This window comes from Mixophyes fleayi, chromosome 2 (genome assembly GCF_038048845.1).
Source record: "Mixophyes fleayi isolate aMixFle1 chromosome 2, aMixFle1.hap1, whole genome shotgun sequence".
NCBI classification, from domain to species: Eukaryota; Metazoa; Chordata; class Amphibia; order Anura; family Limnodynastidae; genus Mixophyes; species Mixophyes fleayi.
The window spans coordinates 348537911-348682089 of NC_134403.1; the positions used below are offsets into that span (position 1 = coordinate 348537911).

At 40.2% G+C, this 144179-nt stretch overlaps 1 protein-coding gene across 2 annotated transcripts; it reads left to right on the plus strand.

Annotated features, from left to right (window-relative positions):
* The first annotated feature begins 46674 nt into the window (after positions 1 to 46674).
* On the plus strand, positions 46675 to 117024 carry CHODL (chondrolectin). 2 transcript variants are annotated; one of them, XM_075198216.1, is made up of 7 exons: positions 46675 to 47051; positions 93381 to 93693; positions 96886 to 97043; positions 107288 to 107335; positions 109045 to 109128; positions 109480 to 109582; positions 116556 to 117024. In XM_075198216.1, the coding sequence occupies exons 1-7, from the start codon at positions 46961 to 46963 to the stop codon at positions 116638 to 116640; spliced, it is 882 nt and encodes a 293-aa protein (XP_075054317.1). In that variant the 5' UTR covers positions 46675 to 46960; the 3' UTR covers positions 116641 to 117024. The 2 variants fall into 2 exon arrangements, with proteins under 2 accessions (XP_075054317.1, XP_075054319.1); XM_075198218.1 differs by lacking the exon at positions 107288 to 107335.
* The last annotated feature ends 27155 nt before the right edge of the window (positions 117025 to 144179 follow it).

A 144179-nucleotide genomic window follows, 5' to 3' on the forward strand; every position in this document is an offset into this window, starting at 1 on the left:
TGAGAATTAAGGGTATATTTATCAAAGTTTCTAAAAAGTAAAAGTGCAGATGTGGTCCATAGTAACCAATCAGATTCTGGCTATTATTTATCTAGTACATTCTAGAAAATAATAGCTAGAATCTGATTGGTTGCTATAGGCAACACCTCCACTTTTTTGATAAATGACCCTATGAGCCACTACACTATATGTACAAATGTTTTTGAGTGTAGCAAAAGATTCCATTATTTATAAACTTCTATCTGTATATACAACACTTCTCTTTTTGAGATAGGTAATCTTGGTTGTTCCTAATCAGCAAACATTTACATTTTACAAACTTCTAGGAATCATAGGAACACATAATTTAGCTTTTTCAAAGGCACAAATTAAAGGACTCCTCAGCAAAATGAAAAATGTAGCTAATTAACTGGCTTAATTGATTTTCCCTACCGACCGTGGCAGCTAGCGCTCAGTATATAATATCTTTGCTAGTTACCAGGTTTGATTAGGTAAAACAATAGAGTAGATGATCTAGAATGTATCTGTAATAGAAATGAGTAGTATAATATCTACTATTTTAAAAAAAACATAAATTAGTTATGAAATAATTCTTTTTTTTTTTGATACTGAAAACCTTTTATATATGGCAGAAAAATATACCAACCAATGTATGCAAATAAGTAGCTGGAAGAGTACCACATTCAGCAGATCTCTATAGAGATTATTGAACTGTTAAGTACACACTTTGGATGGTACAAGCTTATATGTCAATATGTTAAGTACCTGTTAGAATCAAGAAGCTACTTGCTTTTTTGGCTCTGTCACAACATTGGGTGAGTAGCACTGCAGTCTGATTTTATAGTGGTACAGTACTATGCTGCAGTTTGCAGTAACATTTGTTAAGCTCTGCATTAATACTATATGGATCCTGCGCCGCTGATGTTTCAGAATTTGCTGCCAAGTAACCTGCATCAGATTTCATATATAGCATTTTTTTTTTTAGCAAGATCTCAAGTAAAAGGAATTTAGGTGATTCTTATTCAGAGACTGCATAAAAGATGAAAATAATAGACAAACACAAGTTACTCTGATAGCAAATAACATTCTGCAGAATACATAGGTAAAATAAAATTGTGATTTGAACAATTAATTTAGGACATTAGCAATAAACAGTTATGTGTTTCAATGGATGCGCTTTTATAGAACACATATTATAGCTAAGTATGATAACTACATGCTGTACATACCGTATATACAGTTTATTTGTATTTTTAAGTTCATCGGTATGAGCTCAATGCAGGATGTACACAGCATCAGAAAAAGTACTGCACAGATGTGATGTGATTATGAAACAATTATATTACCAATATTACTTAGACATACATATATTGCAGACTCTTTAGTGCAATAAAATGCAGATGTCACAGTACGTCACTGCTGATCCCTATTTTTTCAAAGGAATTTTTTTTTTATATAGATATATGTAATTGTAGAATTATATTAGTGAGCTAAGTGAACTTAATGTGGCAATAAAGACTGCTTCAACTGTACAAAGAATTTTGAAAGGACTTGGAGAGCTGACTAATAGCACTATTAACTCCCTGCTATATTGAGTTTGTCACAGCAATCTAGAAATACCAGGAAATTGCACTTTTCCCTTCATCTTCTATATCCAATTTAAGGGCTGGTTTTAGGGACAGTATTTATTAGTAATATGTAAAGTAAAAGTGGATATCAGTGGTTTGTTTTACTTGTATGGGAGATCATTTTGTACGGTGGTAGTCATGTTCGTGATTACTATAATGCGACAGTGAGTATACCTACATAAAAATGTTGATGCTTACATGTCCGATAAGAAATAAAAGTAGACTGACCTTAAGACAGACACACAACATAGACGACAGTCTTCACCTAAATTCCGAAAACTGCAAATCTTGATAGCGCATTTTGATGTTACTTAAAATGGCGAATGTGATATTGGCGCTTTTAAAGCGGCAATGCCGAACCCGCTCGCCACTGGTATACTCTAATGTAAGTATTAAGGTTAGGTTTAGGGTTAGGGTTAAGGTAAGGTTTAGGGCTAGAATTAGGGTTAGGGGAGGAGACTAGGCAATGCCGCATTAAAAGCGCCAATATCACGATCGCCATTTTAAGTGACGTGAAGATGTACTATCAGGATTTCCACTCTTCGGAATTTAGGTCAACACTGTCAGCGATGTGGTTTGACTGTTTTAAGGTCAGTCTATATTTATTTCTTATCGGACATATAAGCACTGTCGGCATTATGGTAATCTGGCAAACATACCCAACCCGTTTTGTATCCAGTTCACAATGACTTTACTCTACTAACTTCTGGTTTGTCTCCCAGATACAGCAAATAAAAATGTCACACCTACCTACCACACAACATTCCTGGTTGAAAAATCAGAACATATTAAGTCACACCCTTAACTTTATCTAAACTATGGACCAGATCTTTTAAAACCACACCCTGATCTAACTATTCCACAGCCATGTAATGAGGCCACACCTCTTCTGGCACTTGAAAGGTTAAGTGGAATGCACTCAATAAATGGGAAATCCTGTAAAATCCTCATCATTTGTAACCCTAGTTCTGCCATGTGTAGTGTTGTATAAAAATGTATTCCCCCCTTGATTTTGGAATGAAATATTGTCTATATGTGTTTACTCTATTCACATACATGCTGATAATGTATAATGTAGTATGCAGTATGTCATACTTGCCTACTCTCCCGGAATTTCCGTGAGGTTTCCGAATTTCAGGGAATCATTGGTGGAGATGGGGCTTAATGACGTGCTTGCATTATTAAGCCCTGTCCCTGGCTATGCAATACCGTGAAATTTGACATTTCATAGCAGGGGGCATGGCCATGGTGACATAATGGCGTCACCACACCCCCTCCTGCACTGCTCACATTACCTCCCTTCCAGGATCTCCAGGTGGGGAGGTATTAAAGGTAGGCAAGTATGCAGTATGTATGTGTGCTAAAGCTGTATGGTGTCATTTGTGAAGCAACAAACACATAGGATGAGAAAATATACATTACAAAAAATTTTGGATACTGAAAACATTTTAAATGTAGTTAACAAGTGGGTTGCGTGGGCACCTATCGTCTACACACAATGGAGGCAGCCATTTTGTTGGTAGTGCCAGTATTTATGAAAATGCAGTTTACTAAGAACAACTATCCGCAATGAAGCACTGCGTGCCACCTCGTACCAAGATTCAGGAAAATGCAGACATTTGTTTTGCTGATTAATTTCAGTGGTTTCACTGTTTCCAAGTGAACTCATAGGCTGTATTTTCATCAATCTAGGTTGGTCGACAAAATGGCTGCCTCCGCTTTGTGCAGACATTAGGTTCACCTTATGTCAGTCACTTGTTGCAAGAGAATGATTATAGAAACTTGGTTCCTAACAGTTTTTCTTCATTCTTAGTATGTAATGGCAATGAGTTAAGTTTTATATCTTTGCCTGTTTTACCACTATATTACTCTGAAGTACTAAAAAAAGCCTTCAGCTTTCACTAAAAGCTGCTGGGCATCATATCCTTTGATGTGTTTCTCTAGTTTGCTATGACTAATTCTTAATTATAGCATTTCCCCCTTTCATTTCTGATAAGCCTTCAATAGTAACCTCCAACAATGTACTTGCTGTAAGTCTGTACAAATAACCCTCATGTTTATTTAACAATTTGCTTCCATTAAACAAAAATCCATTGTTCGCATTTTACCAGATACTTTTCCTTTTTGTGTTTTAATGAAGTGACTACTTTTTAAAAAACATCTTATTAGATTAACACCTGCAAAGAAAAACATAAAGGTTTATTACCATTAGTAAATTAAATATTAGCCAAAAAGAATTTCAATTAATGGCTTACACAATAGAGGAGAACGAAAAACAAAGGTTCATTTATAGTTCATTTATATACAAAGTATCTATTAAAACACGAGCACAACGGCTTGTACACAAGGGTGCATTCGTAAAGCCTATTCAACATGTGAAAAAACAAGTAGATAAACCTGTACACCCATGTACTGACAATCTGCTGGTTTGAGTCAATTTTGAGATTGCCTGCAGTGTTCAGAAGGGTTAACAGTACAATATAATGGCTTTATGGATTTCTAAGGCAGCACTCATTAAGTACACTATGCTGTAAGACTGCTTTCATAACATGCTTGTAACTCTCTGCTAAAAGCAAGGATGAAGTACAAAGTTTTGATGCATTCTACAGGTGATTCTTAATGCCCACGTGTACCTGGCCTAAAGGTAAAAAGTTGGTTAAACAATTATTATTATTTGTACTGATTATCATGTGCATCAATGGTTCTCTATCAGCTATACAACCTAAATGTGTAAAGGGATCCATCATCAATATTCAAGACAAATCTTATATTGTTGGTGGCTACCAGGGGAGGGCTGGCAAATTTTAGCCCGGGGGGAAAGACACGACTCAGGAGCCTATTAGGAACATTTTAAAGGAATAAAAATGCAGGTGACCCAGTGACCCAGCCCAAAGTAGCCCACTATGGGACCGCCCCCCCTGTCCCCTAGCCCAGTCACCCTCTGGTGGCTACTAAAAATCAAGACGGTGTCATTTGAAATCAGTTGGGCTGCGGAGAGGGATCAGTTGCCGATGGCTGTTAATGTCAGATAGCAATCATTTCCCTTTATAACCAATAATATTCCAATTAATGTTGATTAGATTTAGAGGCCAAACACAGTGCAATAACAGACCAGTTGCCTGATGCCATTGGTGATATCAGAGTGTGTGACCATCCTTAGAGGTTGTGTCTGCCAATTTCATGGTCATTTTTTAGATGCCAAACCCCATAAGATGGGTAATGTACCCACTGTATCAGGGCTGCATAACTAATATATGTTTAGCACTTTTATTCCTCTTTCTTGGAAAATCACTTTATGGGTATTAATATTATGATGATGATAATTACAACTAAACAAATATATTAATTCTTTATTTATACAGAATAAATATAATATTCATTTTTAACCTTCATACTTTTATTAGTTTTTGAAAGGCAAGAAAGACAAAACTAATAACAGAAGTATAGAAAACGACACAACAATAAACCGTACATAAACGTTGTGTATATTACATATAACCATACTTGTAACTACCGGTATAGCAACTGCTAATAATTGTGAAGGAATACCTTGAGACAGCTGTGTAGATCATTTATTTTATTTAAACATGTATAGTATAGATAGATAGATAGATAGATAGATAGGTTAGTTATTAGCATAGGACATTAGTGATTAGTTAGGTCTGGTATAGGATAGCAAAGTTAGATTAGAGTATAGTTTTTAATAAGGGTTAGGGGCATGAGCTAAAATGGCAATCAGCTGGTTAATGTTCCTCAAGGCCAAACTGTTGGGGAGTTCTAATCCTAATGATGTGATAGCTAAGCGATTTTACCAAGGACAGATAAAAAAAAAGTCCTGATCAGCATGCCGATTCATATGTACACGCAGTACATGATTACCTTCTGATCTGTGGTCTTCATCTGTCTTAACCATTGGTTGCAACTCATGGTCTCCTCTCAGTGACAGGTGATATAGCTAAATTGTCGTTCCAATTCTGCAGAGTGCATACACACTGCAGAATTAGAACGAGATCATTCCGTCGTTATTACTTCAGTTTACAAATCTCATTCAACAATATGATGTGCTTTAGAACGATAATCGTTCCTCGTTGCAGGGTACACACTAGTGTCATATCGGGCCAATCATTTGCTTATCATCTGATTGACCCGATTATCTACTGAAAACACTGTGCTGTGTACCCAGCATTATAGATAATGTATGTTTGTCAGTTATTTTAGTCTGTTAATATCTGGGGTCTCTAGCTCTGATCTGTTGACCTCAAAATAAAATCGTGTTGTACCATAACCCTTGTGTCAGTCTAGATATCGAAGTGTTCATATATGCACAATAATAATAAAAAAGATAAATAATATTGCATATTATTAGGTTCTCATAACACCACTGAACTGTAAAACATAAAATAACCTAAAAGTGGTTTATTTGAGAAAAACAGGTCAGGCACATCCCATTTACATGCATGTTGTATTGAGTAGGTAGAGCCATTAGAAAACAACATGCTTCATGTTCTCCACTGCAACATTCCGCAATGCATCGTTTGTCTCAAATAAATGTGCTTCCTCTGTTAGTCCCCACCACAGCATTGAAATAAATCACCAACCTGTTTCTAAGACACATTCCACTTAAATGTTACACATAATTGTTGATTTTCCCCTTTTGCAGAAACGTGCTCCCTCCTTACTTGCAAACAAACCTCAGTTTTGTAATTAAATGACAACATGAATTGACCTGTCAAGTAAAATTTGTCAGTGGCATTTAAACCAAAGTAGTTGTTTTGCTTTACTAATTGTTTCCCTTCTGTTGTGCTGTCTCTAAAAATTACCTCTTCTTTTTATGTTACATTTGGGTTAAATTTAGAATGCAAGAAACAGGTGCATTTTCATTTCCCGATTGCAGAAACACTGTCTTCTATGCGTTTTATTCATGTTCATTATAAAACTTATAATTGATGGTATTTCTATGTATGTGGTATGATTATTGTCAACTGTAAATTGGAAAATTAATCTATGGAACACGCCAATTTTTTTGCACATGAAATTAGCTTCAATTGAAGAATTAATTTTTACATGGAGGAAATGATTAAGTAGATAGTATAATAAAATTACTTCTTTATATACCTAAAAGAATGAATCTTAGAAATGCTAATTTTTTCCTCACAGTTTTTAGTGGTAAATCAGTAACAGGATAAATAAAAGTATTAAATATTTAGCAAGATCCTCTTTGTTCTTTTCACTATTATGATATTTTCTAGTTTAATATTTTTATTTAATACAACCTGCACTCTAATAATTCAGCAACGGTTTGCATTTTCTAGATTCTAAGCAATATATATTTATGAGCTATGCATCCTGGAACTATATAGATTGCGCTATTTGCTATTTTTGTTTTCAATCTATTATGCCTCTAATTTGCTTCTAATACATTAGTTTATTTTTTGTCATTTAGTGTTGTTTATGGGGCTAATCTTGCTCTTTTTGCTATTAAGTCTCTGAACTTTTTACCTCTAATTTGCTTTTCTTTTTTTCTACATAACTGTATATTTTTTTTTTTAAGAAGCATATCATCACCATTTATTTATATAGCACCACTGATTCCGCAGCGCTGTACAGAGAACTCACTCACATCAGTCCCTACCCCATTGGAACTTACAGTCTAAATTCCCTAACATACACACACAAGCAGACAGAGAGAGAGGGAGGTAGACTAGGGACAATTTGCTAGCAGCCAATTAACCTACCAGTATGTTTTTGGAGTGTGGGAGGAAACCGGAGCACATGGAGGAAACCCATGCAAACACGGAGAGAACATACAAACTCCTCCCAGATAAGGCCATTTTTGGCAATTGAACTCATGACCCCAGTGCTGTGTGGCCAGGGCCTGATCAACCACTAGGCTGACCAGGCTGCAGCCTGGGGCGCTGGGTCCCGGGGGGCGCTGCCCTGTGGATATTTTTTTTTTTAAAAAAAAAATTTTTTTTTTTTTTTTTTTTTACATTTTTTTTTTCTTCATTCATTTTTTTTTCGGGGTGGGGGAGGGGGGGGTCGCCGCGGGGGGGGGGGTGGAGGGCTCGACAATCAAAAGCAATGGTGGTCAGTGGTTAGCAACACACAGCCAATCGCCAGGCTGCCTGTTGCTGTGTAGCAGAAAGGAAGCAGGACATCTTCACTTCCTATCTGCTGATCTGAGGAGAGGAGCGACGCTGGCACAACTACAGGTAATTGAAGGGGGGAACTGCCCTGCATATCTATAGGGAGGGGGGAACTGCCCTGCATATCTATAGGGAGGGGGGGGGAACTGCCCTGCATATCTATAGGGAGGGGGGGGAACTGCCCTGCATATCTATAGGGAGGGGGGGGAACTGCCCTGCATATCTATAGGGAGGGGGGGAACTGCCCTGCATATCTATAGGGAGGGGGGGACTACCCTGCATATCTATAGGGAGGGAGAGGGGGGACTGTCATGCATATGTATAGGGAGGGAGAGGGGGACTGTCATACAAATCTATAGGGTGGGAGGGGTGGGGGCTGCCATGAAAATCTATAGGGAGGGAGAGAGGTTGATATGTATGAAGGAGGGCAGAGGAGGGGGGCTGATATATGTGACTGGGGGAGTTTTGATGTGACGGGGGGGATAGCTAGCTAGCAGAGTGGAGGTAAGGAAAATAGCTGCAAGGGGGACGGATGCAGGATGGGAGGTAAAGAAAATGGCTGCAGCAGGGGTTAAGGAAAATGGCTGTGGGGGGGTTGTGGTTAAGGAAAATGGCTGCAGGGGGTATTTAAAAAATACAGCAGCTTTGGGGGGCAGAATCTCATGATTGTGTGGTGGTCACATGGGTGGTCTCAGCAATCACTAGAATACTAAATATTAGTGAGATGGGGCTGGTAGAGGTTTGTATTTGATTGACAACAAATATTCAGATATTGCTTATATATGCCTGTCCAATGGGGTACTTTTAGCTGGCCATAATGGAGTGTTTTGTTTTAACTAAAGGGCCTAATCAGTCAGGGTTTGCATTATAATACATTTTTGCATTTTCAAAACAGGATGCCAACTTTCCAGAAGCCAGCGAGAGGATAACAAAGTTGCAAGAGAGAAGAGCAAGAACAGGTAAGAGACAATGGCACAATCTGTCTAAATTTGAATGCTGGAGAATACACCTGAACATTCATATTCAGGAGTGTTCCTATACACCTATATATTCGGGGGGGGGGCGCTGCGGCCGTATTAGCCTAGGGCGGCCAGAACCCTTAATCAGGCCCTGTGTGTGGCAGAAGTGCTAGCCACTTAACCACTGTGCTGCCCTATGCTTAAAACAAAGAAAAATAATTTGGAATGAGGAGTACAGATGTATGCAAAATGCCTAGAGGCTATTTAATAGTGGAAGAACAGGTAGGAGGGAACAGTACAGTTTGACAACTGTCCGGATTCCCGTGGGGCAGTCCTGATTTTTGGTGACTGCTCCAATCAGTCATGACTTCAAGGATAGTTGGGATGTATGACCTGCTTCACACGGCTCTGCTCGTGAACGGGAAGCTGCGCCCACCTAACAATAGTGCAGAATTGCCTGTGTATTAGAAAAGGATGGGAAGGGGTTAGTCATGTAGTGTGGCACGGAGACCCCCTCAATAAATCTGCATTTTTGCCTTCACCATTCCCGTGTCCACTCCATGTCCTACTAGGTTCTTTCCCTCTAGACCAGTATTTCTTAACTCCAGTCCTCACCCAGCCCTAATAGTTCATGTTTTGAGGATTTCTGTCTGCGGAACAGGTAGAATAATTACTGACCCAGACAAGTAGACTAGGTCACCTGTGCATGATTAAAGAGATCCTGAAGACATGAGCTGTTGTGGTGCGTGAGGACTGGAGTTAAAAAACTCTGCTGTAGACTATAAGCTCCCATGCGAAGGGCCCTCCCTACTCTATGTCTCACCTCTGCATCTCCTTGGTCAGCCTTATCAAACAAACATTTATGATGCCTTATAAATAAACAATGATGATGATAATAATAATAATAATAATAATAATAATAAGCATAATACACAGAATAACATACTCTGAGATAATTACCCTAAGCTTTATTCTCACTTAGTGGCTTTACAAGTCAGATTTTCTTCTAAGGTTTTCAGAAGGGTTTTATTTTATAATATACTGTAGGATAGCGCACAAAAAAGAAACTAAAGCAATATACAGTGGCTTAAAGAAAACTATTTGTTATTTTAATTATGACAAGAAACAGTTATCCCAGGCTACTCAGGATAATTGAATGGGGATAAAATGGGATGAGTCTAATGCGGATGTCTTTTTTTTTTTTTATTGAACAAAAGCATTTATCAAAAATCTGCAGATTCTGATTTATTGGTCTTGTCTCATTATGGGCACTGCTGTGAGTTTTGGTAGCAGTGAAAATAGGTGACAATTTGTCAGAAGAATGACTAGCTGAAAAATATTTTCTGAATTTATAAAAAACTTAATATATTAATCTTGTTCATACTGCATATCTGCATTGTGTTCAATAAAAAAATATCTAAAACAACACAAAATAGGAACATTTACAGTATGATGAAACATGATTAAAAAGGTTTAAATGACAGAAACGTAATTAGAAAAAGACCATCTTGTATAGTCAATGTGACTTTTAGTACTCTTAAGACCACAATATATAGCATACCTGCCTACTTTTAGTAGGCGACATCCGGGAGAGGGGTGTGACAAGAGGGTGGGAATGGGCAGGGCTCCTTGAGTCGCTTCATTTTGGCCCCCACGAGTAAAATGCCGTTTTGTCGCAGGGGGGCAGGGCAAAAATGACGCGATTCTCAGTAAATCGCGGCATTTTAGCAACGGAATTGCGGGATGCGGGAGAAATGCCAGCTCTCCTGGGAGTCCGGGAGACTGACCCGAATTTCGGCAGTCTCACGGACTTTCCGGGAGAGTTGGCAAGTATGATATATAGTATTCTGTAATATAAAACCTATTCAATCTCCATGCTGTTTTATGCCTCTTTTCTAACCTATGGGACTGACCTGCTTTTGCACCTTCCTGCTGGTCACTGCAGAACAACACTTATTGCTGGGGTAGTTTACTATCCTCCCTGTTTTTGCATTTCCTCCAGGTGCTCTGGTTTCCTCCCACACTCACAAAACACTGGTTTGTTAAATTTAGACTGTAAGCTCTACTGGGTCAGGGATTCAAGTGGATGATTAAAACATTATCGGCAAATGCAGAACATATTATGTTGGCTATACTAGTAAAGGTTAATAAATAAACAATTGACAACCCTGTTATAATCAGTGACCACGATGAGTGGTAATCAACATTAATTTAAATCCTGTCAAAACTCAGTGATGAGCAGAGGAAACAGAGTTAAATAGACAATCAAAGTCTATATACCTGCAATGTACTTACGCTATCTAGATGTGGAGACTGGGCAGGAAATGTAATTTACAAACTGCAATTCTGTGAAGTGCTTTTATGTGACATCACATGTGACATCATATGTCATTGCGCAACTAAGGTTCTGACATTTTTACGGTTTACACACAGTATCCAGAGTTTTCACCATCCCACAAAACTAAGTGCAGGATTACTTTTATTGGGGTGTTTCCAAAGGCCATAAAGTGGGTGAGCACAACAGATCAGATACACATGAATAACACATGCTGGAAAATTGTCTTTAATTTAATTTAGTTTACATGTGTGTAGTTTTCGCTATTTATAGCATGCATGGCTCCATCAATTTTAAAACAATATTACAAGCAGACTATAGACAGCCAATAACTGATTTCACACAGGTTCAGTGGATTTTAAACCTGGACACGATTGAAAGTCATACATAAATGGATTGATCTCTGCGTTAAAGTAACACAGGAAGTGGGGTTAGTCTATTTCAGTTTTTTTATGTTAAAGATTAAACAGTCTTTAACTCACCAATAAACTGCATACTCTCGAGGCCTCTTTTCATTGCACACTAACCTCTTACACAAGTTGAGAATTATTACTGTAGGTGATAAATAGAAACATGGACAAAATGTAAATTTGGCAAATAAGGTCACAGTTGAATTAAAACAAGAATGGTGGTGGAGAAAGCAGATTGCGAGTCAGCTAAATGACTAATATCAAAAACCAAACATTGAATGGCCGCATGCCCTGAAACCACTGTACCCAGGATATAATCCCTTACGATTGGCCGGTGCTAAATCTGCTGTCAGAGTGACTACGCTCCCTTATGACTCACAATGACGTCCCCACACAAAGCAGGTTAAGGCCCCCCCCCCCACAAAAAAGTACCAAGAGCCTCGTTACTTGGAAGGGGGCAGTGATCTGTGGCCAATCAGTGGAAGCACCATATGTATTAGACGCTGACTGCAATGCTTTTCTGGCTTTTCTGTGCCCCGTCTGTAAGTGACGAAAATCGGTAAATGGAAAATCAGTCAGGCACACTAAAAGGAAGGGGGGGATTTGAGCAAAAAGAGGCCTAGGCACCACCGGGGAGAGAATATATAGAGGAACCCATGACCCTCCCTGCAGATACCATTGGCTGAAAGCAACATACAAAACTTTAACCCATATTAGGTAAGTGCCATTACAAAAATGCACAAAAATATGAGTTTAAGAGCATTCGGCTTTACGGCCTCTCTTGTCATAAGCACCAATTAGAGAATCATCCCACTTTTTTTTCTTGTATTAGCTGGGACACTCTGAGGCTGATGCAGAACATACATCCCAACTATTGTGGCAGTTGGAACAAAGTCCTTACTGAGTCGGATAGTCACACAATATCTGGACTTTTAAAGGCAAATTTGCCTTTAAAAGCCATTGCCGCTTTAAATTTTCTCTGCAAAGTCGCTGATTTACGCATTTGGGTCCCCTTTTATAGCCCTTATTGGCCTGCATAGACCAATGGCTGATGTGTTTGCTAATCATACCTGTAAAATGCAGTGTGTTGTAGTGCCACAAGTATGTAATTGAAATTGTTTCCCCATGTGGAATTATTAAGTGTTGCCATGTCATGAGAAAAAAATTATTGCACCACAGGTAATTCGATAGTAAGGCAACATAATAATAAAAAAATAAATTAGACAAATGTGCAAAAATAATTTATTCATAAAATAATTTGTCCCCAGTAATATAATTTTTAAACATTTTTGCCCCTCTTAAGCAAAAAATCATGCTTTATTTAAACTTGTATTGTGCCTCCTGCAATATTAACCTTGACCAGCAGTGTAACAGTGATGGGTTTGCCAATCTCACCAATAGAAAGCAGTGTGTTAATTCTGGTGATTTTTAATTCAATATCGCATCTTCGTACATTTGACGATTTATATAGCTGGAGTGACAAAACGTCTGGACTGCGATTTGTAGCGATTTTGAGAAAGGCGATTTTGAAAGAAACACTTTACTGGTGATTTTATATTGTATTAAACTCACAGTTTAATAGTTTAAACTCACAGTTCAATACACCAGCGAATTTAAACTCGCCTGAGAAAATCGCTGACAAAGCAAAATCGCACCTTGATACATTTACCCCCCAAGCCTCCACCCTTATTACAATAAGCACTAATTTACCTTCTTCCATTTGGATATGTACACTCCAGACTCCTTTGTCTTCTACTTCCTGTACTATGACATGCTGCGCCCCCCGTGAATGACGGGCAAGGCGCATACTACAGCCGGGGCTGGAACAGATTGGAATGGATCTGTAGATCCATGGCCTGTCCCAAGGATGGGGACCAGCCTTACAAAACTCTGGCTGGAGGGGGGCTTCCGAACAACTGGTAACCCCCCCTAAATGCGTACCTGTGTCCCTCTGTGACATGTGGACAATCGTGCAGTGCAGAATGTGCATGCAGTATATCTATACTAAACTGGATTTCCCAAACTTGTTTCACTCCACCAGGTGAACTTCTTTACAGAAAACATCACAGATAAATGGAATAGTCTCCTAACAGTTGTACTAGAGACTAAAACAATAAAATAATTCTAGAATGCGTGGGACAAACATATTGCTACTGTTACTACTTAAATAAAAAAAATTCGGAAAAAAAAGAAAATCACTAAACACAAAAATCCCACATAAAACTGTAGACTAGATGGACCTGTAGGCTCTTTCCTGCCATCAATTTCTATGGGGAAGCTTTACTAAACCTACTAAAAATGAAGAGTGGAGATGTTGCCTAAAGCAGCCAATCAGATTCTAACTATCATTCTGTAGAATGTACTAGATAAATGGTAGCTAGATTCTGGTTGCTTGCAATGGGCAAATTGTATCCAGCCCAGCATGTGAAGCCTTGTAAATGGGCTGGTCATAAAGTCTTACACATCTTTTAATTCAATTTGGTACCTTTAATTCAATTTTCAAGCTCATTTTATTCCGGTTGCCAATGATTAGTAAATATAGCAGTGAAAGAGCAATTTGAATGAGCATTTTGGGGGAAATGACCTACTGTATTGTACTGTACACCATTTACCAATTTTACTCTTCTTAAAATGAAAGTGTGGCAGTGATGCCAGATGTCCATGCCAGGAAACACACTCTTTAGGTAAATAATGACAGAATAGAACACAATTCTCTTAATAGGTTTTATTTTATAGCAGGAGTGCAAATCATATGGTTTTGCCATGACCTGTACATGCAACTTTGGATGACTGGACTAAAATCACTCCAAAAACTTTGTATTATAACTAGAGATGTTCACTGACCCCCGTGTTTTGGTTTCGGTTTTGGATCTGGATAAAGTTCGTGTTTTGGTTTTGGCAAAACCACCCTGGCATGTTTTGGTTTTGGATCTGTAAGTTTTAGAAAAATGCTAAAATATACTAAAATCACATAATGTTGCTGTTTTATTGTTTCTACATTATTATTAACCTCAATAACATTATTTTCCAGTAATTTTCAGTCAATTTTGACCACCTCACAGGTCACAATATTAATTCCATCCACTTTCAGACAAAGACCTGGCTGGATGCTAAGCAACAGAGCAACGACACAAAGACACGGCAGTTCATAGCACATCTAGGAAACATTGCCATACAGCAGTTGCAGAAAAGAAAAGTGGTGCAAGATGGAATTGTCCTTGGGTCCTCCTACCCACCGTTATGTAAGATATTGAAAAGGACATGTACAGTTTAACAAAGGAAGCGCTTCAGCAAAAAGGAGTGCCACTTTTGTGGCTGAAGTGCTTGGTTTGTTTGGGCCCCACAAAACAAGCTACCAAACGCTTAGCTGCCTTAAGCTCAACAGTGCTGTCAATGAACTCTACATTATTAAACCTTGTCTGCTCGTGCTGCATCTTCAATCTCCTTCTCCTCTCTGGATACCTCCCTCTCATCCTTGAAGAACTGCCAAACTTATGTAGACACAGGACTGGATATTACAACTGGAGTGGCATTACATCTGCTTCAGACAGACTGTGACATGGAACATGTGGGCAGCATGGAATTCGTCATGTTGGAATACGCTGCATTGAACAGAGATTTAAACCAATATATAGACGCAGTTGAGGAGACTGTACTTAAATTAAAACGTGACCCACCGGATGAGAATCCGGATTTAAGCGAGCTAGTGCACGAGAGATACACTGTGCTTCAGAAGAATAATACAGAGGTGGCCCTGAGGCAGGACGATAAATATGTTCAGTTTAAAAAACAGCCAAGAGACCTGAGAAAACAAATGGATGTGTCACCGGCCCCTGCAGAAAAGGATTTGGAACATTTTTTGTCCCTCCCACCCACCCTTATGTTGGATCTAAAAAAAGGACATGCACACTTTAACAAACCAAGCACTTCAGCGACAAGGAGTGTCACGTTTGTGACTGAAGTGCTTGGTTTGTTTGGGCTCCCACAAAACAAGCTAACAATGGCCTTAAGGCACCTAAGGTAACAGTGCTGTTAATGAACTCTACTGTGGCAAGATGCTGTTGTCTTCATCCTCATCCCCATCCTCAACCTCATCCTCACCCTCATCAGTGTGTACTTCATCCTCAAACATTATTAATTCATCCCCGCTTGAATCCACGGTTACAGAAGTCTCTGTACTTTGATGTTGGTGGGAAAAGCCTTCCTCGTAGAAATTGTAGTTAATTTTTATGTGCATCATCTTTTCCACATTTTGAAGATGTAGCCTCCTACACCGATCGCTGACAAGGTTCCCGGCTGTGCTGAAAACTTCTTCAAGTATACACTAGAGGGTGGGCAGCTTAGGTAGTGCAAAGCGAGTTCACTTTTTTTCCTCCCAATATGTAAAGGGACTTTCTGATGTGTCTATTTCTATGCTGTCGTTAAAATAATCCTCCACCATCCTTTGGATGTTGATAGTAGGATCAGGTGGAGTTACCGGTGTCATGTTTTTTGGGCAATTCTTTCAGACCAGACCAGATGTCAAAATCTTATGCTGAGTCATTTGCATCATCCCTACGTCTCTTGTGAAAGTTAAGTTTTTTTCCAGCAGCAGTTGAGTGAGAAACTGAAGGAGGAGACTCCGTCCTGTCATGTAACACTTGAACTGTCATCTTGCTCACCAGGAGCTCCTTGTATCTCTTGAGGTCTGGGTCAGTTGAAAACAAAGAGAAGACATTGCTCTTTTAAACCTTGGATCAAGCACAGTCGCCAAAATGTAGTGATCTGATTTCAAGATTTTGATAACTCTTGGATCCTGGCAAAGTGAATAAAGTACTTGATCTACAAGTCCGACATACTTAGCGGAATTGCTTTGTTTCATCTCCTCCTTCAGTTTTTCAAGCTGCTATTCCAAAAGTCTAATTAAGGGAATCACTTGACTCAAGCTCGTAGTGTCTGAACTCGCTTCACAGGTGACTACTTCAAATGGTTTCAGCACCTTGCACAACACGGAAAATATTCTCCACTGCGCTGGACTAAAATACATTCCCCCTCCTTTCCCAATGTCATGGCTTGTGGAGTAAGCGTGGATCGCTTTTCGCTGCTCCTCCATCCACAGAAGCATTTAAAAGGTAGAATTCCACCTTGTCACCACCTCTTGATTCAGTTGGTGGCAGGGCAAATTAGATTGCTCTTGCAGTTGCTGCAATCTCCTACACGCTGTTGCTGAATGCCGGAAATGTCCAGTTATTTTATGGGCCACAGACAGCATCTCCTGCACAACCCTATCATAATTTAAAAAGCTCTGCACAACCAAGTTTATTGTGTGAGCAAAACAGGGAATGTAATGGAATTGACCTAGCTGTAATGTTCTGACAATATTGGTGGCGTTATCAGAAATGACATATCCTGAGGAGAGTCCAAGCGGGATAAGCCATGTTGCAATGACATCCCTTAGTTTTCATAACAGATTGTCAGCTATATGCCTCTTAGTGAAGTTGGTAGCCTGCCTCTGACAAATGTGACGTACTTGGGTACATGCTGCTGCTGTTCCTGCTGGTGAAGGCAAATCACCAACCCAGTGGGCTGTCACAGTCATATAATCTTTAGTTTGCCCAGTTTCGCTTGTCCAAATATATGTGGTTAAGTGTACAGGGGGTAGAATGGCATTTTGCGGCCCAATAATAACATTTTTACAAACCTTCTGGTGGAGGTGAGGAATAGCTTTTCTACTGAAATGGTGTCGCGATGGAATTTGGTAACGGCGACACAAGACCTCAAGTAGCTGTCTAAAACCAGCTGCATTAATAGTGGATGTTGGACGCAGATCTAATACTAGCATAGTCGCCATGAAGTCTGTGATCCGCTTTGCGACTGGGTGACAGCTTTCATACTTGCTTCCTTTAGCAAACGATTGTTTAACAGTCAATTGTTGTAAACTACTAGTAGTCTTCTGCTTGGTCTGCTTCTGGGATGAAGATTCACCCCCAGCAACAGCAGCAGCAGTGGGACTAACGCTCAAGAATTCTTATGAGGAATCCAGGATAGTGGAGGAGTCATCTAGCCTTAGCAACTTGGATGCAGGACTAACTCCAATCGCTACTGAGGATATTGACAAGGACGGTGTTGTGGGTGTAGATTGCAGGTGTCGGGATTTAGGTGAGAGAAGGGTCCTAGCTGATGATGGACTGCTTGTTGTTATTTTTTTAGCATAACTTTCTGATTTTCCCAACACCTTGCCATGAGTTCGCTTCAAATGACGTAACATGGATGAGGTTCCTAGATGGTTAAGGTCCCTACCTCTTCTGACTGTGGCTTTACAAACGCTACAAATAGCTAGGCAACTGCTGTCAGGATTTGCGTAAAAATAATTCCATACATAAGAGGTGGATTTTTTGGTCTTATGCCCAGGCATGACAATGGCCTTCATTCTATCATGTGCAAGAACTGCTTCCACTGGTGCAGGACTTACACAAACAGCATCATCCTTATCAACATCCTCATTAGCTCCATCGTTCTCTTACCTCTCTGTCTGTCTGTATAACCCAGTATTGTTTTATTAATGCTTGTTCCCAATTGTAAAGCGCTACGGAATTTGCTGGCGCTGTATAAATAAATGTTGATGATGATAATGATGACTAGTAGCGGCAACCACACAAAAATTGCTGAACTCAGCTCCACTTTTTTCTTCTACAAATAGCTCTTCTGTATAAAGAAGTGATTTGTTTGGTTTTGGCTACTGCAAGTTCCCCAAACCAATTGAAAAATTTCTAACCCATCCAGCAACATTGCACCTATAAGGAATGCAGGGAAACATCACATGGTTATATATGTCAATAAACTTCATTTCTTTATTCAGCGACAATTGCCATATGTTCATGATACTACTGAAATTGATAACTATTTAAATCTGCAAGAAAGGTGAGGTTCACCTCAATGACAATAAATCCAATTATTTTGTCACTGTATTAACATCATTATACTCCAACACTTCAGAGAAAAGCTGAATAGTTTTGAGAATCGAAATGATGGAACTTCTCTCACATTTCTGTTGTGTTCCTATTTCACGCACATTCTAGTGGTAATTAATATTGTCTTTGTATGCGGTCTCTATGACAAACCACGTTTTTCACTGTTCCAGTGTTTACTGGGATGGCACTTTAAGGCAAACAACAATGTGCAAATAAACCTTTATTGTTTTTATCGAACTTGCTGTAAGAGAGGACATCACCGGGTTAATCTGTTTCTGGCTGCTATGAAAACCTGTTTTTCATGATAGAGATGAAGATGAGTTTATGTGCTTGGCTTGTACGTAGCATGTGAATAGCAGTTAGGTGACTGCTCTTTAGATCAGCTATGTGCCCTATCTCTCACCCAGTCATCTGCTCACAGCTATAAAACAGTCACACATTTCTGAAGGCAGTGTGAAATTAGCTGGTACCCAGTAGAGTCATCACACCAAAGACAAAGATGATCTACTGGAATACCATCTATGTTCAACTGCAGGACCCAAAAAGTTCAACTTTCACTGCCATTAACTTTTCTGTTCCTCCTTTTTTTATGTGTAATTTGTTTTTATAGAAAGAATAGAGACATGTATACAGCAGATGGACCAAATACAAAAGTAATATTAACTAAAAGGATCATAGTTTGTCAACCTATAATAAATGACGCTTAGTATAAATATAAACAAGACACAACGGACAAGAGAGAAGAGTGGAAGAGGAGATAAAGAGGGAAGGGGAGGAGGAAAAGAGAAAAATAGTGTATGGGAGGAGGAGTGAGGGGAAAGAGGGACTCCTCGTTTCATGGGGGGAAATTTAGCTAGGATAAGGATGCCAGACAAAAGTGTTCAGCTTCTGCCCGCCCACTAGTATGTCTGCCCAGGCAATCCTCTAGCCACAGGAGGCCATCCACAGTCCATAAGAGTGGGGGAGGACGGTGACTCCTTAAGTTCAAGCCAGCGGGGCCACATTGTCGTATACTCAGTTACTTTCTTTTGACCAGATAGGCAATGTCAACCATGAGCCTGTAAAGATCAATCCGTTTGAACCATTCTTGCAAGATATGAGCGTCAGAAGACCGCCATGTACCTCCTTTTATGGTCTCCTCACCCTCCTTGGTTACAATAGCAGCTGCCATAACTTCTGGGAATGTGGGGAACAGGCGTCCTGGCCCTGAGTCCAGCAGCAAGCATGATGCCAAAGAGAAATGTCCAAAACACAGCTACTTCGAGCTGGCAGGAGAGCGCTAATGCAGCACATGAGCAAAAGCCTTTTCCAGAGCCAGATGATGAGGTTCCATTGAGATAAATGGTGAGGGACATTCATAGTTGCCAGCAGTTGGCTCTCTTGAAACTTCTATAATGACTGGTTCATCTTTCATGTCTCCACCTATCCACTGTTTTTCCTCATTCCAACTGTACTACTGGTAGCTGCACAGAAATGCCAGTCACCAGTGGCTGTTATAATATTGTTTGCTAATAATGCTTATGCATTACAGTAGCCACACACACTCTCCCCACCACCATCTACAATTGTTAATCCACTACCGTATGTATCAGTTATTATTGTAAGCTCATTTGGGCAGGGCTACCCAGACGCGGGCTGGCAGGTTTCAGCCCGGGGGGCACACCGGCGGCCACATCACGTGTCACGCGATGCGGCCGCTTCATTATGACGCGTGACAAGTGATGTGGCCGCCGGTAAAATTAAGCTATTACTGCATCCACGGGGGGGACGGGGGGATGGACGGCCGGCCCGAACAGCCGTTAGACTGAGCGGCCCGGGGCCCCTCTTCCCCCCTGCCCCCCGGTCCAGCCCGCCCCTGGGGCTACCTTTATCTTTGTTCCATGTCATTATACGTTATTTATTTGTATCCCAATCCCATCTATATACAGCACTGGGTAATAAGATAACTCTATAAAAAATAATAAAAATAATAATATTAATAATAATAATGTCAGAGAATTATGAAGTGGCATCAAACTACAGTATAATATATTGTGCACAAATGGATTATATAAGGAAGCAGGTAAAATACTGAATTGGCTGCCCAGGATCTACAGTGGGAGGGTGCATATATGTATAGAGGGTGCATATCTGTATACCTCATTATCAGCTGACTGACATTTCATGGGCAGGCTGATGAAATTTGAACCAGGGCACTAGGGGCACTCTTGAGCGCAAAGTTATATAGGGAAGGATTAGTTTGATTTTGCCCCAACATCCCACACCCCACCTGACTTTCCCCTGTAGGGGGAGGTTTTCTATCTTCCTATAGTCTCCGGGGATTGCTTAGCAATTCAAAAAACATTATCATTTTCCAGTATAAGCAAAAAGCATAACATTGATTAGAAGTGGTGATTTTATAAGAATAAAATCATTCGCCGCTCCATTTAAAATGCTGACTGCGTCCTAACTCGTGGCCTGTACAGTCCTATTGGGGCCAAAAATTAGCAGGATGTATCTTTTCTGTACATATAAGGCAAACCTATAGTTAATGTAAACCTGGCATAAAAAAATTTGCAGCCTTTCTGGCCTAATAGACTTCCTGCCTTCTAGATAGCCAAGAATAGGTCACCTGACAATCCAGGGTTGCTAAAAGCAAATTGTTTTTCTAATGAAATAATGCCTAAAGCTGCGGTAATTATATTAAAGTTTGTATATGATCACATTTAATGTATATATCCACAGACATATCCTATATGCTAATATAATCATCCTTTCAACTCTTCCTTTTTTTATAATTTTGCAGAATAAAAATAACTGTTTTTCATTAATATTCATGTGTTACAAATGTTTACTTTATTAAATAGCGACTATATAACTGTGCAGTGTTTCCTGTAGCTAGAAGCGAAATTCATTGCAAATTAACCCAGGACCTTTTTACCTTCCACATCATTACATGCTACTAACTAATGGTAGACGGGGCTTGTTATGCACTTGGATCTCGTTCTAGACATTCACTCACTGTGTGTTCTCTCACAATTAACAAATGAAAAAAACAAAAACAAAAATGAGTGTCAGCGACCCATAATCCCCTATAAAAGATAACTTTACTCTAATTAGACATCAGCATTTGGAAAGAAGCATTTTTTTTTTAAAGTCTAATGACTAATCTGGTGCTTATGCTAACATATAGAAATCATAATAATGATTAAATTGCAGTTCCTTAGTAGGGTAACTAGTTCAATAAATTTGGAAGGGGACCACTTACTAATTTCACGTAGGTCATTGATCAGCTGTCAGGTGCTAATGATATTCGGCCTTTTCCATACACAGACAGACTAGAACCAGCCACTTACCGTTAAAAGCTCAGTGTTAGTCTGCCAATTACTTCACTCTAGTCATCAGCAGAAGCCAAAAAAAAAACATTTCCAGATAATCGAATGCATTGTGCATATATTCATTTTCTTTAATGCATTTTCTATTAGAATCTACTATGTTTTGAAATTTTGGAGAAGATGGAGACGAGAGATTGCAGTTTTTGTAGATACAAATCGCTCACTGGTGTAGTTTTCCTATTTTAGGGCATTCATCTCACAAAATTAGTGACAGGCTCTAATTATATTTTAGATTGTACAGCTCATAAATTACAAAGCACTGAATACCCCTCTGGCTGCAACAGCGTGTTCCATTTAATCACATTAGATAATAATTTTGTACAGTACTTATAGTTTAAAATAAAAAAATAAGAACAAGACATAGAGTTGACTGAAATATCCAGCAACAACTGATAGATTGCCCTAATGAGAGGAAATATTATAGTTACATTATTCAGATGATAAGTCAAAATATCTTTAAATAATAACTTTAATAAGGCTACTATTTGAAACGAAATGTATCTGTGTTTTTGTTTTATTATTGTGACCTCGCCTCTGCCCTCCTGAAATACCTTTTGTAGGAACTTGATTCCTGGTAACAGAGTTCTGGGGGTAAATGTATCAAGCGAGTTTTCCGGCGGGTTTGAAAAGTGGAGATGTTGCCTATAGCAACCAATCAGATTCTAGCTATCATTTAGTAGAATGTACTAAATAAATGATAGCTAGGATCTGATTGGTTTTTCAAAGCCGCCAGAAAACTCTGGTGTATCTTTTCAAAATGAAGTTCTGTGGGAGAATATAGTCTGCTATATCAGATAATTCCGTGTGAGATGATTGTGGAAATAAACTGACACTCCCATCAGACATTACATGCATGCATCCAATAGCAGCACTAAACTCTACCCGTCTCTCCTAAGTAATATAATCACTAACCTGTTTACAGCATTGTTAAAGGAGCTAGTGTTTTAACCCTGTACAGAGCTAACGCCTGCAGAAAAGGTAAGACAAAATGGAGTTTGATGTGGGAGGGGGCTTTTCAGACAGTTCCAAGACTACAAAGAAGTGTTTGTTACACAGAACAACAATACTACTCCACTGGTAGACAAACATTGTTGTACATTGTAAACTAAAACTCACAGGTGCCAAGTTGTATTGGAAAATATGCATGAGTAACCTATCATATTTAATGGAAGTCTCTTGTTTGAAAGTAGACATATATGTTTCCCGTAAAATATTGTCTCACGTGATATTATTTAGCCCAATATCAAAAATGCAATGAACATTTATGAAAACTCATATGTTGTAGATTTGTATGTGCAATTTTGGTTTTCCAGTCACAATCTGTTGGGCTGGAATTTTGGTATGATGCCTCAAACCAAGATTACTGGCATTATTCATAATTCCAGATTTTTCGCAAACATGTATAAAGTTCCATTAAAGTCTGCTGTTGTTTGCCAAGTTCAGCATCTATTTCCTGTTATCTATGAATGTTGCCATTGGAAAAGTACCTGAACTGTTTAACTCATTTTAAGGGAACTCCACCCAGCTGCAAATGTCCCTTACTTTCAGCTAAGCAGAAGGAGCCACTGGCTGGAGGCAGTCCAATGCTTGTTTGGGTTCTGGAAACTATACTTCCCAGAAAACCTGAATAGCAGAGAGACAGGAAGTGACATAGAGCAGAGCCCACCACTAGTGAGACATTTGGCACCAGAGATAGAAAGGTGTGGTGGTATGTTCACAGAGAAAGAGGGGCATCCATTGCCGAGACAGCCGCCTGTCTGAAAGAAGCCGATGAGAAGACAAAGCAGTGCAGCCGAGTCAAGACAGACTACAAGTGGGCACAGAAACCAATGGAAGATTGAGTAGTTGCACAGCCATAGGTGGCAATGCCATTATAGAGAGGCTGAAGGCAATGAGGGAGACTGACATTCCAATACAAAGGGTTACCAGAGACAGCTGCTTGTTTAACAGAGAGCTGTCAGTCATACAGAGAAAGCAGACAGGCTAAAAGGAAGAGCTGCCAGCTTAATAGACAGAGCTGCTAGGATCACAAAGGGAACAGCCACTGTCCAGATCCAGTCCAGGGGGTAAATTTATCAAGCTGCGGTTTGAAAAAGTGGAGATGTTGCCTATAGCAACCAATCAAATTCTAGATGTCATTTTGTACAATGTACTAAAAAAATGATAGCTAGAATTTGATTGGTTGCTATAGGTAACATCTCCACTTTTTCAAATCCGCAGCTTGATAAATTTACCCCCAGTTGTCCAGAGGCTGTCCAAATCCTGTCCAGGTGTCTTTAAACACAATGCCATTTTAAATTTGCTCGCCAAATGTCAGCAATTTGCGAGATCCACAGATTAATACATTTACCCCCAGATCAGTTTCACATTAAAATATAAAACCCTTTATAGTAGGGCAGATATAATATTCCTACCTATGCATGAAATAAAGTAGCAAAACAATTAATTTTAAAATATGGCCACACAATCATACAATATAGGCGCGATCAATGAAGAAAGTTTCGGAAGTTAATCCACAAGTAGCCAATCAGAAGCGGCTAGCTAGTTCTGGCGACCGTCATCATCATCACTGCGTATTTGCACCAGCCCTCAGGCACCAGCAAGTCATATGGCTCCTGACAGGTGTTTGTGAGTCTCCCTGCAGTTCTGCCTCAGTTTGCTATTATGCAAATCCGCCCTTACGATACATGGTCTGCATTTGCATGCCTATTCCCTCCCCCGTTCCGCCTCTCCAAGCTTATGGAGGTGGAAGTGTCAGATCTGCTTATGGACTTAGTCATCCACCGTTTTTTTGTGGGCATGCACAGTACAGATTGGCACGTACACCTAACCCAGCATGCACCCCAGTATCTCCATCTCTAGCACGCTCTCCCCTACACTCCCACTATCGTTTAGGGTCCCACAAGAATCTGTTCTCGGCTCTCTACTTAAGAAGAGCCCCAGGATGTGCTTGTACTCAGGGCCGGATTTACCACTAGGCAACCTAGGCAATTGCCTAGGGCCCAGCGGTCCCCAGAGGGCCCTCCCAGGGCCGGTGGTGAGACCACCCTTTAAAAATGGGCCGCTACTTATGGGCCAGTGCTATATACTTGCCCCCCTATGCTAAAAAGCTATAGTGCTATGGATTTTTTCAGGGAGGGGGCCCCAAACCAGTATCTTGCCATGGGCCCCATAAGGTCTAAATCCGGCTCTGCTTGTACTACTATAAAAGTCAGCAGAAAACTAAAGCTGCCTCAGGGTGTGAGGGTTATGAGGTGCAAAGGTGAAGGTGATGTCAATCCAACCAAAATGCAAGAGTCCACTCTGCTCTTCCTAGCATTCAATAGTGCCGGCCCATGCGCAGTGAAGCCCTGTTTGGGATTTCAGTTCTAGGAGAGAAGAACAGGATCCATGGAGGGTATGGATGGGTATCACTGCACCTCTCAGTTTTTCTATTGGCCCTGTTGATTTTGTGCAGCGTTCTTGGCTCTAGTCAAGGGGCCTGAGTCATTAAAGAGAGCAAAGCATAAGAAAGGAGTAAATTTGTACCTTGGCAAAACCATGTTGCATTGGAGGGGGAGGTAAATTTAAATTGTGGGGACAGATTAATATTTTGGGTAGGGCATGTCCTAGATCAACTTAGAATTTCAGTGTACAAATAAAGTTATCAAGTATGTGCTACATGAAAAAACAACCAGTATTTAACTTATGTGCAAATTAATAAACTAAGTAGCACCCCTTGCATTGTAACATGGTTTGTCCAGTAGCAAACTTACTCATTTTTTTTGCTTTGCTCTCCTTAATGACTCAGGCCCTAAGACTTTCAAGATTCCTGGCTTACAAAAGTTATAAATTATTAAACATAGACTTAAAAGGTTACTGTTTTTGCTTTTACACCATACAGTGAAAACAACAGATAAAACAATATACAGACGGAGCAGATCAATGAGACAAAGGGCATAAGGCAGTTTCTTCCAAAGTGAGAACAGTATGCTGGATTTCTCTGAACCTGTTTTTCGAGTTGGTGATATGAGGGATGTTAACTAAAAATAAAAGTGGAATTATCCATTAAAGACAAAATGCTTTGGTAGTGTATTATCTTTCAGGGATTCAATTAGAAGCTATGGTGTGAATAACACTGGGACTCATCCTAGCACCCCATGCTCAATGGGTGCTGGGGTAATGATTTAAAGTGATAAATTCATAATTCAGTATTTTTGTGCACTGGCAGCCATTGACTGCTTTAGCCTGATAACGCTTGTAGAAATACAAACACCAGCATGGTCTTTCAACCAGAGCCCGCTCGAATATGTTTCCACAAAAAACCCACAGACAGTAAGGGGTATATTTACTAAACTGCGGGTTTGAAAAAGTGGAGATGTTGCCTATAGTAACCAATCAGATTCTAGTTAGAATATATTTAGTACATTCTACAAAATGACAGCTAGAATCTGATTGGTTGCTATAGGCAACATCTCCACTTTTTCAAACCCACAGTTTAGTAAATATACCCTTAACTGTTGTATTATTTTACATGAAATAAAAATTCACTCAAATCCCTTGTTTGCCACTTTATTATTTTCCTAAAAATATAGGTATTGTTCTGTCTATTGTACTGCAGTAATTCAATGGGAAACAATAAATAAAAAACCCTGATAGAACAAGAAGTACTAGGGGAGCCATAAAGCAAATAAATAAAAGGGGCTAATATGTAAACAGCCAATCAGAGCAGCTTTGTCTGAATTTTCTGACCAGTCTGTTATCTACAACGATTGTACCTACGTCTGAAGGACCAGGTGATTAATGCGTACACAACACTAGACTACATTCAGATCTGTGCTCTTCATCTGCATGTGGTTCTATAGTCGTTTAGAGAATGTCAGCACAATATACATTCATTCATTTATTCATTCATTCATTTATTCATTCATTCATTCATTCATTTATTAATTTATTCATTCATTCATTCATTCCTGTCGTACTGATTAACTGCCTTGTTATAGCTATCCACATGTCATAACGAATTTCGTTAGCTTCTGTTACTGTTATTCCATCTAAAGCACTCTATACATTTATTCGCCGGGACATGTTCATTGCCGACAATGGCTGAAAAGACAATGACTCTATGGAGATTGTGATCGTGAGTGCATACACACTACATGATCGGAATGTGATTGGAACGTGATTATTAAACAGTACGACCAACCAAATGAAACGACAAATAGGCACTTTGGAAACGACTTTCGTTCATCGTGTCAGTATACATGTGGTGCCCCAAAATCTGAGTACCCTGGGGTGTATCTATATTTTTTTAATTTGTTAATTTAATTTGTTAATTGTTAAAAGTGTTTATAAAGATTTTAAAAATATATATATTTTCTTGAGGGAGAAGTGACAGTTGGGAGTGGTTGGTGGTTGCCGGGAGTAACAGGAAGGAGGAGTGTGTGGCATAGCAACAAGTCCACTAACTTTGGTAATAACTGTGAACTCCCAGAAGGCAGTGGGGAGAGGAAAGTTCTAGACTTCTGAGGGAGAGAGATCCCTGTGTCTGCATAGACTGAGAGAGAAAAATAGGGACAGAATGAAAATCGGACAAAGTGATCTATAAGCAGATTAAAAGTGAAGTAAGTGTAAGAAGAGAAGAAGATAAGAAGTGAGCCAAAGAGAGGTGTGAGTAAAAAGGAAAGTACTGAAAACAAATAAGCAGTATAGAGATCTGTGACATCACACTAAACAGACTGAGCTATGTACTGAGAACAGTGTGAGAGGAGAGAAAATAGAGAGGTCTGTGAATACACACAAGAGAGACTGTGTAATACAAAAGATCATCAGCTTATTTGACGTGAAAAAGTAATTTATGGGCCCCAACCACGTGCACCACTTCTACTAAATTCCTGTGCACAGTTCAACCCAGGACTGAGTGTAAAATATGGTAACGTTACCAGGAATAATATTGGTGCACCAAATGTTTTAGTTGAATGTTAATGTTAAGTGATTTACCTGAAAATTCATTTATTGTATATTATATGTTAAATGCTATTGTGCTCTATGTTGATAAAATGCATATTTTGTTATTACCATTGAGTTGAAGGGGTCAGTGGCGCGGTGGCTTAACCAAAATTATCTTTACCGCATTATTAATAAACCCAAGTTATTTGACCAATCCTTGTCCCTTTCATTGAAGAATTTATCTCCTGACCACCGGATATCCGACCAAAAAAGAACCTGACTCGTGTCTGGAGGACAAGGTAAGGGAAGGAAATCCCATCATACTCGGTCACCACATACACACCAACGCGATATCTGACCGAATGATAATTGGCTGGAAAACCTCCAGTGTGTACCTAGCCTAATTGTCTGTTCCTTAAGGTCAATAAAATAAATTCATTCAGGATACATTGCTAGTTCTACAAGTATCCCAAGTACCAACATACCCACTCAGTCAATGGCTGTCAGGACTTGCTGGGACTTGCTCGTTCCACTAACACACCTACTGATTTTATCATTTTAAACCAAATCTGCAGCCCAAGTTATGCCTGAATAAGCCCCATTGCCATTCAGCATGAGGCTGGTTTGCTATGGAGGGGGGTGAATCAACACAAATCTGTAAACTAGGGCTTCAGGAGCTGCAAATGATACACCATCTGAGAAATGTAACTAAATAGGCTGCATTTTCAAGGTATAGCTACACTTATGTGTACATGCCACTGCTGTAAATAACTTACACTTGCATGCCCTCGATTTTCTTCTTCATAGACGCCAGGAAGTTAGGTGAACTCAAAACTCTGCTTTGTTTTACTTATACTTGCCAACTCTCCTGGAAAGTCCGGTAGACTCCCGAAATTCGGGTCGGTCTCCCGGACTTCCAGGAGAGCTGGCATTTCTCCCGCATCCCGCAATTCCCTTGGCAAAATGACGCGATTCTCGGCGAATTTTGGCCCCGACCCCCGTGACAAAACGTCATTTTACTTGACACGATTCAAGGCGCCCGCCCCCTCCCGCCATCTAGTCACGCCCCTCTCCCAGACGTCGCCTACTGAAAGCAGACAAGTATGGTTTTACTGTGCACTTATGTCCAGCTCAAAATCAGGCCACTAATGCACAGTATTCTGTCTACTTAAAGATAGGAGCAGTAAGAGCTCAGTACAATGATCAGTTAACCCTTTAGCTGCTTGAACAATCCACCAATAAGAATTTGCAATCAAAACAATAAAGTGGAGTAGAAGGTCCAATCAGTGGTAATATTTATTTCTAGAAACAGTGTTTAGTATTTATTGACAGACCATGATAAAGTATAGTTAGAATGTGAAGTAGAGAATAATTTATTATCATTGTACAATGAGCAGTTAGCAGAAATCTACTTCCATGAAACAAGTGGCACACGTACCTTGTGATTTTTATAGAGGCATTTAAGCAAACACTCTTGAATCAATATCCCTATTGATGCATATACATTTTCTTGCTATTAAATAGTTGACATCTGTTAGCCATTATGTAGAAAATGAAAAAACAGAAGCAGCTAAAACAACACAGTCTGTTAGAGTCATTGTTAAAATTAGGTGTAAGTACTTGGCAGGTCAAAGGAAATACAAATATTATGTAAGGAGAGAAGCTATGGAAGAGGATTAGTCTCATATTATAAGAAAACAGAGCAGGAAACATGTTGAATAATCATTTATGGGTAAAGCAAAGGCTGTGTGTATATATATATATATATATATATATATATATATATATATATATATATATATATATATCATTGTAGTATGCTGACTGTTGCGTTTCTTACAAAGCACACACGTTGCTTATTGTAACCTCTGGGAGTGTAATATGGTGAATAAAGATTCACTTATTCTTGAAGTCTTTAGTGCCTCCACCCAGGTCAGTCTTTCTTCAGGAAGTAGATGTGGGCTGGGTCTCCAAGTATTGACCTTGGAAAACCTTTGCCTGTCTCTCCCATGATACACAGGTTTTATTGGGGCAAACCAAAATGGTGCATTTGGTAAATAAGGGGGAAACAATGATGATGGTAAAATTGCTTAACTTCAAATTCACAAGTGTATGTACAACTTGCAATATATGTAAATAACGTCATTAACAGTTTAATACAGTGATTCTTACCTGACAAAGTTAGGTAATTATCCAAATGCAATCTTGATTGTAATTCTCACTTTAAAGCTCAATAGCTGTAACATTATTGCCACAGGCACTAGGAGTTTTACCCAGAATTCACCAGGTGTAGCTACACTTACCAGAAGTGCGGACCTCTGGGTAGTGTGGTGAATCAGTGGAACCATACAGTAGAATAGAGGAAAGGAATGTCAATAGTATAAATGCTGAGTCTTGGCACCGTGGAACTGTGATGGTACAGCAGTTTAGTGAACAGGATAAAATGAGAAAAGAGTCCAAGTGCCTTAGCACGCAGGTAGCATATAGCAGGCCAGTACTTGATAACTGGATAACGTTAGGCAAAGACCAATCAACAATATAGTAGAAAAGTCAGCGACTTGCAGCTACAATACAGATGCACTTGTAGACTTTAGTCCAGCTAATAGGTACCATACAGAGTAGTAGCTATATCACAAGGAAACATGAATGGTCTACAGCTGGTAAGTTTCACCACGGATATGTAGAGAAGACTTGTCCAGCGCAGGTGTGTAACAGAATAGCATGAGTGGTCTGCAATTGGCAAGTTGTACCACTGATGTGAAGAGAAGACTTGTCCAGGTGCAGGCGTGGAACGGAGTAACGTGAGTGGTCTGCAATAGGCAAGTTGTACCACTGATGTGAAGGGAAGACTTGTCCAGGTGCAGGCATGTAATGGAGCAACGTGAGTGGTCTGCAATAGGCAAGTTGTACCACTGATGTATAGAGGAGACTTGTCCAGGAGCAGGCAGGTAACGGAGGTAGCGGGAGTAGTCTTTGACACCGTTGACCACCCCCTCCTCCTTCACACCCTCCAGTCTTTTGGCCTCTCCGGCCCAGTCCTGTCCTGGTTCACCTCTTACCTTACTCACCGTTCCTTCTCTGTCACCACCTCTGGGTCTCTCTCCCCCCCATTCACCCTTCCAGTCGGGGTCCCTCAGGGCTCTGTTCTGGGACCCTTACTCTTCTCTCTATACACCTCCTCCCTGGGTGAACTCATCAGCTCCTTCGGCTTCAGCTACCACCTTTACGCTGACGACACTCAACTATACCTCTCCTCTCCTGATCTCTTTCCCTCCCTCCTCTCTAGGGTGTCCGCCTGCCTCTCTGCCATCTCCTCCTGGATGTCCTCTCGATTCCTCAAACTTAACCTTGCCAAAACTGAGCTCATAGTTTTTCCTCCCTCTCATACCCCATCCCCTTCTGACCTCTCCATCACTGTCGACAACACCTCTATCTCCCCTGTCCCCCAACTTCGCTGCCTTGGTGTCATCCTCGACTCCTCTCTCTCCTTTGGTCCCCACATCCTCTCTCTTGCTAAATCCTGCCGCTTCCAGCTGCGCAACATCGCTCGCATCCGGCCCTTCCTCTCCCAAGATGCCACCAAATGCCTTATCCACTCTCTGATCATCTCCCGCCTGGACTACTGCAACCTCCTCCTCACTGGCCTCCCCCACTCTCATCTCGATCCCCTTCGATCCGTCCTTAACGCTGCAGCTAGGCTTATTTTCCTCTCTCGCCGCTCCTCTTTTGTCTCCCCCCTCTACCTAGCCCTTCACTGGCTCCCAGTCCCCTTCAGAATCCTCTTTAAGCTCCTCACACTCACCTACAAGGCCCTCGCCAACTCCACTGCGCCCTACATCTCCACCCTCCTCTCTATTCATGCTCCATCCCGCCCTCTCCGTTCTGCCTCTGACCGTCGCCTCTCTTCCCCCCTTATAACCTCCTCCCACGTGCGTATCCAAAACTTCGCCCGCGCTGCCCCCCTCCACTGGAACAAGCTCCCTCCCTCCATCAGAACTTCCCCTAATCTGTCCAGCTTCAAACGTGCCCTAAAAACCCACCTTTTTCTTAAAGCCTTTCTGTCTCCCACTTAACTTCCTACCTTATCTTCTGCCTCTGTCCCCCTACTCTCCCTCTCTCCCCTGCGTCTCTCTCTCTGTCCACCCCTCCCCTTAGATTGTACGCTCCTCTGAGCAGGGCCATTTCTCCTCCTGTTCCCACCACTTCTAACTCTGCTCTCCAGCTACTTAGCCCTCCTCCTCGAGGGTCCTCCACCCCACGTCCACTCTCGCTCCCTCCTCCCCCCTGGGGGTCTCCCTGTCTTCCGCGCCCTCCTTCTTGGGCCCCGTCGTTTGCGGATCCTCCCTCCCCCTTCCCCGCCCTCTCTAGCTGTGCATTGAGCGTACTGAGTTGCTGTGTTTACTGTACTGTGCTGTCTCCCATTGTATTGTGATTTTGTTTGTCTCTGTACGGCGCTGCGGATGCCTTGTGGCGCCTTATAAATAAATATTAATAATAATAATAATAATAATAGTCTGCAGCAGGTAAGTTCTACTACCGATGTGTAGAGGAGACTTGTCCAGAAGCAGGCAGGTAACGGAGGTAGCGAGAGTAGTCTGCAGCGGGTAAGTTCTACTACCGATGTGGAGAGAAGACTTGTCCAGAAGCAGGCAGGTAACGGAGGTAGCAAGAGTAGTCTGCAGCGGGTAAGTTCTACTACCGATGTGGAGAGGAGACTTGTCCAGAAGCAGGCAGGTAACAAAGGTAGCGAGAGTAGTCTGCAGCGGGTAAGTTCTACTACCGATGTGGAGAGGAGACTTGTCCAGAAGCAGGCAGGTAATGGATAACACGAGCAGAAACAGGAAACACCTCAGAGTCTCAAGGAATGAGAACCAAGAACAGGCAAAGGTAATAGGGCAACAGGTGCCTTAAGTACTGAGAGGTGATTAATTAACCAATGAGACTAGAGGCGAGGTATTCAGGGTTTCTGCACATGCGCAATCTTAGTCAAGATGGCGGACGGCCGCGGCTCAGGAGAGGCGCCGGCAGGAGCAAGAGAGACCCATGTCCCAACCTAGAGGCACTAACAGTCCGGTGAGTGACAGCATCCCCCCTTTTAAAGGTGAGCACAGAACACTTAGAACCAGGTTTGCCCGGATATTTGGAATAAAACTTTTTCAGAAGGGCTGGAACATTAAGATCATCTGCACGGATCCAAGAGCGCTCCTCTGGACCAAAACCTTTCCAATGCACTAGGAAGCGAAGGACTCCCCTAGAGATTTTAGCATCAAGTATATGAGTAATCTCAAACTCCTCCTCTTGTTGAGCTTGAATTGGGCGAGATACTGAAGAAGGAACAGAAAATCGGTTGATGATGAGAGGTTTGAGTAATGAAACGTGGAAGGAATTGGAGATACGAAGGTTCTTCTGTAAAGACAACTTAAAACAAACAGGATTTATCACTTGAACAATTTTATAAGGACCAATAAAACGTGGAGCAAACTTCATGGAAGGAACCTTCAGGCGAATATTCTTGGTAGACAGCCATACACGATCTCTAATTTTAAGTGCTGGAATTGCTCGCCTCTTTTTATCAGCAAAAAATTTATATCTTGAAGATGCCTTTTTCAAAGAGAATTTAACCTGAGTCCAAATGGATTTAAACTTTTGACATAAACCCTTCACAGCAGGAACTTGAGTGGGAGGGAGGGCAGGAAATTCTGGGAGAGACAGATGGTGACCGTATACAACTAAAAATGGTGTTTTAGAAGATGACTCATGATACATATTATTATGGGCAAATTCGGCCCATGGAAGCAAATCTACCCAATTGTCCTGGTTGGCTGAAGAAAAAATTCTTATGAAAGTCTTTAGATCTTGATTGACTCTTTCAGTCTGTCCAAGGTTTTGCAAAGGGCTCGCCAAAATCTGGAAACAAACTGCACTCCTCTGTCCGAAACGATTTCAGATGGATATCCATGAATTCAAAAAATTTCCTTGATGAAATGATCAGCCAATGTAGAAGAAGAAGGTAATCCTATCAAAAGGACGAAATGAGCCATCTTAGAGAATCTATCTACCACTACCCAAATGGTATTGCATTTCTTGCTGAGAGGAAGATCAGTAACAAAATCCATACTTATATGGGTCCATGGTTTAGAAGGAATGGGTAGTGGTTGAAGTAGACCCGCCGGTGTTCTACGGGAAACTTTAAATTGGGAACAAACATCACAAGCAGCCACAAACTCCTTAACATCTTTCCTAATAGAGGGCCACCAGTAACTTCGAGAGAGAATCTCTAATGTTTTTCGTTCTCCAGAATGCCCAGCAAAATGAGAGGAATAATACCATGACAAAATCTTTTTACGAAGAAGTGGTGGAACAAAGGTTTTCCCAAACGGTAGAACATTGGTGGAAGAAGCAGCTAAACTGACACATTTAGGATCCAGTATGGGACGATCAAAACAATCTTCAATATCAGAGGAAGAGGCCACCGCCCGAGACAATGCATCCGCTTTTTTATTCTTAGAAGCCGGTTTGAAGGTTATAATTAAGTCAAAGCGAGAGAAAAAAAGAAGTGACCATCTTGCTTGTCGGGGGTTCATACATTGAGCTGACTGTAGATAGAGAAGATTTTTATGGTCAGTAAAAATAGTCACGGGGTGACGAGCACCCTCTAGTAGGTATTTCCACTACTCCAAAGCCACCTTTATGGCTAATAGCTCCTTATCTCCGATAGTATAATTCTTCTCAGCAGGTAATAAACTTCGTGAGTAGAAAGCACAAGGATGGAATTTCTAAATTTATAAAATAAATTTCAGTGTACAAATAAGCTATCAAGTATTTGTGTGCTACATGAAAAAAACAGTCAGTATTTAACTTATGTGCAAAACAGAATATTAATTTGCATTGTAAAATGTTTTTGTCCAGGAGACTGAAATAAGAAGTTTCTTAAGTTAAGATCCTTAATGAATCAGGCCCAAAGTGCATAGCGATTTGTGACTACAAGGACATTGGGGCTCATTTTAAGTTGGTTGCATTAGTACACTTATGGTCTGATTCATTGAGGAAAGTTAAGCAAAAGTAAGTAATTAAGGCAAAACCATGTTGCATTGGAGGGGGAGGTAAATTTAAAATGTGATTGCAGATTTATATTTGAGGTAGGGCATGTCCTAGACCAACTTGAAATTTCAGTGTACAAATAAAGCTACCAAGTATTTGTCTGCTACATGAAAAAATAGACAGTATTTTCCTTATGTGCAAAATAATAAATTAATTTGCACCCTTTGCATTGCAACATGGTTTTGTCCAGAAAACTTGAGTAAGAAAACTTACTTGATTTTTTGCTTAAATTTCCTTATTGAATTGGGCCCATAGTGATTAATCAAAAAAAACTTTTTTTTTTACTTGAAAATTATATTTATCAGAATGTTAGGAATGCCAACTGTACATAAAATGCATTTTTAAAGTTGCTGTTGATTGCAAACACATGTTCTAGCATAGATACGCAACCGCCACCACTATCACTCAACACTTACACCTGCCCTGTACTTTAGAGATGCCCAGAGCTTCAATCGGATGGATGTGCATGTGCTTGAGCTGTTGAGCATGGCACTCCCTCACTGTACACATCGACTACTTGCACACACCCCTTCTCCTCCTCATTCCGTCCATGAAACCGTAGGATGTCAGAATTGCCCTTTGTGTTTGAAGATGAATTGGATGCCCTTGCGTTCACTGGTGTATAGCTTGCTTATGTGCATCCAGCTTAGAAACATTAGCATTTCCACCAGCTGTACATCAAGAGTACAAGTCTATATGCACAACCCGTGATGACATAGAAATGTGACTTGGTAATGTTAGTAGTTAATGCTGAGGGCACATTACCCTTTTTGTACACAATATAATAACTTAATTAAGTGACATATACACAAGAAAGCATAATTTTTTACATATTATTCATAAATGTGAAAGTAATACATTTAAAAATGCAATGCAATACAAAAATCAAATGGAAATGTCAACTATGTAATGCGAATAGACAGCTGCAACTTCATATACGATACCTGCCATGCAAATTGATTATTTACTATCTCTATTGGTTCATAGAAAACCTCTAGATGCTGTGGTCCCTACTGCAGTTCATTTCCTATGCTGCAGCTGCACTAGCTGAAAAGGAAAGAAGTCTTACCTGCTTTTGGCTTTTTATCTCATCTCTCGGATCTATTCTTATGGCTGGGGCTGATGGCATATGTTGTTTTCTAAGGCACCAATCACTCTGTAGTAGGTTTGGTCCTCAGAGGCTGCCCTGATTATCGTAAATGGTATCCCAGATAAACAGTGGACAGTGAGGTTTATAAATACAATAGCACAATGTGCACAGCCCGTTCTAAACAATCACATGCTGTAACTTTTTCCAGTAGTTTCAGAAATGAAAACAACTATGTAATTGGTTGCTATGGGTTACAGTGCCTTTGTGCAAAGTTTACTATGCCATGGTTTCAAGCTTAGATACAATATTAATAGATATATAAACAACAGTACAAGCTGATTAATGCAAGCTTCATAATCAGAGGCTGGCTGCTAAACTTTAGCCTGGGGGTTCATGAGTAGTGGCAGTAGCGGAACTACCATTGGTGCAGCAGGTGCGGTCCACCAGGGTCCAAGGAGATAATGGGGCCCGCTGCATGGTACATGTAGAGATTCGGGGGCCCCAGTTCCCTCCTCCCTACACCAGGGCCCACAGCTCGCTAGTTCCACTTCTGAGTAGCGGCACATATTTTATGTGGTTTGAATTACAATGAATACGGAGGCAGTTGCACTTTAAAGGCCTGAGTCATTAAGGCAAAAAAGGAGTGAATGTTCTCTGGGGCAAACCATGTTTCAATGCAAGGGGTGCAAATTAATTTATTATTTTGCAAATAAGTTAAATACTGGCTGTTTTTTCATCTAACACAGAAAAACGTAATACCTTTATTATTACACTGAAATTTAATGTTGATCTAGGACATGCCCTACCCCAACTATAAATCTGTCCCCACATTTTAAATGTAACTCTCCCTCTAATGCAACATGGTTTTGCCCAGGTGTAAATTATACTCCTTTTTTTATGCTTTGCTCTCCTTAATGACTCAGGCTCTAAGTGTATTATGTGGCTGACTGTATACCAGTTTAACTTGTAGCTATCTAATACCGCTTTCATACTGCCGCCCCGGCAATATCCAGGGTTTTTCAAGCCGGGTTTTTGCCGGGGCTAGGAGCGTCCCAGCTCAGAAACACCATTCATACTGCACCTCGGACCCGGGAATTTCCTGGGTTGACCCCATTCATACTGCACAAGTCTGTGCCCTGGCAATTTGTGGGAGTCATCACCAGAGCAGTTTTCATTGGCTAAAAAATGGTGATGTCATTGAAAGGTGACTGATTTTTTGACGCATAAAGATGATGCAAAAGTGGGTGGTGATTGTTTACCACATTACTTTTCATCTTGATCTGCACTCCACCATCGACCATTTCCCCTAAACTCCTTCTCGAATCTTCCACGGGCTCCCACCGATGACATCATCCTCCAGAGACAGGCTGACAGCCAATCAGCTTGTTTTCTGTGCAACCCGGGTTGAAAAACCCGGGTTGCACCATTCATAGTGCAGGCAACCCGGGTCCAACCTGGGAATTACCCCTCGATAAATCCCAGGTTGAAGACCCGGGTTTTTAGACCCGGGATTTTTGACTTGTACCATTCATACTGCACCAAGACCCGGGTCGTTTGAGCTCGCCCCGGCAAAAACCCGGGATTTTGGTGCAGTATGAATGGGGTATAAATATCTTGAAGCTACAGATGCCCCGTCAGATTGGCTGGGCATGCAGTGCATTGTAGTTCCAAACACTGAAAAGCAATTGATAAATGTAAAGTGTCATTGATTGAACGCTCACCTACCTTGTATTCTGGCCTGTCTGCTTTACATATGAAACAGTGCAGGGGAGAGAAGTCCATTCATATGGGAAGCTTATATTCCTCTATATAGGAAAATGCTATGTAATTGCAGTTTTTTTTTAAAAAAAAAGCCCTGTGACCTGAAATTCTTAGTTCATAAAGACCTTATTGAAAGTGCATCTATCACCTACACAAAGTAGAGGCAGCTTTTTTGTGAGCTGAACCAATATGTATGATAATGAAACGTATCAGTTCATTACGAAGGAGGTAGTTTGTATCAGTAGTTGTGGACTGATTCAATATTCATGAGAACGCAGACTATGGCTATGCAGAGCCAGTTGAGGCAGGGGGAGAGAAGGGAGAGCGAGCGGAGGAGATGAGGGGGTTACGTGGATGGTTGGTAGGCTTTGAGGAAGAGGTGAGTTTTGAGTGCACGTTTGAAGGAGCACAGAGTAGGAGAGAGACGGATGGAACGAGGGAGGTCATTCCAGTGAAGGGGGGCCGCATGGGAAAAGTTTTGGATTCTGGAGTGGGAAGAGGTGATAAGAGTGGAGGAGAGGCGGCGGTCATTGTCCGAGCGCAGGGAGCGGGCAGGAGTGTGAATGTAGAGGAGGTTAGAGATATAAGGGGAAGTAGAGTTGGAGAGAGCCTTGTATGTGGTGGTGAGGAGTTTGAAAATAATTCTGTAGGGGAAGGGGAGCCAGTGTAAGGCAAGACAGAGAGGGGAGGCAGAGGAGGAGCGGCGTGAAAGGAATATGAGTGTGGATGATAGTTTTAGTGGCATCCTGAGAGAGAAAGGGACGGATGCGGGCGATGTTGCGTAGTTGGAAGCGACAGGCTTGGGCAAGGGAATGAATGTGGGTAGCAAAAGGTTCTTTTTAATCTCTCCATAACAAAATATTAAATGGAAGCATAGTGCAAAGCCTCCACAGATGCATGCCCCTTACTACCAACTACAGCTGGGAGTCTAGAATGGAGCCAGGAACCATCACCTAAAACAACATTCAACGCTGTATGTTCAATCAGAAAGTACAGGGACACTTGCTTATTTTAAAGGACAATCCCTATAGAGTCACTATGTTTTGTCAGAAGGGAGGATCCACTGACAGGCAGATCTGTGTGTGTGAAACCTGATCAGTTCTTACATACAAGACATTAGTAATAAATAAGTAACATAAAATCTGAAAAAAAATGCAAAATAAAAGTAAAAAGTAAAAATATATAAAAAAAACATATGCACCTTGTTTCGATCCCTATAACGGTAAATGATCTAGAGTATGGCAGTTGGCTGTCCCAGCTTGCTCTTTGGCTGAGCATGCAGTGCCATGTAGTTCCACAATACAGTTGACCCACAAACATTGACAAAAGTAAAATGATTACAGTCCACCTAACTTTCTTGCAGCTTGTAGTCCATCATAGCTACTGTAGTGTGGTGCAGAGCTGCTGTGAGTCCACTCACATTTACTACGGGGACTATCTGGAGTAAAGATGTCTCCCATCATGAGTGCAGTAATGGCCCGACCCTATTCATAATAAAAGGCCTATGTTCAAGTACACTAAATATTATAGTACAAGGTATAAAAGAGATATCCACTCACTTTTTAAATTAAAATTCCACAATGGGAAATAAGCTGATTGACATAACTTTCATTTTTAATAAAACAGCATTTACACTAATCACCTTCTCTGCAGCACTAAAGGTTAACTGTTTTGTAGAGTGCTGCATCTTTTTTGTAGAAAAAAAAAGAAGCAAAATACTAGTCTTGGCTGCCTACCAAATTCGATTACAGTAAAGAGGGAAGCTAGGGCTATGTGAGAGGTCAGACTGCTATCTTTTAAAACTGATTGATAAAAGCCATATGATTAGGGATGGCATGGGAGAAATAAGCACAACAAAGAGCAATGTCAGTATTGTATAGGAGAGTGGAGGTAGGTAAAGAACAATGTAGCTGAAGAAGTTCATTTCCAGGGACTATTTAACCAGAGGAGGTTAGGAGCAGCGCAAGAGAAGTCTCAAAGATGGAAATAGGAAGTGATGATAAAGGATGAAAAAAAGGTGTTTGACAGAATAAAGAGTATGAGTAGGGTGCCATAAGGAGATAAAAGAGAGATGGAGATGTGTAGTGTTATTGAATGCTTATAAGGTTTGGATTAGCGTTTTTCATTATATCCTGGAGGGTCCATGAAACTAAAGTAATGAGTATATTATTATTATCTCTAATAAAGTCAGGATAGATACAGAAGACGTTTTGGAAGTGGAAACAACAGGTTTCAGAGATTGCATTAATGTAAGAAGTGAAAAACTAAGAGGAATCACAATGAACCCTAGACAATGGCAAGTGGGTGTTGGATTAATCACAGCATTTTTAACAGAAATAGAGAATTCAAGTGGAGGGGCCAAATTGTATATGCCTTAATCTACCCTCTTCACTCCACCTTTACTTCCATAGCTAACCAACCATTTAGATACATCTAGATGTGATGCAAAATATTACAGTGGTTCGATTGTTTTGAACCAATCAGAGTTTAGAGGACAGTTTATATAATGGACACTTCTGTGAGAATCTCTAACTCTGGGTCATTCTGAACCTTAGGACATTGGGAGAGGGTTTTTTATTTTTTTTACAATTCATTTTATGTATTTATTTTTTCCCAATTGTACTACAAATCAGAAGAGGATCATGGGGTGAGTGCATTGTCACTTATCCCAAATCACAATCAGGGCTGAATAGGGTACTAGGCTAAAGGTTTTACAGAGATTTCTTTCTTTGCCACTGATTGGTGGTTATTGGTCGATTTATGTTACCATTATGCATTTGATTGCACACAAATATCAAATGTACACTGAGCAAATGTTTTTTTTAAGCAAAATATATGCAATGTGTTGTAGGGTGAGTGTTATATTAAACACGTTTTGTATAGTATTAAAAACTGCTTAATCAAACAAATGTGTAAAAGACCACATGATGTATTGAGAGCAAATATACTTGAGAGCAATAAGGTCTGGTGAGCTGTAGTTGTGTGATGTTTCATACAGTGGCATCAGTAATTTCAGTTAGGGGAATTTATCTCCATCCCTAGTTTGGAGAGATCTGTGTGTCTTCATCACACCAAGTTTTTTATTATTAAGGAAGGGGAGATGAGGATAGACAAGGAGTATGCACACTTACACTTTCCTTTGCAGTCTATTGAGCAGTTGGTGAGTGCAGTCTGAAGATTATAAATAATAATGTATTCTATCTCTTAGAGATGTATAAAACCCCAGAAACTCTATTTGCACCTCTTCACCCAAATGTGAATGCAAGTTCGCTAATTGTGTAGAATTTTCCAAATCACTGTTTCTAGGTGTGAAAATCGTGGAATGACAATTTACCTTACCCTTAAAAACACTCTAACCCCTTTTTCTAATTTTAAAAAGGAGTGCCCTTGCTCCACACAGCTCCTCCCATTGGCTAGTGCAATCACTGTCATCTTGCCCCTCAACCCATGCATGTTGGAGAAAACTAAGAATACCAGGTTAAATTAGGATTTATGATGTCAGTAAAGAGGAGTTTGCACTGTGCTTCCAAAGTTTTGTGTGTTGTAAATTACCACCTTAGTATTCAGTTGAACATTTATCTGGTGATTCTACTGAAAACATAAACAAGTAAGACAAAATTCTTTTCCTTTTCGTATCTTATGAAACCGTTTCTATTTGTAGCAGATAAGTTTCTTGCTGTAAATCAATATGTTACACATACAGTAGACTGGCACATTAAATTTTTTACATAGTGCACTTACTGTACTTGTAAATCTTGTTTGCATTAGGTGAATTAGTGCATTTGGGGATTATCCATTATGATCCATTTTTCTAAATATCAGCATTTCCATATTTATGTGGGATATCTGACTGCACCTTTTTAGTTAAAATCCCACCGGTAGCACTGAACACACACAATATATAGAACATGGCAAATTAATGACAAATTTGGCTAAATCCTGCCACAGGTCAAACTTCTTCTGCCAACATTTCAGCAGTTTGTAATTAAGTGTAAGTAAAATAAGGCAATGCTGATATGTCTCTACCATTCTCTGTCCTTAAGATGCCACACTGAGCGGCTCTTAGTTTTCTCTTTAAAAAAACATTCTGAATCATTCCCATAAAAAAAAATAGTTTTTGGGATTATTAACAGATTTTCTCTCACCATGGGAGGGAGTATTGGGAACAGTTTGCAGAATTACATTATCAGGTTGATTATCATTGGCATGAAGTTGTGAAAGCACAGGCACATCTTTTCTCTGATATTATTCATCTTCTTGCTGTATGAATGGCTGAAGAGTTTATGCAAGTGTTTCTTGGCAATGCGCAAGTGGTAAACATGTATAAAACGCAGTGTGCGCACAAGTGTATGGAGAGCATCCACAGATGTTCCCCCTAGGACAGTCAAGGAAGAATTGAGGGTAGATGTATCAAACCTTTCACTTTCTAGAATGTAATAGAGAAATGATAGCAAGAATCTATGGGTAACACCTCCATTTTGCCTTCTTGGAAGGTTTTAGAAATCTAACCCTTAGGGCTAGATTTACTAAACGGCAGGTTTGAAAAAGTGGAGATGTTGCCTATGGCAACCAATCAGATTCTAGCTTTCATTTATTTAGTGCATTCTACAAAATGACAGCTAGAATCTGATTGGTTGCCATAGGCAACATCCCCACTTTTTCAAACCCGCAGTTTAGTAAATATACCCCTTAGAGTGTCTTAGGGCTAGATTTACTAAGCTGCAGGTTTGAAAAAGTGGGGATGTTGCCTATAGCAACCAATCAGATTCTAGCTTTCATTTATTTAGTACCTTCTACAAAATGATAGCTAGAATCTGATTGGTTGCTATAGGCAACATCCCCACTTTTTCAAACCCGGAGCTTAGTAAATCTAGCTCCTAGTGTCTGAGAGGCTGTTAGCTCTTTATATAAACCTACAAACATGTTGCATTTGTTGATGTTTGCTGACTGGCTCCCTTATGCACTGACCTATATGTGAATTGATTCTCTGACGTCGAATTTCTGAAATATAACCAAATTTCAGAAATAGCTGAATTTATTTGCCCATCTGTCTTCTAAAATGCTTAAGGACTATATATATATATATATATATATATATATATATATATATATATATATATTTTGTAATAAAGGGAGGCATTTTTCTGACAAGAGGCAGATAAAGTATACAATTAGAATAAAACATTGCACAGTTATGCACCTAGGTGGAGATTAAACCAGGTAAAAACATATGTGTAGTTTGGAGTGTGTTAACTTACATGATTTAAAAGCTGCTTCCTCTCAGCAAACAGACAGGGTGTGTCTTGGTCTAAGCAGAGCCAGGGATAGGCGTTTCCTTTTAAAGGGAAGGTGGGTGTGTCACCTGCCCATCAAGCTAGGCCTGTGGGAGGAGTGTCAGGTATAAAACCCTGCTTGTTTCATTGTTCAGGGAGATCAACACTGGGCTAGCTGGCTGATCTGGACAGAGAGCTGGACTATGTATAGTAAGCGTATAGGGTCTCCATAATTGCTGTGCAAGTATACAGTGTCAAAACATTATTACCATCCTGACAATAAAGAACCATAAAAAGGAAGAAGTTGTACGCGTGTGCTTCTGCAGTAGCGGGCTCTTGCCACAATATATATAAATTATAATTCATAATGAAATTAGCGTGGAGGGTAGTGTTTTTTTTTTATACTGGCAAGGAATTTATGTTACTATAATCTTGTAAGGGATTATAGAGCTATTGGAGGAATTTAGTTATCAGCTGGTTGCAAGATGGATATTATTTAGAGAGCAGAACAAACAAACAAAAAATATGTATTCTTTAACTGTACAAGGAATATAGAATCATCAATTATTGCACAGGTTATTAAAAATAGATGTAGGTAAAATTAATATATGGTCAAGTTCTGTCTACAATTTTGGAATAGAAAACCTCAACACTTGACAGCTAGATATCACTTTAATATCCTTTCTGCATTTTTCCCCACTATCAGTTTTATTGGGAAATCTAATGTAGCGCTGCCTGTACTGCTTTCTTTTCCATATGATATTATCTTGAAATATTTCAGAACATGTATATAATTGTCAACAATCTCAGCATCCAAAAAGAGGCAATCTGATTCGGCCCTTTAAGAGATTTTGTGGTTCCCACTCTATGAGGTATTTTTTTTAATTATTTGGCCCACAAACACCTAGATATAAGATGCATGTGGATGTTATGGACTGGTAACAGACACTTCCCAGGGCTAGAGTGATAGTGAACCTTCTGCATCCATCTAGAACCCTTTATTAAGGCTTTCAGGGTCCAAGTAGCCCTCAGTTCCTCTGAGGTAACCTTGTGAAGATGATTAGCAATACTACAGAAGGGAGAGTCCAAAATAAGAGTCGTCTAACAGGCCAGACCCATGATAGATCATAACTAGAGTATTAAATTGGTGGGGAATTGGATAATCAAATTAAAGGCAAGAGGTCAGGACAGGTAGAAGACAGGGATGGTCGGGGTGTAGATAGAAAGTCAGCAACTAGAAGAAAATAATGTTAATAGCACTGATGCAAACAGTACACCCAGTAGCAGAAAACTAGTAAGGACCTGCAAACTGAACCGTTTATATAACTACCAGCAGAAATCTAAGATGGCCACTGAATGAAAGTGGTCATACAACAAAGATGACCACAAAAAGCATACAGATAAATAGCTGCCATATAGTTGGGGCTATCACAAACAGAGAAGCATTGTTTGCATCTGGAGTGCAGGTGTGGAGAGCAACTTACAGTAAAATTTAGTAATAGAGAGTTGGGTGTGATTGAATTGTGAGCTATGATAACCAAGGTGCCAAAAAAAGAAAAGAATTGTAGCAAATCACATACTGTAAATTAATTGAGCTCTAGATAGTGTGGCTGAATAGGTGGAACAGCCTCAGTGGAATAGCCTCAAAGAGTTTTATAAAACTGAGTTATCATATATAATGCAATATATAAGATGGGCAGCACTGTTACTTAGTGGTTAGCACTTCTGCCTAACATTATTTACTGGGGTCATGAGTTAAATTCCTGACCATGGCCTTATCTGTGAGGAGTTTGTATGTTCTCCCCCTGTTTGCGTGGGTTTCCTCTGGGTGCTCCGGTTTCCTCCCACACTCCAAAAACATACTGGTAGGTTAATTGGCTGCTAACAAAATGACCTTAGTCTATGTGTCTGTCTGTCTGTGTGTGTGTGTGTGTGTGTGTGTTAGGGTATTTGTCTGTAAGCCCCAATGGGGCAGGGACTGATGTGATAGACTTCTCTGTACAGTGCTGCAGAATTAGTGGCGCTATATAAATAAATGGTGATGATGATGATATAATATGCACTCTTAGAATACACATACAATCACCATTCACATTGCCCACTGTACGAGAAGACCAGACTGACAAGTAAACTTGGAGATGCAGCGTTAACGTTTAGTGGTTCCCACAATGGGTTGTTGAGAACAGTCGACTATAGTGCAAAACTATAGATCTCCTTTTGTATAAAATATATCTGGTAAGACACATGTTTATGCATTCTGGCTACCTGTTTTTTGCCCATCCACCCCTCTCATTAAATTATCATTTCCTTAACAAAGATTTTGACCTGTTTCTTTGACCCTCTAGTCTGGCAATCCTATTTTAATGTGTTCCATACTTTGCATTTCAGGACATGGAAGTGCAAGCCAGGTGCACTACGTAAGGATACTTCTACTGAAATGACAGCTTACACTACTTCCAGACCAAGCATATTATACCCAACATGTTTGTATATCTGAGATACCCTGTGAGCATTGCAAAGGAAGGGAATACTTTTCTTTATTGAGATGGTGTAAGCATACAGTGAAGAACAATGCTTTTTACTGTTTGATAAATACCTTGCATCACAATCCCCTGTGGTAACAAACAAAAAGTAAGTTAATGCAGGAGAATTCTCTGATTACTCCTGTGTTAACCCCTTCATAAATTGAGTGAAGACCTGCCATAGCGAATCTGGATGTTTGGGCTATCGCAGTTTGTTAAATAGATCCCTTAGCCAGTTATAATGTGGCAAGTTGTAAATAAGGAAAAAAAGTAGAATAGGGTATCATCAGGGTTAAGTCATGGCTTCACTTAGGATTTGGGGTTAGGTCCAGATAAGAGTTTGTTTAGTTTTACAACTTAAAGTGTTGGCTTGGTGTGAAGATTTTAGGTTAGGGTAGGACTTAATGAAAACCTGACTCTAACGCAAAGTCCCAAAGTCATACTGCTCTACAAAGAAGAACTTATGAAAGTACAGGGACTGATGTGAGTGAGTTCTCTGTACAACGCTGCAGAATTAGTGGCGCTATATAGATAAATGGTGATGATGATGATGATGATGAAGTACATGTGTGGTGCTAGAGACAGTTGTGCATTTATTATTGTCTAGAACAGCAAATCTGATCTAGCAGGGGATTTAAGGAGGGGATTCTTGTTACCTGTAAGTCCCAGTGCTTCCCCACGCCACTGCAGTATGCTGGTTTATGCTTAGAAACACTTGGCCCTGTTGTCTCTGCAGCACTTCTGGGTGGACCAAGATGGCTGACATAACCTGACCTAAAATTACATATTATACCAGCCTAAAAAGTTACCTTGGCACTTAATGTATTGTCCTGTACAATTTTAACTTATGTTCCAAATAAAATGGCTAATTATATGCAGAAGGCAAAACTATTGCAATTGAAAATAAAATACAAAACACTTTGCTGTATAATTTATTGTAAATGATCTTTCTATCCTGCTAATGTAATGAAGCAAAATAATTACAGCAAGGCATTTTAGTGAAATAAATTGTCTATTTGCAGAAACCACACACTGAAGAATAACTACAGTTCTGGCAATGTATTACTTTCTTGCAGAGAGTGTTCCAAATGTATGGTTTTCAGTGACCTGTTACTGCTCTGTTACATAAACCAGACGCTTTGGGATTGGCTGCTACAGAATTGAACGGACAGAAATCAATAGCACTGGGATGGAGCTGGTAACTGCAGAACACTTGAGGCACTCAGAAGCATTGCTCATTTAAGAGAGAGCAGGCTGAGCTTAACATGACTTACGACAGCTAGTGAACATAAGCAGAAAAGAAGAGCAAGGAAGAGAGAGAGATGTGAAGAACAGACTTTATTTTTAACAGGATCAGAACTCAGGAGAACAGGGTCTACTAAGCTCACACTCATTTTGCCCAATTTTGGTCAGATCAGTTTTCTCCCTCTTTGGCTGTAACATTTCATCTGTTTGTTATTTTCTTCTGGAGGGTTATATTATCATGTACCAAATATTTTACTCCAACATGTTCCTAGTGCTGCTTGGTACCATCCCATGGGGACACAGCTATTCAGATACACGTGTCGTGAGTGGTGAGTACCCTGACAGCATGTAACTTTGGCTCTGCAAACTTTGAGCAGTGACGTTGTCTGTGATTGCTGAAGGATTCTGGGTTACAAAAAATCTTGCAGCTTTTTAAGGCAATTTCTAAATAATTTAAATTTTGTCATAGAATAGGTAATAGAAATAGGTAACTTTTTCTTTGTTTTGAACTCTGTTGCTAATTAATTCATAAAAATAGATTTCTTAAGCTAAAACATCTTTTAAACAAAGAGGATAATTAAAAAGAGGTAAATGAATCATTCATTTGCTGAGATAAATATTAATCCATAATTGTGTTGACAGGAGACTGATTTAACGTTTGTCATTTTAAATTCAGACAGGCAGATGACATTTTTTATTTTTACTTACAGATGCAGAAAGAATGGCAGTTGAAGATAGTTAAAGCCAAGAAGTTTTATTAGAGTTACAAATGTCAGTGTGCAATTGTTCTGGGACCCCAAATGTCAGTGTGCAATTCTTCTGGGACCCCAATTATCAATATATAATTTTTTTGGTACCTGAAAAAGAGCAATAATGTTTAGCATTTATGCCAATCAGTGGAGCCCAAAATCAGAGTCTATGATACCATCTGGGGTTCCTATCCACGTTGTGGCCCTCTGTCCTAGATAGAGCATGGAGACATTAATAAGCTTTAAAAAAAATGTTTTACAGAGCTACTGTGTCTTATATTTAAACTGTTGTACATCTTAGCAGAATATCAGATATTTTGTCGTAGAAGCTGTCAAGAAAACAGAGAATGATATTGTTATATTAGAAGAGACAATGGGGTATATTTACTAAACTGCAGGTTTGAAAAATTGGAGATAGCAACCAATCAGATTCTAGCTCACATTTTGTAGAATGTACTAAATAAATGATAACTAGAATCTGATTGGTTGCTATAGGCAACATCTCTACATTTGCAAACCCACAGTTTAGTAAATATATCCCAATGTGTCTTGAAACTAGCATGGCATAGTGATGTGACAGACATATGTGTTAATTAGTGATTTTTTTCTTACAAATTATATGAATCTTGTATAAATTAAACTGCAATGTATACATAAGGACAATAAGTTTGTATTTTAACTTATGACAGATCAAAATGTCCTTCCTCCGACCATTAACATATATAATATGTTACCTGGAAACATGTGTTTAAATTTAATCCATCTACATATGCTTCAATATAGGTTATTACATAACGTGTATAGTACTAACATTTTAATAGTACTGTACTTGAAAGTTATTTAATATGAAATGAATACCAACCAACTCTGAAAATGCTGGTCAAAAGAGCTTGCAGTCTAGAGAATAGCATGATCATCTCATTTACAATGAAAATACATAACCATTTATAATAATGTCATATTTGGTACTGCAGTTATGTTTAATAACCCTAATAAAAGTAAGCTAATGAATTCACATGGAACTCTTCCTCTTTGGGACATTGATATAAGTTTGTGTTTTATAGAGTACAGTAAACGTAGATTGGCTACGTTGTGAGATTCACTGAGCTATATGGCTTAATTAAAAACTGCAGAATACAGCAGAGCTGTCAAGTGATGTCAGTTCCAATTTTAAAATAAATTTGGCAAGTCTACAAAGCTCTATGCATAATGTATAGGTAAGAGTGAGGTATTGTAATGATCCACTGGCCATCATTTTAAATGAAGTGAATTATTAACCAAAATCTCCATTCTGCAGAGCCATTGAAAAATATTGCCAAATTACTGATGTAAGCATTACATTCCAAACATAATATACTGATGTTTCAATTTATAGAGATGTAACTAGTTAAATTGATATCCAAATTGTTGAGCCCAAAGTAATTAGCTAAAATGCTTTTTGACTTCTATGGGACTTTTTTTCTATAGGCCATTTTCCCTTTGATACACGTGGAGTAAAGAATTGCCCATTAGGTTTTTATTAATAAAATGCTCTGGTATTATATGTACAGTTTTGAGAACTGCCGAGAGTCATATAATAGTTTGCTAACTAGAAAGTGGGTACCGGGTCATTTTACAGCAGTGATAGGCACTATCTTGCTGTTGTGGAACTACAAGTGCCTGCATGCCTTGGGACTAGTGAATCCACAAAAGTCAAAGGCTGACATATTGCATAAGACTGTTCTAAAGTATAAGAATAAAAAATCATTTATGTATGTTATGCCTATATTTTATCTAGAAAATACTACATCATATCACAAATCTAAAAATATATTGCATCCAGATGCATTGGATAATGTTACAAAATCTGAACACATCCGTGATCCTTTTATAAAGTGATAGCTGCAAATGAGCTGTAGTCAAAGCATTAACTCAAACATTCATTCACTTGTTTGAAACAACACTTTAAAAGTAATAGCTAGCATCTAATGTAAGGGGTCATTTATGTACATAGCATTTTTGTGCCCATACCTAAATGTTATTATTTTTTAATTAAATGCATTCATCAATATAACATGTAAATATCACATCGACTTTTGGCATAAATAGAATAAGATAATGGTAACAAATGCTATATTAACATTACTTCTGATTTCTCAAACTTCCCAAAATTAGTTATTGGGTTATAGGGTGTAGAATGTAAGCTCTCATGACCAGGGTCCCCTCTAATCTCGTCTGTTCCCACCTGTATTATGTACTTGTATTATGCCTCTTGCATGTTATGTTTGTTCTATACTTGCCTATAACACTTAAGCTATTGTGCTTACTTCTTGGTATTATTGAATTTATTATTTTAGAATGTTTGGTATTTTACCTTTGCTTGTCCTTTATTTTGCTTGTCGGGTATTTTTTAAATACTTTTCTATATTTCCACACTGTGCCACTCTGCAGAACTTTGTGGCACCATAAAAATATGATGATGATAAATATGGAGATTTCCCAATCATGTAGTTTGTTCACCATATTGTCAACTTCCTGGGTAGAATAGTGATCTGTTAACAGGTTACACTCTATATTTATGTGCACAAGAAACAATATATTTATGATATAGGTATTTAGCACTCCCTAATAGGCTCTTAAATTCAGGTAACGTAAAATTACTTTTTATCTTGAGGCCTCAGTGAATAAATGCTCTGAAAAATGCCCAATTAATGTTCTGTGCACTTATGGGTGGTTCCTGTTGCCCTGAAATTCCCCATAGGCTGTAATCAATGTACCATTGCTCTGACAGTGTTTCTCGTCCTGCTCCCACTATCACACAACTCTAGCTCCACATGGCTCCCCTTTTTATGTGGATTTTGGCTAATGGCGTCCCACACAACAAACATATCATGTGCCGGAAGGAAACATGTGGTTTCCTTCCGGCACATGAGTGCTGTCATGGTTTGGCCGGAATGCACGCTCATCAGAACCTGCTTCCAGACTTTGCTGCGTGTTTAGACCACTTTACGCATCACTGTAGTTACTGGACTTCTATAATCCTAAACACTTTATCGCTTCAATGGAAGACCCTTCTAAAACCACAGTGGTAGCTTACTCCAAACCTCTAAAAAGAGTGCCATAGGTCAAAGCCGCATAATTCATGTTGAGGCAATTTTCAAGCAGACTATTGAGTTTAAGTCAGGGAAGAAAAGTCCATGTGTAACAAATATGTGACATAACCCTGTGGTCTAAAAGCACATGCACCTTAACTAAGGCAACCGGACATATGGTCAGGTCTGTATGTGAGTGGATGGAAACCCAACACCCGTTGCCCAAATGGTCTTTCAGAGACCTCTGACCAGGGACAGGCTGGACTGAGGGGCAGGGGGGCATCTTCCCCACGGGCTGGTCCCATAGTGGGTTACCTTGGGCTGGGTCACTGGGCCGTCTGCATTTTTTTTCCTTTAAAATATTCCTACTAGGCGAGTCTTGCCGCCTGGGGTAAAGTTTGCCAGCACTCCCCTGCCTCTGACCTGTAGTCAGACGGCTGGTATCTCCGCACTGGATCCATCTATGAATCCACTAGTTGCCGTTGACTCCCAGATTTAAAATTTATATAGCAGTAATCATATCTATTCTGTTCATTTTAACTATATGTATAGTCATGGGGAAGTGCTACCACCATGAACAGAATAGCTTTACAAAAGTAGAACAGCAGACAAGTGTTACAATGTGTTGCACATGCTAAAGAGCCTAAACACTGTCATGTAAATTGACCATGAGGTAAAATCCGAGGTTGTCCTCACCCATAACGTGAACCTATAGTAACAATAAATATAGTGGTCCAGTGAAATTATTAAAGCGTATAAAGTGCGGTGGGCAAAATTAGATCTTGGAACGTTCCCATTGTTATAGTCCGTGGGTCCGATGTGTGACAGTCTGATAATAATAAGACACTGAATATTCTCTGAGCCATAGACCAGTTATAGGCATTGCCCCAGCTCCAGCCCCATTGGACTTACCCACTTCTTACCTTGTGTGGGCTTCTTTGTAGCTTCTTGGGAGTGTAGTGCCAGGCTGTGTCATCATAACCCGACACTGTGAAGCTGCACTGTAAGATGCATTCAGATGGGCCCCAGCTGTGCTCTCTCCCTCAAGATCCTCACTCGATAAGGTCACTTGGCACATTATCTTCTTTATTTAATCTATGCGTGGCCAGTGTCATTACACTAAGCCCACACAGTTTGCCGCCGATTGTCAGAGGTGTCTGTAGCGCGTCAGATGCAGACACAATTATGTTGACGATGTGGATCAAGGGGTGATCCAACCGGCAGTGGACCCTCTGACAAAGGGCCCTATGATTATCAGCTGGCAGCAGGCCCCTTACTGTGGTACACCCTGTGTCATACTTGACAAGGAACATTCCTGATCCACCCATCTCCTCCAATTGCCTGTGACGCATTTTGCACCCTTGCAAAAGCCACCATCCTGGCTGACATAGCCATAAACTCCCACCTAAAGCCAGATGCAATTGCACATAAGTAGGTTCCTGATTTCAAAGGGCTACTAAATGACTTAATGAAAGCAAATATCTGTGGTTGCTATGGGTTACTGCACCTACTGCACCTTGATATCAAATAGCTCACTCTAATAATTCATGGTGACACCAAGCAGACTTGGGAGACTGAGGAATTGTGTTGTTGTTTACGATAAGGGAGATTTTAAATTATTAGCTTAAGAAAATAATGGGACATCTATGTTTCATGTCTGATGCTTCTTTGTCTTCTTTGTCTTCTTCTTTCTTTGTTCACTTTTAAGGAAAAGATATTGATGTAAACTTTACAGTTAGCAGATTCCCTTCCTCCTTTAAACAAGCACTAATCCAAATTAAATCATCACTTAATCCAGCCTCTCTCTCCAGCAATTGCCCTATTACTTACTTCCCTTTACCTCCACCCTACTTCAGTGCAACCACCTATTCTCGACTCTCTGCAATCACACTTCTGTCTCAACATTTCGCAACTGCCCTCACAAAATTAATCAATTATCTACTTGCAGTAAAGTCTAAGGGACCTTTCTGATATATTCAACATTGTTGATCACTCTCTTCTTCAGCACACTCTTCACACTATTAGCCTTCATGATACAGTCCTTTACCTGTCCAAACACTCCTTCAGTGTCTATTCATCTGGTACATAAATCCCTCCACTCTCGCTACCTGTTGGGGTTCCACAAGGATCTCTGCTTTTATCACTGTACACCTTTTCTCTTGGTAAAGTAATTTGCTCAGTACCCAAATCTATCATCTCATGTATCTTTGTCTCTGCTATTTCATCATTGTCATTTATTTCTAATCATGCAAATCACATAGATATAAATTAAACATAGTAACAAATGATGCAAGTTCATATTACAAGTATGAATCATACAAGTACAATTATAATGTAGCAAATAAACAGGTGAAAATTCCATAAGTACAAACTAAACATACTAATAAGTAGGTAGACAAAGAAGCAGCAGACATGAGACATAGGGCTAGATTTACTAAGCTGCGGGTTTGAAAAAGTGGGGATGTTGCCTATAGCAACCAATCCGATTTTAGCTTTCATTTTGTAGAAGGTACTATATAAATGAAAGCTAGAATCTGATTGGTTGCTATAGACAACATCCCCACTTTTTCATAACTGCAGCTTAGTAAATCTAGCCCATAGATGTCCCAATATTATCTTAAGCTAAAAATTTCAAATCTCCCTTATCGTCAACAACACCACAATTTCCTCAGTCTCCCAAGTCCGCTGCCTTGGTGTCACACTTACCTTCACCCTCTGCTTTATCCAGTTTGTCTCACAGTCTTGTCCCCTTCACCTTCAAAATAGTGTTAGAATATGCCCTTTCCTTACCAAAGATACAACACAACAGCACTTATCCTCTCTCTCATCATCAAACACCTAGACTACTGCAACCTTCCTCTAACCCATCTATCCCTGCTTGAATCCTTACTAAATTCCACAGGAGGCCTGGGCTTCTTCTCTCAATTCTCCACATCTACTGTACCGGTCAGCAAAACTAAACACTACAATGTCTCTCCAAATGCACCATAATCCAATTCAAGTTACTCATCAACATAGCTCTCGACAATACCAACTCTTCATACATCTCAAACCTCATCTTAAAATACCTTTTTCCTTATGCTCTCTTAGATGTACCTCTAACCGTCTCTCATTCAGGTCTACAAGAGTTCTCTGAACACACTTATGGAGCACTCTCACATCTGATCAGACTCTCCCCCAGCCTTCTGATCTTTACATGCTCTCTGAAAACCTGGCATTTATTAGAGCTTACCCTACTATCTACCGATTCTACGGACACTAGTACACCCTTACAACTGTCCCACTGAGACCAACATTTGTCTCAGCTGTGCCCTTTTCCATTAGATTGTCAGCCCTCACTACTCTTTATTTTCATGCCTGCATTTATTTTGTCTAGATTGCACGCCCCTGTTTTAAGTATGCCCCCTTTTACCTATTGATCAGCGCTCAAGAGCACCGTGATGGTTTAGAAATCAATGATAATAACAATAATAATAAAAAAAATAATAATGATAATAATATATAGTGATGTTTGGGTAAATACAGTGGTTGACGTGGAAATTTAAGGGAATGTAAGTGAATGGAATTATATAATTTTACAATGACGGCAATATGAGAAATGGTGGTATGGCATACCACTGTATACATCTCCACTTCGACCACTGGGTGTACACACACACACACCACACTTGTCACTGTGATAATATTTGTACCAGTGGACATTTAGAAGTGGCGGTATGAAAAATGTAATATGAATGTAAGTGAATGGTATCTGATAGTTTTACAATGAAGGCAGTAGGAGAAGTGGCGGTATAACAAATTACCGTATAGACCCCTACTTCCACCACTTGATTTGTACACAATAATATATTTTTTCCTTTTCATAAAAGCTACTTTATTTTTTAAAACCCTTGAATACCAATTGAGTACACAGCAGAAAATTATCTTCTGTGGCTGCAGATGTTAACATTCAATATAACTGAGCCAAATCCACCTATGATTCCCACTTAGTTTTATCGGAGATTATTTTGCTGGCTTGTGAACTGTGTTTACACATGTACGGTACAAATTGCATTCGTTTGCCTTTTTACTAATATATAGAGTGAATAAATCTTGTATTTGTAGATAAACAGTTTTATGCGTCTCCTGTAGACAGCTGTATGCTGGAAATGTAAATCTGGAATATTCTTCCACCTCGACTGCAGTGATGTCCCATGACATCATAAAGAGCAAGAAGTGATGATAATGCACTTTGTAGAGATGCAATTACTTTAAGTATATATTGGGCAGGAAAGATGCAAGCTAATCTTGTTACCCACCATTTAACAACCAGTGTATTAATCATAGCCATTATACCTTAATGATTTCTGCTTACTGCATTCTGTTTTCTTTTTTTTTTTTTTGCTAGACAGCTGCTATTTATATGAACAATTGCAAATCCTTTTACTCCTCTATTAAAAAGCCGTAAGCACTCTTAGAGGTGCATTGTAGTGTAATTCTAGAATAAGGAACACTGCTTGGGATACCTCTTAACTGTCTTATGTTTGATTCCAACTTCGTGTCCTTCGTTTTGGATTTGTCTTTCTTGGTTCCATAAATTGTCTACCTACCATCTAATCTCCATACAACAATACCCACACTGTTTATGTTGTTATTGTTGTGCTTCGTGAGGTAAAAAGGATGAATTATCCGCCAGTATAAATCTGGGCTCTCAAGTGTTGAAATGGGTAGAAAGTGTTTTTATGTAAGTTATCGCTAACCAATTGTGTGCTGGTCAGGTCGTTCCCATCATGTGGTGAGCCAATGGGGGGCCAGGGGCAGGGTGACTAGCTCACTCAGTGCAAAACTAGTGCTTTAAAAATGTGCTTATGAAGTGCTGTTACATATACATTACATTCAGCTATAGATACAGGGGCTGATGCAGAGGTGTTGGCAAAATGGGCATTAAAAAAGAGCACAAAAATATAAAGTATTTCCGTATTTTCATATGCAGAGCCACACACACCTTGAGAGCCAGCTGCAGCTTATGTGCCTGGTTTATGACAAGTCATCAGCAGTAGCAGCAGCAGCATCAGCAGGGGCAAACGATATGCAGGTGTAATATAAAGCTCCTAACAGGCGTATATGTGTATTTATGCAGGTCTGTAAGAACCGCACTCACATGAACACACTTTTACTGTACTTCACCTACGCCAGAACGCCCCTGCCCTCCCCATTCTGCCTCTCCAGGTACAGGCAAGCGTAAAGTAATAAAACAGGGTCCCTTACATCACTCAAGCCGATTCCAGGTGCAGGTTCAACCCTGTTTTATTAGTACTGAAGGTACTTTTACAAGGTGCAACAAAACAGCACATTTCCAAATGTACAATACACAATAGCCAGGTGAGCAGCAGTGCTCTGCAGATAGCAGTTCAGTGTGTCTGGGTATGTGATAGCAAATGGTGTGGCCCTTCTACAATTTACTGCCAATAACAGCCTGTGTCTCCTGACTTGGGATGTCAGCTCACACAGCACTGTCACTAATGGCACTCTGTCTGTACTAAAAGAACTTAGATTCCCGCTTAGTACCTCTAACATGAGTCCCTCAAACTGTACTGACAAGCATCTCCCCCACTTGCTTCAGGTGCTCTTCACTCAAACTCTGTAGAGCTTACTTACTACCTAACATTAATAGCCTTAACAAAATTCCACTTTGCATTAATAGCCCCCACATTACATTAATAACTTCATTACATAACCATAATTGCCCACCATACTATACATTAGTACCACACTCTACTTTAAATTAATATATTTCCTTCCCACGTTAAGTCAATATCCCACCACCACACTTACTTGATCTGGAGAGAGATCCAGTGGTTTGGAGGGTCAAAACTGAAATCACTGTCGATGTGTGGTGGTTTCAAAACACCAAAAATGACTGCAATTTAATCAACACCACCAGAAAAGTCACTAGAAAAATCAGCAGGCTGGATTTAGATCTGCTCCTGATAGGCTAAATATCTCAAACAGCATGCTGTTTGAACTATCTTCTCATTCATAAATAAGAGAAGGTTACATTTACTTGTGAACAATGATGGCAATCATTATTTATTTATTAAGGCGGCAACATTAATTTTTCCTTATATTAAGGAGCAAATTTAATGTTCACAGCACAGTCTTGCTGTGTCAATCACACTGCAGGGAGCTCATAAATCAATGCAGATAGAGCCCAACACTCAAGGAATAAGAGAGCAGGACATGGAGCAGTACAAATGGCAGCTACACTGAGCGCGGAAGCTGAAGGGCCCTGGTAAGCCCAATTTGCTGTTAGGCCTCATAACAACTGATATCCTGGTAGTCACATTCATGGATCTAAGCCTCCTTCAGGTCATTATCCAAAATGGGCCTGTTGTTGACCATTTACAGTTCTTTAGGCCTTTGATGAACAGATTGACAAGCAGTAGTACTGGTTGGTTATTGCTAACACTAATGAGTCACATGATCAGTTTAGAGAGCACCTTGTGGGCTGAGACTCTGGTGGAGGCCCACATGCTTCATTCTACCTTAGAGAGCCCCCGGGTGCTGTCGTCCCTTTCTCAATTTTATAGGTGACTCTACAGGTGTTCTGCTGCTGCTTCACATGACCAGTTCTCAGGCTCCCCTGAGCTGACCTATCTACTCAGGTGGTGGTTGAATAGGACTAAAGGAGGATGGTGGCCCTGTGCAGGTTCTTATCTCCTCACCATCAGCCCTTGCCATCAGATCTGATGGGAGATATAGTTTTCTCAGAGGCTATCTCAGGATTCACCTGTCTAGTAATTTCCAAAATGTTATAGATAAGGGGTCAGGTGAGGTTATACACAGATTGATTTGCATTGTGTACAAATTACAAATATTTGCCACCCATTACATTTGTTTAATTCTAAATATTTTGGCTTTATTACCACTGGCACTAACATTTTATTTGTACAATGTACTTCCTGCTGGAGGATCATAAGAGCACATTTGCTATTAATTGCTCATACTAAATTAAGGCTTATTTCAGGATGGTAAATTTTGATCCTCATCCTCATATGACCACCCTTGAACATGGAGCAAGAGTAAAATATGCAATAAAAAGAGATGGAATGGTCTTGTTTTGCCTTAGTATTTGTACACCTAAATAGCAAATGATGACATTGCAAACAATACACTGGTTCAGGTGTCCGTGTATTAGTTGGGTATTTGAACACCTATATTTGTAATGACAGTAACAGAAACGATTGGTTTGGGATTCATTACAGTACTGAATACAATAAAAAGGGGGCTAAAGAAATGGGTAATTTGTACAATAGAATAAAAACCCTGCACAAATTTAATATATTATATAACTGCTCCCAGCTGAAGCCAGACAAACTCTTAGAACAAGGCTAAGTGAAGTCTTCACCTATAGCAGTGTTTGACTAACCTGTGACACTCCAGGTGTTGTGAAACTACAAGTCCCAGCACGTTTTGCCAATATATTGCAGTTTATTGCTGGAAGGGTATACTGGGACTTTTAGTTTCACAACACCTGGAGTGTCACAGGTTAGCCAACACTGACCTATAGCAAGCCACCTATCCGGTAGAGGGTGATATTTTCACAGGTACTAAGATGACCCCAGGACTTATACTCAGTGTAGTAAGAGTTTATCTTAGGACCCAGGTATCGATGGGGTTTAGAGACTGGAAGTAGTAGTACATCAGGTGGTGTAAAAAAGATAAACCAGAGAGAAAGCAAAAGTTCGAGGGCAGGCAGCGAGCTGGGATTACTGGAGACAAACCAAAGGTCTAGGCGGGCATCAAACAAGGAGGGAAAGCCCTCCCTGCCATTTAAAGTACTGGTGACCAATCAGAAGCACCTGCAAAAACAACCCCTCTGCAGAATTAGAGGATTATGTCGCATGACCACCAGAACATCTTGAAGAAGCAACCCGGCTGCTTAGCAACTAGCTAGAACATAGCAGAGCGGCAGCCGGTAAGATAGCGTCTTGGTTGCCTAGCAAGAAACTGGACAGAAGAATCACAGAGAGCTGTTGCGAGTACCGTGGCAGCTCGTAACAGATTATGTCACTACCAGGCTAACTAAGTAATGAAATTCAGTTTATTGATTCATCCATCTCTAGTATTGATTACCAAGCCAATAATAGCTGGATTGAGCGAGGAAAAATATAAGTGAATCCTTAGGATGCTTCCAACGTAACTCTTTCAATGTCAGGGCATGCAGGCGCTGTAGTGGGTGCGTGAAGGCTAGGAAGTTCTGACTAAAAGTGAGGTCACATGACAAAGACAAGTAAAGTTTAAATATGTTTACGTTATTTCATTATCATTTGGGAAACTTGACGTGATAGCGTCATTAAGATCCGTCACCCGTTATTCAATGCCGTGATTTTCGGCTTTTTATACTAGGGAGCGGGGCTATGGCGATGAAACAACGTCACAAAGCTCCCCCTACTCCATGTCACATGATCTGTTCTCTGGGATCACCCGGAGGACAGGTTAAAATGTTGGCAAGTATGACCTGATATTGAAAATCATCCCTATCAAACATTCATCTGTATCAGACAGATATTTTGCACAGAATTATTGTACCCATAATCCTCTATTTATATTAATTTATTTTGCTCCATTCTATTAAAGTGGTTGTTCTATCGCTTATTCATCTCCTTAGGATTTGTCTATTAAAGTGCACAGTTTCAACTATTAAACTAGTTCAGTATACATGCCATCATTGTCCATGTTATAAAATGTGTAAAATTAGAAAGTGTGCAATGAGTTACTGAGCCTGCTTCAGTTACATACTGTAGGGTAGATATCCTGCTTCATCTCCTGTCTAGTTGCAGAGTTTTGTAAACAGCAAATTTGCAGCCATTTTTTTTTCAGGTAAAATATTGTAAGTGATAAAAATAATAATAATGATTGGTGAATGGTCCGATTCAATTATTATAATTTTTTTTTAGTTTTTAAGCATTTTAATATTCATTAAAGTACTTTTTATCCTGGGCTTCCGTTCTACCGTTGCTCAAAGAATCGATGGAAAATCTATGTTTTCACCAATTGATAACAAATAGAGTATTGCTGCCTGGGAGGACAGGCGAGTAAAGCGTGGGGAATGTATTGCTCAGAAGCTGGGGTGATTTGTTACTACTGGGGAGGGGTTGATTTGTTGCTACAGAGTGGGGTTGTGTTACTACAGAGGGGAGGGGGGAGTGCTTTGCTACAGAGGTGAAGGGAACGTGTTACTGCAGAGGTAATGGAGGGGGGGAGATTTCAGGGGAGAGGTGGAGGAAAATGTGCTACAGAGTTGAAGGTGATGTGGGATGTGTTACTACAGATGTGATGAGAGATGTGTTACTACTGAGGTGATAGGGAAATGTGTTACTACAGATGTGATGGGAGATGTGTTACTACTGAGGTGATAGGGAAATGTGTTACTACAGATGTGATGGGAGATGTGTTACTACTGAGGTGATGGAGAAATGTGTTACTACAGAGGTAATGGAAGATGTGTTACTACTGAGGTGATGGAGAAATGTGTTACTACAGATGTGATGAGAGATGTGTTACAACAGAGGTGATGGAGAAATGTGTTACTACAGAGGTAATGGAAGATGTGTTACTACTGAGGTGATGGAGAAATGTGTTACTACAGATGTTATGGGAGATGTGTTACTACGGAGGTGCTGGGGGGAATGTGTTACTGCAGAGGTGATGGTAGGGGATTTGTTACTACAGAGGTGATGGGGGAATGTGTTAATACAGAGGTGAAGGGGCAATGTGTTAATAGAGAGGTGATGGTGGGGGATGTGTTAATACAGAGGTGATGGTGGGGGATGTGTTACTATAGAGGTGATGGGGGATGTGTTACTACAGAGGTGATGGGGATGTGTTACTACAGAGATGACGGGGGATGTGTTACTACAGAGGTGATGGTGGGGGATGAGTTCTTAAAAAGGTGATGGGGGGATGTGTTACTACAGAGGTGATGGTGGAATGTGTTACCACAGAGGTGATGGTGGGGGATGTGTTACTACAGAGGTGATGGTGGGGATGTGTTACTACAGAGGTGATGGAGGATCTGTTACTACAGAGTTGACGGTGGGGGATGTGTTACAACAGTGGTGATGGTGGGGGATGTGTTACTACAGAGGTGATGGTGGGGGATGTGTTACTACAGAGGTGATGGTGGGGATGTGTTACAACAGAGGTGATGGTGGGGGATGTGTTACAACAGAGGTGATGGTGGAATGTGTTACTACAGAGGTGATGGAGGGAGATGTGTTACAACAGAGGTGATGGTGGGGATGTGTTACTACAGTGGTGATGGTGGGGGATGTGTTACTACAGAGGTGATGGTGGGGGATGTGTTACTACAGAGGTGATGGTGGGGATGTGTTACAACAGAGGTGATGGTGGGGATATGTTACTACAGAGGTAATGGTGGGGGGATGTATTACTACAGTGGTGATGGGGGATGTGTTACTACAGAGGTGATGGAGGATCTGTTACTGGAGAGGTGATAGTGGAATGTGTTACTACAGAGTTGACAGTGGGGGATGTGTTACAGCAGTGGTGATGGTGGGGGATGTGTTACTACAGAGTTGATGGTGGGGGATGTGTTACAACAGAGTTGATGGTGGGGGATGTGTTACTACAGAGTTGACGGTTGGGGGATGTGTTACTACAGAGGTGATGGTGGGGGGATGTATTAATACAGTGGTGATGGGGGATGTGTTACTACAGAGGTAATGGAGGATCTGTTACTACAGGGGTGATAGTGGAATGTGTTACTACAGAGTTGACGGTGGGGGATGTGTTACAACAGTGGTGATGGTGGGGGATGTGTTACTACAGAGGTGACGGTGGGGGATGTGTTACAACAGAGGTGATGGTGGGGATGTGTTACTACAGAGTTAATGGTGGGGGGATGTATTACTACAGTGGTGATGGGGGATGTGTTACTAAAGAGGTGATGGAGGGAGGATGTGTTACAACAGAGGTGATGGTGGGGATGTGTTACTACAGAGGTGATAGTGGGCATGTGTTACTACAAAGGTGATGGTGGGGATGTGTTACCACAGAGGTGATGGTGGGGGATGTGTTTCAACAGAGGTGATGGAGGAAAGATGTGTTACAACAGAGGTGATGGAGGAAAGATGTGTTACAACAGAGGTGATGGTGGGGATGTGTTACTACAGAGTTAATGGTGGGGGGATGTATTACTACAGTGGTGATGGTGGATGTGTTACTAAAGAGGTGATGGAGGGAGGATGTGTTACAACAGAGGTGATGGTGGGGATGTGTTACTACAGAGGTGATAGTGGGGATGTGTTACTACAAAGGTGATGGTGGGGATGTGTTACAACAGAGGTGATGGTTGGGATGTGTTACTACAAAGGTGATGGTGGGGATGTGTTACCACAGAGGTGATGGTGGGGGATGTGTTACAACAGAGGTGATGGAGGAAAGATGTGTTACAACAGAGGTGATGGAGGAAAGATGTGTTACAACAGAGGTGATGGAGGAAAGATGTGTTACAACAGAGGTGATGGTGGGGATGTGTTACTACAGAGGTGATGGTGGGGATGTGTTACCACAGAGGTGATGGTGGGGATGTGTTACTACAGAGGTGATGGTGGGGATGTGTTACTACAGAGGTGATGGTGGGGGATGTATTACTACAGAGGTGATGGTGGGGATGTGTTACCACAGAGGTGATGGTGGGGATGTGTTACTACAGAGGTGATGGTGGGGATGTGTTACTACAGAGGTGATGGTGGGGGATGTGTTACAACAGAGGTGATGGTGGGTGGATGTGTTACTACAGAGGTAATGTTGCATGTGATGAAGGATGTTGAGGGAGGAATGTAATACAGTGTGGGACTGGAAGAAGAAAAGTGTTACTGTAGAGTGTACATTTTTAGGAACAACAGCAACTCAACCACAAAGCAGAAAACCACGTAAAATCACAGAGCGGGGTCAATGACTGCTAGGGCGATGGTACATAAAAGTTGCGAACGCTTTGCTGATTCCATAGATGAAGAGTTCCGAAATTCCACGGGCATTGATATAAGCACAAAAACCATGCAACAGGAACTTAATGGAATGGGTTTCCATGGCTGAGCAGCTGCACGCATATCTCACATCTCTAAGACCTATACCAAGCGTCGGATGGAATGGTGTAAAGCATACCGACACTGGACTGTGGAGCACTGGAAATGTGTTCTGTGGAGTGACGAATCACACTTTTTTGTTTGGCAGTCAGATGGGCGGGACTGGGTTTGGCGGATGCCAGGAGAACATTACCTGCCTGACTGCATTATGCCAACTGTGAAGTTTGGTGGAGGAGGGAGAATGATATGGGATTGTTTTTCAGGGTTTGGGCTAGGCCCCTTATCTCCAGTGATGGGCTTTCTTAATGCTTCAGTATACCAAGTCATTTTGGAAAATGCTATGCTTCCAACTTTGTGGAAACACTTTAGGGAAGGCCCTTTCCTATTCCAACATGACTGTGCCCCAGTGCACAAAGCAAGGACTAAAGGACTACAAAAACCTGGTTTGATGAGTTCGGTGTAGAAGAACTTGACTGGCCCACACAGAGCCCTGACCTCAACCCCATCAAGCACCTTTGCGATGAACTGGCATGGAGATTGTGGGCCAGGCCTTCTTGTCCAACATCAGTGCCTGACCTCATAAATTCTATAGAGAATGAAAGGGGACAAATTCCCACAGAAACACTCCAACATCTTGTGGAAAGCCTTCCAAGAAGAGCGTAAGCTGTTATCAATGCAAAAGTGGGACCAACTCCATATTAAAGTGTATATGTATTTGAATGCAATGTCATTACAGTCCCTATTGGTGTAATGGTCAAGCATCCGAATACTTTTGTCCAACTCTTTGCGCTTTGTATATGACCTTCATAATGTTTCCAAAATAAACATTTTTTTCAGCTGAATGCTCCTTTTTAAATGCCCATATATGTAAAATACTGCCAAACACTGACGTGCACAGAGGGTTATAACACGACAACTGAATGCACAATACTGTGGTTTACTTGACTTATTAAGAATCGCTGTCAGCCTAAATGGAATAGCTTATTGTCAAATGGATTTGAATAATGTGAAAGGATCTGTTCTTGTTTTCATGTATGATGCCCATGAATAAATTACATTATGATTTAGAAATCGTCTGACAGGTCTAAGAATATTCTAACAATTTCAGGCTCCCGGTGAGTGCTCGGCAGAATTTGTACATGCTTATTATAGTGGCATTAAATATATGTTACTCCTGGGAATGTTTATATTATTCCATATTATTTCATATTATTCCGCTTTTCCATCACCTCTATGTGGTGCTGGCATTGTTTGGTATATAAATATTGCTCAAGCACACCCCAGCTCATAATACTGACCAACATTGGCTGCTTGTGAAAACCTTGCTGTGTGAGTTTGACTTGTGCGACTAAAGCACAAGGACACTTGCGTTCCATTGCCTCTTTCTGCCTACTGAGCTGTCATCAACTCACTGGTTTACAGTTTATTGCTATTTGTGTTCATATGCTCTTGTTAACATACGTTATTATACTCCATGGATATTTATGCTACTTGTTATACGTTAGACAGGTTTATTCTTAAATTTAGCCAGGTGGATTAGTTACTCAGGGATGAGACAGAACAAGAGGTCTGGGCTAAACAATGAGTGTATACAAATACAATATCATCAAATTTGTCATCTGGCCAACAAGGTCATTGCATAACAGTACCCTGGGCCAGACTCTTAGGCTTCCCCTCCACTAGGAAAATATGGTCCCCAGCCACTAGAGGCACCATTCCAGAGTTAGCACTATTATCTTACCACCTATTACCACTACTGCCCTAATCCATTATCTCCATCACTGTGGGAATAATTTAGGGTATATAACATGTGCCTTTGGCCTGTACAGTGGTGGATTAGTGACTAGGAACTGCTCTTACGTCAATTGAATACGCTGTGCTTGTAAGGATTTCATCTGCCTGGTGACCATATATCTACTTACCTGTATTGCCATCTACTGAATAAACTGTGATTTGTTGGCAACAATCTACCTAGGTGACTTTCAAAGAACCCACCAGGATGTACGGTCCTCACACTGCTCCTGTAACTTATGATTCTTTAAGCATAACAGCCTACAGAATTTTCAATAAAAAACGCTCAGCGTTGTTATACTTTGTATGTGGCAGCAGTACCTCAAATCCACCAGAGGTGCTGCTGTTCTGCCCCTGAACTTTACACCATTCCTGTAGGAGTTAATCTCCTTACCTGATTAGAACTGCATCTGTCTCACAGCTTCTAATACCTGCCTCAATCTGTGCTCTGGGCAGTTCATCGTTTATACCTGGCTGCTTGTCTCTTGTTTATCCCTGTTCCAGTTTTGTTTTGCTACTGTCTGATATCCTATTGTGACCCTCTGCCTGATTACCGGACCCTGCTTGTTTGCCTGTTGCTCTGACCTCTGCCTGATGACTGGATTATGCTTGTTTGCTTGTGACCCTGACCTCTGCCTGGCTACTGGATTCTGCTTGAACTCTTGTTGCCCTGACCTCTGCCTGGTCACTGGACTCAGCTAGTCTGTCTGCTTCCCTGGGGTGCCATGTGCCTCTGGCAATCTGGAATCCTGACCCCTGCCTCCTTAGTCTGGAGCCTCGTGCCTCCTGGCAATTGGGTAACTCATACTTGCCCCTGCATTTAAACTGTATTTGTCATTGCTTGGAACCTGTTGCTTGTGTGGACTATTCCTGCCATTCATCACACCTGTTTATATTCAATACACTTGTTCCTGCATTTAAACTGTGTTTGTCATTGCTTGGAACCTGTTGCTTCTGTGGACTATTCCTGCCATTCATCACACCTCTTCATAATTGTTTATTGGAGTATGCCAGTTTATTCTGCTACCTGAAAACTGCAAATTCCACGAACTCAATCCTTCTTTACATATTTTGCATAATTAAAGACACTTGGTTTTTCTACTGCTATTGCTGTGTCCTGAATTCACTAGGAATCATAACAAACGTGATGAAAGTAGCACAGAACCAAAAGAAGTGGACCGCTGAGGTGCTAATTCTTGGAGGGTGCATGGATAAAAATAATATTGTCTTCATAAGTAAATCTTATTTCCCCACTCTAGCCCACGCGCGTATCCAAGACTTCGCCCGCGCTGTCCCCCTCCACTGGAACAAGCTCCCTCCCTCCATCAGAACTTCCCCTAATCTGTCCAGTTTCAAACGGGCTTTAAAAACCCACCTTTTTCTTAAAGCCTTTCAGTCTCCCAATTAACTTCCTACCTTATCTTCTGCCTCTCCCCCTTCATTCCCCTTCCCTGCCTCAGTTCCCCCTACTCTCCCTCTCTCCTTTGCGTCTCTCTGTCTGTCCACCCCACCCCTTACATTGTACGCTCCTCTGAGCAGGGCCATCTCTCCTGTTTCCACCACTTCTAACTCTGCTGTCCAGCTACTTAGCCCTCCTCCTCGAGGACCCTCCAAACCCCGTCCCCCCTCGCTCCAACCTCCCCTCTCTGTTGGTCTCCCTGTCTTCTGCGCCCTCCCTCTTGGGCTCCGTCGTATGCGGATCTTCCCTCTCCCTTCCCCCGCCCTCTCTAGCTGTGCTTTGAGCTTACTGAGTTACTGTGCTTACTGTTTACTGTACTGTGCTGTCTCACCTTGTATTGTAATTCGTTTGTCCCTGTACGGCGCTACAGACACTTAGTGGCGCCCTATAAATAAAAATGAATAATAACAATAATAATAATAATAATAATACAGCCGATTGGTTCATTTCACAGCAGGAGTCATCATGTTGTGCAACACGGCCCCTTATACCCAATAGCACGGTTTGCTAATAATGATTCATCATGACATCATGTTCCCAGTTGGTGGTTTGATGTGCTACGGTTCTGCTTCCTGCTTATTGGTCCCCTACAGACATTTGTAGTGAGTTGAACAATTATAAAGCAATAAGAATAGAGACTGTATATTTAAATGTTAAAGAGTGGAACACAATAATATTCATTTGACTCCCCCAAGAAAATTCTATGCTTGCATTGAATATGTGTATTTCCTTTTGATTAACTGAAAGCCCTTCCTAGAGTTTTGACAGGTTGTATATTATTTTAGACTCAATTCTGTATTATTTTGTATTTTAAGGTCCCTAACTCACTGGCATCAAAATACATGCTTACACTAGCATTTTTATCACTGTTAAAAGCATCTACATGTGTATGTGAATGAACCCATGTGTTCCAATGATCCCATACCTACTAGTATTTGCATCTGTGGTCAGGAATATGTGCTGTTTTCCGACACTGCCTGCTCCATCCGCTGCAAGTGAACACATTGGTGTGAATGGAAAGCCTACTCGTTAGTTATCTGGTTTGACATGCGGTGTCGTTGGTGTTTATTGCAACAACAGATGGTAAGGGTCCTAGAGATTGCATGTAATTTTTCATACTACAAAGATGATTTACCCTGTCATCAGGATGTGCTTAGCTGTTCTGCAGCTTGAAGCCGCCTACGCTTTCCTTATACAAACTAACAACAATCATTTGTACTTGAATTGTGTGCACTATATAAGAGAAATATTGTACTTGTTAAGCATTATCAGATCTATCAACAAAGTAAATACTACTAATTAAGTACATTTTTAAAAATCTAATCCATCATGATAGACACGGATCCGGTGATGATAATTTTTACTCAAGTGGCTAGCATCATGCCCAAGATTATAGCGAATATTTATACTGTAATGACAATGTTTGTTTATTTAAAAAATAGAGAGACCTAGAGAAAGGGAGAGAGAATAAGGCTGGGTACACACTACAGGTTTTTCAACCGATTATTGGGCCAATCAACCCATAAACGACTGTTCAGCCCAATATCGCATTAGCGTGTACACTGCCAACGATGAGTGATTCTCTTACCAAAGCTCATCATATCGCTTCAGTTGATTTTATAAACAGACTAAAAATGTCAGTAAACAATGGAGTTATGTTGTTCCAATTCTGCAGTGTGTATGCACTCACGACCGGCAGTCTATGCAGATCTCTATAGAGTTTATATTGTCACGATCTTTTCAGACAATTGTTATGACAGATGAAGAGCACAGATCTGAAAGTAAATCTTGTAAAACGTGTATAGTGTGTACACATGAATGGGCACGCTGATCGTGACTTTCAATAGTTAGTAAAATTGATAACGATATCGCATTGGGAGAAATTTTCTGTAGTGTATTCCCAGCCTAAAACACAGTTAAAGCAAGCTTGCTGTAGCATAGACTGAAGATGCTGCCAGGGGGGAGGGTAGGGTACATAATTACGACACTGTAAATGTTGGCACTTAACCTGCTGACATGAAAAAATCGAGAGGCTAAATGCCAACACTTGCATTGTATAGACAGGTGGACAATGTCGTCAGTGTGATTGGCTGATTGGCGATACTCACAGTGTCGCCAATCACAATGCATACAGTAAAAATGCCGGCACTTAACCTGCAGACATTTTCATGTCTGCAGCTTGTGCCAACATTTACATTGTAGGAATAATGACCGCCACCGGCCAGGGGAATTTATGCAGTATATTAAAGCAACTTCAATGATTTCATTGTCCTGGACTCTCTAAGATATATGGTAACATCCAGTAAGCAGTGACAGACAAATGTTAAATCCTGGTTGATTGTAATTATTCAGACCATAGGATAAAAGTGTAGTAAGAGAATGTTGATGTTCTATGGTGGTTTTTTTGTACTATAAAACATCAATATGCATTGAATATTTCTTCAATTAGAACATATAATGAATTAATTTCTAAATATACAATACCTCCGCACGTCATATATTGGATTAATCAATTCATGATTAAATGTGTTGTAATATTATACTTGCTTGGATAACAGTAAAAGTAATGTTTAACACAGTAAAGAAATATGTAAATTTATATAAGACAAATTATGGGAAAATTATGTTCAGCTGATAAAGACAGCAATAACTTTTCAGAAATAATACACGAATGCCTGATAATATATCTCATAATTTAAAATAAGTCATTAACAACCCTATTTTATTCAGATTGTGGAGCTTAATAGACTATGATTAATTTGAGCTTTCTTTCTGAACTCTCTTTGAATGCTCTACTGGAGTGTCATGATTTTTGGATATGGTAATTGGAAGTGTCCTCACTGGGAGAGCGCAAGGAGCCAATAATGACTCATAACATGACATTTAAAATTAGACACATACGTCAGATAACTGTGGGATAAAGGAATGTAACAAGGTCTCTTCCTTTAGTCTATAAACTCTGCATAACAAATTAGGAACATTCAAACCTGTGCATTGTATATAATTTTATTGAAAACAATATATACTGCGACGTTTACAGCCAATTAGGCTGATTTACATCTAGTTGAACTACGGGGCCACAAAGATTGTGGATGTGGATCAATATTTGATGGAGCAGCTGACTGTATATGTGGTCCGACTGTGCCCATGGGGCCCTGATGGATCCCGACATATGGCCGAAAGAGGAGAAGAGAATGTTTCAGATTCAGATTTGTGTTGTAACCCAGGGTATAGGCACATTAAGGGCAACAATAGTATACAAATTTGCTTGTAAGACTATGTTGTCTGAAGCTGGAGGTCCACTATAATTTATGGAACTCCACCTTCATACAAAAGGTTCTTCCAGGAAGATTTGTTTACTTCTGTTGCTCCTTTAGACTGGTTACACACAACAGTATTTTCAGTCGATTATCGGGCCAATCAAACGATAATCGATCAACGATATTGCATTAGTGCGCACGCTCCAACGATGAACGATTATTGTTCCAGAGGACATCGTATTGTTTGATTTACTTTTATAAAACAGACTAAAAATATCATTCAGCTATGGAACGATGTCGTTCCAATTCTACAGTGTGTATGTACTCTCTATAGGCAGGGTCCATAGCTCTCTATGGAGTGTGCAGAGTCAGGATCTTTTTAGCAGAGGGATATGACAGATGAAGACCACAGTTATGAAGGTAAATCGTATAAAACATGTATAGTGTGTACACATGAATCGGCATGCTGACCGGGACCTTTATTATAGTTGTTGTTGTTGGTACAATCGTTACAGATGTCGCATCAGGAGAATTTCTCTGTAGCGGGTACCCAGCCTAAATGTAACAACAGATCCACCATGCAGATTGAATTATATCTAATGCACTGGATTAGTGCGTTTTGTAACAAGGTATCAAAAACAAACCAATCTGCCTGGAAGATAAAGGTGACTGTACATGAAAACAAAGATCTGTTAATTTGTTTTACTGAAATCAGTTTTACTCACCAAGAAAATAGTTATGATGTTTTCAAAACTAACTGGTAATTCAGCACTAGACACATAACTTAATAATATAGATCTAGTGCTTCTGGAGGAACCTGGATTACCTGCAGAGCAATAAGGTGCCTCAGTATCTGTATATGATTTACTGTGGTTCACTGCTCCTTCTGGACGTACTCTACGTGACTAACGATACACCTCACGGTCTGCTGTACCCATGACCTATCTTCTATGGATCTAATATTTCGCAATGAACTACAGGACAAACATTGTGGGGCTCATTTAGATGTAGACACATTTAATAAAAGAGCATTCAGCTAAAAGAAACAGTTCAATTCTGCAAATGTGTATACCTACTCCTCACCATACAGCAGAGATAGCTTAGAGATGTGTTGTGACAGTGTTAGTAATAAATGCTAACATTGCTTTACCCTTTGTTAGGAGGTCCACAGTGTTCTGCCACAGACAATATAACAGCGCAGTTTACATTTGCAGAGCCCATTCCTTTTGCAGTGTACTTAGCATATCCTATACGTTAATGACTAATGTTACAGAGCAGATTTCCTGGTGGGCAGTTGCTATGGGGCTCAGAAGTGAGGGGGGACTGGCAATGTTGAAAGCCCAAAGGGGGGCTATGATGCGCACACGCCAGCCCCTGTGCATTTAAAAAGACCAGAGCATGGGACCCTGGAGCAGAAGCGCTGCCCCTCTCAAATTTTGCTATGGGGCTTAGTTATCAAACTTTTCATCCCTGCCGTTGGCCATTATACAATGCAAAGCCTATTTCCTGCTGACCAGTGTACAATGTAAAACTTTCTTCCTTTTGACCTATGTACAATATAAAGCCCAGTTCAGACCTGGTGGTTATGTGTATAACATAAATGCCAGTTACCTAATGGCCAAGTGTACAATATAGCGCCTAACCCCCAATATAGATCTCAGTCTTCGGTGGCCAAGTGTACAATGGAGAGGCCCTCTGAGGTACTTAGTGTCCTGTTGGGTCTGGTATCTCAGCTGCTTCCACACTCTGTTGTAGAGACTGAGAGCAGCTATATTGCTTCTCCTCTAGCAGAAAAGCAGAGTTTAGTGAAGGACAGGAAACTGAATGCTATCAACCAGTAATAGATCAGGTCCATATTGAGCCACCTCTGCTCTCAGAGTTTAGTGTGGAAGAAATTACGGAGCTGCTATCATATAGCAGATATAGCATAGGCTACTAGCGGTACTGTGTGCCAGCAGGAGAGCTCAGATGATACAGCCCTGGGAGGGTGTGAGGGTGACCTTGGGGTAGCACACTGCATCTTCGTACATAGTGTACATCTGGCCCCTCTACCTCTGCCTTTGCCTGACTCTACCAAGAGGTGTAAATTCAGAAGATGGGGAACAGGGAGAAGGTGTTCTCCACCAGTTTATAGGCTCTGTATTGTTCTGTCTACATCAGAATAGGCTGTGTATTCTACTGGGGTCACCAGAATATGTTCTGCATTGTACAGGGGTCATTAGAATAGACTGGATTATTCTGTGGTCATCTTTAATTCTATTGCAAACTAAATAGTTACCATAATCACCAGAACAGGCTTTACCTTATAGTCTAGTAATGAAAATAGGCTCTGTACAATATTTACTATTCACCATACCACACATGCTAAATGTCTGTTTTTTCAGTGTGCTTCATGGCACATTACGTTTATATTTTTGCCTCAGTATGACAGGGCGCAGTAATTTATACCTTCTTTCCACTGCGCTCATACACATCCAGTTTAGTCTTCACCAAAAAGGGTCAATCCTGGAAAGCACCATAAAACCATCACAATTCAGTAGTGACCACCACTCTACAGTACTATGCTAAGTATAAACCAATATAGTAATGCAATATGCTGTAAAGTGCTAGAGGCACGAATAAAGAATCCTGTTTTAAAGTGAATAATAATAATACCAAACAATTATTAGCAACCACCAAGTAGGCATACCAATGAAGAGCTCAAGACACACAGAAAATGATCCAGTAGATTGAGGTTTATTTGTTAGGAAATAAGTTTTATAGTATATAACATTATAATCTTATGCAGATTTTTGTTGAGATTGGAGTCCTATTACACTGTTTGGCATGCACAGAATAAGCAGACCAGGCCCTCTGCGGAATGTGTGCATTATTGGTAGCCACTGTTGACAAAGTTACATGCATTTGATGTTTTTTTTTACCTGCCTCCTCCTGTTTTTAATCTAACTTCTTCACTTCGAACCACACATTTTGGATTTCCATTTATGTAAATTCTCATCGGCAGCCTCCATTAACTTTCTTCCGCGGTGATTAGTCACAGCTGTGCTCAATCCTATATTAATGTAGTGTTACACATTAAATTTCATGGGGTAATGTACAACCTAACTTCAAGAAGGCATGAGATCAGCCTGAATCATTTATTTTACAACGTGCCCCCCGCTTCCACGGAGCATGATAAGTCTCCCTGTTTCATACACAATAGCCTCTGGTGAGTAGTCTGTCACAAACGAGCTGAGTCATAAAGTTCATTATAGCTTTTGCAACAAAAAAAAAAAAGAAAAAAGAAAAAAAAGGTAGAGAAAATCCATGTAATGTGCTGGTGAGGCATTAGCGATGGATCTGAAGGAGCCAGATGAAATAAAAATGTAGTAATTGGACAAGGAGCTAAATTACAGTGTAGAATCCATTTCGCAAGATCAATGTGTAATATACAGTATGGAACAGACGCCAGCGATATGGACATTTTTTCCACTTAAAAGCTACTGTAAAACTGCCATGACTAAGAGTCTTGGCTAGGAAGCCTTTGTCATATAACACATTTAGGATGTTTCCCAGATAGAGATATCTGGCGACAGATATGCGGCCTCATTTGCAAAATTGCTGAAGCTCATAACTGTTTATTATTGCTGTATTAACAATAATTGGTAAAAAAAAATAAGTGCTGAGGATAGCTTCATTTCTGGACCAGACGCACTGGTATTATGTCTTATCCCTCAGGATTAAAGTTTAGGTAAGACTGGAAGTACAGAGGCTAAATGTGCTTAGTTTAACAACTCCACTAAAACCAACTACATTCTGCCGCTTGACATAATATTATAAGATTCTAACGGGAGTTTTTGCCTTGGGATGATTAAGATGTATTGGCTCATACATATTTACTATATTGCTCTGTCTTTATGACCTGCTTCTGTGTCTATAAGACTTATATTTATATAAGCAGGCAGCGTTCTACAGTGCAAACTGCATTAAATACACTTACACAATTTTATACAGAGAACGGCCCTGTGTCCTATCTCAGTGCAAGACACCAATCCTGATTTAACTGATTTAAGGGCTCTGTCCTACCACACCACCCACGGTATTGTTTGCCCCATGGATCGGAATATTGGGAGCTATGTCCCATTCACTGCAGCTTTGCACCACTGGTGGATACAGAAATGAATCGTTGCTTTGAGGGGAGGGAAGTCAGGAGCGGCCTATCACCTCAGACGGGCTAGACACTCCCCTGGGGGTGGGGCCACATTCCCATAATGGCGGGACCTTACACCCATTGTGACATGGCCATACCCATTGTGACATGGCCATGCCCATTTTGACATTTCCCATTTGAAGGGCAAAACAAATAAACAACACTGCCTGATGCTATAAATGCTTTAAAAACTTAATTTCAAATGGCAGATGACAGCCAGGAAGAAAAAAGATTTATTTAGTAAAAGTTTCAGAGGGCATGAACAGGCCATTATATTAGTGTTAGTAATCTGCAGTTGGAAAGCTCCCTCTGCAAAGAGACAGCCTTTGAAGTTTAAGGTCCCCTTTGAGAAGTTAAAAATTTAAGGGAGTGATATAAGATTAGTCTGGAGGCACGACTACCAATCATGAATCATCTTATCAGGCTTACTACCAATCAAATTGGTGGTAGTCAGTTTAACGGTGCTGCAATCACAAAGAGTGTTTACATCGACATAAACAATCCGAATCATAACACACCGACATGTCAATAACATAGACTTACGTATACACAGACACACCACAGTTCCGATGCGAGGAGAGCCAGACACTTTAAAATTACATCAGTTTGAACCGCGATTTGCATATTGAAAGCAGCAATGCAACGGACCCAGCGTAGGATCATGTAATGTAAGTATGAACTTTATTCCTAACCCTAACTGTAACCCTAACCCTAAGCGTAATTATAGTGGTACGGTAAAGTTTATACTTACATTACATGATCCTAAATCCGCTTTAAATATCAAGTCGTGGTTCAAACTGATGTAATTTTAAAGTATTGAGCTTTCCACACATCAGAACTATGGTGTGTTATGATTCGGATTGCTTATGTCGGTGTACACACTGTCGGTGTTTACAGCACCATTAATTTGTACCACACCCAATCAAATGCCTTTCTTTGAAACACTGGACACCCTCTCTTGCAAACTCCTCCTGGTTTGCTGTCAGAAGCAGGAATCACCGTTTAATGCAATAAGAGTGAAAAACCCCTTTAAGCATACTTGCCAACTCTCCCGAAATGTCCGGGAGACTCCCGCATTTTGCGAGAGTCTCCCGGACGCCCGGGCGAGTGTGGCAATCTCCCGCATCTGGATTATTCTGCCCACTTCCTAGTGAAGTGGGCAGAATTAAGTCCCAAACGCCGAGATTCCCGGTGAATCGCGGCATTTAGACCCGCTGTCAAATGACGCATTTTGCGTCATCACGTGATGGGGGCGGGTCCAAAATGACGTGCATTTTGGAGCCCCGCCCCCGTTACGCCCACTTCCTCCGTAGGCTCCCGGATTTCAAGATGAGAAAGTTGGTAAGTATGCCTTTAAGCAGTTCACCTACCTACATAAAAAGCTACTATCCTTTGCTAAACTGCTGGTGAGAGAGATTAGTAATATTTCACACTTTAATAAATTTACTTTTGGTATAATAAGTCAGAGGTATTAATGTAAAGCATGTAACTAATGCACAAATAATCTAAAATAAATAAATAATCAATCCTTAGTCACCTGATATTCTATATTTTCTATTGATACAATATATTTTTAGTCACATAACAGGTAGAAAGTCTCAATAGTGCTTCACTTGTTGATCAGAAAGTCCTGTCCTTCACTGAGCAGTCCCAAGTTCCTAAAAAGGACGGAACAGGCTGTCATTAGGTGGATTTTCTGTAAGCAAAGCCATGCTCTATAGGGCAGTGAGTAAAACCTTTGACTAAAAAGACTGCCATGGAAATACTGTGAGATTAAGGAGTTATAATCATTATCACCATCACCATTTATGTATAAAGCGCCACTGATTCCGCAGCGCTGTACAGAGAACTCATTCACGTCAGTCCCTGCCCCATTGGGGCTTACAGTCTAAATTCCCTAACATACACACACAGAGAGAGAGAGAGAGAGAGAGAGAGACTAGGGTCAATTTTGATAGCAGCCAATTAACCTACTAGTATGTTTTTGGAATGTGGGAGGAAATCGGAGCACCCGAAGGAAACCCACGCAAACACAGGGAGAACATATAAACTCCACACAGATAAGGCCAAGGTTGGGAATTGACTCATGACCCCAGCGCTGTGAGGGAGGAATTGGAGTACCTTATGGGGGTGAGAATAGAAAGTTTTAAAACGTGAGGCAAAAATAAATAGTGTGGATGAAGTATGAGGGTACTGGACAAAAACCACAATTTGAGACAGACAATGTAATAATTATCCATAAATACCATGCTGTTTATACTATCGTGCTGCTTTGATATCATTCATAAAAGGATAATATTGCTATCTGTCATAATCAGGCAAAATAATAATACTGCAGTAATAAATATAAAGGAAAATGCAATATAGCCGCTTGCTCCGAAATGGTTATTTATACCGTTGCCATTAATTTCTGAATTAATGTAATTAAATACATCCACTTAGCTGTTCCTGACATCTGAAGCTGAGTCACAATGACATCACTCATTCCTGGATTATCTGGATCTAATGATGTGAAAAGCAGGAGTAGACATCCCTGTTATAGGATTACGGTCCTTAAAAACCTTTCTGCTTTGCTTATATTTGGATAAAAAATCATTTACCGTTACTGTTGAGTTACATCAATTGTTGAATTCAGGGGTAGATTTAGCAAAGCTGAAAGAGAATTATTTCATGTACATGACGTTTCCTATATTCATCAGGAGTTTTTGGCTGACTGTGGGCAGATGTGGAAAGAACAAAATCTGCAGCTTGTATACTTCAATATATTTATATTACTAAGATTAGGGACATTTTTCTGTGCAGCCTTGTGTTAAAGAGTATTTTAGATCTTTATCCATTACCATACCCAGGGGAGGGCTGGCAAATTTTAGCCCATGGGGGGGGGGGCAAGACTTAACTCAGCAGCCTATTAGGAACATTTTAAAGGGAAAAAAATGCAGGTGGCCCAGTGACCCAGCCCAAGGTAGCCCACTATGGGACCGGACCGGGGGGCAGATGTCCCCCTGCCCCTGATCATACCTGTAACTCTCTGGCTTTGACCTTTTAACTATTGGAGTTTTTTCTTCATATGCCTATTTTTGCACAGTTGTGCCTGTTTTTAATTGGTGCATCACAATAAGATTGAGAAACAGAGGTGGCTGGACGTAGGTAGATCGGCTGTAGAAACGCAGGATAGTCACAATAATGCACTTAGAAGAGAGACTGGTCATATTTGTAGATGTTTCTAGTTTTGCCAGAATCTGCAGACTGGTTATATTTTCTTGCATGTGACACTTCTGGAATGGCCGAGAGATTTTAGAATTTCGGGGAGTTCTCAGGGACTCCCAGCAGAGCAGGATTCCCTCCCGGATCCTGATTCACTTTCTACTAAAGTGAGCAGGGTCTTGATGAGGCAATTGGATGCAAATGCACCCCCCCTCCCCCTTGTACAACGACGCAACTTGATTTGTTGCGCTGTGGGGGGTGCTGCTGGCAGGACGCATATTAGCGAGGGCCAAAAGTTATACAAGTATGTTTCAAGTGCAGATGTTTTCTGCCTTTTCATAGCAGAAGCACCTCAATATGTGGCCCTAAATGTGCATAAGAAAATCAAAATGTAAAGTTGTGATAATGAAAATATCAGTGGACTCAACGCCCCCTTAGTGTCATAAATTATTTAAGACTTAATTGAGGTACCAGCGAGCTGTATTTTAGGAGAAACAGTAAAATATTTTTCAACTAAGGGGATGAATTACAATATGATACTAAGCAGAACTTTGAGATAACACTTTTACTTTGCTGACATGCGCATTTCAGTCCGAAAATGTATAACTCATTGGGGCATATTCAATTGTTGGCGTTATAGCCAAAAATCTTGCGACTTACGCACTATTACCGTCATTACGGTAATACTGCGTGTAAATACCGTTATTACGGTAATAGTGCGCGTAAATACCATTATTACAGTAGTTTTCTCGCTGGATTTCAGCTCGCAGCTCCCTGACCCACGAGCTGAAATCCAGCTTACTATTACCGTAATAACGATAATATTTTTAACGCCGCTGGGAATTCAAACAATTGAATATGCCCCATTGAGTGTCTTGCACAGACAAATATCAAAAAGTGTAATTCGAGCATACTTCAATGTATTCCCATATTAAACCTATAATGTATGCACATAAAGTGAAAAAGAATTAAATGTGGATATATTTTTATTTTCTTCAAAACTGGATTTGCCCATTTATTTTGTTTCCACATAAGCCCAGAGAAGAAATAGTTATATTGTTAATCGCCGTGTTCATCTACAAATCAACAGTCTTAGAAGAGCTAGCTCACTGCAGAACAACATGTCTTTTTGCTAAGTATTCAGTGGGTGTCCCTTCAATAGACTCCCTACTGTTGCCTTATAATCGAGGCCAGGTCCCACTGTTAGTGATCAAAGAGAGATAAAAGCTTCCAGCAATTGGAAACAGCAACATGACATTCACTAAACTCTGGATGTTTCCAACAACTAGAAATTTATATGTAAAAAATAATAAGGTTATACTTAATTAATGCTAAAGCTTCTTTAGATTTGATCCTTCTCCAGTATCCAATACTAAAATTATTAAAAGAGAATGTGTATAACCATGGGGAAGAGTGGTCATAGGGTTGTGTTATGTTTTTGCTAGCTTTCTTGCATTCAGAACACATGAATGTAATCAAAGCCAATGTTTAACAGTTTTTTTAAAAAAATACTCAAAAACATTTAACATTTAGGGGTATATTTACTAAACTGCGGGATTGAAAAAGTGGAAATGTTGCCTATAGCAACCAACAAGATTCCAGTTATCATTTATATAGTACATTCTACAATTTGACAGCTAGAATCTGATTGGTTGCTATAGGCAACATCTCCACTTTTTCAAACTTGCAGTTTAGTAAATATACCCCTTAGAATGCAAAAACTGTACCTGCAGAATCTTTGTAATTTTACCTGTCCTTATGAAAGAGAGGTATGGCAAATAACTTTCTTTGTCACTATATCTATCTATCTATCTATCTATCTGTCTGTCTGTCTGTCTGTCTTTCTGTCTGTCTCTAGATAGATATATAGATAGATAGGTGAGTGGTTCTCTGATTATCTTGTTTATCCTTTAAATATTGAATACCAGAATATATATATATATATATATATATATATATATATATATATATATATAGAGAGAGATAGATAGATAGATAGATAGATACATAGAAAGATATAGGTGTGATTATCCCATTATCTTTCTTAGCCTTTAAATATTGAATCCCAGAAATATAAAATCACATCTGTACATATTTGGCAGAAAGTACAAAGCATTATTAACATGTCAGCAATGTAGTAAATTGGATTCCCAGAAGCAACTATAATATTCTAATTGATTTGTGGGATGTTAGGAGGATTCCATTGTTTTGAGATCAAATTCTTCAGTTTATTTCTCTGAAGAGCACATAGTGGTTTGGTGTACATCCAGAAACCAAATCATTTATATTTGATAATGCACAAGAGATCTCTTCTGGTTTTAGTGGACAGTAAAGAACTTTTACACAAGGACAGACAACGACCCTTAACACATCGGGACAGAAAACTCCCTTTTACATTTTCATTGCTGAGATTTCAGAGGAACAGAGGTTTCCATAAATGAAACATGATGGTCTGCAATGAAAGCTTATAATTTAGACCACAAAAAAGGTTTGTAGTCCACTTTGTAAAACATACTGGGAGATATTTTTGATAGCGCTCAGATATTTTCTTTATTCCTGATGCTGGAAAAATAATAGTTAGATCCGATTTGTTGCTATGCATTACTGAACCTTAATTTGCATAGTTACCTGTCTACCAGTTTCAGTATATGTATCCCTCTAAATTTTACGTGTGAAAATAAAAATATATTTTCCTCTAAGTATTGTAGACATTCTAAATATATTTGGATTTTATATTTTGGATAAAAAAAATAAAGAATTTGCATTATGTTACTAAAGAGGTCTTTGTATCAAAAATACAATATATTTATTTCAGATATTGGAGCCAGTTCCCATTTGTGATGAGAAGCAATATTTTTCGCTGTTTATCTCAGAAAAGACGTATGCTTGTACAGCTCTTTGTCAAACTTAGCTACAACATTGAAACCCCACGTTACGGCGCAGTCTTCCCTCCAAACCATAAGCTTAAGCAGGGAGCTTAGTGCTGCTATGATCCACATTGTGTATAGACCCACACACACTTACACAAAATCAGGGCAAAAGCACAAGAAAGTTTGTTAATATTTGTTTTGATAGTGAAAAATACATTTGCTTTTAGGTGTGATATAATACGGCATATATAATATTCTTGCGTATGAATGAAAGTAGAAAAAATAACATTTCTAAAATATGCTCACAAAATCCTATCCTATATGCATGATCATCAAAGAAAATATTTGTTAACTTCAGAGCTCAATTCGCAATGAGTCAGTTAGATGGGGTTAGCTAGAGCGGGCGACCATCACTGTCAGCGTGCAGAGGCGGGACTAGTGAGCTGTGGGCCCCAGTGCAGGGAGGCAATGAGGAGGGAACCGGGGTCCCTGACCCTCTGCATCTGTCATGCAGCAGGCCCCATTATCTCCATGGGTCCCAGTGCAGGGAGGCAGTGAGGAGGAAACCAGGGTCCCTGACCGTCTGCATCTACCATGCAGCTGGCCCCATTATCTCCATGGGCCCCAGTGCAGGGAGGCAGTGAGGAGGAAACCGGGGTCCCTGACCGTCTGCATCTACCGTGCAGTGGGCCTCATTATCACCATGGGCCCCAGTGCACCACACCAGCCGCACCAATGGTACTTCCGCCACTGTCAGTGTGTATTTGCACCTATCCTTTAGTCGCTGCAAAAAATATGGCTCCTGATCAATGTATACAGGACTCCGTTCTGGTCTGTCACATTTGCGTGAGACTTTGCTGTGCTCGGTATATATTAGACCGCCCTTTCCCTCTCTTATTTCGCCTCTCCTGTCGTAAGAAGGCACAAGTGTCAGATGCGCATAACTCCACATGTGCGTATAAGCGCTCTCTCTTCTTGTTTGCAATCTCACTGCAACTTTTCAGAATTTACACTACACAAATGGGCGTATTCCAGCTCAACATCTGGGCCATAATGTCACAGAAGAAGCTACCTTTGGACTGCGGGCTCCAGTGTTTCTGCATTCAGAAATGAACTCTCATTGGAGTAAACTTATATTTTTCATTGATATGACGGGGAGTATCTTTACGTATATATTGAATATTAGAAGCTACCACCAGTCACCATATAAACGTACAAAGCTGCAAGCCAAATGCTTTTGTACAGGTCACAGAAATCCATTGTATAATATTTGTACTAATTAACAGCAGAGGTGCTTTATTCAATATAATAATCGATTTTTGCTAATGAACGCTAATGATATCAGAACTCACCAGTTATACGCGATGACATCAGAACTTATTGTTTATATAGATATTTCTTACAGGAGCCAATACATGTATTAGCAGCACTTTAACACGTGATGATAGCATCGAGCAGCTTAGAGGCACGTATCCAGCACTGAATTAAAGTTAATAGGGACATTGATTTGAAATAGTCTGTCTCAACCATTAGTCTGGCATTTTACCAGTGAACATAATCACAATTCATCACTGTTGAATTTTTATGGCACTGATGTTAATAATTATGAGGCACATATTAGTAAGGGGGGAGGATAATTAAAGTTAATGCTCTGCCAATAGGTATGAGGTAAATGACCACTACCCTTTTCCAATGAGTATGGGGTGTGATTTGGACTAGGTTAAAAATAATCACAAATGTTGAACATTTACGACACTCTACCTTGGATAGACTTTCAAATTGCCCAATACTTCCAAATGAAACTTTTAGGGGCATATTCAATTGACGGCGGGATCGCCGAAAATCCCGCGCTCAAAAAATATTACCGTTATTACGGTAATCCTGCGCGAGAAAACCGTTAATACGGTAATTTACTCGCTGAATTTCAGCTCGCAGCTCCTTGAGCCGCGAGCTGAAATTCAGCGAGTAAATTACCGTATTAACGGTTTTCTCGCGCAGGATTACCGTAATAACGGTAATATTTTTTGAGCGCAGAATTTTCGGCGATCCCACCGGCAATTGAATATGCCCCTTAAAGTCTAATTATGTATCTCCAATTATTCATATCATTACTTTTGGCAGACATATTATCTAATGCCATAGTATTTTTGAGTACATTTTTAGTATATTGTGATGATTATTAAACTACTGATGTAGCAAGCCTAACACAATACCTGGTGCATCACATTGTCATCACTGTAACAGTCCGTGGGACTTCATGGAATAGATTGGGTTACTTTGCTAAGGTTTCAGTTCTTTATGATTTTTTTACATGCAGTACTGCTTTCCACCACCAGATGTAGTAACATTGTATTTCTTTTTGATATGCTATGCAAGTCATTCATTAATAAATTCCAGTTCCGCGTTTAAAATAAATAAATGAAACTGGTAGCAACTGTACTTATAGCCTGGACTGACTCATAGATGCTTGCCTCTGATTGGCTGGAGTGTAGCAGAACCTCTCTTATTGTCTATTTGCATGTAAATATAAACCAGTCATCAAAGTGGGCTTGTATATGGTGGTATGCCATAGCGCCACTTCTCCTACTGCCTGCATTGCAAAACTATTAAATTCCATTTACTTACATTCCCATTACATTCCCATACTGCCTCTTCTAAATTTCCACTGATGTAAGCCCTTGGTGATCAATGAGTGAGCTTAATTGTAAGTTAGATCAATTGCAAGCTTATGAGTAAGCATGCTACTAAGCAATGCTGGGGAACTAGATTTTATTAATGAATATATTTTTTCCCCAAGACTACTGGGACTATATGCAAAGCAGCAATGCTTATTTATACAGTTAGGTTATTGTATTGCAATGATAAAGTGTAACTCATTCTTACATTGTAACTAATTTATTGACATAGTTATACACCAGGGGGTAAATATAGCTGCGATTTTCTGATGGGATTGTCTATAGCAACCAATCAGATTCTAGCTATCATTTTGTAGAATGTGCCAATTAAATGATCGCTAGAATCTGATTGTAACATCTCCACTTTTCAAACCCACCTGAAACTCGCAGCCTGATACATTTACCCCCAGGTGTTATTTTAATGCTTTCTACATCTGTATTGAACAAAATAAGCAATTGTTATATTCTCACTGCATTTGTTTAGTTTCTTTGGTATATATTTAATTTAAAGTTGGTTTCCCTATAAACCACCCAGCTGTGAGCGAATGCTAGCATGCAATCGCAGTTGTCAGCAGGTTCTCTCTAGTAGGTTCACTTGTAATGTTACAATACTGGTATGCCAACTCTGTATCTGCAGAACCAGGTCACTGATTTAATGTATGGCAACATTAAATCAGTGGTGGGCAACGGGTGGCCCTACTGGTGTAAGTGGCCCTCTGGACAGCAGCCGCGGCGCTGTCAAAGAAGCGTCCGCGGCGGTGCTGTATACAATACAGCACTGCTGCAGATGCTTCTTTGACAGCGCCGGGGCTGCTATATAGTACAGTGCCGCTATGTAGGGGGACTTCTTTAGCGGAGGGAAGGGGTTTCTGGAGACCCAGAAACCCCCCCTGAGTGCGCCCCTGTCACATTGGGAGTGTTTCCTGTCCCCTCTCTAGGAGTGCCCAGTAACTATGAAACACTGGGCCTCCTTCAGGCCGCTTTCCCTTCCCTAAAAACATCCCTTCAATAACGATGCATCTGTCAATATTACCTGTGGCATTGAAGGGGCATGATGGTCCTCCCCCCCTCACGACTGTTCGTGAATCAGGACAAAAGTAGTCATAATCGGGATGGCGGGACTGTACCCTTAAATTGGGAAGGTCCCACCTAAACCAGGGGAATTGGGAAGTAAGATGAACTTTCTTTCACGTAGAGGGGTATTTGACACAAAAATCTCCCTGTGTGTGACACAGGTCATTCTATCCCCGCCCACATTTTGTATGTGCAGGAGATGAAGGTTCTATAGAAAAGATTCCCAGATCCTTATCAATTGTACAAATGTTCCCAAATAGGTAGAATGGGAAAAAGCTGTAAACAAGAAAACCTAGAATTTAATGGAAGAAAAGAAAACAATTGGCACATCCAGTCTGCCCATTTCAGTCTAGTTTATATATTTTTTCTTTTTTTTGCAAGGTTAAGCAGGGGGTGAGAGGTAATATTTAGTTATATTTACCAGAATAGGTAGAACAGTTATGTCTAAAGCTTCACACGCACATAAGTTATGATGTATTTTAATAGATATGGCTACTATATCATATGCATAAATGATTTTAAAAATATGTCACTTTCTAACTATCTACTATATAAAAGCCTAGTGGCGTGTGTCTGTGTGTGAAAAAAAAACAAAACAAGCTGCAGCGCCAGCTGCTGGGCGAAGTTACACACTGACCTACTAAATTCTTAGTGTGTGTGTGGAAAAAAAAACTCAGAAAGGGCTGAAATTTGCTGCAGCGCCACCTGCTGGGCGGAGTTATACACTGACCTACTAAATGCTTAGTGTGTGTGTGGAAAAAAAAAACTCAGAAAGGGCTGAAATTTGGTATACTAAGATGTTTTTAATTTGTTAATTTAATTTGTTAATTGTTAAAAGTGTTTATAAAGATTTAAAAAAAATATATATATATATATTTCTTGAAGGAGAAGTGACAGTTGGGAGTGGTTGGTGGTTGCCGGGGGTGACAGTGGGGAGTGGTTGGTGGTTGCCGGGGGTGACAGAGCGAGAGGAGTGTGATACTCAGGACCGCTGAGAGAGATCCCTGTGTCTGGATAGACATCTGGTTAGATGTGGCAATAAAGATGAAGGATGAGGTGATGGAGAAAAATGATGAGGTGGTGACATGTGGACAAAACCACGTTAAAAAAGGGCGCTTGCGTCGGGAAGTAACGCTCTTCCCCTGAGGAGGCCTGGGCTATGGCCCAAATGCATGACAAGAACCTTTTTAACACCTTAAGTAGCTTGATTTGACTAGAATGCATGAGTATCATGCACGGGTTAACTTGTTTCACATATGTACTTAGATTTCAAAAATGTTTTTCTGTAAAATTTACATTTTGTAGAGATCTTGTTGCTTTTATATTTCCATAGAACAACAGCTGATTTTTTTTTACTACATAAATAAAACATGAGTATATAACACAATGCATTGCCATATTACAATTGTGTAATAATCACCTAAAATAAATTATATATTATCCTTAACATTTGATATTTTCTCTTCCTTGAAGCTAAAGCGCATATAGATCATGTTGTGTAGGCTCTCGGCAATATAAAACACTTTTCAAGATCTAGAACCTCTTGTTAGAGTTTCTTTTCTCAGCGAGGTATCAAAGGATTGAATACTTGTCAGATAGAAAACACTGTAAGAAAATCAGAGATAGGGTGCTTTTTGCAATTCACAACAGTACTCAGTAAAACAGCAACCAAATGAATTATGCATATCACATTTACATGGAGATTTCTTCGAATCATGTGTAGATGCTAGTTCAGATTCCTTTTGAATGACATCTTAAGGAAAGAAAATCTATATTCATCCATTGGAATTTACAAAGGGGCCTAGCCATTAAGGTTCATTTATGAATTGTAAAACTTTTGGGCATAAAATACATTTACATTTGCATAGATAAACCTAGTTGTCTAATTGTTTAACAATGACATCTCCGACATTGCTCTTTTTGGATCTACCCCATAAAAACTGGGTTGGAGATGTGCATGGTAGAAAGACTGATAACATCGCTTTAAATTCCTGCATAATACATTTATTTATTTTCTTCTAAAATACTGCTCAGCCAAGACACATGTATGTAATAAATTAATCATGAGAGTCGAAGGACATTGTTTCTGTATTTTTCTATGACTAGAGAACATCAGTGGAAATGGACATTCCTATATAAAGTCCCCCAGGAAAGTAAAAAAGGCATCCCACTGAAAGTATAGGCTGAGTCCTTCTACAAGGGGAAAAAAGCTGTGTAGCTGCCAAGAAACCAACAAATGCCCCCGAAATGTGCTCTCTCCACCTCTTCATTCTAATTGAAATATCTCGCTCCCACAAACAAGGCATGGAATTAGATACAGAAGTGCACCTCAGGGGCAAATGCAGGATTTGTAGAGTGGGGGTTTCCACACCACGCCACCAGTGGGCGTGACCAGCATACATGGGGGCGTGGCTATAATATTAGACAGTGCTTGGCTGCACTCCAACTCTTCCTATCCCTATAATATACATGGGCAATGCTGTGTGCACTACTGTTAGGTGCACACAGCTCTCTCTTTTCAAGCAGAGCCATGTGAAGTGGGGGCAGAGTCCAGCAACCTCAATTATACAGTTCCCCAGGCTTGCAGGGGGGGTTTCCGGGCACTAGGACCCCCCTTCCCCTCGGTTTTCCAGTGCACCGAGTGAGCATTTAGTTCTCAACGTCCCAGATTCTTCCAGTGCCTGAACAGGTGTAAAACCAAGTTAATAACCACATGCCTACAGCAGATGAATTTGACATATAGGGCCTGATTCATTGAAGAACTTAAATGCTGATACGTGCTGTATTTTGCATTAAATTGCAGTGCGCATGTCCAGAAACGGACTGTAAGCCAGAGAATGCAAGTCAATGCAAAGAACACTTCTGACAGCCTACAAATTCCTGGGCAGAACGTGAGAGCGAAGGGGTGTATGCATGTAGTCAATGTACAGTAAGAGCGTGCCAAATTCGAGCACACGCAGCAGCTTCCAATTCAAGCTCTGGGCATCACTAAGGTCGTACTTGCCAACTCTCCCGGAATGTCTGTGAGACTCTTGGATTCCGGGTGGGTCTCCCGGACTCCCGGGAGTGTATGGCAGTCTTCCGCATCTGCCTACTTCCTAGTGAAGTGGGCAGAATTAGGTCCAAAATGCCGCGATTCTCCGGGAACCGCAGCATTTGGCCCTGACCCTGCTGTAAATTGACACGTTTGAGTCATTACGTCACAGGGGCGGGTCCAAAATGACCTCCCCCTGGCAGCTCCAGGACGCCAACTAGAAGAAGGTGGCAAGTATGTCTAAACAACATGTTTCTCAGTCGTATCACTTGCACCAGCTACAGGACAGGTGTAAGTACCGAGTGATAGTGATGACCTTCGAAGCAACTGTGAAAATGCATTTTATGTACAGTAGTCATTTATAACACCCTGTTTAATGTATTTCAATGGGGGGCAGGATAAATGTATTTTTATTTATTCATTTTAATGTTTGTTCATTAATGACAACAGTATATGTTTTATAAAATATATGTCTCCTGTTACAATCCCATACAAACCAATGGACCTATATAAAATATTGGTTGAATAGCCGATTTCATTCTGCTGTTAAGGTGGGAGTTAAACTGTTCATAAGTAATTTTCTCAGATTGGTAAATAGGTGAATTACAGTAAATCCGTTGCAATTAACTGAATAAATTAGTGACCTGACATCAAATAGGATAGAAAATAAGTTGATCATAATTACGTGCAAAATATGTGTTTCCAAGACTTGATAAATAGTCAGATAAGGTGTAAGGAAAAGCGAGAGCATATTAACAAAACGTATTTTGCAATTTGATGAATGACCTTTAAATTGCTTAATACTGAGTGGAGGAGAAGGAGTGACTTGGTGATCACGCCTGTGTGTTGGATGTCACTATTATTTTACTCTTGTTTGCATGTTTAATGACTCCTTGTTGTCACACATTTTGTTTGTTTTGCACAGTCAGAAAGCGACTGCATCTGCAAGTTTCTGCTGCCGTACACATCAGTAAAGGGGAAATGCTGTTTGTATGGGTCAACATTTTGCACACTAAAACCATGGTCACAGTGCTCCCAGTACTTGTATTGTTTTTACACTGGAAGAGGCTATATATGCTCCCTCCAATGTAGGACATGTTCTTTTAAGGGCTGCTGGACACTTGGGGCCTGATTCATTAAGGAACTTAAATTAAGAAGTTTCTTATTTCAGTTTCCTGGACAAAACCATGTTACAATGCAAGGGGTGCAAATTAGTTTTCTGTTCTGCACTTAAGTTAAATACTGTCTGTTTTTTCATGTAGCACACAAATACTTGATAGCTTATTTGTACACTGAAATTTAAAGTTAATATTTGTGTGCTACATGAAAAAACAGGCAGTATATAACTTATGTGCAAAACAGAAAACTAATTTTCACCCCTTGCATTGTAACATGGTTTTGTCCAGGAGACTGAAATAAGAAACTTCTTAATTTAAGTTCCTTAATGAATCAGGCCCTTGATTTTTAAAAGGACAAGTCTAAAAGTGGATGCATAATTTAATGAGCAGGGACATACTCTGCAATTTAATCAGGTCTATTTACATAGTCATTCTAAATCAATAATCAATAATTGTAGGTCTGATATATTTACCCCAGTGGACCTTTTAAATGGTATTAAATCAATAGCAACTACTGTAAAATAACAGTTTATTTCCTCCCACATGTTTCTAGATGGGTCAGATTCCTGGCATCTGACCATATTCTCTGTATGGATGCTATTAGACAGTAAATCCTTTGTTTTAGTGGCTGTGCTCTGCTGTTTTACCTCTCATACACTATTACAATGCATCACAAAAAGCGCAGAATTATTTTAGGGACCGTGGGAAAAAGCAGCAGGCATTTAAAAACCAATATGGGCATGAAAGGCCTTAGAATTAGGACCCTTTCTAATAAGTAACATTGTCTCTGCTACAAGTGGTCAGGGAAATAGAGCAGAACACTGCCGGATAGTTTTCCTTTCGGGCAAGTAGGCAAGGCCGTCTTTCCCAAAATGGGCAGGTGCCCGGGGGCCCTGCAGCCCAGGGGAGCCTGTCAGAGGCAGCGCAAGAAAAAAAAACCTGAAAAAAAAAAGATGAAAATACTTACCTTGCGGTCAGCTGGCGATCCGGCTCCCTATCTGGTCTCCTCCTCCGTGCGGCGCTCGCAGTGCATGTCGGGCGTAATGTCATCACGCCCGCCTGACATCCATTGCGGAGCGTGACGGAGGAGGAGACCAGGGAAGGAGCCGGATCGCCAGCTGACCGCAAGGTAAGTATTTTCATCTTTTTTTTTCAGGTTCTTTTTTTTCTTGCGCTGCCTCTGACGGGCCCCCTGGGCTGCAGGGCCCAAATATATAACTTTTTTTTTTTAATATATATATATATATATATATATATATATATATATATATATATATATAAAAAAAAAATAGGGGCCCCGGTGCACTGCTTTGCCCGGGGGCCCAAAATGTTGTTAAGAGGGCCCTGCAAGTAGGGCCTGATCCATCCCATAGATTGTAAGCTTGCGAGCAGGGTTCTCTTACCTCTCTGTATGTATTACCCAGTATTGTTTTATTAATGTTTGTTCCCAATTGTAAAGCGCTACGGAATTTGCTGGCGCTATATAAACAAATGGTGATGATGATGATGGTTCTGTGCGTAAACCTGCATTTAGTATTAAACGCAGGTATTTAGGCTCTGCTAACCTCCAATTTCATCAAGGCACGGATCTCAAGATACGTGCGCTGTTGAAATCAGGTGCCGGTCTACTGTGCTTTACTACACAAGGCGCTGTAGGATACGCTCAGTAGCTATTCGGCAAAGTACACACAGAAAAAAAAAATATTGAATTAATGTCACCTATTAGTGACATAGGCATTAATGATAAAACAGTTTTTTTTAAAACAAAATTCCCATAAAGTACATTTATTAGGAAGCTGTTAATATCTACTGAGCATAAAATACATTTTTATAGTTGCTTATATGGTATAGCATGCATACAAGACTGTCATCACTACCGATCAGGACTTAGACTAGCCCTAGCTGGAGTAAGAAAACCAAGTCACTTTGAGATGAATACGGACGTGGCTGCACGCCCCTACTGTAAATTAAATATGGCAAAACGGGGTCCTTTCACTCCCCAAAATCGTAGGTTGTAGTAATTGTCCTTTGCGACAGGCCTTACAGACAGGCTGCGTTCACAGATGTATCTCCCGATTCTGGGCAGACGCAGGGTGATTTCACGTACAATAGGCTCAAAATCAGCAGATATGTGATAAATCAGGATCGTAGTGTTCTGTACAGTACTATTACATACTAGTTGCCATGGAGTGCAACAATAAGAGTTGATTTGACCCATCATGTGATCTTGTGCATATCACAACGGAGTAACATAAGCAGCCATTACTATTTTGTAATTGCCCTAAACCGCTCAGACACACACCTAACACATGTACATGTGCATGTCCAATGGTTCTCTTCATTAGGACCCAAGCCGTAGAGCTAAAAATACTGAGATGAGACTGTCTATCTTGTAGTCTGTCCGCAGTATTCTGCACAACCTGTGGTTGGTGTAATTGTATTTTGGTAGACCTGAATACGGGGCGTAATTTTATCCAGCTATGAGCACATACATGCATTAACAATTGTTGACAAATACTCTGAGGGTGTGCTTTTGTTTTGCTATGTTTCTCATGGAGGGGGGCGTTTATAACTGAAGCTGGATGCTTAGTTTAGAGGATATTATTGGGTATTCAGTATCATCTACATAGCAATAATAGTTTAGGTCATGACACCAGACAGGGGCGGACCTAGACTTTATTTTTAGGGAGAGTGATTTAAAATAGGCACGCCCCCTCCAGTCTGATTGGCTGGCTCCGGTTGGCCCCCTCCCAGTTTTGATCTGCGTTTGGAGCACAATTTAAAGGTAGGCTTGTGCTGCTAGAGGGGGGCCATTGCCCCGACAGCCCACCCCTAGATCCACCACTGACTCCAGTCTGTATTACTCAGAAGTAAGATGTATGCTGCAAACAACAACAGAGACAGAATTGAGACCTGTGGTACTCAATATTGTAGATACACTGAGTTAGAAAACTGCATTCCTAGGATATTCTTCATAACTTGCCAGTTGAAGGTTAATTCCACCTAAAGCGAAATATTCAGACTTGGGTTGAATTCCATAAGTTAAACATGAAAGCAAAATGTTAGTTACCTGAGGTCTAGCATTAAACCAAATTTGGCAGATTTTCCAATATCTGCTGCAATCCAATATTGGTGTCCGTGTCCCTGCTTTCTCACTGGACAATACTCTGGTTATATCAGGCCTGGCCAACCTGTGGCTCCCCAGGTGTTGTGAAACTACAAGCCCCAGCATGCTTTGCCAGTAAATAGCGAACCAATAGCTGGCAGGACATTTTGGGACTTGTAGTTTCACAACATCTGGAGAGTCACAGGTTGCCAGGCCTGACCTATATAATAGAAGCCTGCCATGGGGGGAGTTAGGAGAGTAGCCCCCGTAGCAAGACACCTGGAGACTCTCCTTACTCCTGCAGATAAACCCTTTATTAATACAGTCAGCATGCTGTCCAATGAAAACACGTTGCCTGTAGATGCCAGGAAAGCATTACCAGAACAAGGGGTATATTTACTAAACTGTGCGTTTAAAAAAGTGGAGATGTTGCCTATAGCAACCAATGAGATTCTAGTTATCATTTTATTTAGTACTTTCTACAAAATGACAGCTAGAATCTGATTGTTTGCTATAGGCAACGGCTCCACTTTTTCGTGCATTAAGTAAATATACCCCCAAGGCAGACATCATGGACTTACTGAAACAGGTATAATGGTGGACCCCAGATTGGTAATGTAAGTTATGAAACTTTATCCAAAACTATATTTTCAGTTAAGAGGGGTTTGAACAAAAGGGACGCTGTGCCATTCAGACAACATAACTCTGTTATCAGCTCTGTTTCTATTCTATTGTCCCAATATTAAGAGCAGACAACAGATCCAGGAGCTGTAAAATAGACCATTCACATTCAAATCTACCCATCACCAACATTTGTAATTAGTCAACATGGGTGTAGATAGCAGCAGAGCCATAGCTAAAACTTTTACTGACACCACTAGTCCTCAACTGTAACCAAAGGAACCTAAAATATTAATTATCCTGCGCCCCATACAGTTTTGCGCTCAGGGCGACTGTCCCAGCCCTAGATGTGGTCCCTGCTAGCAGGTACACCCTTATCTCCTTGTGTCCAGCTACTTTTCAGTAAAAAACGTGTTCGCTATTTTTTGTTTGATGTGTTATATAAGGGATACTGTATTGACCAAATAATGCACATGTAACAAATAATATATGTAATACAATGACACCCGTTTAAAGCACAATACAAACCTGGGTTTATAGCGAGTGTGGTGTTAAAATAAGAGTGACTTTTTCGCAGAGTAGTTACCTGGTGGAGTTATATAGAGCGGTGTATTAAGATGGGATAATGTATATGATTTTAAATGGTGTTTCATGATTTAATTTAGTCAGTATACATTTTTATTTTGTCCTATAGTTGTGTCTCTTACTAACTTGTGCCTGTGTGAGTCAATATAGGATCATCAAAGGCTTTTATTAACCGAAATTCAATTATTTTCATAACTGCGTTGACCACTAAGATCCTTGTAACAAAACAGTATCACTCATTTCATTTGCTTACCAATTTAAATGTATATAGTTTAGTGCTCCAAACCTCTGCATTTACTATAGGGAGGTTTGAGGCTGAGTTGTTAAACCGCCAGCTATGTGTGAAGGATTCAACCACCAAAACCACTGGCGGTTTATTCATTCCTAGGAAAAAAACCATTTATTTTTAACCTACTTCTTTAAGCTAGATAACGCAAACTGCACGCTGTTTGTGTTATCTCGACATTCACAACATAAGAGGAGGCACTGACTTGTGAATTATGGGGGCAATATTATTTATTGATTAATAATGTGTGGGGGCAAATTTATTTTTTCACTATATCAAATGTCAAAATGATAATACTGTAATATAATAGCATTAATTTACCCCATAAGTTAATTATAAATTATTTTTGCCCCCTTAAATAATGATTTCACATAATTCATAAATTAATGGTGCCTCCTCTTATGCTCTGAATGGCGAGATAGCAGCCTGCAGCTTGAGCAATCTCGCCTCTCTCAGCCTCTATTGGTTCTTCTTCTGGCCATTTTTTCTGGGGGGTTGTCAAACTGCAGCTTAATAAATCTGACAGTTTGCATTCTTACCATGTTAAAAATGAGGATGGCGATGTGCAATGTGGCACTTTATAAAACGTTGGCATTCATATGGTTGGCCTTTAGTTAACCTGGTGGTAACAAACTGCATTAAAATCCACCTAAAATAGGCAGTTTTACAAAACTACTCTTTTGTATAGATATGCTTTTGTGCAGATAACCATGGTTAACAGAGGAAGAGGAATGATTTCAAGCACCACCCTCCTTTTAAAGATTCCAGTCTGTTACTCTAACTCAATCAGCATGACAGAGTGATCTCCAGTCTTGTCCTCATCAACACTCTCACCTGTGTTATTGAAAGCATCACTGACCTGGGGCTAGATTTACTAAGCTGCGGGTTTGAAAAAGTGGAGATGTTGCCTATAGCAACCAATCAGATTCTAGCTGTCATTGTGTAGAATGTATTAAATAAATTAAAGCTAGAATCCGATTGGCTGCTATAGGCAACATTTACACTTTTTCAAACCTGCAGTTTAGTAAATATACCCCTAAGGATTAGTACCCTTCACTGTAGTGAGGTTAATTTGTTACTTCCTTGTAAATAAGGTTGCACCAACATTCTATATTTTAAAACTCTTTTGAGTACCTGAACAATTTGCCAAATATTCTGTTGAATCCAGACACACATGCATAATAAAATGAAGTATGAGGTATTTTAATGGTAAGACCCTACCTCTAATTTTAATCTCTGGGGGTTAAAAAGATGTATCCTGCACATTAAAATTATATGAAATCCGGATTCGCATTTCATTGACTAAATCCTATGGATATGTATACGTTATGGGTACATTATGGGTATGGAGCTGAAGTTTTGCTAAACAATAAACTGGATTTGGTGCACCACTACTGCCAATATTATCCTGATTCATTTTTATTCTTTTATTAAGCTATATGATTCTTACATTTGCTGTGTATATTTATTACAGGTCGGAAGGTTTGCTATGCAGATTACAAACATCCCTGCTACAAGATTGCTTATTTTCAAGACTTAACAGCAAGAGTGGGCTACCAGCAGGCACGTCTGGTCTGCGACGGGGAAGGCGGCCATCTTTTAAGCATTGAAAGTGAAGCCGAGCAAAAACTAATAGAAAGAATGCTCCAAAATCTCACAAATTCAGGCTCTGGGAAATCTGATGGCGATTTCTGGATCGGGCTCTCAAGAAACCTAGAATCAACGGCTTCATCCGGGGCTTGTCCGGACCTCTACAAATGGGCTGATGGGAGCGCCTCCCAGTTCAAGTAATTATCAATGATCTTAATCACGTCATGGTTTATTGAGCACACAGTAATCATTTAATTGAGTTTATTATAGTATGTTAATAAGATAGTAATATAATTGAATGTCTGGATACGCTCGAGAAAGAAATATATTGGCACACTTGAAGATAATCCAAAACATGCTTTTCTATTTTCACTATAATTTAATAAAAATATGTTTTTAGGTTTACAATGTGGATCTGGGTAATGAAAGAGAAATTAAAAGAAACTCAGAGATTGTGAAGTTTATACACTGCATTAATGTTAATGTGGACACCCATATAAAATCTATAGATTTTTTTTTTAATCTTCATAGTCTGATAAACCTGTTTATAAAGCTATAATCTTGGAGAGTTGGTCTTCAATGGACTCCTCATTGGATTATTTAATAGCATAGTACATGTTTGTACACATTTGCTTTAAGTGCAATCAGCAATCCATAGATATTATGTTGGGTGTAGGGCAAATTACACTAATGGAAGTTTGGTTGCAATGGGTTACATCGTACAAACCATTAGGATGGTGTCATGCAAGTCATCCTTTTCTACTGTGTCATTTCCTATAGGAAATGCAAAGGTTTTTGTTTTTTTGTTTTAAAAAACTGTCCTATAGGAATGAACCATTTAGATGTTGTTCCAGATGCAGATGTTCTGGTCTTTGAGCTATAAAAAGGCTGAAAGCATTTGTTGGGATCAGCATGAGAAGTGCTTTATAGATTGTGTTTCTCCTGCAACGGTCATATGGTGATCAAACAACTCCTAAAAAATGCTTATGTACTACTGTATGTAGGCAGCATGTCTCCTGCCTGCAGGAAAAAGTTTTTTTTAAATAAATCCTTATAGACCATCTTACCATATTAATATAATACCTTGTAAATAAATACTTCTTTAAAATGCACACTAATCTCCCTTAACGTCCTATGAAATAAAAAAATTGCGTTAGTTAATTAGTTTTACAGTTACTTACTCTGTGATTCACATCACTGTCAGAAAAGAAACTTTACTGCATTTTCTTTTTTCCTAAAGTAACAGGAAAATACTAGAGCTAAAGCACAAGTAAGAATAATAATGCCAGTCATTTTGTTGAAGCCAAGTTCACAAAAACATTAATTCATCCAAACATTAATTAAGACAGAGCTCCACAAAAATTTGTCTTGGGGCTAGATTTACTAAAGGGCAGTTTGACGAAGACGACAGTTTTCAGCCTTTTTTTACGGCCGTTTTAAAATTTACTAAATGTCAAACCGCCAGTTAAAAGGCACCAATTTACAAATCGCCATCCCGATTTTTAACATGATTAACATACAAACAGTCAGATTTACTAAGCTGCTGTTTGACAAACCACCGGGGAAAGAGCCAGAATGACAACCAGAAAAAGAGGGGGATGTGAGTGGTAAGATTGCAGCATGCTATCTGAGCTATCTTGTCATTCAGAAAATAAGAGGAAGCACCAGAGACAAGTACATTATGGGAGCAATAATTATTTATTGATCAAGGGGCGAAATTTATTTATAATTAGCTTATGGGGGGAAATTTTATTTTTCATTATATTAAAGGGACGCTATTATTGTATTATATTATGGGGGAAATATGAATATACAATTATTTTACCTGGGCAATACCATTTGATTGTTAATGGGAATATAATTATCTATGAGACACAATGTGTTATTGCATAGTGCCCCCATAATATAATAATAGTATAATTTTGTCCCCTTAATATGATGAAAAATAAAATTTGCTCCATAAGTTAATTAGAAATAATTGTTTCCCCTTAATCAATAAATTAACCCTCCTCTTGTGTTTTTAATAGCAAGATATCTCAAACAGCATGTTTGATCTTTCAAGCCAATCAGACGCAGGCATACAAAAAAAATTTGGGGCTGTTTTGATGGCGGTTTTTGACCAAACCAAAAGCCTCCATCCATTGCCAGGCATTTTTACATTGCAGTCTCAAACTGCCCTATAGTAATTGCGACAGTTTGGAGCACTAAACCTCCGGCAATGTGCGACAGTTTAAAATCACCACCAAACACAATTTCGTGTAAATGTACCCCTTAGACTGCAAAGTGTTATAGTGTAATAGTGGTAATAACTGGGAGGTTCTCAGAAGAATTTTCCTCCTTCCAAACAACAGAACTGTCGGAATAGGTGTGGGTTTTCTGGGCAACAGGAAACCCCTCTAAGTGCTTCCCTAGTGAGTGCTATGTTCTCTACTCCATATTGAAGGTACACATTGCTGTGTTTTTTGCACAAAACAAATGCGTATGCATATGTCTTATCCATATTTTTACGTGTCATTGACTCAACGATTTCCAAACTGGAATGAACACAGTTGAATAGACTCAAACATGGTTAATCCTGTTAGACATTCTCAACATTAGCTTGAATTTCTTTTTAACCAAACTAAAACTTTAGAAATTTGAGAGAAATTTAGAATTTTACAACCAATTTGATAAACTCGCTGCAGAATGATTATACGGTCAGTTCAAGCATTTCTATTAAAAAGTTATAAACCAATCTTTTAATTTTTAATGCTCTTATTACTTATATAGCACCAACATACTATGCATCACTGTATACAGAATGTTTATTTATTCATATCATTACCTGTTCTGGTAGTCACACAAACGCACACACACTCTATGGCCAGCTAGAAGCTAATTTACCTTCCAAGATGTTTTTGGTTGGTGGGAGGAATCCAGGACAATCAGGGGAAACCCATGCAGACTAAGGGAGCATACAGGCTGCATACATAGAGCACTGTGGTCACATTCTAACCCAAGAACGCAATGCTTAATAGATGACAGTACCTTTCTTGGACAAAACCATGTTGCAATTCAAGGGGTGTAAATTAGTTTATTATTTTGCATATAAGGAAAATACTGGATATGTTTTCATGCAGCACCATAAATACTTGATAACTTATTTGTACACTGAAATTCAAAGTAGATTTAGGACATGACCCACCCCAAATATAAATCTTCTCTCACATTTTAATTTTACCTTCCCCTCCAATGCAACATGGTTTAGCCTTTCTTCCTTACTTTTGCTTAACTTTCCTTAATGAATCAGGCCCTATATCACTAGCTTAACAGTTATTGCCTTTTCATAAGATATTCTTGTTTTAAATATTACAAATAGTAAATGCTAATCTACTTATGTGTTCTGGTAGGAACTGGTATGCGGATGAACCATCATGTGGCAGTGAAGCATGTGTTGTTATGTACCATCAGCCAACTGCTAATCCTGGTATAGGAGGGCCTTACCTGTACCAGTGGAATGATGACCGCTGTAACATGAAGCACAATTTTATATGTAAATACCCTGCAGGTAGGTGACCTAACAATGGTTATATATATTCACCATTACAGATACAACTGGTAATATGTTTTCTATCTCTAAAATATATCTCTTTGTGCATTTGTTAACTCTGAATAACACATCAAATAATACAGTCAACACATAAACCTGATTGTCCTATATGTCCCCCTTAGATTGTACGCTCCTTTGAGCAGGATCATCTCTCCTCCTGTCTTCACCACTTTTAACTCGGCTCTCCAGCTGCCTAGCCCTCCTCCCCAAGGACCCTCTTCCCCTCAGTCCCCTCTCGCTCCCTCTTCTCCCTGTGGGGGGTTTCCCTGTCACCCGTGCCCTCCCTCTTGGGCTCCGTTGTATGCGGACCTTCCCCTCCTCCCCGCCCCTAGCTGTGCTTTGAGCTCACTGAGTTACTGTGCTTATTGTTTACTGTACTGTGCTGTCTCACCTCGTATTGTAATTTTGTTTGTCCCTGTACAGCGCTACGGACACCTAGTGGCGTCCTATAAATAAGAATTAATAATAATAATAATAATAATATTAATAATGTAAAAACATTATACAGGTGTATGGTGGCAGAATGCTGGTAACAGGAGTTATTTATTATTTGCCAGCATGATACAATACAGGAACAAGTTTATTTTTACCAAATTCATTCATACTAATAAAAGAACCTGACCCCCAAAATTAAACCAAGGTTTTCCAGATCACAACTGGCAACTTTACTAATCTTCCTCTTGATAGTTTAGACCTGGTTTTACTCCTGACTACTCCAGTTTGTTGATATCCAAGATCTTGCTTTGTTTATTGATCTTGAATTGCTCAATGTTCCCCCGACTTTACCTGTTCTTGGGTATGGAATGTGTATGAGACCCTGGCTGTACAACAACCTCTAAGAAATGGACACAGTTCCCTGAATTAGACACTACATTGATCTATGAAGTATCAAGCTGTAATTAGTTGGGCTGTTGTGTTGAGAACTAAAGGATGCATATTGCGAGGAAAAGGGAGAGAATGCAATTTATGAGTAAACTGATCAAAACAATTACACAAAAAAATATTATGAATATTGTTTTGATCAACATGAACTGAGCAGCACCCAAAGTAGATGGACCATCAGCCTCACTGGCCCAAAAAGAAAGTTAATCATAAACTCAGCATCCTGTTGCACTATTACGGCTTACAGGCCTTGGGCCTGATTCATTAAGAAACTTAAATTAAGAAGTTTCTTATTTTGGTCTCCTGGACAAACCATGTTACAATGCAAGGGGTGAAAATTAGTATTCTGTTTTGCACATAAGTTAAATACTGACTGTTTTTTCATGTAGCACACAAATACTTGATAGCTTATTTGTACACTGAAATTTAAAGTTGATATTTGTGTGCTACATGAAAAAACAGTCAGTATTTAACTTATGTCCAAAACAGAATACTGATTTGCACCCTGTAACATGGTTTTGTCCAGGAGACCGAAATAAGAAACTTCTAAATTTAAGTTCCTTAATGAATCAGGCCCCAGGCCCTTGTCACTACAGTCTGGATATACGATTCATAACTCCAGTCCTTGCACGTTTTCTGCACCATGCACATCTATAGTATTTATTAACATACCTTAGTAATGTAAAATTGATGCATGGTAAGGGAAGCACAGTGGCCTAGTGGTTAGCACGTCTGCCTCACAGCACTGGGGTCATGAGTTCGATTCCCAACCATGGCCTTATCTGTGTGGAGTTTGTATGTTCTCCCTGTGTTTGCGTGGGTTTCCTCCGGGTGCTCCGGTTTCCTCCCACACTCCAAAAACATACTGGTAGGTTAATTGGCTGCAATCAAAAATTGACCCTAGTCTCTCCCTCTCTGTCTGTCTTTCTGTCTGTCTGTGTGTGAGTGTGTGTCTATAGTAGGGAATTTAGACTGTAAGCTCCAATGGGGCAGGGACTGATGTGAATGAGTTCTCTGTACAGCGCTGCGGAATTAGTGGCGCTATATAAATAAATGATGATGATGATGATGGTTGGGAATGTACCACGGTTTAACACCTATATACCATCTACATTTATATGTTTATAATGTTACTAAGTTTTTTCTAATCAAGTTTATCTTGACAATTTTAAAACAGATAATATGGTCTGTATTAATGTGTTAGTAATTGGAAATGTATAAATTTACTAATAAATTGAATTATACTTTTCCAATAGCTTAGGTTGAGTGCTCAATTCTCGGTGTATGTATCGATTTTTAATTAAACTGCTTTTATTGTTATTTATTATTATTATCGTAGATTTGTGAGGCGCCACAGTGCTTCGCAGCGTAGAACAGTAGGGAAAACAGTACATACATAGAACAGGGACATACAAGGTAGACAAAATAAACACACACATGAAAACAAAGGGTGGGAAGGATCCTGCTTGTAAGAGAGCTTACATTCTAAGTGGAAGAGGGCACAGCTGAAACAAGAGGAGCAAGTGTGGCTCAGAGTGGAGATTGGGACAGTTCTGAGGGTGCATTAGTGTGAATAGTGTTATCAGGGATAAGGTCACCTCTAAAAAAGAGATGGGTTTTCAAAGAGCATCTAAAGATTTGAAGGCTGTGGGAAAGTCTGATTGAGCATGTTGGGGAATTCCACAAATGGGGAGCAGCACGGGAGAAGTCTTGCAGGCGGGAGTGACAGGTGGTTACCAGAGACAAGAGAAGTTGCAGGTCAAAGGTAGATTTAAGAGGGCGGGAGGAAAAGTATTTTGATATGATATTTGAGATGAATGCAGGGGTAGTGTTGTTGAGGGCTTTACAGGTAAGAGTGAGTGATTTTTAGAGTTGGACCTACATCTGTTTTTTTAATGTATCCTATGCATTTCCATAGTGTTCCTGCACCCTAAAAATGCTAAGCCTATGCCCATATATAATTTTTTAAGTTTTGTTGACTTGGATATCCTTACACCTAGAGAGGCGGAATGGGAGGCACACAGTGAAGGCAAGCATAGGCCAAGTGCAGTAAGGGTGTATGCCACTCAATTTAACATGGACACATATTCAGATATACCTTTTAGGAGGTATATTACTTGTGGGTGTGATATGCACTTTTTGGCTGCTTCTGAATGGCTGATTGCATATTGACCCCTCCAGCTGATAGCACTTATTCTTTGGTGCTGCAGCTATATTATTTGAAATTGCTCCTGACTAGTCGCATTGCTTAATTGACATTTCCATTTGGGCTACTGCAGGAAAGAAGATTTGTATAGGATTTTTAAATGGGAGAAAACAGATGTTTGTATTTAATTTAATATAATTTCATTTAATCTGATTTTATTTGCATGTTGTATTTGATTGTGATTTATTGCATTTTATTAATAACACTGTCAATATGCTGTTCTCTCTTGAGTACATGACTCTCCATAGATTAGTGTGTACATATAAGGTAATGCGACCTTAGTATGTAATACTAACGCTGTCAAGTCACATGTGTACGCTTTCTGTACGCTATCCCTACACTATCATGGAGAGTAAGTATACAAACCTGGTACTCCTAACATATGCCTGGTGTAAATGTTTCTGCTTTCGAAATGAATGCATCTTGAGAGCATATGCTTATAATTAAGCTTTTTTTTACGTGCGTCATTTTTTCCGTACATTCTGAACACATAGGCATCCAACCAGAGGCCGAACTAGCCAGCTGCGGGCCCTGGTGCAGGTATGCAGGGAGGAGGGCCCCCGGTCCTCTGTATCTGTCATGCAGCGGGCCCCATTATCTTCATGGACACTGGTGCATTGCACCTGCTGCACCGATGGCAGTTCCACCACTGCGTCCAACTGTAAATGAGCCCCATTGTGTCAATTTGTGCTGTAAAATTTTCAAAACAAGAAAGTGTGACTATTCTATCATTTATAGTAAAATGGGTGCACTGAGCAAATAATCTATTTTACAAAACTTTGATATTTTCTACCCAAACCAGATAGGGCATACCAGTTTCCATGGGCCACATTTGTGTTTTTATTCTTCTGTAAAGACAGGGAACTGTGTCAATTATTCCTTAATCACTGCCTAGACCAAATCTTCATTCCTTCTGTGTTTGTAGAATTGAATTGAGCATCTTAAGAAGTTCCGGTTCTGTGTTTGAGAAAGAGTGCTTAAGACTTCACTCTAGTTTTCCCTAAAAAATATTAAACTTACAAAGATCAGGTTGTGCGTTGTGTGAATTATTTTATTTTTGAGTACTGTAAATAGTATGGTTACTATGAAATTTATTAAAAATGCTAAACTGAATTATTACACCCATATGTTGGATATATGAACTTTGATTCATATTTGTGGGTATTTGACACCCTAGTCTATCGGCACTAGTTTGATGGGAGCCTCACATCACAACTGTGCTACTAACTATGTTTAGATGTTTGGATTGGCTACATGTTGACCTAGTCCCTTCCACTTTAAACTTGCCTTCACATGCAGGGGGGGACATAACCAAAATACTCTGTGCTGCTATTAACAGTCTAATGTTCTGGTTGGTTACAGGCTGTCAGTACCCTACCCATTTAGGAGATATTTTATGAAGTATACCTGATGCCCACAGCAACACACCCTGTACTTTAAGGTATATGCCTACCCTTCACTGTCAGGCGATACCACCACAACCCACAACTGCTCCTAGGTGTACAGGGAGGTGGAAAACAAATGAAGATGATTTTCACTTTGTAAATGCCCTCTTTGATCTCCTGCTCATCCATGTATAACCAGTTTTAAAGAATAAAACCAACTCTTAGTCAAAGCAACCTAATATAGGAAATGGAACATATTTTACAATGTAGTATATACCTTCCCTATCTGGTGCAAACTCAGAGTGGGCATGACCAGCCTACAAAGGGCATAACTATCATTTTAGACAGGGTGGGCCGTTCTTCAACCCTGTCCTATCCTCTTAAATTATACATGCAATGCAGAATGCACTACTGTAGATGCTTGCAACTTCCCCCTTCACGGACAGAGCATTGTGAATAAGAGCATACTATATACTGTCCTTGCAGACGGGACAATATTCTGACTGAGCGGAACAGTCACTAGTGGCAAATGCAGACTTTCTAGAGGGGGGTTTCCTTGCTACACCGCTAGAATGGCCATGAACATCATACAAGCGGCATAACTTCCATTTTAGATAGTGGTATGATTCTCTCCAGCTCTCCAACTCTCCCATCACCTTCAAATGTACAGGCAATGCTGCCTGCACTACTAGTAGGTGCACGAAGTTCCCTCAGAGCAGTGTGAAGCATAAACATTTGTCTCACCCGTCCTTGTGGTTGAACCAAAGTCCTCAGTAAACTGGACATTGTCAGACTTATCTGTGAATCTTTCACATAAGTTCTATAGAAGTCCTATAGATATCGGTACCTCTTGTCTTTCAAAGATCCTAATCCATGGGTCAACTCTCTCTTCATATATAAGGCCTTTAGAGCCTCAGCCATGCGGTGATTAATAAAGAGTGTAATAGACAAGGTAGAAGACAGAAAGCACCAAAGACCCAGATGTATTTCTGAAACACTGACATTCAACATGAAAGCCTGTTTTTGTTTACTTCCGGTATGTGTGTATATATTTTCCTATAAATTAAATTATCCACAAAATAAGTCACCACTGGGTGTCCCCCTTTTTCCTCTAGATTTCATACCTGGACAAGTAAGAGAGTGACTTTATAAGAAAAACTTTGATGAACTTTTATTAATTGGACATCTTGTATGAAAGCTTACTGAGCGCCCATCACTCTATTTAATCATTCTATGTGGATACAGGGATGGGCCATGACATATTGGGGTTTATTTGTTACACCCCATTGGATGTATAATGCTACATTTAATTTGTTACTGTATTTACTATCAAAGAAGGTGTGTTCTTTAACAAGTGCTCAAAAATATAGTGATATGCGCACAAGTAAAGCTTGGATTTCAAGATGATCCTGAACTTTGTAAATACAGTAGTCAAACGGGGTTAGTACTCCAGCGCTCATATATTGATTCAGATGTGGTAGATCTATGATTTGTATGTCATACTGTCCTTAATGCCTATATATTTGGCACTATATATACATACAAAGTCTTACACTCCTAATTCTGAAGTCTGAAGTATGATGGAAACAATATAAAAAGTTCCTGTTATGTGCCCCTTGTATAAATAACAACCAGCTGGCCTCCGTTTCTGGCTATCTTGAATTGACTTAGGACTCAAAACTTAGTTGGTGAAAATAACTGTAACGGGTAAATTGTGCTGATACTGTTGTATGTTATTGCCAAGGTAGGGCTGATGGGTAACAAATAGTGTAATGATTATTTACTGACCACAAATTTGATTACATACATTTACATATTTAAAAAAACTAATCATAAATCCATTCAAAATAATAATGTCTAAATAGAAATGAAGAAGAATGTTCAATTGTGCTGAAATGATAAACGTTCCAAAAGTGGAACTGGTACCCGGATCCTTGCGGTGGTGTTGTTCCTAATACGATACTCTCTTTGGTCTGGTGCCTCTGATCAGAGATTTTCCTGTGGAGAGGTAGCGGACTGATGGCAAATTCTCCGGGGTGCATTCCACAGCGGAACACACCTGGGGGTAAATGTATCAAGGTGAGAGTTGTCCGGCGGGTTTGAAAAACGAATCAGATTCTAGCTATAATTTATTTAATACATTCTACAAAATGACAGCTAGAATCTGATTGGTTGATATAGGCAACATCTCCACTTTTCAAACCTGCCGGAAAACTCTCAGCTTGATACATTTACCCCCTGGTCGCTTTCGATTTGACATAAGATGTTTGTGGGAAACCCAACACATTTCGTCATTAGCGTGACTTTTTCAAGGGGATGGCTTTAACAGTCTTTCAATTTAATTGAGCTTTCTGCCCGTGGCTGCCAACCTTCAATAAGTCTACTGTTAATAAGAAATTGGTCACATTATGCCTGTCAATAAGGAAAAAAATAGCAATCGGTTAAAAAATATCACAGCAATTTGACAGTTTTTCATTATATATAGCTTTGACCACAGCAGTGGTTTTGAGACTGATTAGGCTCATGAGCTTTATTTCATCTCTAGGCAATTTTTTTAAAAACTTTTCCATACATTTTAGAATTACATAAATAAGATGTCGTTAAAATCTGTGGCTATTAGTACATTTTTATAACATTACCAGTAAAGAATATTTTCAAGTGCTAGCAATCCTACATCTAGCACTTAAAGACTCCTAATATTAATATTATAACAGTTATCAGCTACTTATAATTTTACCATTTCAAGATTTCAAGCAGAGAACCTCATTAAACTAAAACATATTGTATACGGTCTATTGAGAACACTTACAACTAGAAGTGTGTCCATTGCTATTATATGGGTGGATATTCTGGTCTTATGGCTAGTAACATGAATTCATGTTTACAGTTCAATGCTAAAGCAATTGATATTCCTGAACTCCATGATTACATATCATTGTACTAATTAAAAATATACATTGTCTTGTGTCTTGGTCAAGAATGCTAGAAATTGCAAGTGTTGTTTTCTGCGGGTCTTGTTATTCATTTATAATTTTAAATCCTTGGAAATTTTGAAGTGACTACTTTCAAGCGTCTAATATGTTTCATGTCTTCTTTCTTTTAGAACATTATGCATAGGTGTTTTACCTGATAGTGAATGTCTCTATAGGACAAGCTGGAGCATGCATAGATTGTAGCAGGTGTATTACATATGTGTCCTGGTTAACATGATTGATCTGTTGACTCTAGTGGTATGGCCATTCCCGGGGGTGCAAAGACGCCCTGACTACCCATCGGCATGCTTTGGTTGGGCATATGCACAGAGATGCCCCAACCACGCATGCTGATAAGAGGCCCCTGCTTTGGTCTGCTAAGAACTAAAAGGGGCCCGGGAGGGTGGAGCAGTATCGCTGGGCCCTCCCCCAAATTTTGCAATGGGGCCCGATGTTGCAGAGTTCCCCCCCTGGGAATAATATTATATAGTATCTAGATCACTAGTCACGTTTCTGCTGATTATGATTTGGTAGAGAATAACACAAGCTTAATTATAATAACTGTTTAGAGACAGGTATTCGACTTCTTGCAATGAATGACCAGTGTAATTCAGAGACAAATCCTCAGTTTTGTTTCCTTGACATGATGACATATAATGTCAATATAATGATAATGGGCCTGATTCATTAAGGAACTTAGGCAAAATATTTCTTACTTAAGTCTCCTGGACAAAACCATGTTAAAATGTAAGGGGTGAAAATTAGTTTTCTATTTTGCACATAAGTTAAATACTGGCTGTTTTTTCGTGTAGCACACAAATACTTGATAACTTAATTGTACACTGAAATTTAAAGTTCTGTACTACATGAAAAAACAGACAGCATTTAACTTAAGTGCAAAATAGAAAACTAGTTTCACCCCTTTCATTTTAACATGGTTTTGTCCAGGAAACTTAAGAAACAAATTTCTTGCCTAAGCTCCTTAATGAATCGGCTCAATGTCCTTAAGTTAGGATGAGCCAAAATATATGAAAGAGATAACAAATAATGCACTTGGAACCAAAGACACCATGAAGCACAACATGAATTCATAGCTTAGGAATTGATTTAGCCTTCACTGTGTTTAGGTGACAAGTAAACTTTAGACATACAGAGGTGAATTAATGTTTTTGACTTGAGTCCCCCACAGAAAAAAAAATCTGACCAGTTTTGCCCATTCTCATAGTTGCATATGCTCTCGGAATTTCTAGGAAATTAGGGGGAGACCTTAGATACTGCAGAGAGTGAAGGCGATTCTCCTGGAGCGTGCTTAACTGCTGCAAGGTGGGCAAGGACTTATGTAAACAAAGAGTATAGAAGAAATAAAGGAAAAGATCTACTATTCTAGTGGGGCACTCCTGGGACACTAATTTTCTGAGGCGCAATAGTTATTACTATCATTGAGTCCTAATAACAAGACAGATGCCCTCCCTGGACAAAGGTGTGATGTAAATAAAATTCAACTTTTATTCCATATCCATAAAATCTTACGTTTAAAAAGCAAAATATAATTAAATAAAATAATTGGCTCATTAATGGTTAGATATTAAATATTGTTAATAGTTCTTAGGTAGCTAGCACAATATATCCGGTCAGACTTTAATTAAACTCAAATTCCAAAAGACTAGCTATATAATTAGAATATCTATAATAATATATGACAAAGATGACATGATATCTTTGGGCCTGAGTCATTTAGGAGAGCAAAGCAAAACAAAGGAGTAAGTTTGCTCCTGGACAAACCATGCAAGGGGTGCAAATTAATTTATTATTTTGCACATAAGTTAAATACTAGATGTTTTTTTCATCTAGCACACAAATACTTGATAGCTTTATTTTTACACTGAAATTTAAAGTTGATTTAGGACATTCCCTACCCCAACTATAAATCTGTTCCGACATTTTAAATTTACCTCCCCTTCCAATCCATCATGGTTTTGCCCAGGTGCAAAGATGCTCCTTTGTAATGCGTTGCTCTCTTTAATGACTTAGGCCCTTTTTGTGGGAATTTCCATAAATATAAGGCTTAATATATAGTTACATCATCTCAAAAAACTTCATGGATTGTACATCATCTGATGTTAGTATCTAGCAAGAACTATAATGCCAGACAAATGAATAGATATCACTGTGTCTCTGGTTATAGGCTGCTGGTAATGTCTATATTTATAAACATTAATACATTGAAATATCCCCAGTATCGCTATTACATTTGTTATTCTAATTATTTCAGAAGTAGATTTGTGCGCTGGGTATAAGTCTATTTAGACCGAATGTTGGATTAACAAATTATTTCTGTAAAGTCCAATCACTTACTGTAAACAACGAGTAACAAGGGCATGATAAAGTGAATTGATGATGTGATTTGTGTACTGACCGGGGTGTGGCTTCATAATTTGTCTGCCCACCCTATTCCACAAATTCCATTATTTAGTCCCGTCCCCTATCTGTTCTTGTACCCCATCCCTGCATCTCCTGAAAAACGAGGAAGGAAAAATAGTCTGGAATGCCCATTGTGTGTTTAGTTTTACTTCAGAATGAAATCACATTTACCATATCAACCAAGCTCACAATGCAGTGAAGCAATTGGCTATTGTAGCATGCACAATTTAATGCAATTTATTTGGTACAACACCGTAAGTGTGAGAGAAATGAGTACTTGTGATACTTAGCTAACTGAATTCTACAACTCTTGGACTATTTTCCTTTCTTTAACAGAAAATATCCTAGACAAAGAATTAGGAGACAGAGCAGAGCCAGATTATGGTAAGAAACTATAAAGCCTTCCAGTTGTACAGCAAATATCCAGTGATTCACCAGACAAAAAGGAATAACTCGATTATAAAGGACATATTTATGGTAGTATATAAAGATGGAAAAATAATCTAGTAGAGGATAGTAATTGTGCATGGTTTTGAAATGTTCCCTTCTGTTTTGTTGTAATTCAATTTCCAGACGTGATGCAATGTTACTGTGCGCATATCTTGAATCCAGATTTTCACAGCTTGTTTATATACTTAGGCACATGAGAATAGTAATATTAAAACAATCTACATGTATAAAACATGTGTTTAACTAATGAGTAAATGAAAGAAAAAAGAAACTGAATGTATGAAATTCCGAAGAGCATGTTACGCTTATATATCATGTAGATGTTTATGTAATATAGTTCATACAAGTCAATTTTAAATGGAGTAATGAAAAGGCAGTTAAAAAAATATTTTTACAATGTGTGCATGAATATCAAGGATTTTTCTGGACTCCTCCTCACTGCTTCAAAGACATCCCAAAACTGCTGCAAAGATGCCCATGCATGTTTGAAGATTTTCAAAGATTTCTCAGAACTTCATTGCTTTACATGGAGGCCTATCGCAATAACTGCACATGTGCACAGCAGCAGGGAAGGGCTGGCAAATATTAGCCCAGTGGAGCAAGACTCGAATCAGCAGCCTATTAGGAAAATTTTAAAGGAAAAAAAATGCAGATGGCCCAGTTACCCAGCCCAAGGTAGCCCACTATGGGACCGGCCCAGGGAGCAGATGCCCCCTGACTCCCAGCCCAGCCTGCCCCTGGTATGCAGCACCAGAGCCAGATAAAGACCTTGTGGGGCTCAAGGCAAAATATTCCTTCTCATCCCTCCTTTTGGTAACAAGGGGCCTGATTCATTATGGATCTTAAATGAAGAGGTATCTTATTTCAGTCTCCTGGACAAAACCATGTTACAATGCCAGGGGTGCAAACTAGTTTTCTGTTTTGGACATAAGTAAAATACTGACTGTTTTTTCATGTAGCACACAAATACTTGTTAGCTTATTTGTACACTGAAATTTAAAGTTGATATTTGTGTGCTACATGAAAAAACAGTCAGTATTTAACTTATGTGCAAAACATAAAACTAGTTTGCACCCCTTACATTGTAACATGGTTTTGTCCAGGAGACTGAAATAAGAAACTTCTTCATTTAAGATCCTGAATGAATCAGGCCCAAATTGCCTACACAGAAACAGCCTAGAGTAATCTGGGCCCTTCAGTGCCCACTGGCCACTATGCTGATGTCTAGTTTGCCTAATGGAAGAGCCAGCTCTGTGCGGCACCATGATAAGATAAGGTTCTCTCCTCCCTGCCTCTTCTTACCTCCCCTGTGTGCTCCATTCACTGGCTGCTAACTGCAGGTGACTGGCAGTCCGAGTGGATTAGGGATAGAGGAGGGGTAGGCAGTATTGTTCCTTTCTTGCTCGTCCCAGGCAGCAGTAGGTCATGTAAAGCCCCTGCAATTCAAAAGTGGTGACACTCCGACATCAGATATAAAAGTTTTTGCAAAAGCTGCTGAAACACATAATAATAATAATAATAACAATAATAATAATAATAATAATAATAATAATAATAATAATAATAATACCACTACTACAAATACTAATAGCAACAACAATACAACAGTAATTGTAATAATACCTTTTGCTTTTGATTTTCAGACCCACTGTCTCCTGTGACAACAGACATACCATTTGCTACAGGCCGACCAGAGGATTCGTCTCGTGTCGTTGTGGCAGAAACAGGTGATTTATTTCTATTAACTTGAAACAGCTCAGCTAAAATTCATTTGTGAGGGCGGATTGCTTGCTTTATTTTCCAATAAGACCAACAGCATGCAGTAAATATTCTCATAATATAGTTGTCAGGCTGAAGGAAGCCAGCAGCGTGTGCTGTATTTCAAAGTAGTAATTAAGGTTGCGATAGCCGCTGATCATTTATTAATTATCAATACAAGGAAATGCTGACATAAATATAATTATATTGCTGTATAAACAAACAGCATTATATATGTAAAACAAACTGTGGCATGTAATACTTAATACAATGGAGCGGTAGATTGTTCATACTTTTCTGTTTGTTTTGCTGTATTCTAGGAATAATGCCGAATTTAATCTATGTCATTATACCTACTATACCATTGCTGCTGCTGATACTGGTTGCTTTCGGAACCTGCTGTTTCCAAATGTTGCATAAGAGGTAAAATTCACAAATTTGACTTTAAGAAAATTATTAAGATTTCCCAGTATGAATTCTGGCTCTTGATTAAGATAACTAAATATTTAAAAATAAATTATATCTAGTGACACATTTCTAAATTTTTGCAATATGGGTGTATAAGGATTAGTACATGATAAATTAGAGCTGCTAAAATAAAGGGACATTTGTAAAGTGCCCAATGGGTACAAATAAGAGCTAAAATATCCGGTCTGTCCTGTCTCATGATCTGGGAATTAGATCCTGACAAAAGAAAAGCCAAACACACTATTCAAGGCCAGGAATTGGAGAAGATAGGAAAACCAAGGTCACAAGCTGAGGTCAGGACAGGAGAGGGCAGAATGGTTGGGGTCATTAGCCAATGTCAAGGCTCAAGGAGGCCAAATTTCAGCAACTGAATAACAGGACGAATGAGCATGTAGTAACGAATGAGCTTGATGTCATAATCTCGTGCCAATTTCAGAAAGCTCTCAGACGAATGGTTCCAGAGACTAACCCATGACTTTGTCGCATGTTGACGTTATGCGCACCTCAGATGCTAGTCTAGTAATGATGATTCAGCTTTGTAAAGCAGAAGGGCCGTGCGCACTTTGGAACCAGGTCAGGAAAGTTATATATTATTACAGACTGGGACCATCATTAAGATTCCTAATTTTCTTTAATTGAAAGAGGACACCCTATAAGAACTTCTAACTCAGCCCCCTGGGGTCCTTCACAAAAAAGAGAACCTTTTTTTAATTATATACAATATTTTAGAATAACATTATTGTATGTGTTATTCATAACTATAGCATAGTATCTGCAGCAAACAATCTTTAAATAGCTCATCTACAATGTTATACAACAATACACACAATATAAAACTACATTGAATATGTCAAGGAAGGAGCTGTAGTATTTTAGGTTTCATTGACACCTCACTTCCCAGTATCTGGCACACAGAAGTTCTTACACTTTGTACAGTGCATCTTTTTTAGGGGTATTCCTGGCTTTTCAGAAGGGTGCTGTACTATTTCCAGTGGGAGGTCCTAACACAAGCCACAATGAAGAGATTGTGGTGTGTGATTGGTCCTCCCACTCACATACCTCTCCACCAGGGCCACCATCAAGGGATTATGGGGGGTAGAGGTGTAAGGGGCTTGGATGGTCGATGGGGCCCACCATAACATGCCTCCAACCACTTTTTTTTCTTGTGTGAGGCGGAACCCAGTCACCAGTCATTACACTGACTGCAGCAGGATCTGCAGAGGAACGGACACAGGTCCATTCCTCTGTTACTTTCTCCACATGTGCCCGCCCCTCTTCCGTTGAGATCCTATGCTGGGTGATCTCCCACCACAGGATACAAGAGCTTGCCTGCACAACCTCCCACCCCAGGAAACAAGAGAGGCAGACAGAAGAGTCTGTCTCTCCAACACTGCACCGGCACTGGAAGAAAGTAATAGGGGTATCAGTGTGGTTAGTGCTTTTCAGATTTTAAACAAATGGCACCTGGGTAGAAATTCTAGGCTGGAGTCCCCTTGCCAATGCCCCCATCCTTAACCACTCATTGCTAGGTGCACCATATACTTAAGTTTCTTATGACGCAGGAGCAGTGAGGGGAGAACTAAGTAAAAAATGAAACAAACAGGAATCTGTGAATGAGCAATATATAAGGGGCATTAAAACAGAAGCTAGAATCAGGAAAAATGGAGGTAGAAGAAGATGTTTGACTAAGGCTCATATTGTAATGAGGTGGGGGGCTGGGTTATTATCTTAATTGTGAGGTGGGAGATATTCATTTATTAGTATTGATAATGTATTTGATGATGGGGCTATAAAATATAATAGTGAGGCCATGGTAGTACCTATTCATTTAAATGGGGCGATGAGACTATTTTTAAATGCTGGGGTAATTTTGGGGTAATTAGTTGAATGTTTGAAGAAGAGGGATATTTATCAAATGTGAATATTAATTATTTAATGCTGGGGCAGGATTGGGAGGAAATAGGTTTAATTATTAAACTTGAATGCTATTAACTTGGGCTCTTTAAGGGAGAAATAAGTATATTTGTATACTGGGAACACCATTAATTTCATGTTGGACTATATAAGGGAGAGGGGGGTTAGGTCTATTTATTAAATGTAAATGCTAATTTTTCAATGTCAGGTATTTGTGGAGGGGGCAATAGGTGTATTTATTAAATTGAATGGCAGTACATGTTGGGGAGAATAGGTCTCTTTATTAACTCTGAATGCTATTAATTTAATGTTGTGGCTGATTGGAGGAAATATTTTACAATATATTGCATTCACATTTTTTAAATGTGAATGCACTATATTTTATGTTGGGTTGGTTGCAGGTTGGGAGGCCTAATTGTTTAATATAGGTGCCATTGTGGCTTAGTGGTTAGCACTTCTGCCTTACAGCACTGGGATCATCACCATGGCCTTATCTGTGAAGAGTTTGTATGTTCTCCCCGTGTTTGCATGGGTTTCCTCCGGGTGCTCTGGTTTCCTCCCACACTCCAAAACATACTGGTAGGTTAACTGGCTGCTAACAAATTGACCCTAGTCTGTGTGTCTGTCTATGTGTGTGTGTGTGTTAGGGAATTTAGACTCTAAGCACGAATGGGGAAGGGACTGATGTGAGTGAGTACTCTGTACAGCGCTGCGGAATTAGTGGCGCTATATAAATAAATGGTGATGATGATGACTTAGAGGGTTCAATCACTGTTAGACTTTCCACATTTCTTGCACCTATTCTTTTTCCAAACATAGCCTCAACATTCCAGGATACAGAGAAGAAGCAAATGAGCTGAAGACACTAGCAGCTGCAGGTAGAGAAAGCTGCAAGAACAGGTAGGATAGAGCAGAGTAGTCTGCCAACTGTCCTGATTCTGGTGGGGCAATCCCAATGTCCTGCTCAGTCATAACAAGGTCAATGTCCTAGTGGTGGAATTTTGGAGCATGTGAAAGGCATGTGGAATGATTCTTGGATGAGTGATGTTGGTGCACCAAAGTCATTTTTGGAGGGGAAGAGAGGGGATGGCTTTGTCTATTTCATTTGTATTTATATTGGGCTCCACAATTTCTGATAGCAGCCCTGCCCTCCACCAACATTTAAAGTCATAATTCATTACTCTAAGGGTGCTTAAAGCTGCACTATCGCATATGTAAAATATTTAACTAATATATAGTTCTTTAAAGTGACTCACAGTCTACTGGAGTCCAGTGGATTTGTGTACAATTATTTTCCATTGTCCAATTTGCCTTCACATCTCTCCTCTTATTTTTATATAATTTAGTAATTTTATAACTTCAAACCCCATTGTTGTTCACTTATCTATGTCCATACCGGTGTTCTAATACCCAGCAAATACATTGCATTGTATCCCAACTGATGAATTATTGCAATAATTAGGAATTCAAACCAAGCAATTTGGAGAGTAAGAAATTGGATAATATTCACACAAATACTAATCTCAAAATTGCATCATGATATGTAACTGAAGGCATGTACTGCCGTATGCTAAACATAACTGTTGTGTGCCAAACAGGTAGTTCTGGTGGTGTTACTCTAAAACTGGAAAGTGATGTACATTCCAGCCCACTCCCAGAAGGCTAGGCACATTATTTGCTAATGCCAAATATACTTTTTAAGATACATTTCTCTTGGTTGATAAATATGGGATTGTTACTATTAAAAACCTATAAAAATATTTATCTAACTACTATAAAAGGATCTCTAATGATATATTACATTTTTTATAAAAATAAATTATAAAACGTTATAATTAAAATCTATTTAATTCATTCAGAGTTTATTACAATATATTATCAAACTTTATTCAAATGGTTTTTTTTTACTTTTTATTTCCTAAAAAAAAATAGGAACAAGATTAAACATCTCATTAAACCCATTCTGTACTCAACCTATAGATTCTGTATTCTTCCCTTTGTAAGAGGGTTCGTTTTGTTCATCTCCACATTTTCCTGATTGTATTAACTGTATCTCAGTACATTTTAAGTGGGATGGTTTATTGTGTGAAAGTATTAAAATGCATTATTATATGAGGGAGATTCAATTAGCCGTGATTCCCCGCAGGAACCTCGCACAATGCGTCTCCGCGGGATTTTTTAGGTAAAAATCTTTGTTCAGTTTTGCTCGCAACTCATAGTCATAGTCATTTTCAGGCATTTGTATAGAGCTAATGCCATTAAAGAATGAACAGTTACACATAATGGACAGTATGCAAGTAAATAACATGTTATAATTAACATAGCATATTAGTCCATGTTGAAAACCAAATATTCGCTTGTATCTGGCAAGCAAATATCTTTTGAAATAGTTTATATATTGGAATAGTGGGTTGAGGATGGGTGGAAGGATAAGGCTGTGTGGGGAAATTGTGACTTTGAGGTCTCTAGTAGTCTACCGTGGTATTGGACTAGTGCTAGACACTGGTCTCCTGGCAATTAGCTCTCATATCTATTAAAGATTAAAATTGGGTGCTGTTGGTTGAGATGCTGCGCAAGTAGGTCCCTGCGAGGAATCATTCTGAGAGGTTGATCTGTTGTATAGATACCATCAACATAAGTTTGTGTGAACTTTTGAGAGTGTTTAAGTAAACTGTGATCTTAATCATTGTTGCTAATTGCCAAATCTTACTATAGGCTACCTGTACGGAGAGGGTTTCTGGACATTTCCAGTGGTTAGCTACCAAGCATCTGGTGGCATTGGCAATTTGTACAGTTAATTTGTCAGCATATTTACCTAACCCCTCTATTTATAGAGAATGGCCAATTGTGGTGAAAAAAAGAAAAGTAACCTCCCAAAAACCTTGCTTAAGCTAAAACGGTGACTTTATAGATATGAGTCAAACACATGAAATGATGGAATTGCTAGTATATGTTGGCAGATGAGTTGATAATGAAACTTTGAATCTCTATTTTCCAAATCAGAATTCAAATCAGTTCAAAGAGCTTTTTTTATTCAGTCCCACCTAAATAGACTTTGAGGACCATATGTTAGGTCCTATCAGCATTACATTTAGGGGCAGATAACCTAGAATTACCAAGTACATTGTACAAGAAAAGGAGAAGTGCAAGTGGTAATGAAACAAGGACATGTATGACTAATCCATTCGCTTTGTAATTCAATTTGCAATTAATAAAAAAATAATCGGTGGCAAGAATTTGTCAGCTGTGCATAATGCAAAGCAATTTGTGTTTTCCAATTACTGGTGACATAGATTCACCAAACAGAGTGCCATTAGACAGCCTATTTTCAGATTACTTAATGCTTCTTGATCTTCTTTCTGGATTACAAACTAAAAACACTCTCATTGTCGTGGAAGAAAAGTACAAAAATGGAAAATGAGGGCTTTTGGGGAGTTTTCATTTAAATAAAAAGTGTTTTTACCTTTGTGTGTGTGTGTTTTGTTTGTACTAGTATATATAATGGGAGAGGGGGTCTTAGTGACCCTGTTCCCAAAAGTTTCCACTCCAGGCTCCTGAAATATTTTTTCGCATTGTCTTGTCTCGTAGTCTTTGGGACAGTGGTGGTCATTATTTTTTTGCTCCATAGAGCCTCACACTGACCACTTTTGATTCATCATAATCAACTTATCCCCCAGGACAATCAAACATCTTGGCCAGAGAAAGAAATTTAAGTTGATGACTGCCTTCTCTCTAAACTGTACGTTGAATGAAATCAATGGGGCCGATTCAATTCTGCCGAGAATAACGCGGCGTTAGCAGTTTTACCATTAATACGGTAAAACTGCGCATAATTACCCTTAATACGGTGATTTCAACGGTGGATCTTTACTCGCGGCTCTCTGAGCTGCGAGATGAAATCCAGGTTAAAATTACCGTATTAACGGCAATACTGTTAACGCCGCACTATTCGCGGCAGAATTGAATTGGCCCAAATGAATCAGTATCGCAACATTCTGTACATTTCCCCCAAGTGGTCATCATTCGTACTGCAGTTAAAAAGTATTAATGATTTTGGGAGTTACATTATAATGTCATGCCAGCTGACAATTTAATGCTTGTAGATAGATAGATAGATAGATAGATAGATAGAATTGTCATCATTTTCTTGATTTCAAAACAAAATTGCTGTTGATCAGAATAGAGAGCTTGGACAATAAATTAAATTTTTTGGTAATTGATAAAGATATGTGATGATGTTCTTACATTTTTTTCCTTTAAGCTGCTATTAATGATTTACAGTTAGATAAGTGTAACATGATTACTATGGCAACCTCAGTCACATGACATATGATGTAGTGAGCAGAGACACTTAGGAATGCCTCTCTTGTTGACATGCTCATTCACAGCACAATCCCCCTGCCCACATCGATCCTCAGGCAGCATGGAAATTGGGAGAGTATTCTGACTCAGATATCAGATAACTTTCTCAAAAACATGCCTGTGTGCTGAAAAGCAAATATATTCCAGCTGAAAGGTGTGCAACAATATAACCTACAGAGGGAGATTTGGCAAAGTGAACACTGAGTAATAGGAGGATATCAAAGGAAAATTAAATTTAGAATCAGATTCTTGTTTATTAGTTAAAACACGTTGGACCTTATTCATTAAGGAAAGTAATGCAAAAATAAGGAGTATCTTTGCACCTTGGCAAAAATATGTAGCATTTTAAGGGGAGGTAAATTTAAAATGTGATGGCAGATTTATAGTTGGGGTAGGGCATGTCCTAGATCAGGTTTAAATTTACAAATAAAGCTATCAAGTATTTGTGTGCTACATGAAAAAAAACAGACAGTATTTTCCTTATGTGCAAAATAGTAAACTAATTTGCACCCCTTGCATTGTAATATGGTTTTGTACAGTAGAAAACACCTTTTTTTTTTCTTACTTGCTGTTTAAGAAAAAACTAAAATAAAGAAATGAGTGTATATATAGCATGATATAATGTTTCCTATATTTGTTTTCTCATTTAAAGTAAAGAGCGCTCGAAGACCAGCCCAACTCAATCTACCTTGTGGATTTCAAAAGCTCCAAGAAGTGATATCACCATGGAGGTTTAGCAAAACAATGACTCACATATCACTACAATGCAAGAAAGATGTATCAATTTTTTTTTTCTGGATCACTAAATTTAAAAGCTTCAGCTTGGAATGACTTTCTCTCTCAGCATCAGCATTCAGTTCAGCAAGAAGAACTAATGGCTCCCCCTTGAGGCACATTTTAAGAACACTTTTGTAATACTCATGTTTGATTCAAAAGTAAACTGGAATCCGTGTCTTGCTAAATAAAAAAAAAATAAAAAGAATAAAAATAAAATTCTATGCTTTTTTTGCTGGTTGAAACTCTTCAATTACCATGCAATTGAGGAAATGGACAATTTCTCTTCCAGTTTATAAAGAGAAATGTTATGTATGTTTGACATTGTTTGCAATAAGAATGATTGATTTGACAATAAATGTCCTTCTGTATTGTACTTTTTTGATGTACATTAAAGTGTATTGCTATGGATGTGTATTGTTAAAAACTAATTTATCTTTGCATAAAGGTTTGATAGAAAAATACATGTTTAATGTTTACCTGTCTGTCTTTATTACATTACAGTATGTGAAGATTGAATATTATCAGAATGCACATGTACTGATAAAATATGTTACAGTGTTTTGGGTCAGATAGGAAACTGTTTGATGATTTTAAACATGAAGTGCATCTGTTCTAACTTCTACCTTATCTACCAGCATACACATTTAACCTGTTTTGTACTTGTTTGCTCTATTACTGTTTTTTTGTATTTCAAAGAGTACCATCTTCTGATTAGCCACTTATAGGGGTATATTTACTAAACTGCGGGTTTGAAAAAGTGGAGATGTTGTCTATAGCAACCAATAAGATTCTAGCTTTTATTTTGTAGAATGCACTAAATAAATGAAAGCTGGTATCTGATTTGTTGCCATAGGCAACATCTCCACTTTTTCAAACTAACTGTTTAGTAAATATACCCCTTAGTGTTTCTCGGATATCACAGCTAAAATTAATTAAAGGTTAGTTGTTGTTAAACAGGAAGATACATTTTATGTAAAAGGTTTTCACTGTAGATCTGATGATTAGTTATTGTTATATATTGTTGTATCAGCCACACGGACAAGAACATACTTTTCAGCGCGCTCTTACACGTTTATACACACTTTTTTTTTATCGCGCTCTTACCAATAAAATATCTAGTCACAGTGCTCAATCTGTGATGGTATTTTTCTATCTTAGCCCCAGAAGAATAGTAGGCACTGAAATGATCTGTCCAATTCCCTGCCATCAATTTTATTTATTTGCATATTGGTGTGGAGGCGATTTATCGAGATACAAGGTAGGAGGAAACATTCTGGACTCTGGAACTTAGCAATCACGTTATACACAGGACTGTTGGATATAAAGAGCTCATTATTTGGACAATTATGTTGGCTATAAGACTATTGGGACATTGATATTATATATTTCTTTATATAATTTGCTACATGTCATTTTTGAGTAAGACATTTAATTATCATAGATACATATTAATATATTATAACTAAGATAGACAAATACCATCAGAGAATGAGCGCTGTGACTAGATAGTTTACTTGTACTGTGTACCACTCTTGATTCCCTGACTGCGAATTAGTATAAGATAGACTTCAGCCAATAGACTCAGTAGAAGCTTGTAAATCCCTTTCACCTAGAGCTAGTTGCTCAATCTTAGTGTTTAGTTAAAAGTCTAAGAGCTATGTAAATTGAATTTAAAGCCTGAGTGACTTGACAAATGATATATTGTTTGTGAGTCAGATCACATGCACCAGCATTGCTCCAAGTCTATCCTGTGAAGGGAACATTTACCAGTCTAAACAATATATCGGATGTGGTTGTATTATGGATCTTATGATTGCATTAGATATACATGGGAAACCTCTCTTTTTCTATGTTTGTCAGCTACATTGAATGTGAACAGCATCTCCCAAAGCGTAAATGGAGGAATATTTATTCTGGATCAACCAGTGGTGCTGAGGATTTCTCCATATACTCTCCTTTTCAGATTTAGATTAGAGGACCAAATAGTGAAATTAAACTTAGAGGGTCTGATTTATTAAGGAAAGTAAGGCAAAAAAAGGAGTAAATGTTCTCTGGGACAAACCATGTTACAATACAAGGGGTGCAAATTAGTTTATAATCTTGCACATAAGTTAAATACTGGCTGTTTTTTCGTGTAGCACACAAATACCTGATAGCTTTATTTTTTACACTGAAATATAACGTTGATCTAGGACAGACCCTGCCTCAATTATAAATCTGCCATCACATTTTAAATTTATCTCCCCCTCCAATGCAACATGGATTTGCCAAGGTGCAAAGTTGCTCCTTTATTTTCCTTTATTTTCCTTTCCTTTCCTTAATGAATCAGCCAACAGTGTTCTAAATTTCCCTGTAAATATGCCAACCATTTACAAGGATATTATCACAGAAAAGTAAAATTTTTCTGTATATAGCTTGCACATATAAATAAACTGACATATTATATAGGATGACACAATAAATGCTGAAATTCTTCTATTAGCTGAAAGGTTAAACATTTTACTCTGTATATACAAAACACTTCTATTAACACTGTATAGGATGTCTATTTGCACATGTGTATATGCTGCTGTATATAATAAGGACAATGCTAAATGTTTTTTAGTGTTGTAAAACTCTGAAAACTAGTCAGAACAAATCGTTATTGGCATGTAGAAGGCATTAACCTGCTGAATTTATATCAATAGACCATTCAAACATTGTTATATATAAAATTTAAAATCACAGGGGTTGCTGCTACGGAATTCTCAGGGTCCCTAGACATGTACGCACTGTATATAAATATCACATTTATATATGTAGAGCTAGTATAAGATAATTGATAGTTTAGTCATACTTTTTCCTAGAATTATTAAACTGATTAATTCAGCCATGCTGAGAGGTTTTCAATATGAATTGTGGTTAAGTTGGTATAATGCTGTTTTTTTTTTAAAAACAGTAGAAAGATACAGTGCAATCTGCTCAGAAGTGATAAAACCTATAGCAAAACAGTGACACAAACAGTGACACTGCTCAAAACAGTGACAGCATATGATTGGTTGCAAAGGGAAAGAGTGCAATTGTTTAGGCACAATTTGTTTTTCTTAAATAAGCCACAATTAATTGGTAATTTTAGCATGTTATTCCCAACTATTTGAAGGTAATGGATGTCCCACAATGTTTGAGAAGGAATAGATAAAATTGTGATGTTATACACAAGTTAGAAGCTGACAGTGAGCTAGTGGGTAGGGACAGAATAACCTTTAGTCAATCAGATGATCAGAATTAGAACATGGATCCATCCTGCATTGTGTGAATGGTGCTAGTTTATGGCGTGGTGTAAAGTTTTGGGGAATGTTTTCTTGGCGCACATTCGGCCCCTTATTGCCAATTGTGTCACAAACACACGTCATCTCAGGATGGTTTCACAGACATGACAATGAGTTCAGTGTATGCCAATGGTATCCACAGTTACCAAATTGTAATCCAATAGAACACACCATTGGGATGTGGTGAAACAGGAGAGTCATAGCATGGATTTGCAGCAGGGCCGGACTGGCCATCTGGCACTTCTGGCAAATGCCAGAAGGGCCGATGGCTGGATGGGCCGGCCCGACTCCTCCCGTCTTCTTGGTGGCTGGTTCCAGCCACCTCTGCTGCGCGCTCCTCAGGTCCCTCCCCTGTTATGCTGTGCACTGGTGCACTGTTACACTGGTGAGTTTCCTGGGGTTTTTTTGTTGTTTTTTTACTGAAGAGGGAGGGGGGGTGCCCGTGATTTTCGGGGGAGGGGGGGGGGGTCGCGTGGGTGCCCTCATTGTACCGCGGGGGGGGTCAAGAGTGTGGAAGAGCCATGGGGTGCTAGGAAAGGGGGTGAGATAGCCAGGGGGTGCTGGGAGAGGGGGTGAGAGTCAGGGGGTGCTGGGAGAGGGGGTGAGAGCCATGGGGTGCTGGAAAAGAGGGTGAGAGCAAGGGGGTGCTGGGAGAGGTGATGAGAGCCATGGGGTGCTGGGAAAGGGTGTGAGATAGCCAGGGGATGCTGGGAGAGGGGGTGAGATAGCCAGTGGGTGCTGGGAAAGGGGGTGAGATAGCCAGGGGGTGCTGGGAGAGGGGGTGAGAGATCCAGGGGGTGCTGGGAGAGGGGGTGAGAGCCAGGGGGTGCTGGGAGAGGGGGTGAGAGCCAGGGGGTGCTGGGAGAGGGGGTGAGAGCCATGGGGTGCTGGGAAAGGGGGTGAGATAGCCAGGGGTGCTGGGGGAGAGGGTGTGAGAGCCAGGGGGTGCTGGGAGAGGGGGTGTGAGAGCCAGGGGGTGCTGGGAGAGGGGCTGAGAGCCAGGGGGTGCTGGGAGAGGGGGTGAGAGCCAGGGGGTGCTGAGAGAGAGTGAGAGCCATGGGGTGCTGGGAAAGGGGGTGAGATAGCCAGGGGGTGCTGGGAGAGGGGGTGAGAGCCGGGGGGTGCTGGGAGAGGGCGTGTGAGAGCCAGGGGGTGCTGGGAGAGGGGGTGTGAGAGCTAGGGAGTGCTGGGAGAGGGGGTGAGAGAGCCGAAGGGGGTGCTGGAAAAGGGGGTGAGAGTGCCGAAGGGGTGCTGGGAAAGGGGGTGAGAGCCAGGGGGTGCTGGGAGAGGGGGTGAGAGCCATGGGGTGCTGTGAGAGGGGGTGAGAGCCAGGGGGTGCTGGGAGAGGGGGTGAGAGCCAGGGGGTGCTGGGAGAGGGGGTGTGAGAGCCAGGGGGTGCTGGGAGAGGGGGTGTGAGAGCTAGGGGGTGCTGGGAGAGGGGGTGAGAGAGCCGAAGGGGGTGCTGGAAAAGGGGGTGAGAGTGCCGAAGGGGTGCTGGGAAAGGGGGTGAGAGCCATGGGGTGCTGGGAAAGGGGGTGAGAGCCAGGGGGTGCTGGGAGAGGGGGTGAGAGCCATGGGGTGCTGTGAGAGGGGGTGAGAGCCAGGGGGTGCTGGGAGAGGGGATGAGAGCCAGGGGGTGCTGGGAGAGGGGGTGAGAGCCATGGGGTGCTGGGAAAAATGGTGAGATAGCTAGAGGGTGCTGGGAGAGGGGGTGAGAGCCAGGGGGTGCTGGGAGAGGGGGTGAGAGCCAGGGGGTGCTGGGAGAGGAGGTGAGAGAGCCAAAGGGGAAGGGGGTTCTGGGAGAGGGGGTGAGAGAGCCAAAGGGGAAGGGGGTGCTGGGAGAGGGGGTGAGAGAGCCAGGGTGGTAGGGAGTGCAGGAAGAGGAGTGAGAGAGCCGGGGGGTAGAGGGTACAGGAAGACGTGTGAGAGAGCCAGGGGAGTAGGTGGTACAGGAAGATTGTGAGAGCCAGCGGAGAAAGGAGAAGATGGTGCAAGGGCATAGGTAAAAGAAAGTGTAAAGGGAGAGACATCTTAAGAATTCGAATGTCAGGGATGCAGCTATCATAAAACACAAGTAATAATGAAGAATGGAAATGCACAGAGGGGGACAAGTGTTCAAAAAAATAAAAAATCAAGCCTTCATACTCCATTCACTTATATTTTCTATACCCCCACTCCTAAATTTCTGCTTCGACCACTGCCCTCTATTCCTGCTCCCGACTGCCTGTGTGAGCTGACAGTTGCTGATCCCTCCTCGCCCAGCGCGCCCAGTAGTAGAACAGAACACAGGATGCCATAATCAGGTAAGTTCATATATTTTCTCATGTGCAATATGTTTTTAACCATCCTTTCTTAAACTGGGAACACTACAGCGTATCCAATAATGTTTAACACTATGTATTGCTCATTATTGCGCTGTAATGTTTTTTGCATATTTATCTGTACAAAGATTTTTAATTAAGAGGAAAAAACATTGCTTGTCATAAATTTTATCTGTAATTGTGTCAATATATCTATTTTTGTTTGCATTGTAAATGACGTATTAAGCTGCTCTTGGGACTCACACTCAGTATCTGATATGCTGTACCAATTTTTATTTGTGAATGAGTTTTTGTCTGAGCTTTACTAATTATTTGGGGGCACTACTATGGCATAATGTTATTTGGGGTCACTATTTTAGAGGCACTGTTGTGACATAATATGATTTGTGGGCACTACTGTATGGTATATGTTTTGGGGGCACTACTATGCCATAATATGATTTGTGGGCACTTCTGCATGACCAAATATGAATTGAGGGTAATACTATGTGGCATAATATGACCTTGGTGCACTACGATGTGGCATAATATGAACTGGGCACACTACGGTGTGGCATCATATGAACTTCTGCCAAAGGCAAGTCTTTCATTGTTGAATATGATGGGAGCCCAAAGAAGTTGCTGTATCGGGGCCCAAAATTCCTCTTGTCAGCCCTGCCTGTGAGTCAAGGGGGTAGACATCTCCAGGTAAATAATCTAAATGTTTCCTATCTAATCAAACTGATGGATCACATCCAATTATTTTTCACCCACCTCCTCTATCCCCCTTAATTTATATACTGTGTTATTTAAAATGAATAGAAAATACGCATATCCAATTACTGTAGTAAAACAAAAATATTTTTCTCTGACATTTTGCTGTAGATGGAAATACTTTTAATGCGGCCGTGTGGGTTCAACTGATCATTCAATAGTTATGTTTTTTTTAGATATATGTTAGTTTTATTTCATGTGAAATGATTCATGAAAATTCTGCCATTACTATTTAATTGAGGGAAAAGGGTACCTGTTACCTATATGTGTGTGTAAGTACTCTGTTCGTTGTTGCTATTTTGTGGGAGATTTGAAAAAAGCAAAACATTGTTTCCTACAGTGGCGTCTGTATAATTGGTGGTATTGCTGTAGTATGGGGTGGTGTGCTGGTGGCAATGTTGTAGTGTGTTTGGTGCTAGTATTGCTAATAAGTAGGAGAGGGTATTGCTATAATGTGAGGGGTGATGCCGGTTGCTGTAATGTGGGGGGTGATGCTGGACGCTGTAATGTGGGGGGTGATACTGGACGCTGTAATGTGGGGGGGTGATGCTGGACGCTGTAATGTGGGGGGTGATGCTGGACGCTGTAATGTGGGGGGATGCTGGATGCTGTAATGTGGGGGGGGATGCCGGTTGCTGTAATGTGGGGGTGATTTGAATAGTATGAGTGTGTGTGGGGGGTTATTTATTGCTGTAATTTGGGTACTAATAATGTATTGTCATGGTATTTATTGATGTAATTGGGGTGCTAATAATGTAATGTTGAGGGTCATTAGGAGATATAAATATCCCCCCCCCACACACACACACTCATACTACATCATGTTGTACTGCGCCAGCATCAGTGTGCAACAATATAGTGCATGGAGCCCACAACACGTGGGCCTGTGTGCTTTAAATGCCAGGGCTGATTTTTAGTCCCAGTCCGGCCCTGATGTGCAGTCAACAAATCTGCAGCAAGTGCATGATGCTATCATGTCAACATGCACCAGAATCCCTAAGGAATGTTTCCAACACCTTCTCGAATTCATGCCACAGAGAATTCCTGCTGTTCTGGAGGCAACGGTGGATAAATGTATGTATATATATATATATATATATATATATATATATATATATATATATATATATATCTAAGGCTCCCGGAGACAGAAAAGACCTGCACACAATGAATGAAGGGTATAGAATTTGTCATGAATAAAGCAATCTTTTCTTCTCTACATTCATTGTGTGCTGGCCTCTTCTGTCTCCAAGAGTCATTTTGTATATATTGTGACAGAAGCACTAGGAAACTCGGCAGATGGCAGGTATATATGTGCCAGCCTGTCAGTCTTATATGATTTAAAACCCCAGGGAGATTGCTGGTGTTTAGGAATAGGTTCCCAAAAGACTATGTTCAGCTTTAGGAAAAGCTTTACATACAACCCACCCAGGGTCCCTGGGGTGTAAATGGATATAGAAGGGTGGGCTCCATTTTACAAGGCCCAGTCTGGGTCTTCTCTTCTGCCAGTCTGACAGCAGACTGATTAAGGGTTGCACCTGTAAGGTGTGTTTTAAAAGGGTGTCAGTTTGGTCAGTATGAGTATCTCAGACCTGGGGAGGAGGTTAGATGCCTCCTGAAAGACACTGCAAATGTTGACCAGTAAGTCCTGTATTGTTGTATGTGTGTGGGACACAAGGTCCCTTACTTGATAGAGGGTGTTCCTGTGTTCAGTTAGTGCCAGACAGGCAAGGTGTTTATTTTGAAGTTTTCTTTATGTTTTCTGTTTAATACAACTGACTGAGGCCAGTTGTAACAAAACCTAGGGCTTGTGTGACTTCTCTGTATCTCTCTCTCTCTCTCTCTCTCTCTCTCTCTGTATATATATATATATATATATATATATATATATGGTATAAGTGTCACTCACCGGACCGTGAGTGCCTCTTCCCGGACATTTAGGAACCGTGGCCGTCCACCATCCTGAGGGTCTGCGCATGCGCAGCCCTTTTCTATACTTCAGTGTATACCCCTTTAACTTAATTGGCAGATCAGGCAACCTCCCTATATTAAGCACCTGTGGTCACCACCACGTTGCCTGATCTTGGAGTCTCATTCCTCATGAGTCTCTGAAGGTGTTCCTGTATTTCTTGTGTATTCAGCGCTGCTGATTCCTGTGGTTTCCAAACCACTTCTACTACTGTGGTTCCATACCACTTCCACCATCAACTGTATCATCATGACTGTTTGCTGATTCCTATCCGCTGCCTCCGTGCACTACAGTCTTCTACACCACTTCAACGTTATTTTATATCAATGTGACTGTTTGCTCATTGCTATCCGCTGCCTCCGTGCACTCCAGCTTTTACCTCACTCACCTGCTTCTCATCAAGTCTGTTTGCTGATTTCTATCCGCTGCCTCCGTGCACTACAGTCTCCTGCTTGCAACTCGCCTGTGTTCAACACCGTGACTGCCAGCTGACTACTATCCGCTGCCTCTGTGCACTACAGTCTCCTGCTTGCAACTCGCCTGTGTTTAACATCGTGACTGCCAGCTGACTACTATCCGCTGCCTCTGTGCACTACAGTCTCCTGCTTGCAACTCGCCTGTGTTCTACATCGTGACTGCCAGCTGACTACTACCCGCTGCCTCTGTGCACTACAGTCTCCTGCTTGCAACTCGCCTGTGTTCAACATCGTGACTGCCAGCTGATTACTATCCGCTGCCTCTGTGCACTATAGTCTCATCTCATCTTTGCTGTGACTTCCTGGAGACTGCCGCTTTCATTACCATCTGTTACACTTCGTGATCAACAGCTCCTGCCCTGCGCTGCACTCCTGTTTCCCATCGCTGTTGGTTCCTGTGGTTGCTACTGGTTACCTCCGTGTGCCGCTGAGTCCTGCTGCGGTGGTCATCGCTATCGTCCATCTCCTGCTGATCCACTCTCCACGCCTTCACGTGTTCCACTGGTCTCTACCCTTCTGTCAGCATTGGATTTGTATCTTATCTACTACCCTCTGCTGGATCATCTCCATTCTCCTGGGTCCCCTATGAGTCCAGTTCCACGTGTTGCTGACTCCTGTGGATTCGTGTCCCTGTTGGTCTACTCACCTGTGCGCTGCACCTGCTAGACCGCTGCTTCACCTATCCAGGGACTTCCTATCCAGTCGGCCTCCAGCCGCTCAGGTACCGCTGCAATCCCATCTGACTGCTACTGCTGAACCACGGTATGCATACTTCTCATTGACTGTGCTGTGTATTGCATATCTTGCTGGACTGTGTTTGGTTCTCTCTGGAGTCTGCTATCCGCTGAGTCTATTGCCATCATTGACTGTGTTATCATTGTGCTGGACTACTTCAAGAGACTTTCTAGATTGCAGACCTGATCAGTCATTTACATATATATATACCTATACTGTGCATATTACTGTGGATCGTGTATAAGGTGCCTGTGTATATCCTGTGTTGCAGTCTTCCCCCGTGCACCTCCTCACATATATATTCAGTGGTACAACTTGCTGATGTCAGACCACTGATCCCTGTTTCCGGTATCACCTGTTCCATTATCCTCTCACATAGCAGTGGTACAACTTGCTACCGCAGACCACTGACTACCTGGATACCTCCACTTGGATTCCATTCCTTCACTCAGACAGCGGTACAACTTGCTACCCGCAGACCGCTGACTCTCATCACCTCCTTGTTTCTGTTGGACATTCCTCCTCACTATAGCAGTGGTACAACTTGCTATCGCAGACCACTGACTACCTTCACGTGTCCTTGTCCATACAGTTCCTTGTGTATCATTGCCTCATTATTACCGGTGTTGTTAGTCATAGACTTTCCTGAGCATCTCATCGGCCATCATTTCATGTTCCGTGATCACCCAGCTACCAGAGTACCCTATTACCATCTACATTGCTCTGGCAAGCCTACCATCTGGTGATCCCTGGGTAAAGACTCCTAGTGCCCGTGACAATAAGTTCTTGTGATGAACCGTGTAAGGGGCGTGGCCTAACACATCTCAAGCTCTGCAGATTTTACTATGGTATCGTATTTTGGCTTGCTGTGATTAGCAGCCAAAGGAAGCATTTCTGGTGTCCCTTTCATTGACCTCTATATTAATATTTGTTGATTTAGAGCTGCTTATTAAATTATTGTTTTTAATGCACATACACACATATTTTTCTATACATACGCACACACATACGCGCACACACACACACACACACACACACACACACACACACTATACAAATGTATATTCTCTCTCTGTCTCTCTTTCTCCCTCTCTCTCTGTATGTATAAATATATATATATATATATATATATATATATATATATATATATATATATATATATATATATATATATATATCTACATTGTCACGGGCACTAGGAGTCTTTACCCAGGGATCACCAGATGGTAGGCTTACCAGAGCAATGTAGATGGTAATAGGGTACTCTGGTAGCTGGGTGATCACGGAACATGAAATGATGGCCGATGAGATGCTCAGGAAAGTCTATGACTAGCAACACTGGTAATAATGAGGTAATGATACACAAGGAACTGTATGGACAAGGACACGTGAAGGTAGTCAGTGGTCTGCGATAGCAAGTTGCACCACTGCTATAGTGAGGAGGAATGTCCAACAGAAACAAGGAGGTGATGAGAGTCAGCGGTCTGCGGGTAGCAAGTTGTACCGCTGTCTGAGTGAAGGAATGGAATCCAAGTGGAGGTATCCAGGTAGTCAGTGGTCTGCGGTAGCAAGCTGTACCACTGCTATGTGAGAGGATAATGGAACAGGTGATACCGGAAACAGGGATCAGTGGTCTGACATCAGCAAGTTGTACCACTGAATATATATGTGAGGAGGTGCACGGGGAAAGACTGCGACACAGGATATACACAGGCACCTTATACATGATCCACAGTAATATGCACAATATAGATATATATATATGTAAATGACTGATCAGGTCTGCAATCTAGAAAGTCTCTTGAAGTAGTCCAGCACAATGATAACACAGTCAATGATGGCAATAGACTCAGCGGATAGCAGACTCCAGAGAGAACCAAACACAGTCCAGCAAGATATGCAATACACAGCACAGTCAATGAGAAGTATGCATACCGTGGTTCAGCAGTAGCAGTCAGATGGGATTGCAGCGGTACCTGAGCGGCTGGAGACCGACTGGATAGGAAGTCCCTGGATAGGAGAAGCAGCGGTCTAGCAGGTGCAGCGCACAGGTGAGTAGACCGACAGGGACACGAATCCACAGGAGTCAGCAACACGTGGAACTGGACTCATAGGAAACCCAGGAGAATGGAGATGATCCAGCAGAGGGTAGTAGAAGAGATACCAATCCAATGCTGACAGGAGGGTAGAGGCCAGTGGAACACGTGAAGGCGTGGAGAGTGGATCAGCAGGAGATGGACGATAGCGCTGACCACAGCGGCAGGACTCAGCGGCACACGGAGGTAACCAGTAGCAACCACAGGAACCAACAGCGATGGGAAACAGGAGTGCAGCGCAGGGCCGGAGCTGTAGATCACGAAGTGTAGCAGATGGTATGAAAAGCGGCAGTCTCGAGGAAGTCACAGCAAAGATGAGATGAGAGTGTAGTGCACGGAGGCAGCGGATAGTAATCAGCTGGCAGTCACGATGTTGAACACAGGCGAGTTGCAGGCAGGAGACTGTAGTGCACAGAGGCAGCGGATAGTAGTCAGCTGGCAGTCACGATGTTGAACACAGGCGAGTTGCAAGCAGGAGACTGTAGTGCACAGAGGCAGCGGATAGTAGTCAGCTGGCAGTCACGATGTTGAACACAGGCGAGTTGCAAGCAGGAGACTGTAGTGCACAGAGGCAGCGGATAGAAATCAGCAAACAGACTTGATGAGAAGCAGGTGAGTGAGGTAAAAGCTGGAGTGCACGGAGGCAGCGGATAGCAATGAGCAAACAGTCACATAGATATAAAATAACGTTGAAGTGGTGTAGAAGACTGTAGTGCACGGAGGCAGCGGATAGGAATCAGCAAACAGTCATGATGATAAAGTTGATGGTAGAAGTGGTATGGAACCACAGTAGTAGAAGTGGTTTGGAAACCACAGGAATCAGCAGCACTGAATACACAAGTAATACAGGAACACCTTCAGAGACTCATGAGGAATGAGACTCCAAGATCAGGCAACGTGGCAGTGACCACAGGTGCTTAATATAGGGAGGTTGCCTGATCTGCCAATTAAGTTAAAGGGGTATACACTGAAGTATAGAAAAGGGCTGCGCATGCGCAGACCCTCAGGATGGCGGACGGCCACGGTTCCTAAATGTCCGGGAAGAGGCACTCACGGTCCGGTGAGTGACAGTACCCCCCCTTTTAAAGGTGGGCACAGAACGCCTGGAACCGGGCTTGTCCGGATTTTTGAAGTAAAACTTCTTCAAAAGGGCAGGAGCATTAAGATCTTCAGCTTTGATCCAAGAGCGCTCCTCAGGACCAAAGCCCTTCCAATGAACGAGGAAGTGGAGGACTCCTCGCGAAATTTTTGCATCTAGTACCTCGGTAATCTCAAAATCCTCCTCCTGATGGACTTGAACTGGCTGCGGAGCTGAGGGAGGAGTTGAAAAACGGTTGATAATAAGAGGTTTGAGCAAAGATACATGGAAGGCATTAGAAATCCGAAGACTCTTAGGAAGAAGGAGTTTCACACATACTGGATTGATAACTTGAATGATCCTATATGGACCAATAAAACGAGGGGCGAATTTCATGGATGGAACCTTCAAACGAATATTTTTTGTGGATAACCAGACACGATCTCCAATTTTTAGTGGTGGAATAGCCCGCCTCTTCTTATCAGCGAAAGATTTATATTTGACAGATGTCTTCTTCAAACAGGTTCTAACCTGAGACCAGATATTTTTAAAGGTCTGACAAACAGTCTCCACCGCAGGAACTTGGGTGGGCGGGAGGGCAGGAAATTCCGGAAAAGACGGATGGTGACCGTAGACCACAAAGAATGGAGTTTTGGATGATGACTCATGGTACATGTTGTTATGGGCGAACTCAGCCCAAGGGAGTAACTCTACCCAGTTGTCTTGATTGGCTGATGAAAATATCCTTATAAAAGTCTCAAGATCTTGATTGACACGTTCGGTTTGTCCATTGGATTGTGGATGGTAAGAAGATGAGAGTGCTAATCGTATGCCCAAGGTTTTACAAAGGGCTCGCCAGAATCTGGACACGAATTGTACTCCTCTATCCGACACAATCTCAGATGGACATCCATGGATACGGAAGATCTCTTTAATGAAATGTTCAGCCAGGATAGACGAGGAAGGCAAACCAGACAGAGGGATGAAATGAGCCATCTTCGAAAATCTGTCCACTACGACCCAAATAGTGTTATGGTTCTTACTAGGTGGTAAGTCAGTAACGAAATCCATACTAATATGGGTCCATGGTTTGGACGGAATGGGTAGTGGTCGCAGCAACCCTGCTGGGGTTCTGCGGGAGGATTTGAATTGCGAACATAATTCACAGGAAGCAATGAACTCTTTGACGTCTCTCCTCATTGAAGGCCACCAGTAACTTCGAGAGAGAATCTCAAAAGTCTTGTGTTCACCGGCGTGTCCAGAAAAACGAGAGGCATGGAACCACGAAAGGATTTTCCTCCTTAGAGTAGGAGGCACGAGGGTCTTCCCAAATGGTAGCGTTTTGGTGGATGAAGCAGCCAGTGAGATACATTTGGGGTCTAGAATGGTATGGTTGGAAACCTCTTCTATATCAGAGGACGTAGCAAAGGCTCTAGATAAGGCATCAGCTTTTTTGTTCTTGGCAGCTGGTTTGAAGGTAATTATTAATTCAAAACGGGAAAAGAAAAGAGACCATCTTGCTTGACGAGGGTTCAAGCATTGGGCAGACTGGAGATATGACAAGTTCTTATGATCCGTGAAGATCGTCACCGGATGGCGAGCTCCCTCCAACAAGTATCTCCATTCCTCTAATGCGGCTTTGATAGCCAGTAATTCCTTGTCTCCGATGGTATAATTCTTCTCTGCGGGTAGGAGACCCCGAGAATAGAAGGCACAAGGGTGGAATTTTTGCTGTTCCGAGCGTTGGGAGAGAATAGCTCCTAAGCCCACATTAGAGGCATCTACTTCTAGGAAAAAAGGGAGTGTCACATCAGGCTGACGAAGGATTGGAGCCGAAGAGAAGGACTCTTTTAATGTTTGAAAGGCTTGAATAGCCTCAGTAGACCATTGCTTAGGATTAGCCCCTTTACGAGTCAGGGCCACAATAGGAGATGCAATGGAAGAAAAGTCTTGAATGAAGCGTCTATAGTAATTGGCAAAACCTAAAAAACGCTGGATGGCACGAAGAGTAGTTGGCTGGGGCCAATGTAGTACAGCATTTACTTTGTCAGGATCCATCCTCAGACCAACTCCGGAAACAATATACCCCAAGAATGGAATCTGGGGTAATTCGAATGAACATTTTTCTAATTTACAGAACAATGAATTTTTCCGTAGCCTGGAGAGGACTTCTGCCACATGTTGGTGGTGAGAAGGCAGGTCCTGTGAAAAAATCAATATGTCGTCCAGGTAGACGACGACACATACATATAATAAGTCCCGAAAAATCTCATTGATGAAGCCCTGAAAAACAGCGGGGGCATTACATAGCCCGAAAGGCATTACCAGATATTCGTAATGCCCGTCTCTGGTGTTAAACGCCGTCTTCCATTCGTCACCGGAACGGATTCTGATTAAATTGTAAGCACCACGAAGATCCAACTTAGTAAAAATACGGGCTCCCTTAATGCGGTCAAATAGCTCAGTGATCAACGGAATGGGATACCGGTTCTTGATAGTAATGGCATTGAGTCCACGAAAATCTATACAAGGGCGTAATGATCCATCCTTCTTTTTGACAAAGAAGAACCCAGCTCCAGCGGGCGAGGTGGAAGGTCGAATGAACCCACGCTGGAGGTTCTCCCGTATATATTCAGATGTAGCTTGAGTTTCAGGTAACGAGAGTGGATAGACCCGGCCTCTGGGAGGAGTCTTGCCAGGAAGAAGATCAATCGGACAATCCCAAGAACGATGAGGAGGAAGACGTTCAGACTGAGCTTTATCAAAAACATCGGTAAATGAAGCATATTGAGGAGGGAGTCCCGGTGAAATAGCTGAAATGGAAGCTTGCTGTACCTTGAGAGGAATGACTTGGGAAAGGCAATGATGGTGACATTCAGGCCCCCAAGACGTGACTTGAGGGGTGCGCCAGTCAATCTGGGGAGAATGACACTGAAGCCATGGAAGGCCTAGGACAATCGGACTTGTCGTAACAGGAAGAATTAAAAACGATATCTCTTCATGATGCAGAGCACCAATCTGAAGGGTTACTGGAGACGTACTCTGGGTGATGAGACCGTTGATGAGACGTGATCCATCGATAGCCGTCACAGTAATGGGAGTTTTTAAGGTAATCATTGGTAGAGACCATTGATTAACTAACGATTTGGAAATAAAATTTCCTGCTGCTCCGGAATCAATCAATGCCTGTGACTCAAAGGTCTTGGTAGCAAAGGAAATAGTCACATCAAAAGCGCAGACTTTAGATTTCATAGACGATGGAGAGGACTCCAGGGACCCTAACTTCACCTCTCCAGAACTAGTTAGGGCCTGGCATTTCCCGATCTCTTAGGGCAGGAGCTGAGGACATGAGTGGAATCAGCACAATAGATACAGAGTCTATTCTTGACTCTTCGTTTCCTCTCCTCAGAAGATAACTTGGAACGTCCAATCTCCATGGGAATCACAGTGGGTGACACTGGACGAAATTGAGGGTTAGAGCGAAAAGGTGCTTTAGCAGAAGTCGTTTTCTCAGCCTCTCTTTCACGAAATCTCATATCAACACGATGGCATAGAGAGATCAAATCTTCAAGTGACGAAGGAAGCTCTTGGGTAGTCAGTGCATCTTTAATTTTATCGGAAAGCCCCTGCCAGAAGGCGGCAACTAGGGCTTCAGTGTTCCACTGAAGTTCAGAGGCTAAGATCCTAAATTGAATGACGTACTGGCCTACAGTATGAGATCCTTGTCGCAGACGGAGGATGCTGGAAGCAGCGGAGGTCACACGACCTGGTTCATCGAACACACTTCGGAATGTAGAAATGAATTTGGCACTATCTTGTAATATTGGATCGTTCCTTTCCCACAGAGGGGAGGCCCAAGCCAGGGCTTGTCCTGAAAACAAAGAGATAAGATAGGCCACTCTGGAACGATGGGTAGAAAAATTTTGAGGTTGGAGCTCAAAATGGACTGAACATTGGTTAAGGAAACCCCTACAAGTTTTGGGGTCTCCATCGTACTTTGACGGAGTAGGCAGGTGAAGCGTGGAAGCTATAGACACCTGGGATGGCAACGGGGAAACGGAGGAAAGCACAGGAGCTTCAGTAGTAGCTGTCACAGTCTGTCCAGATGTTCCTTGGGAGGTTAATGACTGATAACACTGAAGTAACAGCTGTTGGCGGGCATCCTGTTGCTCCACACGGCTAACCAGATGTTGCAGCATCTCTTTGGCGGTAGGTTCCACATCTGGGTCTGTCGGTGCCTGATCTTACTGTCACGGGCACTAGGAGTCTTTACCCAGGGATCACCAGATGGTAGGCTTACCAGAGCAATGTAGATGGTAATAGGGTACTCTGGTAGCTGGGTGATCACGGAACATGAAATGATGGCCGATGAGATGCTCAGGAAAGTCTATGACTAGCAACACTGGTAATAATGAGGTAATGATACACAAGGAACTGTATGGACAAGGACACGTGAAGGTAGTCAGTGGTCTGCGATAGCAAGTTGCACCACTGCTATAGTGAGGAGGAATGTCCAACAGAAACAAGGAGGTGATGAGAGTCAGCGGTCTGCGGGTAGCAAGTTGTACCGCTGTCTGAGTGAAGGAATGGAATCCAAGTGGAGGTATCCAGGTAGTCAGTGGTCTGCGGTAGCAAGCTGTACCACTGCTATGTGAGAGGATAATGGAACAGGTGATACCGGAAACAGGGATCAGTGGTCTGACATCAGCAAGTTGTACCACTGAATATATATGTGAGGAGGTGCACGGGGAAAGACTGCGACACAGGATATACACAGGCACCTTATACACGATCCACAGTAATATGCACAATATAGATATATATATATGTAAATGACTGATCAGGTCTGCAATCTAGAAAGTCTCTTGAAGTAGTCCAGCACAATGATAACACAGTCAATGATGGCAATAGACTCAGCGGATAGCAGACTCCAGAGAGAACCAAACACAGTCCAGCAAGATATGCAATACACAGCACAGTCAATGAGAAGTATGCATACCGTGGTTCAGCAGTAGCAGTCAGATGGGATTGCAGCGGTACCTGAGCGGCTGGAGACCGACTGGATAGGAAGTCCCTGGATAGGAGAAGCAGCGGTCTAGCAGGTGCAGCGCACAGGTGAGTAGACCGACAGGGACACGAATCCACAGGAGTCAGCAACACGTGGAACTGGACTCATAGGAAACCCAGGAGAATGGAGATGATCCAGCAGAGGGTAGTAGAAGAGATACCAATCCAATGCTGACAGGAGGGTAGAGGCCAGTGGAACACGTGAAGGCGTGGAGAGTGGATCAGCAGGAGATGGACGATAGCGCTGACCACAGCGGCAGGACTCAGCGGCACACGGAGGTAACCAGTAGCAACCACAGGAACCAACAGCGATGGGAAACAGGAGTGCAGCGCAGGGCCGGAGCTGTAGATCACGAAGTGTAGCAGATGGTATGAAAAGCGGCAGTCTCGAGGAAGTCACAGCAAAGATGAGATGAGAGTGTAGTGCACGGAGGCAGCGGATAGTAATCAGCTGGCAGTCACGATGTTGAACACAGGCGAGTTGCAGGCAGGAGACTGTAGTGCACAGAGGCAGCGGATAGTAGTCAGCTGGCAGTCACGATGTTGAACACAGGCGAGTTGCAAGCAGGAGACTGTAGTGCACAGAGGCAGCGGATAGTAGTCAGCTGGCAGTCACGATGTTGAACACAGGCGAGTTGCAAGCAGGAGACTGTAGTGCACAGAGGCAGCGGATAGAAATCAGCAAACAGACTTGATGAGAAGCAGGTGAGTGAGGTAAAAGCTGGAGTGCACGGAGGCAGCGCATAGCAATGAGCAAACAGTCACATAGATATAAAATAACGTTGAAGTGGTGTAGAAGACTGTAGTGCACGGAGGCAGCGGATAGGAATCAGCAAACAGTCATGATGATAAAGTTGATGGTAGAAGTGGTATGGAACCACAGTAGTAGAAGTGGTTTGGAAACCACAGGAATCAGCAGCACTGAATACACAAGTAATACAGGAACACCTTCAGAGACTCATGAGGAATGAGACTCCAAGATCAGGCAACGTGGCAGTGACCACAGGTGCTTAATATAGGGAGGTTGCCTGATCTGCCAATTAAGTTAAAGGGGTATACACTGAAGTATAGAAAAGGGCTGCGCATGCGCAGACCCTCAGGATGGCGGACGGCCACGGTTCCTAAATGTCCGGGAAGAGGCACTCACGGTCCGGTGAGTGACATACATATATATATATTTATATATATATGTATATAATGAACTGAACAAAACAAAATTGCACAGATATGTATTGAGTGATTCCTGAAAAGGTCAATGGCACTACCTGTTGCTCTGATGCATATAAGGTCTACCACCATTAGAACAGTTCAAAATAATCTTAATGGGCAGACCTATGGGACGTCTTTACCTTATATTGCTTCACAGCTCATTGATTTGCATTTAACTGATTAACTGGTTCTGAACTTTTGTAAGACCTATGTGTCAAGACCTATCATTCACAAAACTAAAGAATCAGATGCCCAGTGTCACTTCATTCAGTCAGAAGATGAGTGTGCATAAAGGTATATCAGAAGAAGTAATATCACATCTCACCACTGCTAAAAATTGTAAAGACATGCAGACCTGGACACATGCTTCACATTGCAAGATGACCAGTCTATCTGAGGACAAGCCAGAACAAGTGCCATTGACCACAGTTATCCGCGCTAACATATTTATACTCACAGATGCCACTGATATGTTGTTTCTGAAACATATAAATTGTGGTACTCTTGAAAAAGAGTATCTATTTGAGTGCTATATCTATGAGTCTTAATTGTCAACCAACTCCTTGCAAAGGTAGTTCTGATTTAGTTCTTGTTCTTATTCTTCCTAAATTCACAGGATCAATATTTATATAATTACTTATGCTTATATTTTCAAGAAAAACTGCACAAAGGATGTTGTTTCATTTAAAAATGTTTTGTATTGTTAATTAACATTCTAATTTTAAAACTTATATATATATTATAAAACAGTATAACAGAGCATTTTATACAAAAACAACAGGTTTCGTATGCTCTATTAGCATGGGTGGTATAGCATAGATGTTCATACAATACATTACATTCATGACCTGTTTTATAAATATACAAGTTATTATGTGTCTTTTGATCAGCCATTGTGTAGTGTAAGGGTGTATGTTAGGAAACTTCTATTGTTTAAAGATGTGTGACTGTATTGTGTGTGTGTGTGGGTGGGGATGGGTGAAAGGGGGGGTTTGGGGGAGGAGACTATATTTTAAGCATTCAAAACACATTTCACTCTTCAATTAATTTCACAATATCTCACACTATGAACTTCTACCATTTATCTCTCATATATGCACAAATAAATTCCTAGCATCACAGCAAAGACATTATTTACCTCACACAGGAGCCATTTCGTCTAATTATGATGATCCCATTAGTTTACAATGTTAGCCATCTTGTAAGCATGGAAACATCTAGATAAACCTCCATTTTCTCTATTGTTTGAAACTCGGCCTGCTCCAAATACATTGTATATCACCTTGCTGCCATATTAACTAGCAAAACTTTACTTATCCCATGTAACAATGTAAACCTCAGCCATATTTGAACATTTGCCCACCGATTGTCCTGTACAAATCACTTTACAATTTCCAATATCACATTCTCATTTTCCCTGTTAATCTCAAGTCACTTTCTAAATACATTATCAAATACAAACAGCTAAAAAGCAACACAGTCTATGCATAACTTTACCATACACATTCCTATCAATGTAACACAAAACTATGTAAAATTTTGCACACAGTCACATATTAATCTTCAATCTCCATCAAACTACAACATCACATTGTCTTACAAAACAAGCAAGCAGTTACACATTATAATTATATTCCATTCAATTACACTATTGTATTAATGCAAACTCCCTAATCTCAGCCATATTCTACCATCTGCAAACCACAGACAAATGCTACCATTTAAACTCCACATATACTGACCAAAACTCAATCTATCATTTATAAACTTACACAAGCCTTGCAGTTACACATTTTCCATTCACCTTCCACTCAAAGTACACTATATTCCATTTTCATACTAGCCACATTCTAATATAAATTGCCTTCCAGGCCACTTAACATATACACAAACCTCCATTCCATTCAACTTACAGTTTCCAGCAGTTGGGCCATGTGGCTTACCAGGGTGAAAGCAGGGAAGAAAAAGGACCTTTTCTGTCTCGTGTTATATGATATCAAAACCTTTCTTCTGGAGTTAACCTGCCACAGGAGGTGTTCACGGCATGTAGAATGCCTCAAAATCCAAAACCTGTTTTTCTAATTACGGTGGGGAGGAGAGCTCTGTGCATAGTCACTTCTCTAATTCAAGCATCGCACAATCTGATATATTATATTACAAAATGGAATATCCTTATCCAGCACTTCTTTGTAGATGCTCCCTTGCTTTCTTTATTAGAAAAAGAGAGTGTCCCCAACCTCAACACAGCTATAGTTGAAATTCCACAACTGAAACAAGACCACTAGAACTGGAAGCTTTCACAGTAGCGGCAGGGTCAGGTGACTGAAAGGTCATGCTGCCAAGCACCAATAGCTTTATGTGTACAAGTAAAATACACAAAGTGAAATCATTAGAAGCAGCGCTGAGACAAATAGCCGGAGCTAAGTTACATAGTGCACCAGAGCCCACGTATATGGTGGAAGAAAAAGTAGAGGATAATCATAAGTCACTCAAATAAGTAATAAGCTTATGTTTCAATTTTGGCAAGCTGTGAAAAATGTAATACATTGCATGTAAATCGCTATATAAAAATAGGATCCAAAAAAACTAGCATGCTGTATGAAATAAAATGTGTAAAGCCACAATTGTGTAAGTATGCTTAATGACTATCCCCTGATTGGGATTGATTTCACAATAGTAGTAATACCCTATTGTGGTCACTGTATGATAAAAATCACAATTAAGTAATAGTCAGGTTTGCCAAATGTCATGAATTATCAAGAGAAGTATACATAATACCTATACTCTAATAGGGATATATATCACAACGGGATTAAATATTGATTAATGCTTGACATGCCAACAAAGCTAATCAATCATTAAGCTGATAAAGATCAGTCTGATGTTGTAATCACAATGCACCAGTATGGGCACAATAGGCAGTACCAGAAAAGGATATCAATAATGTAAAACAAAGAAGAATAGTAATAAAAATAAACAGACACTTACTGATCCTGCAATGGGAAAATTATTCTAAATTTGAGTTATAGCAGATTTAGAGTCAATATCAGAGTCAGTTTAATAACCCTAGCTTCAAACAACATCATAGAGTAGATATTAATAATATTATGTAATAAGAAAAATAGTCATGTCATTTAATGACTTTGACTTCATGCTGTACTTTTTAGCCATCCCCAGGCATAGTTATACATGATCGAGGCCCAGGAATACAAACAGATCTGCCGTGTTCTCTGAATTGGCTACAGTTGAATCCACAGAGCAGCTTTGTCTCAAGTCCCAAGGCAATAGAATAAACAAGTGTTCCAGAGAGGAATGGAGCCAGAGACAGAAAATCAGGTGTAAATAAAACAAAACAAGTAGGGCCAAAATGGAAAAACCACTAAATGAAATTTAAGGGGGAAAGAGAAGTGGCAGTAAGAGCGGATAGGAATGGAGAAACCGGAAAAAGTAAAAGGACAGCAAGTCGGGTAAAAGAAAACAGGAGGAAAACAGTAACATTTGTGAGGCAACATACAGGGGAAGCAATTTAAAGGAGGAAAAGGCACAAGAATACAGCAAATAAGGGGCAAAGGAAAGAAGTACAGTGAGAGAAAGAGAAGTACAGACAAGTGATAGCAGATTGATAGGACAGGAAGGGTAGAATTAAGGGAACAGTACCCATTTCAAGGGGAAGAGGTAAAAGAGAAATCTAGGCTTCATGGATAAGCAAGGTAGTATAATAAAGAGAGAAATAGCCAATTACAAGGGTTAGAAACAAAGAAAAAACTTTCCAAAGAAACATTTTCAGAAAAGTGAGCTGATAGGTAGAGTCAGATCCGTAATTAAAATTTTAGCGCCTGGGGGGAGAAACAAAAATGTCATCCGCCTAGCCTTCAATTTTAACCAAATGAACCTAAAATATTCATAAACTTAGCCCCCCTTAAGCTTGACACCCTGGGGGAGGTCGCCCTTATCATACAGCCCTAGTTACGGCCCTAGGCAGAGTAGCACCAAGAGGGGTATCTTCAATAGGAGAGAGGGGATAAAGAAAGTAGCAACAGTAAACAAGTTACAGTTAAGGAAGAGAGAGTAGAATAGCTATAGTGGAGCAGAGACAAGTGGACAAAGACCAGGAACCCTACTCCAAAAGCGAACCTACCCCATGACTCTGCCAGAATCCAGGGAGGAAGATCACTGTCCTGAATTCTGAAACTTCAGGAACCGTTATCCCAGACAGAGGATAGACACTTCCATAAGTCAACACAGCTGAATGATCACATGTAAAGACACTAATTTTCCATACTTAACTAACTGCATAACAAAACTTAAGCCTTACGTACACTAGGACTAGCGAGAAAGTAACTAAGAAAAACACAAGGAAAGAGATAAAATTAAAAAAATCAACCTGAACACAATAGTAATATTTACCTCTCCTCTATTCTAATTAATTCTCGGCTACTAATTGGCATAAGAACCTTCATGACTGATAACATAGAGAGTAACAGAAAATAAGATTTTGTAGGTATTTAGTGGCTTAGAACTATTTCTTAGAATATTTACAAGCAATAAAATAGTTTATTTTCTAGCGAACACTAGAATGTCTAGAAGACACTGTAAATGAATTTGCACTTTTACAATATATGATAATTTATTTTAGTTATACTTTACATTTTTTAGGGTAATTTATAGTATAATTTATTACCAGGGTATTGACTTGTTTAGTATAATTTGGATAATGTATCCACTCATCCATAAAATTTCCACAAAGATTAACTTTAACATCACCAGTTCCCTCCCCTTTTCCGTGGTACCTGATAATAAAAATGATTCCCTTAAAAGTGTCAAGTAATTAGGAGTATGATCTCGGTTGTGTGTCTCGACTCTATATGAGTTGGCGATACTCTCTTTAGGAGCAGTGAAGCAATAATCACCAGCAAGTATCACATGGCAAAAGTACTGCATAGTTAAATACATTTCGAACACAGGTAAAATGTGGCCTTGGTCCAGTGTTGAATTTCCCTGAAATCAAGAAATGTTTTTCTATAGAAATCTTTCTTTGAACACTATAGCATCGTTGCAGAACAAATGTACTTTGTGAATAACTGAAAAGATTCATTTGAGTTTTGTACAAAGACTTGACATATTTAATATAGTGGATGCCAATCATATCATTTAGATGCTAAAACTGTTTATATTGTGAGAGAATGCTCACAAAAAAATGTTCAATAGTTAAACCTTAACTCACGGACCTAATTGCTAGCAGAAATCCGGCAGCCTATTTTACCGTTGACAATGTTGGTAATATTTCATTTGTAAGAAAGAAAAGTCTTAAAGTGATTATTCACATATCTAGCAGTAAATGTCAATAGGTTGCTATGGATTAAAGTATTCTTCTAGTTTGTTAGTAAATGAAGGTAATTTACAAAGCTCCACAAAAGCAGTCCTGCAGTCCATGCATTTTTGTTTTGACTGTTTCACTGCCATCGTTGTAGAACTTAATTAGAAATGTCATCAGTGTCGTAAATACTATGTGGAATTCTAAGCTTAGAACTTTAGCAAGGTGGGAGGCGCCCGTCTCACATGTCAGAAGTGATTGGGTGTCCAGGGGGCATAGAGATCACTATCTCCATACATCATAATGGTATCCATGGTAACAGCAGAAAACACCTGTGATGTAATACCAGTGCATGACATCAGAAAACAACATTTACACTAAAGGCCAGCATTCTTCTTCATCATCATCATCATCATCATCATCATTTATTTGTTTACATAGTGCCACTAATTCTGCAGCTCTGTACATAGTATATTTGTTACTTACATCAGTCCCTGCCCCTTTGCAGCTTACAGTCTAAATTCCTTAACATACATACGCACACAGACTAGGGTCAATTTGATAGAAGTTACTATTAACTTACTAGTATGTGTTTCACCCTATATGTAATATTTTTCATGTTGCTGCACTGCTTGAATCAAAATTTGTGGCGTATAAGCCAATTAACCTTAGGGGGAATCAGGGTTGAATGTTTGCACATGATGCACAACTGACATGATTGCCTGTGGTGAGTATTCATGTCATTTGTGTCACATGACTTATTTTAATATTGTTCCATGATGGAATGTGTAACTGTCAGTGAAAGTAAAGAACACTTGGATAGGAGGATCACTGCATTCAAGCACTTTGTCTTGTTTCAAAGGAAACATGTCTATTATAAGAAATCATGAAGTGAAAAGGGTTTTAGAATGACATTGGAGTTCGGTGACCTGTGTTAAAGTACTCACTTTAATATATTGTTGTGACGTGACTTCTAGAAACATATCTAAACATATCACATATCCCATTCAATCTGCCATTTTATATCACTAAAAATCTTAGCTGTTACATGATACTTGGCTTTTTCAGAAATGACTGGTCAAAGCAGGGGCGGATCTAGGCAACTGCTCTACCCGGGGCGATTTTAGGGGGCGCGATTTAGGCCCCGTCCCCTTTCTAATTTCTAAGGCTGCCGGCGGCTGCACAGTATGTGAAGGTCCGCTCGGCAGTGACAGTGTGCTGTCCCGCTGCTCTGATAGTGTTTAAAACACAATCAGAGCAGCCGGGCAGCACACTGTCAATGCTGAACGGACCTGCACAGTGTGCAGCCGTCAGCAGCAAGTCCCTATTAGGGGGGGGCGATCGCCCCCCCTGGATCCACCACTGGGTCAAAGGACACATCTTTGGGGTACTGGAAACTTATCCATTTTCTGAACGAATTTCACTTACTACAACTGTATGTTGTCTATCCTATAACCAATATTATATCTGCTCAGCCAAATTTAAATCTAATCTCATGCATTCAAATTTATGTATCAGGTTTCAGAATTCAGTGTGGGAGAAGTACGGCTGTGGCTCTACCTTGCTCTGTTATCTAATGACCCAGTCAAAAATAATCAGATTTATTTGACATGATATCCCCAGACTAAACATATGCTGCTTGAGATCTTCTAAGTTGCTGTATTTGAGATAATATCCTTATAATTTAATGTAGGTACATTATTCCTTTATCTTTACACACACATCCAAGTCATAAACTTAGTAGCCTCTTTCTGGTTCTATGCAAAATCATGTGCTTAAACTAGATGGATACATTCCAATATAGTATCTTCTTTTGTCTGCAAGCTTTTAAACATTTATATTTTACAGACAGTTACATTTCTTGCACAAAAGGGACATTATTAGGCAAATTAATGCTTCCAATATGCACAGTAAGCAAATAAGTCCAATAAGCAAAAAAGTTTTACATTTAGTGTTAATTGCATCATTATTTTGTATATTATCATCAGCTGGAATAGCAAATGGCCCAGACCTTAATTGAATGTCTTTGTACTTGAGAGAAAAATTTCTATCACTTAAAATGTATACTCACCAGCCGCACAGTTAACTATGTGTGTGTATGTGTGTGTGTATATACCATGCTCCTTAGCAGACGTTGACCCCGCTCAGTGATGTTACGCGGTCTTCCGCTTCGTGGCTGAGTTGCTGTTGGTCCAAAAACACTTCCACTTTCTACTAATATCGCTTACAGCTGACGGAGAAACATCCAGCAGTGATAATGAAATTTTGCGAACCGTCTTATTGCGAGGTGGCATCACACTACCACGCTTAAAGTCACTGAGCTCTTCAAAACATCCCATTTTGTATCACAAATGTTTACATGGCTAGGTACTTTATCTTATACACCTCTGTCAATGGGTCTGATTGAAACACCTCAATTCAATAATTAACAGGTGTGGCCAAATACTTTTGGCCATATAGTATATATATATATATATATATATATATATATATATATATATATATATATATATATTTATATATATATATATATATATATATATATATATATATATTTATATATATATATATATATATATATATATATATATATATATATATACACATATATAAACTTCTGACACCTTGTCACACTGACACCAGCAAGTGTCAATCACTGACAGCTTCTTGCTTGAAAGCAAATGTACTTTAATTGTTCTGATCATAATAAACAGCAACACTTCTTGTCAGGATGACACCAGTAAGCAATACCAAGCTTCCTACACCTCCTGGTGACCCTAATGCTAACTAATCACAGTCCAGCTCTCTGATAACTGGCCGACTTGTTCAGCATCAGTTGCAAATACAAATGTACAATTCTGGTTTATATACAACATCATGATACACTCCAGACACATTATGACACCCTGTCAGACACACCATTACATCCCCCCAAGACAAATTTGGTAGGACATCCTCCCAAGACACATGATGACACCACCCCAAACACATTAAGAGGCATGTGAAATCCACCTGGCTACATTTAGGAACAAGGTGATTAAGCCCTACTTCATCCTGATAAGGGGTATCCGTAAATAGAGGTTATAACAATGAAATTCATGACTCTATTATAATGTTCATGAAAAACTGTTCAAAGAAGCTCACCCTATCTGAAGTTTTCAAAGTGACAGATG

Bases quoted from the DNA above. Each gene is read 5' to 3' on its own strand.
- CHODL (XM_075198216.1), top strand. From the start codon at position 46,961: ATGTACCAAATATTTTACTCCAACATGTTCCTAGTGCTGCTTGGTACC. The intron at 97,044-107,287 runs GTAGGTGACCTA...TTTCTTTAACAG, and splicing joins TATATGTAAATACCCTGCAG to AAAATATCCTAGACAAAGAA. The intron at 109,583-116,555 runs GTAAAATTCACA...TCTCATTTAAAG, and splicing joins TTCCAAATGTTGCATAAGAG to TAAAGAGCGCTCGAAGACCA.